The sequence below is a fragment of the Muntiacus reevesi genome, chromosome 1, assembly GCF_963930625.1.
Source record: "Muntiacus reevesi chromosome 1, mMunRee1.1, whole genome shotgun sequence".
Classification (NCBI taxonomy): domain Eukaryota; kingdom Metazoa; phylum Chordata; class Mammalia; order Artiodactyla; family Cervidae; genus Muntiacus; species Muntiacus reevesi.
In genome coordinates, this window is record NC_089249.1 from 82967247 (window position 1) to 83111425 (window position 144179).

At 39.4% G+C, this 144179-nt stretch overlaps 2 protein-coding genes, 2 non-coding genes and 1 pseudogene across 5 annotated transcripts; 2 read left to right on the top strand and 3 right to left on the bottom strand.

Annotated features, from left to right (window-relative positions):
• Positions 1–26678: 26678 nt before the first annotated feature.
• On the bottom strand, positions 26679–35853 carry PLEKHO1 (pleckstrin homology domain containing O1). Of its 2 annotated transcripts, none has more exons than XM_065905114.1 (6): positions 35744–35853; positions 34437–34583; positions 30126–30266; positions 29349–29453; positions 28866–28967; positions 26679–27499 (listed from the first exon to the last, which is right to left on the bottom strand). In XM_065905114.1, the coding sequence occupies exons 5-6, from the start codon at positions 28872–28874 to the stop codon at positions 26795–26797; spliced, it is 714 nt and encodes a 237-aa protein (XP_065761186.1). In that variant the 5' UTR covers positions 28875–28967; positions 29349–29453; positions 30126–30266; positions 34437–34583; positions 35744–35853; the 3' UTR covers positions 26679–26794. The 2 variants fall into 2 exon arrangements, with proteins under 2 accessions (XP_065761186.1, XP_065761185.1); XM_065905113.1 differs by lacking the exon at positions 35744–35853 and adding an exon at positions 35264–35611.
• A 5438-nt stretch (positions 35854–41291) lies between these two features.
• On the bottom strand, positions 41292–105795 carry VPS45 (vacuolar protein sorting 45 homolog). Its single transcript, XM_065905115.1, has 15 exons — positions 105605–105795; positions 104831–104965; positions 102530–102590; positions 96952–97031; positions 95821–95889; positions 95558–95695; positions 95012–95122; positions 92101–92235; positions 91550–91663; positions 90983–91150; positions 81178–81336; positions 80688–80795; positions 79521–79642; positions 65891–66022; positions 41292–41879 (listed from the first exon to the last, which is right to left on the bottom strand). Exons 1-15 carry the CDS (start codon positions 105695–105697, stop codon positions 41792–41794), a joined length of 1713 nt encoding a protein of 570 aa, XP_065761187.1. The 5' UTR covers positions 105698–105795; the 3' UTR covers positions 41292–41791.
• On the top strand, positions 50649–50721 carry TRNAG-CCC (transfer RNA glycine (anticodon CCC)). Its single transcript has one exon. It is a non-coding gene; the product is annotated as a tRNA-Gly (tRNA).
• Positions 105796–114291: 8496 nt separating the features above from the next.
• LOC136156588 (U6 spliceosomal RNA) lies at positions 114292–114398 on the bottom strand. The gene has a single exon (XR_010661083.1). It is a non-coding gene; the product is annotated as a U6 spliceosomal RNA (small nuclear RNA).
• Positions 114399–142692: 28294 nt separating this feature from the next.
• Positions 142693–144095, top strand: LOC136162238 (endogenous retrovirus group PABLB member 1 Env polyprotein-like; annotated as a pseudogene).
• Positions 144096–144179: the final 84 nt, after the last annotated feature.

Genomic DNA, 144179 nt, shown 5'->3' on the forward strand with positions numbered 1-144179 from the left:
AATTGCATTTGACCAAGATAGATAATCTAGGATGTGCTTCCCGTCCCAAATTGTTCATGTAATTACCTCCAGAAAAATTCCTTTTGCCAGGTGAGGTAGCATGTTCCCAGGTTCTGAGGGTTAGGGCATCTACTTCTGAGAAGAGGTGGGGTGATTATTCTGCCCACCACAGTTTCTTTAAATCAAAACCTAAGGAAATATTTTCCTTCACTGAGGGGTTGAAAATGCTATGCAATTAACAATGAATATGTAAATGAATTTCCAGAGTAATTTGCTTTTTAGAAAAGGTTTTTAAATGCTTTAAAATAATTGCACATTACAGAATTTAACTAAGACTTTCTATACAACTGAAAAAAGTTCTACAAAATAACTCTTAGATAGTGTACTGGGTGACATGTATCACTCCTGTGTCTCTGATCAGAGTAAGATCCTTCCAGATTGTTTTCCTTTAGTTTTTCACTTTGCTCCAAATCATGTAGCTTTCTATGTTACTGTTTTAAATATACATTCTATATCATTTGGTTTTCCTTTAAAAGATCAAAGCCTAAAACCTCTTTGTTCCTGGCTTTATTATGTGATTAGAAGGCTTTCTAATTGAATTTAATTAGGGAGGATAGAATGAAACCAATATAAAAAGTCAGTAAAGGAACAGCCTCTAAGAAGAGGTCAGAAGCGATCACAAGTGGCTCTGAGTGGCTAAAATAAATATCCATTTCAACATTCTGCTGATAAAGGTTTGCCAGTTGTAGAGCTTTAATACTTTTAATTTCACTAAGCAATAAATAAAATATTAGATCTGAATATATTAATAAAAAGTAATTTGCTTTTATAGCGAATTAAAGTTTATTGATTCTTATTTCTTGTTTATTTCTTCAGTAAAACCAGTTAAGCTAGAGAGAAATTTGATGAGGAAGTTTCAGCGTGTAGTCTAAACTACTTTTTTATGTTTAAAATATCAAATCCTCAGTCATTTGTAGGTTTTAAAATTCATAGAATCAGGACTTACAAACAAAGCGCTTACACGAGGAAAAAGATCATTCATAGCAGACCTGAATAAACCCTGCTGATCTAACTTTCTAAAGTCCGGATTTGAAACTTCTTTTGGTATTTTATAATAATTTTCGTATTATGTTTACAATCAATACAAAGTCTCCATTGCCTGATCCTCTACCCTTTGCTAAAACACAGTACAAACATTCATATTTCCCCCCACCGTTTCCTTATCATATTTCCTACATTCAGCTAGATGTACAAGTTTTATTTTCTAAGTACTTTGAAAGGAAGTGAATAGATCTAAGAAGTGAAGCTGGAAAAAAATGTGTAAAGACTTTCCCATCAGCCAAGATTTTGGGGGTGGGGAGAGAAGCTGAAAAATCTTAATTCTTTTTTGTTTTTCATGCAGAAAGGAAATTTTCTTTTATTTCACTCAAATGAATTAGTCTAGAGAGACTTTTTTTTTTTTTTTTTGCTTGTAAGAGACTAGTATGAATGTTTTGGACAGTTTCTAGTAGTTCTCACCCAGGGATGATTTTGCTCCCTAGGGACATTTAGCAAATATCTGGAGACATTTTTGTTTGTTACAATTGGGGTATGGGGGTGCGTCAGCATCTAGTGGGTAGAGAGGCTGGTAATGCTGTTAAACAGACAAGAGACAGGACAGCCCCACAGCAAAGAGCTTTTGACCCCAAATGTCAAAAGTATGAAGTTGAAAAATCTTTGGTCAAGAGGATGTTATTTAATTTTTGACAGGCTTGCTTTGAATATGTCAGTATTTAAAAAAAAATTTTTTTTTATAAACATGTAAGCACTAGAGGGCAGTACCTGCCCAACAGTTGTGATTGATACTGCTTTACTTTGGGGGGTCTTTTGATCTTAAAAAGGAGCTGTAATTTATGTTACTTGAAGATAAATGACTTTAGGAGACCCTTAAAGAACTATTCAAGTAATTCTAGATCAAAAGGCAGTTTTAACAATTACTCTTTCTGAAATCAGTAAAAGCAGAGCAAGCGGGATTTTTCTTCTTTTTATAAATGATGCCTTGTGAACTTTTGCCAGAGAAAGGGGAAAATTCACGCTAGGTTTTCACACACAGTAGCACTAACGTCATTGCCACCTACACTTCTATTTGCTCTGTCGAAGCAGGTGATGGAAAGTCGCTATTCTAAGACATGTGGATCATTGTAATGCTGTGGAAGCAGTGTCTGGAGCCCGGGGACTAAGAGCAGACAGGCGAAGCTGATTGAACCCATTAGAAGAGGCAGAGGATCTGACTCAGCCATCTCTGAAACAGATAAATACTAGCCAGTTTGTGTGAAGGTATTTACATTAGCTAACTGTGCAAGAACGCAGTGCCATTTTCTGTTTTCTCCTAAGGGTCAGTCCAGTTTGAAAAAATGAAACAATATTTTCTCTTTCAGTGTGGGACATCCAGGCTGAAGCCTAAGTTTTTGGGTATTTTAATAAAAATTGAAACTCCTTCCCCCAAACAGGACAAGCCATTTGCTAAACTACACATTGAACCTACACATTCCTGTTTGTTAAGCGTTCAAGGTATGCTATTGTTGTTCAGTTGCTCAGTCATGCCCAACTCTGCAACCCCATGGATTGCAGCACAGCAGGCTTCCCTGTCCTTCACTATCTCCCAGAGTTTGCTCAAACTCATGTCCATTGAGTCAGTGATGCCATCCAATCATCTCATCCTCTTTCACCTGCTTCTCCTCCTGCCTTCAATCTCTCCCAGCAACAGGGTCTTCTCTAGTGAGTCGGCTCTTTGCATCAGGTGGCCAAAGTATTGGAGCTTCAGTTTCAGCATCAGTCCTTCCAATGAATATTCAGGGTTGATTTCCTTTAGGATTGACTATTTGGATCTCCTTGCTGTCCAAGAGACTCTCAAGAGTCTTTTTCAACACCATGGTTTGAAAGCATCAGCTCTTTGGCACTCAGCCTTCTTTATGGTCCAACTCTCACATTTGCAGAAGACTACCGGAAAAACCATAGCTTTGACTATACTGACCTTTGTTGGCAAAGTGATGTCTCTGCTTTTTAATACACTGTCTAGGTTTGTCATAGTTTTTCTTCCAAGGAGCAAGCATCTTTCAACTTCATGGCTGCAGTCACCATCTGCAGTGATTTTGGAGCCCAAGAAAATACTCTGTCATTGTTTCCATTTTTTCCCCATCTTTGCTGTGAAGTGATGGGACTGGATGCCATGATCTTCATTTTTTGAATGTTGAATTTTAAGCCATCTTTTTCACTCTCCTTTTCCACCTTCATCAAGGGGCTCTTTAGTTCCTCTTCACTTTCTGCCATTAGAGTGGTACCATCTGCAACACAGTATTAAGAATGGACATTTATGAACCAATTCAATTGAAACCCTCCGTGTACCGTTCACTAATCGCATTCTTCTCTTCCTGCCTCCTGTCCTGCCATCATGCCTCGGAGCCCAGGTAAATGATTTTAATGTTTAACATTCCCATCTATTTCCTCATGGTTTTATTATATATGTTAAATATGTGCAGTAATATATAACTTTTGCATATTTAAAAACTTACCAATGGCATGTAAGGATACTCTTAACTTGTGTTTTCCTTTCAATATTATGTGCATGATTTATCCATGTTGATACAAATATCTCCAGTTATACCAATATTTACTTATCATCCTCCTATTTTAATTATTTAGCTTATTTCCAATTATTTACTAATCCAAATAATGATGTTATGTGTATTCTCATATGTATCTGCTTTTATGCAGTGGGAGAGTTCTCTAAGGCAGGAGTCAGCAAGCTATGACCTGGCCCATGGGGATTTCCACCTGTGCTTGTATGATTCAGAAGCTAAGAATGGCTTTTACCTTATTGAATGGCTTTTTAAAAAAATTAAAAAATACCGATACTTAATGACACTTGAAAATTCAAGTTTCTGTGTCCACAAATAAAATGTTATTGGAACAGCCATACTCATTTGTTTATATATTGTCTATGGCTGTTTTCAGACCCAGTGAGTAGGTGCAACAGAGATTAGATGGCCTATAGAAACTGATATATTTACTCTCTGACCCGTCATAGAAAAAGTTTGATGTTTTCTGCTCTAGTATATATACATAAGGATGGAATTGCTAGGTGGCACATATTCATTTTTTGCTGTCTTATCAATTAAATCTGTTTAAAAATGCCAAATTCCTATAATATGTTGCATCAGATTGTATGTTTTCTCAAACTCTGAAACAAACATGAAAAAAATTCTTTGAATCTTATGCTTTCATTTGGTTTAAGTAATGAGCTTAGACACATCTTTGTTGTAGCTTCTTTCCCCTTAGCTCTGGGTGGGTACTAATTGGTGTAGTGCTACAGAACGCTAATTAGGTTTATCATTCTTTTGAGAGGGTGCTGGGAATGGGGAAAAGACTAGGAAATTTTTTTAAAAATAATTTTTGAGCTTACTTTTAAGATCTCTTTCAAATATCCAAGAATATGTGGTTGTGAAAATACCCAAGTAGTTCAGATTGACTTTATTGGTCACTGGCTGTACTGCTGTTTACTACAATGTAAACGCCATGAAGAGAGCAATTTTTGTCTATTTTTGTTTATACTTGTAAAAATGCCTAGCACATAGTAGATGTTCAAGGAATATTTAGTTGAATGAATGGATATATAGAACATAATCCATCTGAATTATTCATTGAACTACTTTGGTATGCATCATTTAATATTAAACAACAGTATATTTGGAATTATGCAAGATATTTCCTGTTTTCACCTAGGTATTTTATATACTAAAGGCATGGCTTGTAACTTTGCTCTCCTTGGTGAATAATAATGATAATGGAAATAACTAACAGTAGTCTATAAGTGGCAGGCACAATTCTAAGTGCATTACATGTATACACTCATTTAACCCATATAACAACTCTAGAAGGTAGGTACTATTATTATCATCATCTCCATTTTTACTAAAGAGGAAACTAAACACAGGAAGTTTAAGTAGCTGCCTAGGGTTATAAAGCCAATAAGGGGCAGAGCAGAGATTTGAACTTAAGTTTTTGGTCAAGCCACGTGGCTTGCAGGTTCTAAATTCCCTGACCAGGAATTGAAACTATGGCCTCTGCAGTGAAAGCACAGAGTCCTAACCAGTGGACTGCGAGGGAATTCCTTGGAAGAATTTTATTGTTTAAACCTGGGAGGAAGGATCTTTGAAGTCCTATAGTCCTTCAATGTAAGCTGTATAATAGGAATATAACACAAACCACTTTTTTAATTTAAAATTTTTCAGTAGTCACATTTAAAAAGTTTTTTAAAAATTGGTGAAATTAATTTTAAGAATATATTTTATTTCACCTAATTAACAAAATATTATCATTTAAATGCATAACCAATATTTTACATTATTTTTTCAGACCAGTCTTTACTTTAGACTGTGATATGAGTTTTACATATTTGAATTTGCAGGAGGCTCATTTCAAGTGCTCAATAGCCACATGTAGCTCGTAGCTACTTTAACTGAACAGTATAGCTCTAAGTTAGAGAAGAGGGAATCTAAACCTTGAAAGCAGATAAGTTGTCCAAAGTCATGCAGTTAGTTGGGTGACTCAAAGGTAAGGGTAAAAATTTTAAGATTTTGGAGATGGTGGGAGTGGTGGCAGGGATGATAGCAAGTGAGAGTTTCTGAAACTCTGAGAGATGGACTGGGACCAGGGCAGACCCTTAGAAATGCATGGGTAATATGAGGTTCTCTAGAACCACTAAGCAGGTTTCAAATGGATTGATTTTAATGGCCAAGAAGTTATGTGTTCACATTCTGAATTGAGGTTCATTTAATATCATTTGTCTGCCTAATATGGTGAGATTAGTAGTAATATACTGTGTGTAGTAACTACACATCAGTTACATTTGATCTCAGTTATATTTGATTATTTCACTAGTTGCACTCTAGATACTAGCTCTTTACCAGTTAGGGAAACAAATAATCATCACCAGGAAGTTCTGGTTATGTGCAGAAAAGCGGGGGAGTGGGGAGTATGTTCAATACATAGAAACCATGTGATCTTGGCTCTCATTAAGCATGAAATCTAGTGGGAAAGTAATATTAGTATAGAGATTTAGAATTAACTTTAAACTATAGTCCTAAAGTGTTAAACTCCCAAAGTACTAAATTCATGGTCATTCATTCCAGAAATGCAGAAGGAGAGAGAGTTCATCATGGATTCTGAGTTAAAATGAAATATCTAGTTCTTTCAAAAACAACTTCATATTCATCCTAGCAGTCATACTGGCATTATTTGCACATGTTAGAAACATTAAGTTTTAAAGTTAAGCTTAATCTGTTTTGTTCCATTAGGAAAAGGACCCTTTTAAAATTTGGAAAATATGAAAGAAAACACTAATCCATAATTCTAAAGACAACTATTTTTGTATATTTCCTTCCAGGCTTTTAAAAACATTAAAAATACTTGTGATTATGAAGTAGAATTGTTTATTTGTTTTTCCTTAAAATTATAAGCTTTAAAAAATATCCATATATATAATTTCAAATACCTACCTGACAATAGTGAGATGTGTCATCATTTGTTCATTCAGCCAGGCCCCATGGTTATTCATTCAAATTTTTCACATCTGATGCTTCAGTGACCATCTTTGTGAAAATGAAAGTCGCTCAGTCGTGTCTGAGTCTTTGTGACCCCATGGACTATACAGTCCATGGAGTTCTCTAAGCCAGAATACTGGAGTGGGTAGCCTTTCCCTTCTCCAGGGGATCTTCCCAACCCAGGGATCGAACCCAAGTTTCCAGCATTATGGGCAGATTCTTTATCAGCTGAGCCACAAGGGAAGCCCTACCATCTTTGTAAACAAACTTTTTTTCATATTCAGGATTCTTTTCCTTAGGTCCAACTCCTGGAAGTGGAGCTGCCAAGCAAAAGAGTATACCATTTTTAAGGTTACTGATGTATTTTGACACATTGCTTACCAGAAGAGTTATCCCCATCAATGTGAGATCCATTTCACAGCAGTCAACAGCACAAAATAGTCTCATTTGTTTTTTATTTGCTAAATTGGGAGACAAAAAATGTTACATTATTGTTTTAATATCAATTCTTTGATATTACTGTTAAGTTTGAACAGTTCCTCATACTTATGGTTATTTCTTATTTATTTATATTATTGTTTACTTTGTAATTTTCTCAGGTTTTATCAGTTTGTTTGAGTTCTTGATGTGTTAAGACGTTAATGTTAGGTTTTTTTTCTTAATGAATAAGTGTTGATGGTTCTTTTAAAATTATATTCCTTTAAACATCAATTTTCAACATATAGGGTTTCTCGGTTTTAAAAAATATTATTTGGGGAAAGCATTTAATTTCTTTTTTTTTTTTAAGGTACTCTTTTGGACTGGTTTCTTATGCTGTCAATGGATGTGGGCTCAAGTGGTATAAACTCTTTATACTAAGCAATTACTTTAAGAAAAATAAAATTACAATGATACATTTTCTGTAAAATGTATATAAGGTATACCAATGTGGTAAAAAATTGTTTTTTGAAAAAAATGTTTTGGGGAATATTTACTACTTTGAATTATCTGCACTATTTTCCTGTAGTAATGCCAATAGAGTAAGTAGATTGTATGTGAAAAGATTTTTTTGAGTTTTTTATATTTTTTTAAAGTTTATCTTTTGAGATAAAATTTACATGTGAAAAGATTTTTCCCTTCAAATTTTGGAAAGCTATATTGTTTGATTTAGAAAGGATGGATGGGCTGTGTACCTTTTCTTTTGTATCCTCAAACCTGAAGCCTTGTTGTTAATTCCCAGCACTGATGACCTTTTTTTTCAAATTAGCGCTGGTTTTTATGGGCTGCAAACTTTTCCCAATAGCTGAAGCAGAGACTTCTGGGCACTTTTTCATTTCTTCTTTCTTCACGGTTTTAAAAGCGCCCCTTGCCTCCTCGGTTTGTCATTACGTGTACTGGAGTACAGAAAAGAAAATGCAAAAGAAGACAGCTGCACAGGAGGTTTTTCTTTTTAAAGAAGTTGATAGACAAATGGCACAGGGTTCACTGTTCTCGCCAGCTGAGAGTTTAGCTTCCAGAAAGCGCTACTTTAAGGGAACAAGTGAAGTAGTGTGCAAGGCCTGAAAGGCTTCATTGACACAACAGCCGGGAGACTCTTGTAGTACATTGTCTGGTATGCAATGCCCTTCGGAAACCAGCTCTTGAGATCTCTACACCCCCAACATCCCCCAAAGCTTAAAAAGTAGGCTTTTTTTTTTTTTTCCCACTATACTTGGTTTTCTAACTGAAATTCCTGAAAAGGAGTTTGTTTTTGTTTATCTTTTGCCTTTGAGTGTCAGTCAATGATTCACATAATCTCTTGGCTTGCTTAGTGGGAACACTGGGGGTCTGGGCAGTAGGGCCAAATGGTCGTCCCTAACAAATTAGTGATCCAGCATTAGTGTTGGCTCTCTGAACTAGAATCTAAGAGCTGGAGCAAAAACGAGTCCTTGGGTGGGGGAAATAAGACAACTTTGAGGCTGATGATTCTGTTTTCTTGATGGTTGATCTGGAGAGATTTAAGTTTATCCTAAGGAATAACTTTCCAGTAGAAAAAGGTATTCAAAGTCATTAGATTTGTATCAGTGAAGTTGTAGACTCACTTGTAGGCTTTGAGAGAGTGCTTTGGGGAAGACACAACCATCTGCGGCATGCTAGTTTGCTGTAGAAGGGCTGGGGCCAGTCAATCTCTTTATCAATGGTTTTCATTCAGATATTAATAGAGCTCCTATTATGTGTCTAGCCTTGAGAAAGGATGTGGCTTGTGCTCCTGAACTTTGAGGAGCTCAGTGTCATTGACCCCATTGACTCTGGAAGATCAGCGATTCACCCTTATTCTGCAGGGAGCACTGAGACCCAGTGACTTGCTAGAGATTATGCAGTTAGTGGCAGATTTTTGACTGGAAGTTACATCTTTTTACTCCCAGTTTTGTATTTTTCCATTCGACTGTTTTTGAAAGTACCCCTTGTTGTTAGAGAACAATTCAAGACAAGATATAATTAAGTATAGATTGAATAATCAGTTGCCATTGCACATGGGGGAAGTTCATTGTTACCTGGTTTATCTGGAAGGTTTTGAAGAATGGGTATAATGTGAACATCATAAAAGAACCAGAAAAATCTGGTCTCTGCTTCTGTGTTGTTGGGGGACATACATAAAGAAATTTATATTCTTCAGTGCAAGTACAAGCCTTTAAATGTGTTGTCTGTCGGAGCACGTGTATATAGAAGTTCCTTTGGTGAACATCAGAATGAAAGCTGGGTGAAGGTTGGGAGGCTGAGGGTGGGGGGTGAAGTGTAGTCCAAGTGATTCACAGATTTCTGAGTAAGCTGGGCTATCAAACATCAGAGGATGAACCTAGGTTGCTAGAACTTTGAGTCTATGACAGGAGTGGCCCTTGTGGAGGTCTTGATGTAAAGAACTTGAGTTACTCCCCAGGAACTTCTGCTCAGTTGCTAGGAATTAGTTATTGACCTTAATATTTGATCTCTTCTCATTCTCTGCCTATGTCTTTAGGTTTTCTTTCCCATTTAAGAGCATTGCTAAAAGCAAAAGTAACAATCTTAACCATTTGCTACTTAAACCAGAGGGGATTTATTCCTTTTAATTGAAAGGATATTTGTTCGAACAGAAGGGTATTCTTTAGAGACGAAAGTCTGTGGCAGCACATATATTTTGATCACTGCTCTGCAGTCACGTCGCGTGTGTGTGTGTGTGTGGAGGGACGTTCCCCAAAGAGCAAATAACATATGAGAGTTTGAGGCCAGAGAGAACACTGCTGGTTCAGGGAACAGAAAGTTTTAGTGCATGGGCAATATGGCTGGAGTATGGGGTGAGGAGGGTGCTGGGCCCTGAGGCATCTAGTAAAGGATGCGGGGAGAGGGAAGATGAGTCAGGAGCCAGATCTAGAGGGCCTTGTAAACTGTGTTAAAGAAAGCAGACCTTAACTCAAGGGCAATGGGGATATGGCTATGAGATTTAAATTTTAGATCACTCTGATCACTGTTGGATCATGGAAGAGGGAGAATGAGAAACAGTAGAATCAGTAAAACTAATAAGAAGAATGTTGCATTAGTTGAAGAGAAGAGCTGATAGCCTGAACCTGCAGGGGCAGAACTGTGAATAACAATTTTGGCATTCAAGACAAACAGCTAAAAATTGACCTTCAAACAATTCTGTAATTCAAGATATGGCTTGTAAGTGGGTGTGACCGTGATGTGCCTTCCAATAACTTTCTATTTAACTAAATATTCTGAATAACCAGGTGCTGCTATTCCTTTAAAATACTTCTTTTTAAAAAAGCAAACAAACCCAGACTTCCCTCTCTACATTTTTGTCTCCACAGGCAAAGCACCATCAATTCCTAGTAGTTAGTCCCAGGCAGAGGCAGGGGGAGGGAGGGAGGTTGATCAGATCAAGGAGATAGTTGAAAAGTAGGATGGACAAGGAGAGCTTTTGAGGGAAAAAGTTTTTAACGTTTTTTTTTTTTTTTTTAATTGAAAGAGTAACATGTGCCACAACAAAGTTCAAACAGTACTAAAGATGTACAATGAAAAGTATGTCTCCTTAAGCAGAGTCAAGCACTGTTACTAGTGCTTGTGTATCCTTCTAGAAGATTTTTGTACCACTGTAAGCTTAAATTTTAGGATTTTTATTTAACAGTTTTCCTTTTTATGAAAACATTTAATATTTTTCTTTTTATAAAACTAGGAACATACAATACATCCTGCTTTTCCCTTTACTAATTCACTTACATTATATTGTGGCAATTTTGCCACATCTACTTCATTCTTTTTAATGATTGTCCATTGAATGAAATGTGTTATCATAGTTTTTTGAAATTGATCTCCAAAATGATGGACCCTGGGGCTGTTTGCAATTTTTGGTATTTGATTTAGATTTGTACATAAGAGAAGAGGCATGAATTAATAAAGAAGGAATTTTAGGTTGTGAAAAAAAGGTTTCTATACAAACTGGACCCCCTGGCACTTTTGTGACTGTGGAACTACTCTTGCCTTGCCTTAGGGTAAGTGTTGTTATAAGGGTGGAGGTGGGAGAGTAGTAAATGTTTTACATGCACCTTTGAGCCTCAGGGACCAGAGAACTGGGTGTTTCTAACAGGGATGGATTGAAGCTGGTATAGTCACTTCTTCACCAAGTAAAGATCTTTCAGGGGAGGAGGCTGCCACAGCTGTGAACACTGACCACGCGCCCCTCCAGTAGAAATGCCCTCTTATCCATCCATGGCTGTCAGTCATGGTATTGTATCCTAAACCTACCTGCTGTCACATTTGTTTATCCGGGTTCCCTAGCCACAGTGAGAAACAGGAAGTATTTGTGAAAAACAGAAAGTAGGTTTGATAGCTTGGGAGGAATGAGAAATGGGCTGTTTTGTAAGGCTGCCTCCCACGAGTTCCTCCCTTTGGTTTAAGCACTTTGTCCTCTCCCACTGATGTTGGAAGAGAGTTAGTTTCAGATGCAACCGTTTACCAGTTGCATGCTTTGGGAAAGTCTCAACATCTTCAAACTTCAGTCCCCTCCCCCCCATCAGCAAAATGGGTATAATAATTCCTGGTTGACACAGTGTTGGTAAGTTTGAATAAACCAATGGATGTGAAAGGGCCTATGTTTCATTTTACTGTTTTCCAAGGCCTGGCCAGAATGGAGTTTCTGAAGTAATATGTAATCCAACCCAAGACAGTGAAGCATATTCTATTCTTTCCTGGGATGTGCCTGCCAATGTAAGCCTCCTATACCCTCAGCTTTTGTGATTTATTGAATCTTTTCCTGAAAGGTCATCACCTTTAAGAAAATATAACCAGATTTGTATAGGACTCAATGGCTGGCAAAGATACCTTAGTAACAATGATCTAACTTGAGGCTCCCAGCAAACCATCTGGGATAAATAGGGCATACTTTATTCCCATGCAACAGATGGCATAACTGAGATTCAGAGAGATTGGTATAAAGAAACTGAGACTCAGAAAAGACACAGGTAATAAAGAGTAGAGAGCAGCAAGAGGGCCCTCTAGACTACTACATTACTGCTCTCAATCTGCCTAGGCTTGGAATTCTTTTTTTTTTAATCAAACATTTATTTGGCTGCACTGTGTCTTAGTTGTAGCATGTAGGCTCTAGTTCCCTGACCAAGGGTTGAACCCAGGCTCCCTGCACTGGGAAAACAAAGTCTTAGCCACTGGACCACCAGACAAGTGCCTAGCTTGGAATTCTTGAGTCTTTCTCCCCAGTCATGTTTTATATCCTAGTAAATACATGTCACTTTAAAAATAATTTCTCATTGAAAAAGAGTAGTATTACTAAGATACTTTACAGTTTGCAAAATGCCTTAAAATCCATGGATGCATTTGATTCTTACAATAACCCCATGAAGTAGGTAGAGCAAATGTGAGTAATTCCATTTTGCAGATGAGGAAATAGATTTAGGAATTGAGACCTGCCCAAGGTCAAACTATCAATAGAGAGAAGAGTCAGGATGGGAACCTGGCCTTCTGGCCAGCAACTTCAATGCCTTTTTATACTTTCATTATTGTTATTATGATTTTTATTGGGCTATGTAATTCTTTTATTTAAAAATTCAAACTAGGTAGCTTTGTGCACACATTCATTAAAAAATATTTATTGAGTACCTTTGTAAACTGCTCACCATCTAGTTGGAAGAAAGGTAAATAAACAAATGGTTACGATCAAAGACAAAATATACTCGACAGTTTGGAAACTTTAGTAAATGGTTTTTAATGACAGCATGATGACAACTTTTCCTCAAAAATTGATGATCACTACTGACTTTTGTGAAGAGTGGGATAAAGAAGCCATACATATATATGCCCATGTGTGTGACCGCTCCCCCTCCCCAGTATCAGTGAAAGTCATCTCAATTTTACATTCTAATAAGTAATTTGCTTGGCATGTTAATCTGTGGGAAATTACAGGCTGCTGTTTGTAGTATATCATCAGAAAATGTCAACTAGATTACAGTATTATGTTACTTTGATGTCACTGCCCAGCATTGTTTTAGTCTTTTTCTTACTAACGGATACATTTGCTAGATCTTATTTCAACAACATCATGTAAGAAAAAGAGAATTTGTAATAATTTCCTTTGCAAACAGCATATTTCTTGTTTGATAATAAAGACTTTGCTTAATTCTGTCCTCTTGCTTTCTTGGGGCCATAATTGGTTGTTGGTCTGCTCATCCTTCTCACTCTCCAGGGCAACATGTGACCTAAAGCAGACTCTAAAAGAGGAAGGATAGGTCAGACTCAGAGATTCGAGATTAAACAGAACAGTATGTTTAGAGCACTAGACTCAGAAATTTTTTTAGAAAAGGAAGAGTAAAACTCCCCTGTATAATGAAAAATTATCTTTACCCAAAGAGATGTCTGGCCTTTGCCCTCAGCTACTGGGAGGTAATATCTAGGCCCCTCAGATGTCCTACCTGATAGGAGGGTCTTTGTCTGCCTGGGGGGTTTGGCTACTGGCCGGTCTAACAATGTGATTTAAGATGGGGGCTTTGAAACATACGATCCATATTAGTTCTGCTTCCAGAGGAACAGTAGGCTACAGGTCAGAGATGTGGGCAGTGTGTGACTGAGCCTCAGTAAAAACTCTGGACACCAGAGACTTGGGTAAGCATCTCTGCTTGGCAACACTCTTGAGAATTGGCACACATTGTATCCGGGAGGAGGTAATGTCATCCAGGACTCCACGGGAGATGACCAGAAACTTCATGTTTGGACCGCTCTGACATTTCACCCCATCTGTCTCTTCTTTCGGCTGCTTCAGATTTGTGTCCTTTTGTAATGGTAATACTTTACTAGCGTGTACAGTGCTTTCCTGAGTCCTGTGAGTAGTTCTAGCAAACTCTCAAACTTGATGGAGTAACAGGATCCCTGATTTTGAGACTAGTGTCTGAAGTGAGGGCAGCCTTGTGGAGGACTGTGCCCATAACCTGTGAAGCTTGGTGGCCTAACACTGGTAGTTGGTGTTGGACATCATTGCATTTCCCAAAACCCGATTTTAGATTTAGATTTTGGCACTTTCCAGGTTGGTTGCTTCTCTCAGCTTCAAATTTTTCAAAAATTTGTTTTTTAACTTTATTATGTTTTAAAATTTTTGGTTGTGCCCATGGCATGTGGGACCTTAGTTCCCCAACCAGGGACTGAACCCATGCCCCTGCATTGGAATACTGAGCCTTAACCCCTGGACCACTGAGGAAGTCCCTCAGCTTTAATTTTTTTAAAAATTCTTCATTTGGGGGTCATTTCTGCCCTACTTTCCTCACAGGGTTAATTCTTAAGAAAGATCAAAATAAATGAACAATATATGTAAAAGCTATAAATAGTAAACAAGAATATACTATTTAAAAACTGTAATGAACCATCAAAATATATTAATATTATTACAATGAAACTAAATGGTGGGGATGAATTTGGCAGAGGTGTGGGTGGGTTAGGTACCATTTTATTCAGTCATTCATTACACAACAATTTTTGCCTTTATATTGTGTTCAGAGTGTTAGGGAGATAACAGTGAACAAGTCAAACCCTGTCCCTATGGGGGTTATGTTCTACTCAGGGAGAGAGATAATAACACAGTAAACAAGGCAAGTAATGAGACTGTGCTAATTGTTGCTCTATTTGAGGGATATGATGGGGGCAGTTCCATTGGAAGGGATGCTTCTTCAGATGGAGTGGCCAGTAAAGAGTTCTCAGGAGAGCTGACATTTGAAAAAAAGATTCTAAGAAAGAGAACTAGAGTGCTTTTTAGGCTGAAGGAATGGGAAGGGCAAGGTCTTGAGGCAGGAAAGACACTGGTGCATTTGAAAAACAAAAAGGAGATCTATGTGACTGCTTCTGGATAACATAGGGTGGGAGGTATGCCTGATCAGACAAAGGGGAAGTCTGGATTTTTATTTTATGATTGATGTGAAACTTGGATGGTTTTAAGTAGGCAAGTAACATGAATTGCTTTAAGAATCTGGCTGCTGAGTGGGGAAGAGGAGAAGCTGGGGTAGCTCACCAGGTCCTAAGGGGTTGCGAAAAGGGAGGTCTGCGGGACAACCTCCGGGTGACAACTGGTAACTTATTGTCCGCCTGCTCTGTTATCTAAATTCCACTCTCTCTATCTGCTGGAGATGAGTCCACTGTTACCACTGGTGGCTTACCAGATGGTGTAACCCACACCCTTATTCTTTTTTTTTTTTAAATATTTATTTATTTGGCTGTGCCCAGCCTCTTAGTTGTGGCATGGGGAATCTCTGATCTTCGTTGAGGCATGTGGGATCTTTAGTTGTGGTATGTGAACTCTTGGGCTTCCCAGGTGGTGCTATTAGTAAAGAACCCGCCTGCCATTGCAGGAGATGTAGGAGATGCAGGTTCGATCCCTGGGTCTGGAAGATCCCCTGGAGGAGGGCATGGCAACCCGCTCCAGTATTCTTGCCTGGAGCCTCCCATGGACAGAGGAGCCTGGCGAGTTACAGTCCATATGGTTGCAAAGGGTTGGACCCAACTGAAGTGACCAGCATACACAAGCACACACATGTGAACTCTTAATTACGGCATGTATGATCTAGTTCCCTGACCAGGGATTGAACCCAGGCCACTGCATTGGGAGCACAGAGTCTCAGGCATCAGACCACCAGGGAAGTCCCCTCACACCCTTATTCTTGAGGTGGCCTGAGCCCTGATACCCTTATGCTTCACAGGCTGGGCCGTGCTTGCCATTCACGCCACAGTTAGGCCGCAGAGTGCCAAGAGGTGCCCAAGTGAATCCCTGTGTTCTGTGTGTCCCTGCCCCACATAGTACCAGGTCTACCTCTTTTTGCTGATCGGGGTCAATATTCCTGCCTCAGGCTCCTCTCAAAGCTGCAGCCTTGGAGAATGACATGCATGATATAACTTATATTTTTAAAATGTCACTTTGGCTGCTGTGTGGAACCTGAAGGAAAGGGAGTCAGAGTGGAAGCAGGGAGATAAGCAGACGTTCCTGTGGTTGTCCAGCTGAGACATGGTGGTTTGGGCCAAGGAGGTGGCCATGGAAATACTTCTACTTGCTAGACTACAAACTCCAGGAAGGCTCAGAGCTATGTCTTGTATACTTATGTATTTTAAGCTTCTAGAAAGTGCCTGGCACGAAGTAGGTACTCAAAAAACATTAGTTGGGTCAATGAGTGAGTAGTTACTTTCTGAAGTTAGCCACGAATCAGGTTTAGGATAAATAAAAGTGTAAGCTCTTCTAAAAAAAGAAAAAGCTGCAACTCTGTATGTCCCCCAGTATATTGGCTAAAGCAGTATTCCTAGGGGTGGAACATATTGTCTTGAGAACAAAGTGGTCCACTAGAGATTGTGTTTCCATCTTTGCGGATGCAAGATGCAGCAATTTGTCTTCTTCAGATGATGTCCTAGCATAGTAGGCCGCTGGACCCCAAATGACTTTAATGAAAGGGCAAGTCCCTGAACCTTCATGGAGTTCATATCCCACCCTCTTTTTTTTTTTTTTTTTTAATATCCCACCCTCTTGAGTGCTTCTGTCTTACCATGGCTTTAAGGTGCTAGTCATCTTTTGCTCATTCTCCCCAATCAGCATAATATCATTGATATGAAGGATCAGTGTGAAATTCAGTGGGATGTCCAGACAGTCTAGATCTTTACTGACTATGTCATGACATAGATTTGGAGAATAACCACAGTCTGGGGGGGAAAATGAAATGAATGTTGTCCAGTTCATATGAATGCTGTTTCTGATCCTCCTTCCTGATTGGGATAAAGAGGAATGCATTTGCTAAATCAGTGGTCACATGTCAGGTACTTGAAACCATATTTATGTGCTCTGGCAGTGAGACCATGTCCGGCATGGTGGCTGCCATCAGGGCTTGCATTGAACTGGCAGCAAGCAGTCTATAGTCATTCTCCAGGATCCATCTGTTTTCTGCAGGGCCCAGACTGATGAATTAACCAGAAGTATGGTAGAGACCACTATCCTTGCATCCTTGAGATCCTAAAGAGTGGTACTGATCTCTATCTTCCCTCTAAAATGGGATATATATATTTTTTTAATGTACCGTCTTGTCTGGGGAGCAGAGGAGCGGGAAGAGGCACACAGTTTCAGAGGTTTCCGTTTGCCCTTCTCCACTGTGAAAGCTCTTATCATATAAACCAAGACCTGATGTGGGAGCCTCTCCAACTACCAAATATATATCAATCTCAGCTACACATTCAGAGACTGGGGCAATGACCACCAGGTGGAGCCATGGACCCAGTAGGCCCATTTGAAGATGACGTCATCCAGGGCTCCATTTTGACCTGGCCCAGGTCCCAGCACTCTGATTGGGGGGTGTGTGTGGGGGTGGCGTTCATAATGACATTTTAGGTCTCTCAATAGCAGTGTCATTTCAGACTCTGTGTCCTGTTGGATATCCACCCCCACCCCCAATACCACCACCTAGTTTACAGTCACCCAAGTAAAATGGCTGTGAGTCCCTTTGGGAGAAAGACTGGTGGAATTCTTATAGTGTGCACCTTCTGTGATATTGCAGGGCCCTTTCTCCTGGAGACTTGGACACTTTTTTATTCAGCAGATTTCAGGTCTGAAAACAGTTTGAACTGGGCAAGGGATTATGACTTTTAAAAAAAGTGTTTTAAAAAATATATATTAGCTGTGGTAAAAAAAAAATAAAATAAAATTGATCATCTTAACCATTTTTAACTGTACAGTTAAGTAGTCTTAAGCATATTCACAATATTGTGAAACTCACCCCAGAAATTGTTCATTTTACAATTTTGAAACTGCACCCATTAAAAAGTAACCCATTTCCCCCTCTCTACAGCCCCTGGAAACCACTATTCTACCTTCTGTTTATATGAATTTGACTACTTTAGATACTTCAAATGAAGTGGGAGCACTTGTCTTTTGTGACTGAATTTCTTAGCAGTCCTAAAGGTTCATCCATGCAGTAGTATATGACAGGATTTACTACCTTTTTAAAGGCTGAATAATATTCTATTGTACATATATACAAAAATGTGTTTACCCATTCATCCTTTGGTGAATAACTTGAGTTACTTCCACATCAGGCCCACCTTAATGCTGCTGCAATGAACATGGGTGTGCAAGTGTCTCGTCAAGATCCTGCTTCCATTCTTTTGGATATATACCAGGAGTGGGATTGTAATTCTATTCTTTTGAGGAACTGCCATATTATTTTCTATAGTGGCTGCACCATTTTACACTCCCACTAACAGTGCACAAGGGTTCCAATCTCGCCACATCAAAGGATCATGAATTTTTTTTTTTAATTGGGGCAACAGTGCTCAGCCCTCTGTTTTCATCTAGTCTTGCATTCTTTTTATGTATTGAACAATGCCCATCTGTTTTATCACTAAGGATATTGTATTCTATTGACCAACTCAGATATCTGTGGGTCAAGCCCCCTTGATTGTCCCTTCAATCTTCCTGTTCATTAAGATAATTGTGAGCCCCCCAGCTTCTACTGTTGCCACCTGACCTCCATTGGTGGTGTGGGGGAGGGGGTTTGATTATCTCCATTGCTGTCAATAATCCCAACTCTGTGGTTACCTTCACAGAGGTAGGACCTTCATCCCGGTGTGCAGAGATGAGCCACCACTGAACCTAGTGATGCTGGTGCCCCTCTAATGATCGTGGTGAATGGTGTGTCTTCTGGACTGTCCATGAAGTCTTCAGGCCTCAAATAATAGATCCATTTCAGTACGTCCACTCCCTAAGCTTTTCAATTCTTTCCTCCACTGTCTGATATAACTTTGCTCAATGTGGGACATCACTTTTTCCAGGCTTCTAGGAGCACTCTAATAACACATTGGAACCATCTCTAGGGTGCTTTCTAGAATGTAAACCCTGTATCCCAAGAGCATGCCCCTAAATGAATAAACTCTTATTCAGTTTTATATCCTGGTACCCTTGATCAAGGGCTTTCCAGGTGGCGCTAGTGGTAAAGAACCTGTCTGCCAGTGCAGGAGATGTAGGAGATGTAGGAGATTCGATCCCTGGGTGGGGAAGATCCCCTGGAAGAAGGCATGGCAACCCACTCTGGTATTCTTGCCTGGGGAATCCCATGGACAGAGGAGCCTGGTGGGCTACAGTCCATGGGGTCGCAAAGAGTTGGACATGACCCGCACACTCAAAATCTAATCCATGGCATCTTCTCCTACTCCTGCTATTACATGCTGGGTATTAGTTCCTTTTCTCCTTTATGAGGTCCAGCATGTTCTTAAATGAATTGTGTTGTAACTTAGCCCTAGTTGTCATCCTGGCAGCCAGAAAAGGTGATGGAGCAGATCCTGGTCCCTGCCACCTTTTAGGGAGGGGCCTTTCCTGGGGACAGGTGGTGCTAACTCTTAATGGGGAGGGGTGGGCCACCTTTGTATGGATAACCAAAATCTTCTGGGAGGTCTACCATCCAAGGGTACCAGATGTCCCCACTCTGTTTGTCAGGGTTCCAGTGCAGGTTTTCTCAACTAGGGCCCTGAACTTGGCTCAATAGATCTACCTTGTCTGAAGGTTCTAGTTACCTGCCTCAGCTGGAAGTTCATCTTTGAAGTTCTGCATGTCTGCTAGTTTCTGGGTTGAGCCTTCATTCTTTATTATTCTCTTAATGGCAGGAGAGAAGAATCAGAGAAGCCTCAGGCTTTCACACTTCATTTCAGTTGGTTGGGAATTGCTTTTCCTAATCTCCCTGTAAGATATCAAAGCAGGTTTCTTGTCCTTGTATGAGTCATTTCCCTATCCTTTTCAAATACCTGAATAATTTCACTGGCTAGGAGGTCCACTCCACCATTCTCCTAAGTTACCAGCGGTAAAGTTTTTCTGGCTGGAGAATGGTCCTGCCTCTCTATAATTTTTCCTTCAGATTTTGCTTGCAAACCAAATGGTTCCTTCTTTAGTTCCTTTCTCTTGCAATACCTTATCATTTACAGCTAAGAAAAGCTTAGTACATTCAATATGTTTTCTATCTTCCTAATACCATAGGTGACAGTTTCATAAATTATCCCACCACTGTTTAACACAAGGTAACCCTTTCTCCAGCGTCCGATAGTAATTTCCTCCTGTTCATCCAGCCTCTACTAATAGTCTCCTGGCTGCCCTTCTAGCCTCTGTTGGCTGCCTGATCCCAATGCCAATGTCCTGTGTTTTAGGTTTTAATTATGGCTGTTTCCCACTTCAAAGTTTCAGTTTCTACTGCTAAATAACAAACCACCCCAGATTTAGTGACTTTAGACAATGACTTATTAATTTCTCACAGTTCTGTGGGCTGACTGGATGGTTGGTCTTTGGTCTTGAATGGTGTGCTGTATTTAGCTTGTGTTTGCCCAGAGGCTTGAATCCTGGGATGGTTCTGCGTGGTTTCACTGCCTCTTCCCCTGTGTGGCCTCATATCCCAGAGATGCTTGGCTAGGTTTATCTATGTGCAGCTAAACTTTAAGAGGGCCAGAGAGGAAACTGTAAGAGCTCTTAGGGCCTAACTCTGGAACGTATACAATGGCATGTTCCTCTGGCCAAAGTAAGTCACAAGGCAAAGCCAGATTCAAATAGCACTTGGAGGAACAGCAATGCCTCTTGAGTAGGGGAAGCAGTAAACTCACAATGCAAGAGCATGGAGGGAGGTTGATTCATTGAAGGTCACTATTTAAGGATCTACCACACTTAAGGTGCCTATTAAAATGGACTACTATTCAGTCATAGAAAAGAAAGAGATTTTTCCTATTTGCATCAACATGGATGGACTTGGAAGGAATTATGCTAAGTGTGGTCAGTCAGAGAGAGAAAGAAAATACTGTATGATATCACTTTTATGTGGAATCTAAAAAATATAACAAACTAGGGAATATAACAACGAAAAAACAGCAGACTCACAGATATGGAGAACAAAGTAGTAGTTACTAGTTGGGGGATGATATAAGAGTGGGAGGGTGGGAGATACAAACTATTGAGAGTAAGGTAGGCTCAAGGATGTATTGTACAACACAGGGAATATAGACAATGTTTTGTTATAACTGTAAATGGAAAGTGACCTTTAAAAATGGTATTAAAATTTGGTAATAGATCCTATGAGTTCTCATCACAAGAAGAAAAAAATAAAAGATGGGACTTCCTTGGTGATGCAGTGGATAAGAATGGGTCTGGGAAAAGTCCACATGCCTTGGAGTTAAACCCGTGCGCCACAACTGCTGAAGCCTGTGTACCTAGAGCTCGTGCTCTGCGACAGGAGAAGCCACTGCAATGAGAAGACCTCAAAACACAAAGAGGAGGAGCCCGAACTTGCCATAACTAGAGAAAGGCCACACACAGCAACAGTGCAACCAAAAAAATAAAAAATAAAAATACATGATAATAAACAATGCCTGTTAGACACCCAAGTAAAGGAGCCAAAAAAGTACTCAGTTGTAAGTGCCTTGATCCCAGAGTTGGGGGTTAGGCCAGGAAAGAAACTGGGAATCAGCACACAGCTTTGATGCTTGTTGCATCGTCCTGCCCGGCACGTTCCTGGTGGCTAAGGCAGAGTGAAGCCCTATGCGCAAGGCTGGGAGAAGCCTAGGGGAAGAGGAACATTCTGCTCTCACGGTGGCTCCAAGTCCAGGTCCCCACTTGGGTGTAGGGTATTCCACTAGCCCTCTCCTTCTTCCTGCCAGAGCCTAGGCATTAGGGATGAGGTTAGGATGACTGACTTGCATGCAGAGGATGTAGGACAGGAAATCATTTCACTGCCTTGTCACCTAAAGAAAGGAACCCAGGAAAATGGGGAACAATCCATCCATGATGCTCTGCTCAATCTTTTTTTTTTTTTTTTGCTGTTCTGCATTTGCTGCCAGGTAGGAGCAATTTGCAAAAGCAACCATAGTCCTATTGTTACCACCTCTGACCACTTCCTCTCATTTTTCATCCAGAAGATAGTAGTTTAGACATCATCCCAAGATATCTTCCCTTGTGGCTCAGCTCTTAAAGAATCCGCTTGCAATGTGGGAGATCCTGGGTTGGGAAGATCCCTTCGAGAAGAGAAAGGCTACCCACTCCAGTATTCTGACCTGGAGAATTCCATGGACTGGATAGTCCATGGGGTCGCACAGAGTTGGACACGACTGAGTGACTTTTCACTTCACCAAGATATCTGATATCACTTTGTTCAACCAAAACTGATTACCCTTATTTTAGATTTTTCTGTTTCTTGGGAGAAGGGGCTGTTTGCTGTCATGATTTTACTAGCAAGAATGAGATTGAATCTCGTATTTTTGAAAGAAAGAGGTGACTTCAGAGCTATTCCAAACCAGCAGGAAAGACAGGGGAGATAAATCCAACTTTTCCAAAGGAGAAAGCAAAGAGGAGGGGATGAGTTGGAGGCTGTTTTGCAGATCAAGAGTTCTCTGTTGCCTGCTCTTCTCTGAGTTACTCTTTTCCATATTGTCTTTATGAAAATGAAAACTCCCTTATGTCCCTCGTTTCTGCAGCTATACAACCTCTCCATCCTGATAATTTAGGAGAAACCGGGAATCTGTATTCTCAAATTGTTCCCCAACCTTCATGTAGTTCTCTCCACACTTGTTAACTCTCCAAGAACGTATTTTTAAACTGGCTTTGCTAATTCTTGCATTCTCCCCAAGCCTGCTTTCAAGACAGCTCAGGCTGGGGTTGAGGTTGGGGCGAGGCACGTACAAGAGTTTCTGGCTCCATCTCTCATTTCCTGAGCTGTGAGCTGGGCTGCACTAATTGACCTCGAGGGTCTCAGCTGCGCTAAGTTGGGTGTTTGTTAGATCTCGTTAGGATTGTAATTAGTGCAGAGAATCTGGGTCACAGGCAACTGGTTGGATTGATGATCTCAGGGGGCACGAATAAAGGCGGGGAATAGCAAACAGGTTCCTCGTTTCGTGGGTGGGATGGGCTGGGGCAGGGAATGGTGGGACTTGTGTCATACACACAGACAGACACAGGGTCGCGTGCAGAGAGGCACTCAGGCTCTTAGGGGTGCACGCCTGTGTGTGAGTGTCTGTGTGTGTGTGGTGTGTTCCCTCCCGCATTTACTCGGGTTTCTTTCCAATCTCTCCATATATGGTGTGGCTCTAGAGCAGGCTGGGGATTGGCTGCTGTTGTTGGGAGACTGGGAGGTAGGAAGAAAGCAGAAAAAGGAACGAACCCAGCAATGGGAGGGAGTGTGAAGGGAAGGGGGCTGTAGCCGAGCTTCTTCAAGGGTTGCAGAATGGGCTGGGTCCCCTTGCCCATAAGGTTTAAAGAGGGGGAGAAATTCCCTGGGGACTCTTGTTTTGCGGGGAATGAGGTACAGTTTACTGTTGCAGAGGGGGGCTGGGAGAGGGCAGCTATTTCCTTAGGGTCAGCATGGCATGGCTTGTGAAGGCTGGAGCTGGAGTAGAGAAATTTGCTGTCCCCCTCCCCCTCCCTTTTCTTTTTGCCCTAAACAACCTACAGCTCTGCTGTAGAAATAGCATGCAAATTAATTCATCAGCTTTCCAGGTCAACACCTCAGATATTCTTCCTAATGGAGGCAGATCAGGACTGTAGTTCTGTTTCCCAAACCTCTACTTAACAGTTTAATGGGAGAAGAATAGGAAAAGTTGAGGAAAACGTCACCGAAATAGGAAACGACATTTAGTTCTTTACCTGCCTCTGTCCCTCACCCCATTTCAACTCTGTCCTGAATCTCCTCATCTCCTCACCTGGGGCCTCCCAAAAGATTCTCCCTTTTCCAGTTCATTTGTGGAAGAAAAGAATATAACAAAGATGTTGGAAGAGAGGGAAGGAGGAAGAAAAACACACATCCTGAAAAATGTCAGCAACTGTGTTGTAAGCAGGTTGCCCCACACCCCCTACTCAATCCACCCATTTACCCCAAAACACATGACTGGGAAGAAGTAAGGGAAATATTTCAGGTAAAGAAACTGGAGTGATGGAGTGAGGGAAAGGGGTCTGGGAGGAGGGGAAAGTTAGAGTGCCCAGCATTATTATCCTTCAGCCACGTGCTCCTGCTTTGTTAACTGACATCACAGGAGCAGCCCATCAACAGGGTATACTCTAAGATGTTTTTCTAGTGGAAAGCCTGGCTTTGTGCTAAGCTCTGAAATTTTTGAAGACAGGAGCTCAAGCTCTCCTCACCCCACCTTTCTATCTGTAGCCTTTAGCACAGTACCTGGTATTCTCTCCTTGAAGAAAGGCTTATGGGCACAGTCCACACACTGGATCAGCTCGTGTACCAGGATCCAGTGACAGTAAGCTCATCCTCTAAGCCTCATTCAGACTGTACTCCCACCAGCTGAGCTACGGTTATCAAGCCACTGAGTCAAACTAATCATAGCAGCAGCTGCCGCAGCTGCCACTTACCAATCAGCAGGCGTTTGCCATACATCTTTACGCTTCCATTTTGCAGATGAGAAAACTGACACTTGGAAAGCTTGTGCCTTGCCCAGGGCCTCATAACTAAAAAGTCAAAATTTGAACCCAGAGCTGTCTGGTTCCAAAGCTGGCCTCATTTTACTACCACCTTGTGACCTGGTTTTGGTGCCTGAAGAGCCCAGGAGTCCAGTGCCTAGTTAAGTTGCCTGGGGTCCCTGGTCTTTCTTTTATGCTCCCCCTCACCTATCCTCCTCCTCTGCAGTGTCTCCCTCCATCCTCAAGCTCCGCTGGGAGACAAAAGATAATTGGCATGTTGGGATATATATGTCACTCTTGCTTTTGTCTTTTTCTTCATTATGTGGGAGCAACAAAGATTAAAAAAAGGGAAAACGCTGGTAAAATAAACTTAAAGGAAGATGCAGACTTATATAAAGGAAGTAAATACCTTTTTTTTTTTTTTTTTTTTTTTAGTAATTATCATTTTAACCTAGACTATTTGTGACAACGGGTTTCTCTGCTGACCGTTCTTGGAGTTTAGGTGAGTGAATCTTGTTTGGAGGACAGAAGTCTGGAGACCCAAGTTCCCTCCCCTCCTACCCCAGGAGACTCTGGGAGTAACATGTAGGTGGCACCCTGGTGTTCTCTCCTCACTTAAAGATAGATGTAATTATGTAACGACAGGATAGATCTAGGAAAAATCTTCATGACTGCGAGTGATGGGGACCAAAAATGTGAGAATCTCTTTCCTACAGATGTTCAACTTAGATTCCACCATCTTGCTTATGATGAGTTATGGAGTAAAGTCATGAGCACAAGAACTGCAATTGAGGGTCTTGCCCAAAGGAGTTTGTTTTCCTTCTACACATCCTCCTGAGTGTCACATGAGGGCAGCCTTGTGGCCAAGATGTCTAGTTTGTTCCCATTTTCTCCCCTTCCTCCCTCTCACCCTTAGGGGAGCTCTAGGTTTTGGCTTCTGGAGGTTAGAGGAAATCTAGGGAAGAGGATAAAGAAGCTAACAAGTGGTCTGCACTTGACCCTTGAACAACCCAAGTTTGAACTGCACAGGTCTACTTACACGCAGATATTTTTCAATAAATACTACAGCACAGCCTGTAGTTGCTTTAATCCTCAGATGCAGAGGAACCACGGGTATGGCTGCTAAGTTACAGGTGGATTAACCCTTGTATTTTTCAAGTGTCAACTGTACTTCCAAGGGTTTTTTTTTGACCTTTCATTTGATTCAAGGGGCTATCTGTTCCCTTCTTTCCAAAAATCATTCATATCTTGCCTTTATGACTCATCTCTTGACACTATCACTGTTATTAACTTGATCTTAGAAACTTCAGAGGAAAGAAGCAATCAAAAAGGCTCCCCACAGCCAAGGATGCAGGGGAGCCTGGCGACCCCAAAGGTGGTCGGGAGGATGGTGGTATGAGTGTAAAGATGTTTTTCTAAAGCTTGGGCTTGATTAGTATTGGAAGTGAGGTTTGAGGAAGGAGAGGGAGAGGCTACAGGAAACCCGAGCTTGGCCGAAAGAGGAACCGGGCACATATTTGGTTTTCCCCTTCATCCTATGCATCACAAGTCAGTTTCTTTTTTAGTTTGGTTTTCTGTCGGGTTCACTATCCCTGGTTCTCCTGTGCTAGGCACCTCCAGCCAAATCCAAACCCATACCCTCTGTTCAGGGTTGTATCTCTGAATCGGGAAGGGTGTGAGAGATGAAGGGAAGAAACACCTCATATTAAGAAAGCTGGGCAGCTTGATCTCAATCAGAGGCTGCTAGGCATGAGAAGCCAGTGCCTGGTGGGGGCCAGGGTCAGGGAGGACTTTAATTGCACAAATCTTCTTGGGGCTGGGATAAACTTCACTTCTGTGCGCATGGACAGGTGGCACTGGCTCTCACATCTCTAGAGCTGAGCAGCTGAAATTTCACCCTCAGATTGAAAACTTGGAATGGGACATAAGAGAAGCCCCCTCCCCTCCCCCTCTAAACTTAGGAGCCCAAACACATGGTTGGGAGCAGCAGGTTATTCCTCACACCTCATAGGGTGTGTGTGGGTCAAATGGTTAAACTGAGCCTTCATGACCCTCTCTTCATCCAGGTGAAAGCTTCTTAATATTGCTGTAGGGGTCACCTGCTCCTCACACCTGAGGCAGTTTAGGGCTCAGAGACAGACGGGGGGGAAGGAAGGAAAGGAGGTTGGGAAATAAGGACTGTAGGAGGGTCAGGCAGCAGCAAGAGCAACGAATTCGATTGTGTTTTTGTTTTCTTTTTTGACTGAGGTAAATAAAAAAGCTTTTATCCTGCAACACTTGGAGAGAAGAATCTGTCCACCCCCACGAGTTCCAGACCTGGCACTGGCCTTCACATCAGGCTCTTCCGGTAGTGACTGTGCTGGGTGGTCTGTCTGAGGTGGGAGTCAGGGGTCTGCAGGTCCATCTGTCTGTACAGGTCCCTCAGCTCCCTGACCTCCTGCAGCACCCTCTTCGCCTGGCTCCAATTCGACGAGGCCTCTCCCAGCAGCCGCTCCGTCTCCAGCAGCAGCTGCTCTGACTCAGAATTGGGAGGAGACCGAGGGGGGTCCTTGGCCTTTCGCTTCCCGTCTCCCAGTCCCTGAACCTCTGCCAGCAGCTCCTGAGTCTTCTCCAGTTTCCTGGCTACCAGGTCCTGGATCCGGGACAGCTGCCCCGGGTGGGGTGGGATGGGGGTTGGGGGGTCCTCGGCCCGTCGTTGGAGGGTGTGGGCTGGTGCAGCGTCCCGCTGAGACAAGATCTCCTCCAGGGAGGCACAACGGCTTTTTTCTGTGGCGGTCAACTTCTTGGGTGCCTGTGGGGTGTAGGTGGCCCCTCTGTCTGGCTTTTCCCAGAGTCGGGGAAGGCCGCCTGCCCGGTCCGAGGAGGGCTGGACACGATCCGAGTCTGCTCTCCGCCGGCTGCCTGCGAGCTGGGCCACAGACTTGTCCAGGTCGACCCGGAAGCTCTCAGCACAGGAGGTTGGCTCCTCAGGGGAAGGGTCTTCCTCCTGGATCAGGTCCAAGGTCAGCATCCCATCCGAGGTAGAGGTTGAAGCCTGGAGGGAGAGAGTGGGGAGGAAGGGGGTAGATTGTCATCCACGGGCATTTCAGGACTGCCTGCCTGAAAGGGAAGAAGCAAGTTGTGGTCATTTCCCTCCTCAACGTGCCTTCCCTGAATGAGAAGCCCCACTCCTGACAGAGCCCTGACTTTGTTTGTGCGTTCTTATTCCGTTGATGGTGATTTAAACTTAATTCTTTCATATTTCTGTGATTTAAAGTAATTTCTCTTGCTTGTTTCCCATATTTTCCACTTTCCCACGAGCTTCCTGAACAGTGTCTCTTCCTTCCTTGTTGTGGACTCTCAGCATCAACTGGGTCTGACACGCACAGGATGCCTGGCATGGCAGGGTAACTGTTCTTTTCTTCTGTATCCTCTGAGCCACACACCTCAACCCCCTCTGCAATTTGGACCTCAGAACCCCTTGCCTTTGAATAAAACTTGTTCTATTTCCAGGATACTGTGATTTTTTACAGGGTAAAATACTGTAATTTTTCAAAAGATAAAAAATACTTTAAAAAAGTTATTCAACACCTCACATGTAACACACCTCACATGTAACATACCTCACATGTAACATACCTCACATGTAACGTACATATGTTATCTCAATCATTCCTCACAGCAGCCCTTCACATGGCACGATTACAGTCCCACTTTATAGCTGGAGGTGGGCAGCTTCAGCAAAGCTGATTCCAACCCAGTTTTGTCTGATTTCAAAGCTCACTCTTTCTACTATACCTGAGGGCCTCATTCCCTAGAGACTTTGAGCTCGTACAAGTGAAAGAAAATCCTTGCTCCTCTAAATGCCTGCAATATGTAATGCCCTTACCTGTCAGGATAGCTAGCCACCAGACAGCAGCTTACATTGCCTCATAGTATTCATCTCTTCTATTTCTCACTTTCCTTGTGAGTGTATCTCATTTTCCTCAAAGGATGCTAAATCTATTAAGGCATCCATGTGTGCTAAGTCGCTTCAGTCATGTCTTGACTCTTAGCGACCCCATAGACTGTAGCTCTCCAGGCTCCTCTGTCCATGGGATTCTCCATGCAAGAATACTGGAGTGGGTTGCCATTCCCTCCTCCAGGGGATCTTCCAGACCCAGGGATTGAACTGGCATCTCCTGCATTGGCAGGTGGGCTCCTTTCCACTAGGACCAAATGGAAGCCCCTACTGAGGGCACATCTTTCAAATTCACAGTAGGATAAATATTTTTCGTTTGGAGGAATCGAGAAAGGGAACAGGGTGAAGGAACTTTCCTAGCTTTTGACCTTGGTACACAAATGCCATACAGTCCCATCTGAGATGAAATGACATGGAGTGAGCCCTTCAGCAATTTTTACTTTGTTATAGCCTTACATACCACAGCCATTAGGTGTCCCCGAGTCGGAGGGCGGCGGGAGTGCTGGATTTTTGCCCTGTCTCTAGTAGGGTGGGCGAGATAGCTGTCCTCCTCAACGGTGACCTGAAGAGATGCGCTGTGAGTCATGGGTGCTATTCAGAGACTCCTTGCCCCAGACCAGCTTCCCCTGAGGCCTGAACATGCCTGGACTGGGAAATAACCCCCAGCTCAGGAACTGCTCCTGAGCAAATCTAAGGGCAAGGGATTTATGGGACATGAAGGGGCTTCTTAGGCTGGCCCATGCATCAGAAAGCAGGGAAGCAGGAGCTGGCAGAAAAGACTTAGAGAGAAGCCAAGAGGTGAACAGGGCTTTCAAAAGGGAGATGAAGCAGCAGAGCTGGCGGGGAGCTAGTAAATGAGGCCTGCACCAACCTCTTCTGTCTTTAAGAGTCACCCTGCTCCCTGTGCCTCGGTGTCCACCTCCCCACAATTAGCCCCCCTAACCTCATCCAAGACGCGGTTCTTGGCTCGGGTGATGGCGGAGTTGAGGGCATTGATCCAGGATTCCTTCTCTTCCGGACTCACTGCCAGGAAGATCAGGTTAGGTGCCTGTGAGAAGATTAGCGTTTCAGTCAGGGTTTTTATAGAGCTGGCCTCACCTTGACAGTGAAGAAATGAGAAGTTAAACTTCACTCTCTTAGACCCAGCTCTTAGAAGGAGAGAGATTCCACTTCCGGAGTTACCTGTAACTTAAGGAAATCAGCCTCTACTCCTGCAAGATGCTCTTGCTTGGAGGCTGTCTTAGAAATGACCGAGAAGGAGCTCTGAAGGGAACTGGATATTAATACAGCACTAGAGATAATTAGAAGAGGTTTGGTGAAGGACAGGTACTAAAATAAAGATCTTTAAATGTTTGAAGAAATAGAATGTGACAGGAATGGCTTCCCTGGGTTCCTTCAGACAAGAGAAATTAGATTCAGAATTTCAACCACCTATCATGGAACAGGGAAAAGTGACTGCATTCCGAGGGGGTGGTGGTGGTGGTGGGGTGTGTGTGTGGGGGGGGGGGTGGTGGGGTGTGTGTGGGGGAGTGGTGTGTGTGTGTGTGTGTGACAGCGAGAGACTGAGGGAGAGAGATGATTTTTGTGGCTGGAAAGCAGTAATTCAGGGCCTCTGAGTCAAATTGCTGAGAGAGATCCCACAGGGGAAGGTGTTCTCCTCTGGCCTCCACACCCCTGACCCGGTCCATGTTCCAGGGCCAAGGTGGCAGGAGGAGCATACCGTGTTCCCGGGCTGTTTGGAGTGGGCAAGAGTGAACTTGCTATGATTCTTCTTGCTCCTGCTCTTGGATTTCCGGAGCTCTTCACACTTCTCATAGTCACTCAGGTCAAACACCTCTTGAATGTTTTTCTCATCTTTTACCTAGGGGAGGATTGGAGGTGAGGTGATGAGGATTAAAATTACTTAGTCCCTTCTCCCAAACTGTTAGTTTAGACACGTCTTGGGAACCAGAAGAAGCCTGAGAAGGGAGGGATGACAGGATAGGAAAAGGCTGTCCTACCCAAGGCTCACAGAGGCCTGACAGTAGGGGGGACCCCAAGTCCTGATTCCTCGCATGGGTTTCCATTTAAACTCCTCATCCCAACTCCCCTCAGCCAAGCTACTCTTTCCAGAACCCCAGTAGGTCTCTTCATTATAATTCCTACTTTGTCATTCAAAGGACACCGTTATAGGGCTCATACTTTTATCCTACCATTCTGAAGTAAGCAAGACCTGGATGGCCCTTGACTGTCCAGACAAGGTAAAGGCAGAGCCAACATTAGGGGATGTCTGGAGAGAATGGAGGGCCTCCCCTTTCTTATGTGTATGTTGATGCTTTTTTACCCTCATTTAGCTCCTTCCTTAAACATATTCTATTATGATGAGACTCATCTATCTCCTTCATTTCAGGAACTTCAGCACCACAGGGACAGCCACCTCTGTGTTAGGTTTGTTCAGATAGGGTGAAAAATACACCTGTAGTTCCTACCTCACCTTATTCCTTCCAAGGTACCATGACAACCCAATGTAGCTCCTGCAGGCTTGAGAAGCCACTAAAGTCACCCACTTCGCTCTAGGCAAAGATACGTTTATACTCTCCCTGGAGGACTACTTGGAAAGAGTGTTCTGCTACCTCTTCCCATGATTCCAGTTTGAGCCCTTATAGTCAGGAAGTTCTTCCTTGTGTCTAAACTGAGCCCTTCCTGCTTGTAGAATCTATCCTGCAACCAGCTCCACTCTTAGCAGCTTTATCCATCATTTGGCTCTTAACTCTCTTGCTGAATGTCTAATGGAAGACCACAACTCTGTCTATATCCTCTGATCCCACAGAGTGAGCGCCACAAAGCAAATTACACTAAATTTCTGTCAAGGTCCGTTTTAAAGCCCTTAGGGATTTTTCTCTTCTCCCCTGAGGTGATCCCACGGCTCTGGCCCTCTGAAGTTGTGATCTGTCTTACAAGAGGAGAGAAGACTTTGTCACTGGCCCAGAGGAGGAGTCTGTGATTAGAAAACCCTTTCACCCTCTGCTACTTGCACCTGAGGCTGAAGACCCTGGATAATGAGCCTGTTCATGTCTTCTTGGGATGACAGATGACAACCACCAGCACTTGTTAAAACTAAACAGATAGACATAGTGTCATATGTTCCTTGGGTGGTATCAACCCTCCCTGACTGGAATTATTCCACACAAGAGTCCCCACTTCACAAGTTCTGACATAGGAACTGTGAGCGTGGAGATGACTTCATCTATCTGCCTGGTTCTCTCTTCCATCCCCCAACCCATCTCTGCTCTTGTATCTGCCCATCCTTCTGACCTGCTGCTGGACCCAGGGGACGCAGGCCCATTCAGGTGAATGGCCGCTCACACACCCACCTTTGTTTGTTTCAACCTGTTGTGGCTCCTCCAGGCCTCTCCCCTATCCTGGCTTTGGGTTAGGGAGTGGCAGGGGCCTTGAAGGATTGTGGGTGGAAATGGACAAGATGCTGGCAAGGGGTGTCCCAGAACAATTCCCAGAAACATGGGGGCATGGATACAGGGTGGTGCCTCACTCCTCTCCCCCTCCTTCCTCAGAGCTGGGACTATCAGCAGAGGCCAGAAATCTTGGAGAGGAAAGTGCTGGGTGTGTGTATGTAGCCAGGGGAAGAGAGTTACTTGTTTCTGTTTTCCTTAGGGGAGGGGAGGAGAAGGGAAGGGAAGGGAAGGGAGGGAAGGGAAGGGAGGTATTCTGGCTTGGACACGACTGATAAGCAGCTCTGGGGAGCATGAGACACTGAGAGAGGTCAACCCTGCATACGGCAGGGGTAGGAGATGGGGTAAGACAAGCAGTGAGATGCGTATTCCAGTGCCCAGGGAAGATGGACAGCTCCAGGACCCTAGTTCCCCACTGTATTTTTTTTTCCCCATCTCATTCGTACAGTCTCATTTATAATTACCACCCGCCAAGCTCAACCCTTCCTTTCCCTCGATTCTTTGTCCTTAGGCCACAGAATGGAATTTTTCCCATGCTTGCCAAAAAAGATGCAGTGAACTCAATTTCCTCTACCATGACGTCTCCCAAAGGTCTAGTTTCTGTTCCTATACATCAGCCCCATGGTCAAAAGGTGCTCTTTGACTGAGAATGAGGAAAACAGTTATTAACCAATACAGAAGGATTTCTTTGGTCGAGGCAGTTGTCTTGAAAGGAAAAGACTGGTGCAAATTCTAGGACAGAGGGTTAGGGATTTCCTTGCATTAACATGTAAATTACAGATACTATAGTACATTTTTAAAAACTCTTAATTCTGTCAGCTCTGGAGCTTTCAGGAAGGGTACAGAATACAGCCTACATCCTTGATCAGCTTCACCTTTAGCCTAGGCCTTTGAAGCATGGAAACTGGCTCCAAAGAAGAGTAATACCAAAAGGCTTGTTCCTTCTTCCTATGCCTTCCTCTGCAGTGGGCAGTTGGCCCCATGACTGGTCAGATGTTCCTGACTCACAGGACACCAGACATCCTGGGCTGAGGTCATTCCATTCTTTCCCCTGTCTCAGTACCCCTTCCTCCACAAATAAGGGTCCGTCACACTCTTTCATCCCCAGATTGTTTTTTAGATTGGTACAAATAAGAAAAAAAAAAAAAGTCCTGTTCCTCCTACCCTTTCCCTGATCTCATGTTTTCCCCACTGACGTGTGGGAAGTTCTCCCCAATTGCTCACTAGAGTTTCCTGCCATTATGAAGTTCAGGGAAGACAGGAGATAAACTTGGACATTTGCTTTAAAAAAGAAAAAAAAAAAACTAGAAAGTCAGCAAATTGTGGGGAAAAAAAAAACTTGGGTAGGATTTGGGGTTGGGTAGAGGTGACCCTTAAAGATAAATTCTCCTGTCAAAGTGTTTTCTCACCTCACTCCAACACCAAGTTCTCAGCTTAGTATAAACAGCAAGGTTTAAACACCCTTAAGAGGGATCTCTTTGGCCCTGGCATAGCTTAGTTCTTTCTTAGCTGCTTCGTTAGATGTTCTGTTCAAGATGAATACTTTCCCCAGGACTGTGTGTGTGTCTTGTTTCAATACCATAAAAGGATTTATTTACCTAAATATAGTCTAAGCAGAAAGCAGAAGAGGTCAGAACTCAGGGAGGACTTCCCAGTTAGCTCCTGGTGAGGGAACTCACAGTCACAGAGATAGGGACTGGAATGGCTTCTAGCCCACGGAGGGGCAATTTCAGTTTCTCCACATGCCTATGTGTTATTGAGCCCAAGAATTAGGGATAAAAGAGAAGAGTTTGGATTCAATATGTGGGCTCAGGTTCTGACCCAACGTGGACTGTTTTCATTTTAACTATAGACCCAAAGACAGAGACATGCAGGGGTTCAGAACTCCACTCTCCCTTCTGATATAATTGGGGTGGGGGGCAGTGCTGGGTAGGAAGGAATGGAGAATGAGTTCCTTGCTTCTTTGTTTTTAAGTGGAGTGGGGGTGGGGAACAGAGAACATGTTAATTAAGAACACTGGCTTCAAGAGAAATAACTGCCACTTACAAATACTCTACCTGAGGTCACGTGAGACAGCCTCTGGATGTATGTGTGTTTTCTGTGATTTGGAGCAGCTGGACTGCTGATATGACTTGCATATGTCTCTGTGAGAGACAGGAAAGAGGAGGCTAGCTGGGCTGGGGGGGCAGGAAGGAGGGAAGAATAAGCTGAACAGGGCGTTTCGGCAACAACAGCAAAGAAAAAAGAATCCTACGGTCAGCTCGAGGCCAGGAGAGGGTAGGGGACAGTAGGGGACTCTTAAGAGTTTTGGGGACATCTTGGGAGGGAGTTATCATGGTTATCAGAAAGGCATTTTCAAAGGAAAATCTTTAAATAAGATGCAACTTCTAATTCTAACTCGGGTCCTCTCACTGAAGGGCGACCTTTCTCTGCAGATAAGATTGGGGTAGAGACCAGCAGGACCGCTGAACAAAACGAGGAGTGAGGGAAGGGGGAGATGAGAAGTACATATAAGACCCCTTCGGAAAGACCAGGTCAGGACTATGAGAACTAACTGGTTAGTTAGCGGCAAGGGCACCTACCTCCTTTTCAGAGATGTAGAGCTGGTCCCCTTTCAGCACCACGTAGCGGTTTTTCCAAATCTCCCTGAAAATCCCTTTCCCGCAGAATTTCCGGACCCAGCCGACCTTCTCAGGCGGTGCACACTGATGGTTTCCATCCTGAGGCCCCTGCCCCCGCGAGTCGGATGAGAATCGCACTGTTAGGTGGTCGCAGCTTTTTCCTCCTCGCGTTCCGTCCCCCGCGCCCTCCCGAGTCCCCGGTCCCCTCCCCGCGTCCGCCCCGCCGCAGCTGGAGTCGGGGAGCCCCGCGTTCGCTCCCCACTTCTTCAAAGCCTTTCACTCCAAGGAACTCGCGTCCCCACCGCTCCCCTCCCCGCTTCTTCCAAATAAACAACTGGAATCGCCCGTGCCAGGGGTGAGGGCCGGGCCGGAGCCGAGGGGTGGCCTTCGGGGCTCCGCCGGGGCCCCCGCCCCCTCCCCCAGCGCCCCTCCACGCCGCGCCGGGCTTTACGGCATTTTATTTCTCATTGTCTTCTCGCCGCTGCAGAGCTGGCTGCCAGCGGCCGCCCGCCGCCCGGGGAAGGCGAGGCCGGGGGTCGGGGCAGAAACTCAGCCAAGTTAACCCCCGGCCCAAGTAAACAAACAAAAGCCCCCGCGGTACCTCGTCGCGGGCCCGGCGCACCGAGGCCGAAGCTAAGGGGACCGACGACCGGGCCGGGCCGGGCCGGAAGGAGGGGGCTGGCGCGGGGTGTCCCCGGCCCCCAAGCCGGCCGCCCGCGGGTCCGACGGGGCCGGGGTCCTCGGGGCACAAAGTCAGCGGCGGCCACGGGGCGGGCGGACGTACTCACCCTCTTGGTGGAATTGTTCTTCTTCATCATTCCGGGCTGCCGGGCGGGCGCCGAGGGGCGGCCCCGCGTCGGGGGCCGAGGCCGCTGCGAGGGGGCTCCTGCCCACGGGGAGGGTGCGCAGAGGCCCCCGGCGCCGCCGCCGCTCCTCCCTCCCTCTCCCGGACTCTCCCCTTCTTTGTAGCTCCGGTTACACTAAAGGCCGGCCTCCCTCGCGCTCGCACACACACGCACGCCTGCTCCCCGCCCCTCGGCGCCCTCCATCCCGGCGCCCACGCGGCCCGGTCCCCCGAGCGCGCCCCCGCCGCCCGCCAGCCCGGCCCGGCCCGGCCGCTGCCCCGGCCCGGCGCGATGTGGGCGGCCCAGCCCGCGCCCCGCAGCTCCATCCACCCGCCCGCTGACGTTGCGAGTTCAGAATAAAGGGCGAATCGCCGAGCCGGAGAGAGTGCGCTCCCCCCACACCCTCCTTTGTTTCTGACTCACTGAGGGTGAAGAAGACAGACCTACACCCCGCCGGGGAACGGCGTCTGGGGCGGCGGGGGCACCCGGACTCGCACTGACGGCCGGAGCGAGAGGTGGAGCCTGAGAAGACCGCCCGGGCCGACCTGCCGACAGAGCCGGCAGGGGCCGATGGAGCGGGTGATGGAGAGACAGGCAGGTTCATAAAGACCGGCGATAACCTAGATCGAGATCTTCTCCCTCCCAAACCCAAAACAAAAACAAGAACGTGAGCTGGGAGGGCGTGTTACCCAGGACTGGCATCCCGAAGTCACATGCCCTAGGTGGTGGAGTAGTGGTCTGGGCAGGTCAACTGTTGGGGAAAAGTTTTATGCTTCGGAGGCTACCGATGTGTAGGGGGCTCTCCGCGGAAGAGAACTTAATACACATTTCTTCCAGTTTACAAATCATTAGGCCTTATTTGAGCCTCGGGAGAATAACCCTATGTACGAGGTAGATATTATGATCTCGGTTGCACAGAGAGAAAAGTGAGATACAGAATTTGCAGACACATTGTAAGTGCTGGAAGGAATAGAATTCTTGCCTCCAAAGCCCTGATTTGTTAGACCAAGTGGCTTTAAATATAAGCACCAGGTAAGGCTTAAACATCCTGCTCTCTGGTGTCTCTCCCTAATGCACTGACATGTAAAAACACCACCCTGTCTACCACAATGCCCAGAGGAGGCCCTGGCTGGAGGAAACTGCTGATCACTCCTAAGCCGAATCTGCCTCGGAGCCCACACACCAACATCTTGGTGACTTCCTTTTTCCCCTCAGTACACATTTAATGGGAAGAGGAGAGAGGACACCTAGTTTGGGTACTGGTTTCATCACTGATCTGTGGTCTTTGGTCAAGTCACTGAATTTCTTTGGGCCTCAGTTCCTCTGTAGGAATTGCCTGCCAGTTCCACCAACAGGAAAGATAGGGGAATACATGAGATGACCCATGAAAGTCCTTTCAGTATTGCCCTCTAGGGCTAATTACTAAATAATAATGAGCTAACGAACACACTGCCTGGCATATGGCAGGCACACAGAAACTTCCAAATGAATAAAAATCCCTGGCACAGAGGAGCAGAGGAAAGGAAGAATCACTTTTTCAGAGATGTCTCAAGATTTAAAAAAAAAAAAAAAAAAAAAAGTCAGCCAAATTGAGGAGTGAAGTGGCCTTGGCTTTTTCTGGTATTTGTCAAATGAAGGGCGGGGTCTTCTCTTTTTTTTTTTCCCCAGCTCCTTTCTCCCTAATCCAACAATATTCCTCTTAAGCTCTTCTCATTAACCATACTAATTTATTCCTCTATTTTAGACTGCTATAGAAATGTATCCTTTCAAAATGGTCTTATATATAGTTTCTTTAAATCTTTAGTGCCACCTTGTGAGGTATAAATATTATTTCCACTTGGAAATGAGGAATAAATATTATTCCCACTTGGAAAATGAGAAAACAGGGCATGGCAAATCAACCGACTTGCCCAAGTTAACACAGCAAGTTACTGGCTAACTAGGTTAGAATCCAGGTTTTCTGACTCAACAAAGCTTAATTAGGCTTTGTACACATACACAGTCCCCTTCTCACCATCTCTGTTTTCCACCCTCCCTGGCAAATAGAAGGGGGAAAAGTGGAAGCAATGACAGATTTTATTTCGGGGGGCTCCAAAATCACTGTAGAAAGTTGACTGCAGCCATGAAATTAAAAGACACTTGCTTCTTGGAAGGAAAGCTATGACAAAACCTAGGCAGCATATTAAAAAGCAGAGATATAACTTTGCCAACAAAGGTCTGTATAGTCACAACTATGGTTTTTCCAGTAGTCATGTACAGATGTGAGAATTGGACCATAAAAAAGGCTGAGTGCTGAAGAATTGATGCTTTCAAATTGTGGTGCTGGAGAAGATTCTTGAGAGTCCCTTGGACGGCAAGGAGATCAAACCAGTCAATCCTATGGGGAGTCAACCCTGAGTATTGGAAGGACCAATGCTGAGCTCCAATATTTTGGCCATCTGATGCAAAGAGCCAACTCATTGGAAAAGACCCTGATGCTGGGAAAAATTGAGGGCAAGAAGAAAAGGGGGTGATAGAGTATAAGATGGTTAGATAGCATCACCAACTCAATGGACATGAATTTGGGCAAACTCCAGTAGACAGTGAAGGATAGAGGAGCCTGGAGTGCTGCAGTCCATGGGGTTGTAGAGTCAGACAGAACTTACTGACTGAACAACAACAACTATTTAAAAGTGATTTAAAAAAGAATGAGAAAACCCAGGGTATCTTCATAAGCGAGGAAGCAAAATGTCCCAATATAGTAGTGAGAAAACTACCCTGCTTGATGTTTTAAAAGCTTGCTGGTCCAGGGAGATAGGAGTGGTTTGGACTTTTAAATAGGTTCTTGTTTATGGGAAAAAAAATTAATTCATGACTTGCCTCATCTTCCTTTAGTCAGCAAATACTTGAGTACATCCTGCATGCTAGTTACTAGAGTCCCTGTGCTGTATCGGCAAGGAGCTGGAGCTTTGTGGAACATCAGGCAGGGGGACTGCTAAAATATCCAAACTCTCCAAAGTAATTTTCAGATTCCAGAACAGATGCTTGTGGGCTGGAGAACCTTCCCTGTCTATTTGCTCCTGAAGCTGTTACATAAATTTCTGGCTTTTCTTTCTTCATTAACCTGTACGGCTACACTCCCTCCAGTGATCATCCTGCCCTACCCTCCCTCGCTTGTCTCCTTTTGTCCTGTTACTCATCCCTCTTTCCATTAGCCATGCTCCTCCCCTGGCCCATTCTTTACGCTTTACTTCTCTCCACCAGGCGAACCGTGTCGTGGCACCTGAATTGGGATCTATGAATTGGGACTGTTTCCAAAGACCAATCTTTAAGTAAGAAATCTCAGAGTAGGAACTGATGGGTTCTTTTTCTCACTTTCATAGCGCAGTCTCCTCAGTGAGCTTGACACTACCAGACACACAAACCACAAAAATAACTCAAATACCCCAATTTCCTTCTTTGGTGGAGAGAAGATACTGGGGGTACTTATGGTGGGTTACCTCCCTAACTGCATTGCCATGGATAAGACCCAATTGTTCAGTAGCTTTGTTCTTAAATTGGCTACTTTATAAATGAAAGTGAAAGTGAAGTCGCTCAGTCATGTCTGACTCTTTGTGACCCCATTGACTGTAGCCCACCAGGCTCCTCCGTCCATGGGATTCTCCAGGCAAGGATACTGGAGTGGGTTGTCATTTCCTTCTCCAGGGATCTTCCTGATCCAGGGATTGAACCCTGGTCTCCTGCATTGCAGGCAGACGCTTTACAGTCTGAGCCACCGGGGAAGCCCACTTTATAAGTAGCTTCACTTAAAAGAGGAAGAAGCCAGCCATCAGAGGTAAGGATTGTGAATTGCTGCCTGCACATTCACAGGCCAGAAACTGTTAGCCAAACAGTTGTTTAGCTAAATACAAGCACCTTGGCTTTTGTAGAGTGAATGGGACATAGAGGTTTTGACTAGGGCATTTCAATCTCCTAGAAGGGAGGTCATTGAAAGCATATGAGACCTTAATTAAAATGTTTTTAGAGATTTCCCTAGCAGTCCAGTAGTTAAAGTCTCCAAGCTTCCAATGCAGGAAGCACAGGTTTGATTCCTGGTCCCAGAACCAAGATCCCACATGCCATGTGATGTGGCCAAAAGATTTTTTTTAAATGATGCTTTTAAAGGGAAAAAAAGAAAGGGCCAGTAATAATATTATCAGCTCTGTAAATCTTAAATAAAAATACGAATCTCTGATCCTTAATAAAGAAATGCCATCTTCTGGTATAAAACACCCTGAAGGTAAGGCTCATTTCTTAAGACTTTAAAATTTTTCCCTTTTTTTGGCTGTACCTCGAGGCATGTGTGTGGGATCTTAGTTCTCTGACCAGGGCCCCCTGGAGTGGAAGCACAGAGGCTTAACCACTGACTGGACTGCCAGGGAAGTCCCTAGATTTCTTTTTTATTTTTATTAATTATTTAATTGGAGGGTAATTACTTTACAATATTGTGGTGGTGTTTGCCATACATCGACATGAATCAGCCACAGGTCCACGTGTCCCTAGACTTCTTAATATTGCTAGCTGATTAGGCACTATGGAAGCAGGTGAATAATGAAGAGAACGATATTAGAAAAGTGTTCTTATTCCAGAGTTATCTTGCCAAGAGAAAGGCAAGCACAGGTAATCCTGTTTGGAAAAAGGAGTCTTCTATTTGAAAAGACTATGTAACATGTAAAATGCTGCATTTAAAACTTGTCTCCCCCAGCCTTAAAAGTAAGGCTCCCTTACCTTTTTAAAAAAATTATTTAAAAAACAAAAGAGACCAGAACTTATTAGATCTTAGCCCTTAGCTGTAATATGGACAAAAGCCTTAGGGGCGTCTCCTGAGTGTATGGTGAAACAGTGGCCGAGAGCTGAGAGGAGAGGAAAGGGGAGATGGGTCCAATGACCCTTAAGTTCTTCCCTCCTACTTCTCAAACCGCTGATTCATGTAGTGGGAGGATGACAGAAATTCATTTTGTGTAGCGATTCTGTATTCCCAACTTGGAGACAGAATCCGTATTACTTATGCTATTATTAGTCAAATTTCATTGGGTGGTTTACTATGTATCAGACATTGTTCTTAGTGCTTTATATGTGTTCTCTCATCTTATTTAGTCCTTACGATCCTATAAGGAGGAATTTAATTACTCTCTTTTTGTATTAATAGATGAGGAAACTGAGCCACTAAGAGACTTAATAACATTCCCAAAGTCACATAACTGTGACACAGATTTGAGCCTAGGCTGTCTGATGCTACAGAAAGTTTATCAACATAAAAGGTAGGTTTAAAAATTTTACGTCAAGCACCAGGAAAGGACTGTGGTAGGATTTGAGCACACCATAATTTCCTGGTATTAATGACATTATCATTTTCCACTGCTTTCAAGAGAAGTGAAATTGAACCAGAATATATCGTTTGCCTTGACATACTTTACCCATCCTTTGGGTATAGGCAATGCCTTCTTTCTGTTTGGTGTACAGCCAGCTCATGCCTCATCTCTTAAATTCCCATAAATAGTTATTAACCCCAAAGAAACAAGAACAAATCACTGTATCTTTTCATAAAATGGATTTTTATTGTCTTCATACATGGTTTCTCAGTACCACAGAAAACTGCAATTTAGGGACAAACAATTTCTTGTAGAAATATGAATTTTCAGAAATGATTTGTGCAGAAATGTGATGTTGTTGAAAGATAAAAGGGGTCAAGAGAAGAGAGAGTCTGTAGTATATGCATCTAATTGTTACTTTTTAAAACTCCTCTAAGCGCTAACTTTACTCAAGTAAGAGCCCAACAAAATTAGTGAGAAACTGAAGTGATTGTGCTATCAAATACAAGGAATACATTTTTTTGAACTGATACAAATGATTTAATTTTGTTAATCAATTCCAAATACTATAAACATCTGTACATACATATTTGTGTTCTTACTACTCAGTTTGCCTAAATTAAGTATGAGTTCATGAGCTATTTAAAAAAAATTCATTTTTATTGAAGTACAGTTGCTTTACAATGTTGTGTTAGTTTCTGCGGTATAGCAGTCAATCAGCTGAATGTATACACACATCCTTCGTTTTTAGTTTCTTTCCCATTCAGGTCACCATAGAGAATGGAGGCGAGCTCCTCGCGCTGTAGCTGTATACAGTAGGTCCTCATTAGTTATCTATTTTATACATAGTAGTGTATATAAGTCGATCCCAATCTCCTAATTAAGGAACACGTTTATTTATTTGATAAAGAAACCACGAGAAAAGTGGATTGGAATGGGCTCAGACTTACTCTCAACTCATCACTGGGAGCCTTGGTGTCTGTGCCAACAGTTCAGGAATCAGCAGGCTACCTGGATGTGGGTTATAACAACAAGCACAAAACCCAAGGCTCTTCTCCAACACCCCTCTGGTCAGTGGAGAAAGCCTGCAGCGACGCAAGAGGGGAAGTTGCACCATTCAGCTCACCTCTCCATCACCATTTCATCTTCTGCTTGCTGACCTTGATGTAACCTGAGAGGTTTCCTTGCTTCGGCTGTGCAGTCCAGAAGCCAGAACTTCATCTAGGAAACTGACCAGTAGACTTGAGTTACTCAAAGGGGGAAAAAAAAAGGCATCTCCAAAAAAGAGTATCTTGCTCATAGTATCTACGTAGATGAAAGGATATCATGAGTAGAACACAAGAAGCACTGGTCTGATATCTGGGTGCAGAACAGAGGCATCAGTTGAGCACGAAAACATCTGGACTAGGAGAGCGCCTTTTGCACTTCCCCAGAGTTCTCACTGTGTTTTCAGTTTTAAACTTGCAGGATTTTTCAAGTTTGAAATTTCTAGTCTGGAATCCAGAATTTTTAAGGACAAGGCTATACACTCTCAGAACCATATTATATCAGTACCTCTTACTTATACTCTTAAAACTGCCTCAGAACTTTTATGTGCCTTTAATCTATTCTTTATCCAATCTGCTATCCAAACTGGCACCAATTTTCTAAATACAAGTTATATCCTATTGTATACTTTCTCCTCTTCTGCTTTAAAAACTTTCTTTTGCTTATAGAATCATATACAGATTAAAATTCAAGGCTCTTTATAATGTGGCCTAATAATAACTAATAGTTGTATTTATTTTATTCTGAGAATTGGTTTAAGCTATGTGTGTGTATACATATAAACGGAGTATATGTATTTATGCTATTATTCTCATTTAAAAAATGAGAGATTAAGTGACTTGAGAAGGTCACAACAGCTAGTAAGTGGCTTAGGTGGGATTCAAATCCAGCTCTCAAATCCACACAATACTCTCACTTGTCTGGTTCCATCTCCCACCAAACATGCAGCCTATGTGCCTTTCATGCCCAACCATTCATTGTTCCATAAATGTGTCCTAAGCTTTCACACCTTTATGCTTTTGCTCTTATTATGTCCTAAGTCTTTTTTTTTTTCATTTATTTTTATCGGTTGGAGGCTAATTACTTTACAATATTGTAGTGGTTTTTGCCATATATTGACATGAATCAGCCATGGATTTACATGTGTTCCCCATCCTGATCTCCTCTCCCTGTCCTAAGTCTTAAATGACTGACTACCCCTTCTTTGTCTGATGAAATCCCTTGTATCATTAAGGCTGAGGATTAAAGGCCACCTTTTCTGTGAAGCCTTCCCAAACTCTCCTCCACGCTGAACTAGTCACCTCCATCACTCTGTCCTAGAGCTGTGTTAGTATCATATTATTATTAATTAGGTACTCCATACATTATTGATGCCAGAATAGACTGTGAGTTACTTAGGGTGGGACTAAGATTTATTCATCTTAGATCTTCAGGGTTTAGCAGAAGCTGACACTTAGTAGGGGCCCAATAAAGGTATACTGAATAAATGAAGTAATTAAAACAGTCACCCATTGGCAAGAAAGCCTTCTCGGTAATATAGGAGTTTGGGAGGCAGTACTTAGAAGTATGCTGGACTCATTCTCAGGATACAGGTCTAGTAGCAGGCAGAGGGTTGGTGACGTGACCAGGTAACTTATTACCACAGTTGTGCAGTTTTCTTTAGACCTGGAAGATTCTAGGCTTAGAGAATTTAAATTCCAAACTACTTTTCAAAAGAAGAAAATGGTGAAATAGAGGGAAAGGAGTAGAAGCTAAACTCATCTATTCACCCACTGAACACCTCTGTTAATAATGGCACCTCTGTCTAGCCTGGCTCTTTGGCCAGTTGGCCAGGAGACACTTTTGAGGTCAGAAAATAAGTGTCAGGAAATGAGGCAGCATTTTTTTTTTTTTTTGCAAGATAACACAAGAAGTCTTTGATTAGTGACTTTTGGTGATCTTTGCTTCACTTGAGACTATGTTACATGTGGAAAGGAAAGGAGTAACCTTCCTGAAATTATACTTAAAAGATCCTGCTCTGTGGACCAACAAGAGCCCACATTCTTGCCTGCAAAAGAAAACACTCTTTATATCTGCTAGGCCTAATTTTGTTCCCCAGGGCTATTGTGGCTTTTTAAAAAGTATCTATTTGGGGACTTTGATGAGTCACTTCAGAATGCTTTAAAAATTATGGGTGATGAACATATTGGTATCTGTACCCCAGATTTAGACTATGTTTAAAAACAACAAAACAGAATGATTTTTCTTCCCAGATTTGTTTTAAATCCATCTTACTTAAAGAGCAAACTCAAAAATCCCCTTCCCCTGTGGTACTGTAATCCGGTCAATTCAGCTCAGTTCAATTAAATGTAACAGTATTTACTTATCCATTATATGGTAGGCACTGAATGAGGTGTATATATGAGCACTTCTAAACTTATGACTTTAGAAGTTATGACTTCTAAACTTTAAGGGGCTCTTAGTCAGAGGGATACACAATCACAAAGCAACGTGAGAGATGGTACAAACAGAGATGGTACCAGGAGCTAACCTAGTGGATTAGCTTGTCTTTGTTTGTGCTGTCATTTTGGGCTCTATGGAGAGAAGGAAGGTGGGCAAAAAAATGCTGTGATTTTTAAAAGTCAGCCTCAAAAAATCTTGCATCACACATTGAAAAACAAGTTTCTTTACTTTTAAGTCTTTGGTAAGGGACTAGAGACTAACATAGAATTTTAAATCTTAATTACTAAAATAATTGAAAAGAAAAACTGTTCCTAAATAAAGCTATATATTATAACAATATCTATTCCTTTTTTTTAAAAAACTATACTCCACAGATGGAAATTACATGTAAGTTTTTTACAACAAAAACATTATTGGAATTTAGAATCAGATCTGAAGAGTGGTATAATGGAAAAAAATGAATGGAATTTCTGGGGAGCAAGAAAATAGAAAAAGACATTCTGAAAAATAATGAGAAAAAAGCCAAGATAGTTGCCTTAATGGAGTAATAAGCTTCTAATTATAGCCAAATACTTAGCTGGAATATCAGAATGGGGGAGAGGAAAGGACAAGATGGAACTTTTAATAGCTCAAAATACTGATTACAGTTGTCAGAGCTCCTACTATGTTTCACACTTCTTTGCTTTTGCGTATACTATTCCCTCTGTCTAGAAAGCTGTCCCATCCCTATTGTATTTTATCTAGTGGACCGATGCATCTTTTAAAACCCAACTTGCTCTCACAGTACAAAGCTTCTAGGAATTTATTTGTTTTAGTATCTATTTTGCATGTAAGCCTATGAGTTTTTTGAGGTACAAGTAATACATGAATATATTCTTTTTGTAAAAGTTAAATAGTATACATAAAGCTCGTCTTCTTCGACTCTTATTTTCCCCATCAGTCTTTCCAGAGATAACAATTTGATCAACAAATATTTATTAAGTGCCTATGTGCCAGGCACCGTTTTAAAAGCTGTGAATATAGCAATAAGTGAAGTGAAAAAATTCTGCTCTCATGGCATACATATTCCATTGGGGAAGGAAGGAAGGTAAGCAAAATTGATAAGTAAAATGTAATAATAACGGTAAAAAACATCACTTACTACATGTGAAGTACAATTCTAATGAGATAGAAACCATCCTACTTCACAATGAAATTAAGGCACAGGAATCAAGTCTTATATCTTGAACTTGACCAAATTGGGATGCCAACCCAGATAATCTTGTTCTCTTATTTAAGAGAACAAGAGTTTGTTCTCTTAACCATGATGCTACACTGCCTCTCTGTAATATGTTAGATGAAGAGAATGCTGTGGAGAAAAACAAAGCAGGCTTGAAGGAGAGTTGGAGGTAATGGTGGTGTGAGATTTTAAATCCAGTGGTCAAGGAAGACCTCACTGAGAAATTGACATTGGAGCCAAGACTTGAATAAGGCAATGGAAGACATACCTGGTGGCTTCCAAGGCCTGGTGTGTTCAGGGAACAGAAAGGAGGCTGGTGTAGGTGGAGTGAGGTGAATAAGGTATTGGGTAGTAAGAGATGAGATTAGAGAGATTAAGGAAAGGGGATGGAGGGGAGCTGAAGATGAGCTCATGTGAGGCGTGGTAATAAGGACTGTAAGGGTTGTGATTTGTACTTTGAGTAAGATGGGAAACACCTGGAGGGTTTGGTGCAGAGATGTGATATTATATACTTTCACAGATTCGCTCTACTGCTATACTAAGAACAGACTACACAGGGGGTTAAAGGTAAGGCATCCTGATGGAAGTGAGGGTGGTACCAATCAGGCAGTTGTGATGAGAGGGTATCAGATTCTGGGCATGCTTTGAAGGGAAGGATCACAAGATTTACTGATAAATCAGCATGTAGGTGAGAGAAACAGGGGAGCCAGGAAGACAAGGTTTTTGGCCTAAGCACCTAGGAAAATGGATAAGTCTGAGAATGGAAAAGTGATTTCAGGGAATGACAGACATGAAAGGCTAAAAGGAGTGGCTTAAGAGAAGAGGTAAGATTTAAAAGAAGATATAGGTTTAAGAGAAGGTATAAGGAGAGGAATCAGAGGTCTTGAGTAAAAACAACTAGAAGATTATATTTAAGAAGAAATATTGGAAACCTGGTTTGATTACTATTAAATAGGGATGCTTGTTAAACATTCAAGTAAAAGTGTTGAGCAGACAGTTGGATATACACATCTGGATTTTGGGAGAGAAGCTCAGATTAAAAACAGTGATTCTCAGGACTTCCCTGGTGGTTCAGTGGCTAGGACTCTGGGCTCCCAATGCAGGGGGCCCAGGTTCAATCCCCGGTCAGGGACCTAGATCCCACATGTGGCAGCTAAGGATCCCTCTTGCTGTAACTAAGACTCAGTGCAACCAAATAAATAAATAAAAATTTTTTTAAAATAGTGATTCTCAATGGAGAGGTGTGTGATGTTATGTTCAGTGTACATCTGGCAATGTCTGGAAACATTTTTGGTGGCCACAACTGTGGGAGTGCCACTGGCCTCTGGTGTGTAGAGGCCGGGGATGTCGCTGAATATCCTATAATGTACAGGACAGTTCCCCCCCAACAAAGAATTATCTGTCTTCAAATACCAACTGTGCTGAGGTAGAAAAACTCAGACTAGAGATGTAAATCTGCGAGTCACTAGAGGATATAATTTAAAGCCATAAGACGGGAGTGAGGTGTACATAAGAAGTGAGGGAGTCCAAGAATAGAGTTTCAGGGACTTCAAAAATAGGAGAAATGAACAAAAGAGACGGAAGGAATGGCGAGTGAGGTAGGAGGACTAGCAGAGTGTAGTTTCTGGAAGCTAAGTGGTAAAAGTCTTTCAAAGTGAAGGAACTGGTCAACAGTGTCAAATGCTGCTGAAATGTCAAGTAAAATGAGTACTAAAAGTTGATTCTGAGTTTAGCCACATGGAGATCCCTGGAACCACAACAAAAGTGATTTCGGGGAATGACAGGCATGAAAGGCTAAATGAAGTGGCTTAAGGGAAGAGGTAAGATTTAAAAGAAGATACAGGCTTCAGAGAATGTATAAGGAGAGGAATCAGAGGTCGTGAGTAAAAACAACTCTTGAAGAATTTTGCTATAAAAGAGAAGAGAGAAATAGCATAGAACCTGGGAAGAGACAGGAGGTTAAGAGAGAGTTTTTAAAGACGGGGAAAAAACCCAGCATGTTTCTGTGCTTCTAGGAATGACCAATAGGGTGTGAAAAACCCATCAGGATTGAGAGAGAAGCAGGTCTGGAGCGATGCCCTAGAGAAAGTGAGGGAATGGAATCTGGTGCCCAAGTGGGAGTGCTGGACGCAGCCAGCAGCGCTCACCACTGTGATGGGACGGAAGGCAGAGGACAGCGGCAGTGTGGGAGCTGCGGGAGTTCTCTTCTGAAGACTTTTTACCTGCAAGTCCACCTCGAATAATAGCTTCTTGATCTGTGTATCCTCAATATAAAGCAGACACTGAATAAGGTATTTGCTGAATGAATACATGGATCAGATTTATATTTTTTAAAAGAAGTTAAGACCTCAGCTTAAATGTCACCTATTGTGCCAAACTTTTCCTAAACATCCAGCAGCAATTTTATCAGGAGTAAGGGAACAAGGTGGCCTTGATATCTATGTCTGAAAATATTAAGAATCTCATACATGAAGATCATACTGCTCTTCACTGGGTGTATACTTTACCCATTTGGAACTCATTATTTCTCAAATGCAATGGACCTTTCCCCACCACCTCCTGTTTTCAGTTATGCTGTTTTCTCAGTCCTGAATGCTCTTTCTTCCTATGGAAATCCAACTTACTCTTCAAGGTCTAGTTCAAATGCTATCTCCATGGTGAAGCATTTCCTGATTACGCTGCCAGAATTAATTATTTCTTTTTTGGACACATTTTATTTAACTTACATACATTAACGCTTCTCAAACTTTTGTACCTAAGGACCCTTAAACAACAGAAGAGAATCAATTTATTAGTATTGAGGGTATAGTCCAAATTGGTTTCTTGGCTTACATCTTTCTTTGAGGGCTGATATTTTGCTTTAAAAACACATAACAATTTTGTTATTTTTCATAAAAGGGCCTTTTAAATTTCAACATAAATATATTTTTATTTTTCGTATAGGAGTTGACCAGTTAAATTATTTAATTCTACTCCTGGAATTAGAAGTCACCCCCCCGCCCCACCACGACTTCTAAAGAAAACAGACCTCCCAAAAGATGTGTCATGTTTATTCTGTGCCTTTGTGTGACTCTGGTACCAATCATATCCTAATTTGAGAAACACAGGTTTGTTTGAGTTCTCCACCTGAACCATAAGATCACTAAAGACAGAGATATTATTTTCTTTGTATTTTAGGCCCTGCCTTGGAAAAGTACCTTATATAAAGCAGTTACTCAATAAATATCATCCTCCTAAATAGTATAATCATAACAATCTGTCAATACCCTTGGCTCACATTTTTTTCTTGCTGCTCTGTGACTAAACCAATAGTAATAGCAACAGTAAACAAAACAAAAACCCAATAACTCAAATGTCTATGGACAGATGAAAGGAGAAACAAGCTGTGGCACAGCAGAATGGTACACAGAACTGAAAAACGAATGAACAAGGTTACATGGAATAGTACAGATGAATCTTAGACATAAGGCCAGTGGAAAGTATGATACAATTTTCTTTATTAAGCTAAAAAATAAGCAAGACTAAACAATGCTTGCTTATCCTATGTTTAGAAATACATGAATTAGTGATAAAAATATAGCTCTCCCCATCAAAGCAAGGGAATTAAACACGAAATTTAGGATACGGTTTACTTGTTGAGAGAGAAGGGATATAATTGGAGCAGAACACACAGACAGATCCATGTTATTGGCAATTTTCCAGTCCTTTGGTGAAGGATCCAAGAGTATTCATTATATTCTCTAACTTATATTTACATATATTCTTGTTGTTTAGTTGCTAAACACTTTTGGGACCCCATGGACTGCAGCCCACCAGGCTCCTCTGTACATGGGATTTCCCAGGCAAGAATACTGGAGTGGGTTGCTATTTCCTTCTCCAGGGGATCTTCCTGATCCAGGGATTGAAATTGTGTCTCCTGCATTGTCGGTGGATTCTTTGCCGCTGAGCCATGAGGGAAGCCCAAAACTACTATGTTAAGATATAATTAAGAAAAAAGCTTCTATATCTAAATGGTTTCTATACTCTGACGTTTCTCACAATCTTTTGAACATGCAATCTCTCTACTTTCCAGGAGGATACGGTGATTTAGTTGTCCAAGAACCTTTTTAAAATATCTATCAATATCTCCCCAAACAAATCCCCAAACCTTGGGAAACACTGAATTAAGATATAAAATATTTCCTTGATTATAATCAACTCCAATGAGGTTACTTTACCCCATGATACTTTCATACAAGTAATGTAACCACCTGTTGTAGACTACTCCTTCCCAGTTCCCACCTTAGTAACAGACACCTGATTTATGAAAAAATAAGCAAAGCAAAGTAAAACAAACAGGAGCCCTTGGTCTTACTTCCTCTCCCTCCTGTGAAGAAATCGGACAAAAAAGCAACCAACAGGATTCTGCATGTATCCAACACTGTGCATGCGTCATTCATGTGAGGAGAAAGGATTATCCTCATGGTCCATAGGGCAAAGGATGGACTCCTCAAAGACTGAACTGCCTGTAACACCAGTTTCATTAAGGTATGAAAGGAGATTATCATCTGAGAAGAAAGAGAGTGATAGATGTACTTTTTCACCATTGGGAATATTCAAGACCACATCAATTTGTCAGAGCAACAACTACAGAAGTAGAATGGTGACCACCATACCAAAACAAACACCCCCCACTCCCCCAAACCAACAAGAAACAAAGCTCCAAATAACCTCTCTGTAGCAAGCACGGATGTTAAAGACTCTGTGAAAGTCTATTAATTATAGAGGTACCGAGTCTGGAGGTTTCAAAGGGGAAATTTGCGTGAGCACAAATGGAAATCAAGCTACTGAAGTTTTTCCTGCACAGACCACAAAAGTCACCTGGCAATTGGTTATTTTCATAGTAAATTTTACCATAACCCCAGTATTGCTGGGCATAATAATATAATTCTGCTCTTAAATTATGTCAAAGTAAGAGTTTTCAAACCAAGTGATTTGGAAGTATGGGTGACAACAGAGGTGGTGATGATGAGTATCCAGTCTTTTTTTACTTGATTTCCCCCAAATGTAATGGTAATAACAACAGCAGCAGCAAGCAACACATATTAAGTGCTTCTCTTGTGCCAGATTTTCCTCTAATATTTTATATATGTTATATCATCCAATCATTATAACAATGATATAAGGAGCTATTATTACCTCCACTTTACAGTTGAGAAAATGGAGGCACAAAAAAGTTAAATGATTTGCCTAAGGTCATACAAGTGGACACATGGCAAAACCAGGATTTATAAAAGGTAGTCCGGGGACTTCCCTGATGGTCCAGTGGCTAAGACTCTGTGCTCCCAATGCAGGGGGCCTGGGTTCAATCCCTGGTCAGGGAACTAGATCCCACATACTGCAGCTAAGACCTGATGCAGCCAAAAGAAAAAAAAAAAAAAAAAAAAAAAAGTAGTCTGGCCCTAGAGCCCTTGCTTCCTTAAAAAACAAACAAACAAAAAAACCTATTTATTTGGCTTCCCCGAGTCTTAGTTGTGGCATGTGGGATATAGTGCCTCAATCAGAGACTGAACCCAGTTTTCCTGCATAGGGAGCTCGAAGTCTTAGCCACTGGACCACCAGGGAAGTCCCTAGAGCTGTTGCTCTTAATTGCTGTGCTACACTGCCTCTTAAAAGACCAAAGGGTACCAAAAGGTGATTTATAAATAATAGGTTTCATTCAAGCCCAGGAGTTCTAATGATAATCCTAATGAAAGAACTTATGTCCTGAAAAATGCATCATTGAACTGGGGAAGTTAAACACAGTTTTGCAGGGCTGTATAGAGGGTACTCAACTATATACTTTACTACTTAATAATTGCAAATGGTACCAAATTGACTTTTAAAACTCTGTAGAATATCTTAAATTTTTTCTCATCATTAAAAAAACATTAAAATGAAAATAACATAAGAAAGAAGCAAATGAGTCACTCATGTCTCACTACACAGAGTTAGCATTTTTGAGTTTTTCCTTTCATTTAAAGTTTTTTACTGTCTAACCCAACAAATCCTGAAACAAATATGCAAACACTGGATAGGGTCTTACATACTACACAAAAAGGCATATCCTATAAATTTGCAAAAGAGAATATCCTTTTTCCTGAATGGCAAGAAATGTTGCAAGAAACAGAAACCCATTCAAACTAGCTCAAGCAAGATAAAAAAAGTATCCTCAGTGACACAGGGGTGGGGGTGGAGGTCTATCACTGAACCAGGGTAAGATTAGTGCTTCTTAAGGGGACTGTGGAGAGCAAGTGGGGGCTGCTTTGAAACCACACAGTATCTACCTCTGCCTCTGCCTCTTATTTCTGGCTGTCTCATTTACTGGTCTCTTACTTCACACTATCTGCTGCTGCTTTTTTCTCTGCATTTGAGTTGAAATAAAATGTTTTTTAACCAACTTTCTCTGTACAAATTATTTTTAAAATTTGTTATTTTAAAAAATCAGGAGCAGTTAACCTCGGGGTTGGAAGGGTATGATGTGAAGGTATAAACAAAACTTTTCCGGATGGCAAATTAGTATTTAAGCATATTAAAAAAGTTAATACTCTCTGATGCAGTAATTTCATCTCAACATTGCTAGCAGTGCATGGAATCTAGGATGACAGAAATCTGAACCTGAATTCTAGCTTTGCGCTTCCTTGCCATATGACCTAAGGCAAACTACTTAATTTTTCTCTTAATATTCCAGTTCTTTCATTTGCAAATTGGGACCACAACAATATTACCTTCTGGATCAGGAACATTAAATAATACATGAAACGAAGTCAGCAGATTGTTTGGCATTACTATTATCCTAAGTGAGTGTGTAAAGATGTATATAAAATTATGTTTGTTATAGTACTGCTTATAAGAGTAAAAAGTGATAAACAATGACTATCGAAGAATATTTGTTTTGTTCATCACCATGTGTCTAGTTTCAAGATAGCTTCTGGAATACATAAGTGCTCAGTAAGTACTTGTTGAATGGACAAAAAACTGACAATTGGTTAAATAAATTGCGGCACAATCACACAACAGAATACCATTCAGTCATTAAAAATGACATATAAGTATTTTCATTGAAAGTACATGTATAGTATAGTCCACTATATTTAAACATATATATGTATATATTCACAGAAAAAAATCTAAATCATCAAGACATTGACATTTCCAATGCTGAGATGGTGGTAGTATGAATATTTTTTATTATCTTCTTTTTGCTTAGCTGTATTAAATTTTTTTGCTATAAGGATTATATACTGATTTTGTAACAAAAAGCGATTTTTAATTAAAAAATGTTTCAATGTACAAATAAACTGGAATCAGGGGACACACTTAGATTTGAATCTTGGGTTAATTTAGTTTTTTAAAAAAGCATTGTATTAGAGTTATTCATTTATATGCCTATTTTTCCATTAGATATTGAGATCTTTAATGATATAGAAAATGTCTTCATCTTTCTAACACCTTGCACAGAACCTTACACATAATAGCGCTCAATAAATACTTGTCAGTGATAGGTGATACACTCCATCACAGCTCTTGGCAATGGTGTCTTAACATTTTGTTACAAGAGAAAAGTCAAACTCTCCCCCAAATCTCTACCAAGATGGTGATAGCTCCAACGGTTTCAAAACTGATTCTGAAATACCTACAAGTGAAGAAGTGTCCTCTGGATTCCTCTTTCTTTGAAATGCAAATTCTGTCATAGGATCCTAATTTTTCAGTAAATAATTCAGAGATCAAACCAACTCATGGTTACAGGAGAAGGTCCAAGTTTCTAGGGTTACTTGTTTAAGTAGAAATCTATAAAGAACCTGTTGATAATATGAATCGGCATCCTCCCAGCTTCCCATTTATTTACAGAAATTCAAACTGTAAACTGTTTTCTAAGCCCTAAACTGTACTCTCTCTTAAAAAAAATTAATGAATCAGAATTCTATTATTACCAACATTCAGGCATCATCTCAGGTAGTAATGAAACTAACAGCTGCCTCTAGTTAATCAAATTAGTCATTTTTATCCAAAGAGCAGCACTGTCTTAAATTTCAATTCTTAATTATCATTGGATGGCAAAAACCATGAAACAAAACTAAACAATTCCTTACTTTTGTACTGTTTTTTTCCCTGCTTTGGTTTACAGTATTTCTTTAGTAAGCAGAAAGCATCACACAATTTCCATTTGGTAAAAACACATTTTGGCTATCTTATAAGTGACATTTATAAGCAAGGGATTTAAAAAATCATAGCTAGACAAAACTTTCTAAAATATTATTTCAACTGTGTGCTCAGACTGGAAACAAACTGAGTTCAAATCCAGCTTTGCCACTTACTAGCTCTATGATTTTGGAAAAGTACTTATCTCCTCTAAGTCTCATATGAAAAATGAGGTTGATGATAATACAAATACCTACCTCACTGGGTTGTTATAAGAATTTGACAAAAATTTAATGAATAAAACATTACTATCCCATAGAAATGAAAAGCAAGTCACAAAAGTGAGTGGCTATGTAATTTTAAATGTTCTAGTTAGCACATTAAAAAGATAAAAAGAAACAGGTAAAATAAATTTAATTGTATATTTTATTTAACCCATATAACTAAGATATTATCAACTTTAAAAATTGAGATATTTTACACTTTTTGTGTACTAAGGCTGAAATCCATTATGTATTTTATTACTTGTGACAGTGAAGTCACTCAGTCATGTCCGACTCTTTGCGACCCCATGGACTAATGTAGCCCACCAGGCTCCTCCGTCCATGGGATTCTCCAGGCAAGAATACTGGAGAGGGTTGCCATTTCCTTCTCCAGGGGATCTTACCAACCCAGGGATCGAACCCAGGTCTCCCGCATTGCAGGCGGACGCTTTAACCTCTGAGCCACCAGGGAAGCCCTTTATTATTTGTAGCACACCTCAAACTAGACTAGCCACATTTCAAGTACTCAGTAGTTACAGAGGCTACTTTTTGGACAGCACAGGTATAAAGTACGGTGTCTAACACATAGTATATGTTAAATAAATTTTAACTTCTTAGTGTTATCATAATCACCTCTTAGGAGTTGCTATGGGCCAGTGTTTCTCACATCATGTGCTCATAACACCAACTTATATCGGTGGTTCCAGGGCATGTCACTATATAGCACTCAAATACATAATGAGAAAATTACTTCTGCAGCCATGGACTGTAGCCCACCAGGCTCCTCTGTCCATGGGATTTCCCAGGCAAAAACACTGGAGTGGGTTGCCATTTCCTACTCCAGGGGATCTTTCCATCCCAAGGATCGAAGCTGCATTTCCTGCAGTGCAAGTGGATTCTTTACCAATCTTTTTACCCTTCTGACTATATCAAGGAAAAAGTGTCCGGTTGATACTATAGTGCTGTTTTTTAAAATTTTAATTTTTTAATTGAGATATAATTCATAGGCAATAAATATACCAATTTTAAGGATATCACTTGATGATTTGGAAAAATATATCCAGTCATGTAACCATTTCCTCCATCATGATATAGAACATTTCTAACACCTGAGTCAGGGCTTCTTAAAAATCAAGAAACAAACAAACAAACAAAAATCAAGAAGTGAAAAAAACCTCAACAGCAAGAGCCATAAAGTCAACCCCACGCCTTTGAATGTTGTTGTTTAGTTGCTCAGTCCTGTCCATCTCTTTTGCGATCCCATGGACTGCAGCCCACCAGGCTCCTCTGTCCATTGGATTTCCCAGGCAAAAATACTGGGGTGGGTTGCCATTTCCTATTCCAGGGGATCTTCCTGCCCCAAGGATCGAAGCTGCGTTCCCTGCAGTGCAAGTGGATTCTTTACCAATTGAGTCACCAGGGAAGCTTCATGTTGCTTTCCAGAAAAGTTATGGATTTACATTTCTACTAGCAATATTTGAGACTGCCTCACTGTACATTTATCTTGAGAAAATATTCAGAGGTAGGACAAGGATTTATCGATATACATGATGCTTACTGTAATATTTATATCAAGCAAAAAAATATAAACAATCTAAATGTTGAATAGTAATAGTTAAACAGAGATACACCCTTAAAATTGAAACTGTAGAGCTATTAGGATCATTTAAAATAATTTTAATAATATGGCATAATTAAAAGTACAATTAAAAATAAGCAAAACAAGTCAAAACTTTAAAGATAATGAATGTAATGTGATCCTAAAACTCAAAAACCTTCAAGTAAAGGAAAAAAACACCAGGAGGGGCTTCCCTGGTGGTCTAGTGGTTAGGAATCCGCCTGCCAATGCAGGGGACTTGGGTTCAATCCCTGGCCCAAGAGGATCCCACATGCCTTAGGGCAACTAAGTCCATGTGCCAGAACTACTGAGCTAGTAGGGCCTGCAAGTTATAACTACTGAGTCCCCGGGCCACAGCTACTGAAGCTTGCACGCTAGAAGCCGTGCGCCGCAACAAGAGAAGCCACAGATGAGAAGCCCAAGCAACATAAGGAAGGGTAGACCCCACTCTTCCCAACTACAGGTAGCCTGCGCACAGCAATGAAGACCCAGCACAGCCAAAAATAAAATAAATAAAAATAAATCTTAAAATAAGTTAGGAGAAAATATACCAAAATATTAACAGTGGTTAGCTCTGAGCTGTGTAATAGTATGAATGATTTTGACTTTTATACTTAATTTTTATGTTACAATAAGCATGAATTACTTGGGGGGGAAGCCTATTTTTCTTCATCTGTCCTTGCTAGTTAGAAAGAAAATAACTGAAAAATGAAACAATTATTGTGCAGGCTTATAGTTAATGAGGGTTTAATTGGATCCAGTAGAGTTATAGAGAACCTGCTATGTGTAATCATTATTACTGGTTTGAAAGGGAATCTGGCAGTAAATGATGGTTGATTTAGTGTTACATTTCCCTCTTGTCAAAAGTCTAAAGAAAGTACTGAACTGATGGACAGCACTGCGGAAGACTGAAGTGCTCTCTTCACACAGTTCAGGGGCCCAGGTAATGCTGACAGCACTACTAATACATTCACCTTTTCTCCTTCACTTCTACCCTGGATTCTGAGAAGACAGAGGGATTTCATCTATTGGGAGAATAATTCTATCCGTTCTGATCTGGTTCTTGACCTCTCGGCTCACACAGCTAACCTAGGGTGTCAACTGCTTGCAGCAAGGATCCAGAACTCCTCAACATTGATCTGTGAAGTCATCAGGCAAGCCAGCTCAAAACCCAGATTAAGATGCTTATTTATTTGCAAGGTAGGATCACATGCTTTGGAAACACAACTAGAATAATGACAGCCTATTGTGGTGGTTTAGTCACTTAGTTGTGTCTGATTCTTTGTGACCCCATGGACTGTAACTCTCCAGGCTCCTCTGTCCATGGGATTTCCCGGGCAAGAATATTGGAGTAGGTTGCTATTTCCTTCTCCAGGGGATCTTCCTGACCCTGGGATTGAACCCGCGTCTCCTACATTGCAGGTGGACTCCTGCATTGCAGGCGGACTCTTTACTGAGCCACCAGGGAAGCCCTCGGTCTATAGGTGAATACATAATGGATATAGTTCATGTATGGGCTTCCCTGGTGGCTAAGAACAGTACAGAATCAGCCTGCAGTGCAGCATACCCACAGGTTTGATCCCTGGGTCAGGAAAATCCCCTAGAGAAGGGAATGCTACCCACTTGCCTAGTATTCTTGCATAGAAAATTCCATGGACTGAGGAGCCTGGAGAGCTATGGTCCATGGAGTTGCAGAGTCAGACACGACTGAGCAACTGACACTCTCACTTTCACGCAGTTCATTTATATAGTTCATCCAGTTTACTTCCCAGGTGGCACTAGTGGTAAAGCATCCATGAGGCACAAGAGATGAGGGTTCAATCCCTGGGTCGGGAAGATCCCTGGAGTATGATATGGCAACCCACTTCAGTATTCTTGTCTGGAAAATTCCATAGACAGAGCAGCCTGGCAGACTACAGTCCATAGAGTCACAAAGAGTTGGACATGACTGTGCTTGCATGCACACACACACACACACACTTAGCATACACAGATCATTTATACATGTCTAGGAAACTTGCGTTTTTGTAATGACCCCTGTTCATTCTGAACATTTTAAGATAAATAATACTTCTCTTAATTCATTTTAGCTTTGATCACCATGGTGATTCTGCCAAAATATAAGTCAGATGTCATGATTCTGCTCAAAACTTTACAATACCCACAAAAACTTGTACAGAAATGTTTATAGCAACCTTATTCATAACAGCCAAAAGGTGGAATCAACTCAGATGTCCACCACTGACAGATACTTAAACAAAGTATGGTATTTCATTTCACACAATGAAATACTATTCATCTGTCAAAAGTAAAGACGGCTATAACATAGATGAACCTTGAAAACATTATACTAAGTAAAAGAAGCCACTCAGAGAAAATTATATGTTACATGCTTCCATTTAGATGAAATGTCCAGAACAAGGAAATCGATAGAGACAGAAAGTAGATTAGTGGTTGCTTAAGGCTGGACGATTCTTTTTGAGGTGATGAAAATGTTCTAAAATTGACTGTGGTGGTGTCTGCACATGTCTCTGAATACACCAAAAACCACTGAATTGTATACTTTAAAGGGGGTGAACTGTACGGTATATGAATTTTATCTCCATAAACCTGTTAGAAAACAAAACCCCAAAGTCCTACGATGCTCTCTGACTCACAGTAAAAACCAGACCTCAAAATAGTCTACAAGGCCCTCCATGATCTGGCCCCCAATACCTCTAGACTGCACCCCAGACCCCAGCCTCCTGGAATACACTGCAAGATCCTGCCTTAGGACCACAGCCCTGCTGTCCTGAGATGCTCTCCCCCACATCTGTTTGGCTCATTCCCTCACTTCCTCCAAGTCTCTGCTCAGACCTCTTCATGAGGCCTTTCCAGAAACACTGAGTGGTGTGGCTTGTCCCTACTGCCTCCACACACTACAGACTTCCCTTCACTTTGCTCTACTTTTTTTTCCCCATAGAATTTATCATCTTCTGATTTACTATAAAGAATACTTATTTATTAAGTTATTATTTATTTCTGTCTATGCATTAAAATGTAAGCTTCATAAGGATTAGGATCTTTGCTTTTATTCACAGAGGCATTCCAATATTCAGTAAATACAGCTGTCCTCATTTGTTCAATAAATGTTTATCTATTCTAGAACTTATAACTAGGCCAAAATGACTTCTGTTTCATGCAGACTTTGGTGAAAATATCTGTGGTGATATAGAACAACACGTGTCATATACAGTGCCGGAAGTCGACATTTGAGTTATTCCCCCCAACTGAGGCTCTATTAGGTCAGTATGACTAAAGAGATAAATGAAGAGAGAGGGGGTAAAGGCAGGCGGAAGTACTCCCACAGGAAGGGTGATCCCTGAGACAGGAGGTGAGAGTCTACACGCTGCAAACCCGCATGGACCCCAGGGCAGAAAAGACTCACTGCTTAGGGCAGGCACTTGCATGTGTTCAGGTTACCGGTGAATCCATTTACCTGGATCCTTTTTCAGGGCAGGTTCTCTGCTTTCAAAAAGGCATTAAAATTATGCCCTTAAAGAAGTCCCTGTGATTGGTTACTATCTTTTATTTCTTTGTATTTCATTATGTATACAGGAGAAGGGGAAGCAATCCAAAATTCATATTAAACTTCATATGGCTATAGAGAGAAGAAAAGTATCAACTGCCTCCCTTCATTTGGAAGACAGTTTTATTAAGAATGTTGCTAAGGAGATAATTAGCTCCTGCAAAGTTCCTTGGTGTCTTAGCAGCAAACACACACCATCTATTTTAAATAGTGTTTAAACCTAAACAAAGATAATTACAATTACACCTAATCAGAGCAGGTCCTATAGAAATAAGTCATTTAACTACAAAAGGCCTGCTTCATTATGACCAGTGTTTGAGTCGTTGAAAAAAATGTCATAAAGAACTACTTTAAAGAATTAAGGTATTATTACTGAAGAGAGAGCAGCTTAAAGCAGAACTCTGAAAAGCAAGTTGAATTTCAGATTCAACTAATGTATATTTCCTTATAAAATCTAAGGGACATATATCTTCAGGTAACTTCTGACTTAAAACTTGGCTTACTTATCCATGGTCCCTATTCTTTCACCAAAGTTACATTGAGTTCTGGAAGTATTTCAGAGAGGGAAAGAAAAAATTGCTTTTTATTTTCTGTTTCTGTTTAACACTAAGATTTTGTTTCAAAACAAAAGTAAAGGTAATGTCAATGTATTTTAGAAACAGAAGGTATCCCAGGATAAAGACTATTAAAGTTGCTACATGAGAGGTACAGATGATTTTCCAGGATGCAAGAGACCAATTTTGACCCATCTACCTATTACATTAATATCTTGCTCCAAATCATAAACTAGTAAGTGGTAGTGCTGGGAGCTGAGTGTAAAATAAATCAGATTTTATTTAATACACCAGGAAAATCAAGTGACCTGTATCCCAGAAATACCCTGGGATTTTCCAACAGGCATTTCCCACCCAGGAAGGATAATAGATTCTATATCAGCCTATAACACTCCGAGCTACAAGATATGATTTTTCTTTTTTTTCCAGCCACACCTCTCGTGGCTTGCAGGATCTTAAGTTCCCCAACCAAGGCTTGAACCTGGGCCATGGCAGTGAAAGCAGTAAGTCCAAACCATTGCACTGCCAGGGAATTCTCAAGGTATGATTTCTGTTTACTGCAATGCTTACCAATCCAGATCTTCGTGGGGCATACCATATTTTACATAATTCTAAGTATAAAACGAGGGCACTCATCATGACACAGTTAAAAGTATACTGTTGCATGAGTCAAGTGCTTGGGCCTGGTGCACTGGGAAGACCCAGAGGAATTGGGTGGAAAGGGAGGTGGGAGGGGGGATCGGGATGGGGAATACGTGTAACTCTATGGCTGATTCATATCAATGTATGACAAAACCCACTGAAATGCTGTGAAGTAATTAGCCTCCAACTAATAAAAATAAATACATAAATAAATAAAAGTATACTGTTTCCTGGTCGCCATAATCTCTCAAAATAATACTTTTGTGAGGGAGAGCTGTGTCTTTATCAGTTATTCATTTGGACTTTTTCTTAAGAAATAATCCATTTATTATATAGGAAATTGTATAGACGCCCACAAAAATTAAACCCTAACAATTCTTAGAAACAAATCATTCAACTTCTCCCCTCATATATTATTGCTGCTCATAGCCCTACTGTATTGAGGTATAAAGCTGATTTTTAAAAAATATTTACCTTCCCATTTACTGAGAGTCTGGGATTTCAATATGTATTAAGAGTTGTGAACTCTTAATTACTTAATGGTCTAGTAATACCCAAGGTAGTCCACAATCATCATGAAAAATGAGCCTTTCCTCTAAAAGCTGAAACTGTTGCTTTCAATTGCTTAAGCCTTTACAATAACTGGTTTCTGAAATACAAATTTCACTACCTTCTTACTGATAGTGAAAAATTTCACTAGCTACTTATTGCTAGAGGCTACATATTTATGAAAGTAAATTATAAAAACCAGCTTTTGGAACATTTATGTATTGCAAATATTAATTTTTTTCCAGGTTGGTAATTAGCAACTCCCTCTTTCTAAAAGTTTCATTGATCAGAGGCCAGTGAACAATCCTGTCCAAGATTTTCTTGAACCTTCTACTGCTAAGGATATCTGCTCAAATGTAATTTGGTATACTGCTTAACATACTATTAGGTCAGACAAAGAAATATTAAGCTAGTCTATAGCTTTCACAAAGTTGCTTTACTTTCTTTTATTTTTCTGCCTTACTTTCTTACTTTGACATTAAACATTATTTTCTCAGGACCTGGGACACTGATTTAAGGAAAAATCTAGATATTTAGGGTCTCCCTCCCATTTTTAATAAAATAAAAAGTTGTATTCACAGTACAATTAATGAGCCAAACATACCTAAAAATATATGCATTTTTGTTTATATGTAATATGACTTAATTATAAAGAAATGTGTAAAAATCTTTGCTAATCTATCTTTCCCTCTAAATCCAAAGTATTTTTAAAATTGAAAGTGGAAGTGAAAGTTGCTCAGTCATATCTGACTCTTTGCGACCACATGAACTCTCAATGGAATTCTCCAGGCCAGAATACTGGAGTGGGTAGCCTTTTCCTTCTCCAGGGTATCTTCCCAACCCAGGGATTGAACCCAGGTCTCCCACACTGCAGGCAGATTCTCTACCAACTGAGTTATCAGGAAGCCCCCTTTTTAAATTGAGATACAGGGATTTAGTTTTAAAGGTCTAATATTTCAAGTTAAAGAGAAGATGCTATAGTTCTTAGGTATAGGTCATGAGGCTACAAACACTCAATGGGAAATATTAACTCTCAGACAGATCACTTAAGAGTTAATTAGCCCTTTTTAGATTCAGATAGTAAAGCCTACTTTAAAGCAGATAATTATATATACAAACATGAGAGAACTCATTTAGATTAAGAAAATAAAATCCTATATGTCTATCTAGTAATAAAACATTTTAAACCCTAAATTATTAAATATTATTTAGAAAATAATTGTCAGGCTTTCAAGTAATATTTATGAAGGAAATGAAGAGTGATCAAAAGCATGGACTCTGGCTCTGAGAACTGGCTCTCTTTGTAACCATGTTTACTTGGGCAAGTTATTTAATCTTTCTGCCTCAGTCTCCATATGCAGAGTGCTGAAAATAATAGCATGCACCTTATTGAGGATTAAACGACTTAATATACGTAAAGTACTTAGTAAACTGCCTAACACAGAGTAGATGTTCAATAAATATTTACTACAATTATTATTTTTATTAGCAGTAGCAGGAACAATAGGCTTCCCAGGTGGTTCAGTGGTATAGAATTCGCCTGCCAAGCAGGAGATCAAGGTTTGATCCCTGAGTCAGGAAGATCCCCTGGAGGAGGAAATGGCAACCCACTCCAGTATTCTAGTCTGGGAAATTCTATGGATAAAGAAGCCTGGTGGGCTATAGTCCATGGGGTCACCACCACCAGTAGGAACAATGGGAGAAAACTGAATAAAATAGTTGTGATATTTTGTGTCACTCAGTGCTCAAAAATATTCAGTGGTACCCCACAGACTACTGAATTAGGCACAAAATACTCAGTTTGACATTTTAGAATGCACAGCTAAGCTTCCAAATATCACCTAATAGTTTTCAAATTAGAGTAAACTTCATGTAATGTTACTACTACCAATTTAAACTTTTCCAAGGTCACAAGTGCACTTATACTTCCATTTCTGAAATGAAGGCCAACTAGATAAGGTGAAATTAAATAAAGCATATAGAAATGCTGGATAAAAAAATGACAAACATACTTTTAAATGAATAGCTAAACCTCTTAAGAAATTAAGGGAAACTCTAAGTCATCACAAAAAGGGAACCTAAACCTAGGCTGGCAAGTATAAACCAATGCTTATGACTACCCGGTAAGTATATGGCAATGTTTATAAATAAAGGAACTGTATTTTAGCAGCCACAAAGGATCATGATCCAGGGTTTAGGACTCAGTAAGGAAGGGAATTAGAATTAAAACTCTTGAGTAATTGAGAGGCCCTCAATGAAAAGGAGTAGAAAAACAAAAATCTGCACAGGAAGATCACAAGGAAACCTAAAACAAACAGGTATAGGTTCTGCATGGTTCAGGAACTCTTCAGGACAGAAGTTAACACTAAAAATGTTCTGAACTGACAATACTCTTTGGGTACCTGGCCTAAATAAAAGAAAAACTATGCAGAAGAGATATATCTTCAACTTAGGCCCCTCATGAGTCCTGTGAGTCTTCTTTAAGATAACCCATAATCCAAAATTACAAAACACATGCAGATGCGAGTCATCATGAGTTAATGTCAGCAGACACAATAGCAGAATTAGATCTCCAAGGACTTCAGATAATAGAATTAATGTGGTTAAAGAAAAATTTGAAAAGGATTTGAAAATATGAGAAAAGAAGAAATTAACAAAAAATCAGACAAATTGGTAAAGGAAGCAAATAGAATTTACAGACTTAAACACAGATTAGGCATGGCTGAAGAGAGATTTACTGAATTTAAGTATTAATATGAAAAAAATTACATAGAAGACAGCACAGAGAGATAACAAGTAGATAATACAAATAAGAGGTTAAGAGACATGAAAAAATAGATAAATGCCTAACATATAGTGAACAGGAATTCCAGAAGGAGGGAATAGAGGAAGTAGAAAAAATGCACTATTTAAAGAAATAATGACTGGAAATTTTCCAGAAATTATGAAATGCCAAACATGTATTTTCATACCAACCTAAATAAATAAAAATAAATTCACATTTAGATATAGAATACTGAAACAAGAACACCAAAGACAAAAAGATAATCTTAAAAACAGCCAGAGAAGAAAATATTGCCTCCAGATGAGACACAGTTATAGATGTTGAGAGTAGACTTCCTAATAGCAACAACTGAAAATAGTATTTCATGGTCATCTTCTTTTTAAAATTTTTTCATTTTGGCCACACCACACAGCATGTGGGATCTTAGTTTCCCAGAGATGGGACCCATACCCCCCTGCAGTGGAAGTGCAGAGTCTTAACCACTGGACCATCAGGGAAGTCCCAGTATTCTGGGACTGTCTTCTGATTTCTAAGTGTTAGGAAAAAAAAACAACTATTAACCTGAAATTCTAAACTTGGCTAAGCTAAGCTATTTTTAGACAAAAACATCAAGTTGACCATGACCTGAAAGAACTACTATAAGATGTTTTCAGTAAGAAGAAAATTGGATCGGAAAGAAGGACCAGGATGAAGAGCGAGGAGAGGTAAATATGTGGAAAAAATACTGAAAATAAATACTGAAAATAATGATTCATTTGGGGATTATAAAAAAAGTGGAACAAAAATGCTGGACAAAATGTAATTTATAAGTTGAAGGGGATTAGAGATTTGTCAAAGGATCTATTTGTGAGAAAAGTAGAACTGATTAATTTTAACCATTCTTTATTCATTCAACAAGTATCTTTTATAGACAGGTAAAACTATAATAACAGAAGTCATAAGAGCTATTATTTTACATGGAGTTGTGCAAAGAAGGGAACGTGAGGCATAAGGAAGTGTTTCAGAGGTGCTGAAAACATTCTATTATTTGATCTCTGTGGCGGTTACATGGATGGACTTACTTTGTGTTATTTCATTGAATTGTCTGCTTATCATTTGTATCCTTTTCTGTATGTAATTACATATGTATGCACATGTAATGTTTCTGCAAATTTTATAAAAATAAGCTCTACTATACAGTTTACACCAAAATAAAACTTTGATAGATTATAAATATATAACTTTAAATACAAGTCCTAAAAGTCAAGGGAAAAAATAGAGGTTAGTATTTATATAATGTTGATTGGGAAAGAACTTTCTAAGCATGACATCAAAGGCAAAAATCATTGGTAACTCTGACTACATAGAAGTTAAAAAAAGAAAAGTTTTATAAAACAAAACAAAAATACCAAATAGAGCAAACTATGTTTTGCAAAGTATATAACAGAAAAATGGTCACAATCCTTTATATAAGGGACAAAGAACATGAATTGGAAATTCACAAGAAGAAATACATAAATGGCCAGTGAGCTCTAGAAATCAACAAAGAGGTTAACTAATTTGCATAAATGCACAAAAATGGTAAAAGGGAATGATTCGAATCCAGTCTATCTTATCTTTCAATTAATATTTGTTTATGAATGATTATATATTTAGAACTATAAGAAATCTTTACCACAGACTACAAAATGCAGGTTGTAAAACAGAAAGTGCAATGAGGCAAATAACACAAAGTGAAAAAGTACAAAAACACCACTAACGCCTTCCTGAGTATCTATGTATACATAGCTCAGCGTGGATCTCTCAAGGCTCCCAACCATTCAATTTAACTACCATGCCATGGGTCTCTAGTTTCCTCCTCATCCTCTGTCCTTCCTACCTTTAGCTTCCAAATTAATCTTCCTAAAATACTGTGACCTTCTTGTAACTGTCCTGCTTGAAAACTTTGAATGATTCCTCATTTTCTACATAAGAAAGCAGAAAAAAATTCTTCAGCATGGAATTCAAGGCCTTCCACAATTATGGCATCCAGTTAACCTTTTCACTTATTACATACATTCCAGCTAGTTGACTACTTGCTGTTCTTTTTCTATGTATGTTGTCTATAGCTTTCTGTTACTTGTTCATGTGGTTCAATCTGCTTAGAATATGCTCTCCCGCCTTATGTCCATTTTTCTATCCAAGGCTTAGTTTACACACTATCGTCTCCATGAAACTAGTTTCTCTTAGCCACTCAGAATCCACGGCTCTTTGACCTCTCTCTCCAGGCACTTATTTTTTATGTTCTATCTTTATCTTACTCATTTTCGTATTCAGTTTGGTCAGCACTGACCTTACTTCTCCTACATAAAGGGAATTTAAGTCTTCCTCTCCGGGAAAGGGGAAGAATTCCAGGACTGAATGTTCCCCCTCACCTTCTTGTGTTGTGCACAGTGGTTCCTCCCAGGACAATCCTCACTCCAGGAGTGGTACGGTTCAGGTTATAAACTGTCAGAGCCTCTTCATAGGTGGCTCCTCCGATGATAAACACAATGATATCCTGAGGTCTGCAATAATGAAGAAAGTTAGGTTTATAGCACGGGGGGGTGGCGGGAAGGCAAAGATTTGCTGTATTCTTATATACACAGTTTTAATTTCTGAATCTTTCTTTTTTGGTAAAGGAAGCAGAATTAAAGCAGAATAGAATAAAAGGTTTAAAAAAAGTTTTAATTATCTCAAATTGGCAGGAAACAGAGCAGGAAATGCTGAATAGTGATTTGCTTTCTGTTTATGAGCGGATGTCTTATAATTTCTGTGCTGTGGATTTCAGAATAGCACAATAGTGTTTGCTAGAACCAAATGTAGAAATATTCTTTTATATTCAAGAGGCTGAAGAGTACTTCACTGTGATATGATATCAATATAACAGTAATTTATGCTTACACATCTCCTTTCATATATAAGTCCTTTGTCAAATACTTAGTAAGTGTCATTACAATGGCTTCTGTCCAAGGACCTCCAAGTATTTTGGAAAGTACTGGTATATCTGGATGTCCCCATAACATGGGAACTAGAAGCATTTAGTATTCTGAGTGCAAAAAAAGAATGGGACACATAAATTAAATCTAGAATCCTTCTTAAAATTTTTGTTCCTCAATCCTTTGACAAACCAAGAAAAAGAAACCATGGAAACAAACAAAGAACTCGTGCGTATAGTTTTGATATTGGACATTCTGACACATCATCTCAGTCACCAGCCTCATTTAGGTCATACTGTGTTGTTTCACTGTTTCAATTGTTATCAAAATGGCTTCATAACAAAAGTGAGCAGTCCTCCTATTAGGTCCCTCTGTAGATATTAACAAGAAGATCACATTATTTTCAAAATTGACAAAGTCTGCTCTTTTCTCATGTCATCAGGAGAAGATAAAATTACTCAATCTTAGTAGGCAAGTAACTTTGTTAAATCACTTATTGGACATTACTTAAAATTACATCAAGTAGAAGCATCCATTTTGGAGGTTACAGCACAAAATTAAATAGAAACAGCTTTAGTCAAAGGATGTGCATACTTATGTATAAATCATGAAAAAAAGCTCCCCAAAGCCCCAACAACCCTACATTGGCCTCTCTGTTTGTCTCTCTGTCTTATTCTAAAACATCTTGAAGAAATCACTAACCAAGAGAGTATTTGCTCTTGTGGGACTTCATGAAAACAGAATCAGAAATTGTGGCTATTTAAAAACGTTCGGGTGCAGCCACCATGGAAAACAGTAGGGAGGTTCCTCAAAAAACTAAAAATAGTGTTGCCATATGATATAGCAACCCCACTCCTGGGCATATATCCAGACAAAACTATAACTCAAAAATATTCATGCACCCCTATGTTCATAGCACCACTATTCACAATAGCCAAAACATTGGAACAGTCTAAATGTTCACTGACAGATGAATGGATAAAGAAGATGTGATACATAAATACAATGGAATACTATTCAACCATAAACATGAATGAAACAAAGCCATTTGCAGCAACATGGATGGACCTAGAGATTATCATTCTAAGTGAAGTAAGTTAGAAAATATGACACAAATGAACCTATTTATGAAATAGAAACAGACTCACTGTAATAGAGAACAGACTTGTGGTTTCCAAGGGGAAGGGGAAATGCAAGAGGGATGGATTGGGAGTTTGGGGTTAGTAGATGTATTACATATAGAATGGATAAACAAAGTCCGACTGTATAACACAAGGAAATACATTCGGTATCCCGCGATAAACCATAGTGAAAAAGAATATAAAAATGAAAGTATACATGTGTATAACTGAATCACTTGCTGCACAGCAGTAATTAACACAACATGGTAAATCAACTATACTTCAATTAAAAAACAAAACAAACCAAAAAAATATCCGGAGACTTCCCTAGTGGTACAGTGGATAGGAACCTGCCTGCCAATGCAGTGGACACAGGTTCGATCCCTGGCCCAGGGAGATCCCACATGCCGCAGAGCAACTAAGTCTGTGCACCACAACTACTGAGCTTGTGCTCTAGAGCCCAGAAGCCACAACTAGTGAGCCCACATGCTGCAATTACTGAAGCCCGCGCACTTAGAGCCTGTGCTCTGAAATAAGAGCAGCCACCTCAATGAGAAGCCTAAGCATTGCAACTAGAGAAGAGCTGCTGCTCACTGCAAGTAGAGAAAAAGCCTAGGCAGCAAGGAAGACTCAGAACAGCCAAAAGTAAAATAAAGAAAAAAAAATTAAAAATATATTCAGATCATCTCTGAGCTTCAGAGATAACCAATGAAGACTCCCAATGATGAAGGGATAGTTATTCTGCAATTGATTCAGCAGAGTCAATTATGGCATTTCTATGTGAACTTGGGATTTAAAACTATGCCTTTGAAATGTTACTTTTTAAGCCAAAACAAGCTTCATTCAAATCTACCCACTGGAAAAAATGTACTTAGCACCACAATGCTTTAAGTGTTACACAGTAGTATATATTCTACAATCATTTTTTAAATTTTAAAATATACTGTTTTGGTGAATTCCCTGGTGGTCTGGTGGCTAGGACTCTTGTGCTTCTACTGCAGATGGCCCTGATTTATTTTGGGTAGGGGAACTAAGACCCTACAAGCTGTGTGGCATGGCTAAAATAAAATAAAATAAAATATCTGGCTTTGACTAGATAAATGTTTGCATATGGTATAACACAAAAAAGGGTATATTATTTAAAAAAAAGCAAAAAAAAAAAGCTTTCTTCTCACCTCAGTCCTTTTGCTCCCGTTTCTTCCTAGAGGCAAACACTTACTCATTTCTTATGTATATCCTTTCAGAGATACTATGTGTATAAATTTGTGTATATACATGTATTCACAAATTTACATATTTTTATTATAAGATACATGCGTATATATGTATATATTTAATATGTATTTTATACACAGTTTATAAACTGCCTTTTATATATAGCTGTGTGGACATATTGTGCATTTTACATTTTGGTAGTCATCTCCAAGGTGCTCCACTGATGTCATTCTACCAGCAATTCAGGAAAGTGCCTACTGGCCATATCCTGTGAGTACTGTGTGTTTCTGAGGCTTCTGGTCCTTGTAAATTAAGTTGATCACTTGGTCTTCCTCAAAATACTTTCTTTACTTGGTTTCCAGGACATCATATTGTTTTGGTTTTCTTCCTGCTTCGTTGGTTTACATTTTTCAGTGTCTCATGATGGTCTCATCTCATCTCCTTGACCTCTTAATGGTGGAATGTCCAGAACCCAGTCACTGGGCCTCCTTTCTTCTTGATCTACACTTACTCCCTGGATCTGTCTAATGTAGTAGCCACTAGCCACATATGGCTATTTAAATTTAAATGAATTAAAATAAAATTTTAAATGCAGTTCTTCAGTGTAGCTAGCCTTACTTTAGTGCTCAACAGTCATATGTAGCTAGTAGCCTATCTTATTAGATAGCATGGGTATACAGTACATTTCCATCATCATAGAAAGTTCTGTTGAACTGCACTTCCCTGGGTGACTGCACTCAGTTTTGTGGTTTAGAATACATTTATCTGCTGATGACTCCCAAATCTCTATCTCTAACCCAGACGTCTCTCCGAAACGCTAGGCGTAAGTATTTATTTGATATTTCTACTTGGCTGTTTAGTTTATATCTGAACTCAGCAAGTTCAAATCCCTAATCTTCTCCTCCAAGCTTGTTCCACATATAGCTCTCCCCATCTTAGGTGATGGCCAATCTATCTTTTCACTTGCTTAGGACAAAAACTTTAGAGTCATCCTAATTTCTCCTCTATGGTTGATGTGAAGCATGTAAGTTAGAGATATAATGAGAGGAGCCTGGAAAGTCACTGGAGTCTGGCTTGCTGCAGTCCATGGGGTCGCAAAGAGTCAGACATGACTTAGACATTGAACAACAACATAGTGAGCGGAAGAGGGAGAGCCTTGAATCTCATAGGTTGTGGGGGGATCACCGAAGGGCTGTAACAGGCTACCATGGTCAGATTTGCCTTTTTGAATGACAATTTTGGCAGCTATGTGAGAATGAATTGGTGGCTGCTGGTGGGAAAATTTGGGAAACAAAAGGCTACTCTTAAGATTTGTGGGAAGATGTGATAAAAATTGGAAATAAGAAATACCAAAAGTGGAGGGGAAGGACTGAATATAGAAGATACAAAAAAAATGTAGACTCTTAAAAAAAAAAAATGTAGACTCTTCAGTATTTGGTCAATGATTAAATGTGAAAGATGAGGATAAAAGAAGAATCCATGATAACTTTAAGAATTCTGGCTTTGGTGACTAGCTATAGTAGTTTAAGTTTGAGAACAAAGAAAGCAAGACTGACTGACTTAAAGGAAGACAAAAAGATGCTGTCTTTTAGATACCTGTGGATCGTCCTAGTGGAGTTGTCCACCAGACATCTGGACATTGAGACCTGGTGATTTCCATGAGTATAAGTGGCAACTGAAGCCATGGGGATAGATGAATTCTACCTAGGGAGATCAAGAAGAATGAGAAAAGAACCAAAAGACAGAGTTGGGAGTGGATTCTTTAAGATTTACAGGAAAAGCAAGAAGAGTAGCTAGCAAAGGCAGCTGAGAAGGAGACGGTCAGAAAGGTAGGAGAAGCAGAGGGGAGAGGCCAAGAGATGAGTTTCAAGAAGCACAGAATGCTTAAGTGAGGATTGAAAGAGACCACGGTGTATATTCTTGCAATGCGACTTTTCAAGAAATGTTTCAGCGTATTAGAGTGAAGCAAGAAGCCAGGGTATATGGATTGAAGAAGTGAGGAGTGAAGGCAGTAACTTTATCCAAGAAGCTTGACTGTGAAGGGAAGATAGGTTAGAAGAGAACCCTGACTCAAGGGCTTTAAACTTATTACTTAACAGGAGAAACCTGAGTAAGTGTGGAGGCTGCAGGAAAGTAATCAGAGGAAGACAAGCTGAAAATACAGAGGAAGGAGGGAGAGGGAGAGAAAGAGAAAGGAGAGACAGTGCAAATAATTACAGAGAAAGGCTTCAGAAGTGATAGTAGGAGTCTAAAACTAGTGATAGCAAAGAGGTTAGTTCTAAATAAGGAAAAGAGGATGTATTTCCTTTAGAATGAAGGAAGATGATAAAGGTAGATACATCTAACTAATCCTATAAACATGGGGCTAGACACTGAGAGAGCTAATGTCTGATATATGCAATTTTTTTCACTGTGAAGCAGAAACACTAGCATGGGTTAGGGGACTTGGAGATTATGGCAAACATTCTAAACTGATGTGGTGAATAAGACAAAGAGAGGGTTCTCCTCTCTCTTTATGTATCTAAGGATACATAAGTCTGATTGAGTACCCCGGAAGGCCCAAGTGAGGTGAGAAACAATGAATTTGTAGTGGCCCTAATACATAATTTGTATGATCTCCTCTAGTAGTACAGAGAAGTAGATATGAGCCTTAAGGTTGTTACTAATCCAATAGGAATCTGGGGCTTTAGGCTACACACCAGAGTATTTTACAAACTTCCTATAAATTTACAAAATCCTTTATAAACTTATAGGAAAGCATCATCACTGTCTACGAATGACTAAAATTCTCTACACTATCAAGGTTTTTTCCTTCACATCTTTGCTTCCAGTTACTGGCCCCAGCTATTTCTTGTGGAAATGGTCATTTGCTTAAGAAGAGTTATATAATGGTGATAGTAATATTTTTCTGCAAAGTATGATGATCTCTCAATTATTCGGGGACTGACTATTCAGGCAAAATACAGGTTCTTTGTCTTTTCTTACATCTGATATGTGTTGTTTTAACTCTTACTAATATTTCTACAGAAGTATTTCTCTTAGAAATACTAATATCTCTAAGATTTCTATGAACATCTAAAACCCAAGTTCTGCTCTTGTCAGGATCTTTAGGGGTTTATTTCATGAGAAAGGGGTCAAATAAACTACAATTGGTTGTAACTTTAAAAACTGATATGAGTCCCCACAACTTTTACCATAGTATTACCCTCATGAATAATCACTAAATTTCTAAGGATATATGTTTTTAATTCTTCCCAATATATTGGTTCTAGAGGTACCAGTTGATTCTGAGATAATAATGGCTTTGTCTCAAGTGCAGTCTCAACTGGTTTAATATTCATTAAAAGATGAGTTCTGTGTGGGAGAAGGCGAGGGTGGGATGTTTTGAGAGAACAGCATTGAAATATGTATATTATCAAGGGTGAAACAGATCACCACCCCAGGCTGAATGCATGAGACAAGTGCTCGGGGCTGGTGCGCTGGGAAGACCCAGAGGGATGGGGTGGGGAGGGAGGTGGGAGGGGGGATCGGGATGGGGAATACGTGTAAATCCATGGCTGATTCATGTCAATGTATGGCAAAAACCACTATAATATTGTAAAGTAATTAGCCTCAAACTAATAAAAATAAATGGAAAACAAACAAACAAAAAAGATGAGTTCTGTGGGAAAAAAAATCGAATGTTTTAAGAATGTGCCATCAAGAAGACAAGAAGACACTCTACCAATAGTTTGGTCTATGTAGGTCTACCAATAGGTCTAACTATCTAGGACTAGCCTACGTATTTAAAAAACAAAAGGAGAAAAAAATATAGGCAGTTACAGTATTCAGAAATAATAAAATCCTCAAAACTGAAATGATTTTTTGCCAGAAAATGAGTATTTTTACAGTAACATTGCATAATCAATGCTCTTTACATTAAGGGATGAATCCAACCTGAGACCCATCTTGCAGCTTATTTTCAATAAATACTCATGAATTACACAGATTACTTCATTAAGAATAAGGGAAATAGGTTTCTCTCTTACAGGGGTACACACGACTGATGAGAGGAACTAGACAGTAACACTTTGGTTTTGAGTTTCTGGTCTGAAATGTATGTGTGCATGCTTAGTCATGTCCAACTCTTTGTGACACCGTGGACTGTAACCCACCAGGTTCCTCTGTTCATTGGATTTTCCAGGCAAGAATACTGGAATGGGTTCTATTTCCTCCTCCAGGGGACCTTCTCGCCCCAGGGATCAAACCTGAGTCCCCTGTGTCACCTGCACTGGCAGACAGATTCTTTACCGTATGAGCCACCTGCAAAGTCTGATAAGTCAATTTAAAAAGCAGCTGAGCAGAATAACAAGGCTCATCCTGGGACATGATGTTGCTTTTCCATAGCTGCCCTCTGCTGATCACCTGCTTCTAGAGTACATCTCTTTCTTTCTTTCTTTTTTTTTTTTAGAGTACATCTCTTTCTTATGGAAAAGAAAGGCAAGACCTGGGAAGGAATAAATTCAAGTGGGTTTCTAACACAGGCAGAGAATACTATCTTTTAGTCTGATAATTTCAGGGTGCCAGAGTATTTTTGTATTGCTGGAGAGGGAAGAAAATGTCATGGGTGGTTAACTGTGAGTTTAGGTTGTATCAATGTAAGGACAGACTTACATACAGGGATAGGCTCATAGAGCTGTGTATTTAACAAAGATGATTATGCCACATTTGGTTATGAAAACATTAATAAATATTTTCCCGTGCTTCCTATTTCTTAGAGGAACATCGGTGGAAAAAAATAAAAATAAAAAAATCTCTGACACTTTTCCATTTAATTCCTTTCTCTGGTGAATTTTAAAAGTAGATGTTCTGATGAGGCCCACAGTAAAACATTTTTATATAATGGTTAAAGGTAAATGGAATACACAGGTTCAATTCTTTGTACACATCTTTCTGTGCTCTGTAATTCACCATAGCAACCGAAAGCATTAATTAATGCAAATAGCAAACATTAGAAAACATTGGTCTGTTCATGCCTTATATATACAGGGACACCCTGAGAACCCAACCAATTTATAGCCTATTCCCAGGTGGTTCAGTGGTAAAGAATCTGCCTCCCAAGCAGGAGATGTGGGTTTGATCCCTGCGTTGGGAAGTTCCCCTGGAGAAGCAACCCACTCCAGTATTCCTGCCTGGGAAATCCCAGGACAGAGTAGCCTGGCAGGCTACAGTCTACGGGGATGCAAAACAGTTGGACTAAATGACAACAAATTTTATTAGAAGATAAACAAAAACATTTTCACATACAGTATTTCTGGAAATCATTAATTATTAAGTTAAGCAGAAAAACTTAAAACTTTTAAGAGGCAATATTTTACCTATTTTGTGGGCTGTTATGGCTAAAATTCAAATTTTTGAATGAGTACATACAGATGGTTAAAGATCATATGAGCATTGATTGTAGGAGAAAAGGCCAATGAGAAAGGACTGCTGCTTCCATAGAAACAAAAGCAAGATTCTACTCAGTTGGTATAAATGTGAACGAGTAATTCCTTTTTGAATTCTACTAAATTTGGAATGCATGACCAGATAGCTTCATTTTCTCATCATATGTTTAAGTTGCTTGTTTTTATCAGGGATACAAGCAATTCTGGAGCAAGAAAAAAAACTTTAGCCTCAATAAGATATGTGAAAGTATCATCTGCGGAGAAAGATCAAACCTAACTTGTGGATATAGCTACACTGCCAAACAGGTGAACCACTAACTTAGCTAAGGGCTAAAACATTTCTACAATTGTTCCTGGTTTTGCAAAGTTGTGTTCTTGCCAGATCTCCTTTGATATCTTCTACTATTACAGTAACAACAAAACCAAGAAGTTCTATCATGATGAGACTTAAGTTAACCATAAAGATGACTATAATCAATGACTGTTTTAAATGTGATGATCTAGGGTGAAGACAGTGACTAGAGCTTAGGGTGGGGCTAAGTGAATACAGAGTCAAAAGACTGTACAGGCAAACTGCAAACATTGGAATTTTCTGGTAATATCAATCAAATTTATTCTTTAGTTTAAATTTCCCAACTGTAAGTCTTGTCATGTCAACCACTACAGAAGGCTACATAAGAAATCTGACAAATCTATTGAACATCTTTATGTAAAGCACTGTGTTAAACATTGTGAAGAACCCAAATATTAATAACACATAGTTCTTACTTCAAGATTAAGTACTTCATAACTAGTGGGAAAGATAGATGTGTATATAACTACTGTCTTTTTTTTTTTTTACAACTACTGTCAATATCCAGAGGTAACCATTATTAAAAATTTCTTATTTATTCTCTCAGATACATTTACTGTATATATAACCATACATGTGCTTGAATATATATATATGTGAGTGAGTGAAAGTCACTCAGTCATGTCCAACTCTTTGTGACTCCATGGACTGCACAGTCCATGGAATTCTCCAGGCCAGAACACTGGAGTGGGTAGCCTTTCCCTTCTCCAGGGGATCTTCCCAACCCAGGGATCGAACCCAGGTCTCCCGTATTGCAGGCAGATTCTTTACCAGCCGAGCCACAAGGGAAGCCCGCACAGATATATATGTACAGTCAAGCTCAGACTTATTTATATACACCTATGTACACAATCACATTTATGCTAATATACAGTTTTACACAAAAGGGTTATTATGGCATCTTGATTATCTATCTAATATATGTTAGAAAGTTTTTGGTATCACACCATGAAGAGTTATGCCATTTCTTAAGAAGAATGCACAGTAATGTACTATATAATCTAGGTAGCTAGTTCTCCATTGAAAAATATTTACCTTGTTTCTGCATGTTTTTTTTTTTTCACCACTACAAATGATGTTTTGGTAAATATCCTTGTGTACATGTCTTTGTGTTCTTGTGTGAGTATATCTATATGGCAAATTTTAAAAAGTATATTGTTTAGTAGGTCTTTTCAAGTCCTCTGCGGTCTTCTTTCTCTTAAGAACAGGGCCAGGAGGTGGTAGAGGTATCTTCTGTGCCTCCTACCACAGCTTCATAACCAATTTTCTGCCTTCTTCACAATTTTCATTGTCTCAGAAGCTCAGGACATAGTTGCACTGTTTTCTCCTGACCTCCTTTCCTGGTCACTCTCTTATTCCCTGAAGACTTTAACTCTGGTTTACTGTCCTCCTTTTCATTCTTGCTCCTTTCAAGATTTTCAGTGACTTTAACATCATCTTACATCCCAGTCTCCTCACCCATAGTGATCTGTTCTTCCATCCCTCACAGCCACCAACACCCATGATTATAACATAAACTTTTTCATTACAAGTATCTGCAATACAAAAGGGCTTCCCTGGTGGCTCAGCTGGTAAAGAATCAGCCTGCAATGTGGGAGACCTGGGTTTGATCCCTGGGTTGCGAAGATCCCCTCGAGAAGGGAACGGCTACCCACTCCATCTTGAATTCAAGGCTTCCTTCTCTAATAATCAGTCTCTCAACTTTCAACTCACTTATCTCTACTAAGAAATAATTCCTTGACCTCATCAATACCTCCAATTCATTCAACAATACTTTTTTCACTATCCAATACCTTCCTGTTTTTCATTTCCCCAAATCCTGGCTGAACCTAGCCATCAGCCTTCTCTTCATTTACTCTAGTGCAGCTAAAAGCTGCTAGAGAAAAACCACACAACTAGGCGCATGGGCTGTATTTTAAACTAACACCACAAAACTTCAATGGGCGCTCAACCCTGCTTAGAAGCTTTACTTACATTTCCCTAATAAATTTGATTCCAAGCCTAAAAATAACAATTTCACAATGTTTTTTCTTTTTATCCTGTACCTCACTTAATAGCTTGATGTCATATTTTACTGAAAAAATAGAAGTAATCAGACAAGATGGTTTCCATGTTCTCACCATCAAAGCTATTACAGTGAAAGAAGTATCTCTGCTCCTATCAAAATCTCCTCTGCTGGTGTTCTAGTTCCCTCAGACTTCACTTCTGCAACTCTTCCCCTTTCTCTTCTGCATTACCTATTTCTCTTTCTTTAGGATAATTCTCATCAGATTATAATTATGCTCTAGAATTTCTCTTTCCCCCAAGCCTACAGTCTCTTCTAACTAAGGATCCCATTTTCTGACCCCCTTCACGTAAAACGTCTTAAAAAGTGTTACATACATGTATCTGTTATCTCCATCTTATTTCTTGTAACCCTAATTTGGCTTCCAAACTCACTGAAACTGGGGAATAAAGTCATCAAAGACCTTCATATTGCCAAATCTGATGGATTCTTCACTATCCTCAACTTTTTATGTCTGAGAAGACTAGTCTTTAGGTAACCACTCACGCCTTGATCTTTATGACAGCAAGCTTTTCTGGTTTTCCTCCTGTCTGTCTGTCTCTTCTTCAGTCTCCATTGCTGACTCCATAGCCTCTATTCAGTGCTTAGTCCTGGACTCTTTCTTTTCCCCTTCTATGCTCTCTCCCTGAGTGATCTAGTCTAATCCCATAGGTTTAAGTTACCAAAATCTTGTTGACTTCCAACTTAGCATTGAACATTTCCAATTATCTAAGAGATATCTGCAGTTTAACAATAAAACTCTTGATTTCCTTCTAAAACCTGAGAATTATTCTTGACTTCTCTCTTACCCTTGTCCCATTACTCTACTCCCATTAAGTAAGTCTATTGATCCTACCTTCGCTCCCAGGCTCCTTATCCAAAGTATCTTCATTTCTTACCTGGACTACTGCAGCCACCTCCTAAGTAGTCTTTCTGCTTCCAACTTTGCCTTCAATAATCCATTCTCCCCACAAGCTTATCTTTTAATACATGATTCAGTTTATGTCATTTGAATGTTTAAAGCTCTTTAGTGGCTTTCTATGCCACTGAAAATAAAAACAAAAAACAAAAAAAATCTTTACCAGGGGCTACAAGACCCCATGTGATCCAGCCCTACTGATCCTCTCAACTTATTTCCTCCTTGCTTGCTTATGCTCCAACTGCACTGGACTTTTTTCTGTTCCATGAACTTGCCAAGTTTTCTTTCTTCAAGGACTTTGTTCTGGTGTACCCTCTGCTTATGATGCTTTTCTTTCTCATTATTATGTGACTGGTTCTTTCTTGTAATTCAAAACTCATCTTCAATATCACTTCTTTAGAGAGGTTCTCTCCATCTAAAGTAGCCCTCCCCACCTTGACAAAGTACTCTGTAGCCTATTATCCTATTTATTTCCTGAATAGCACTTATCTCATTCAAATTATATTTTTTATTTTATTTGTTTACTGTCTGTCTCCTCCATGTAAGTTAAGGCAGGCACTTTGCCTTTCCTGTCACTTCTACTTCCCCAGCATCTTAAGCAGTTCTTGACATAAAGAAAGCATTCAAATATTTGTTATAAAAAAAGGATGAAGCAATTGAATTATTAATATATATTTAGGTAATAGTGACAAATGCTTTAACAAATGCTGACAACTGATAAATTGTGCATTTTGCTGGAAGAGCATCATTTTGAAATTTATTTGGAAACGAATTCCCCAAATTAAAAGGTTTGCTGTTACGAACTAATCATTCACTCTTCTGGTGATATATTATGTCCCTTTAGCTAATTTCTTGTTCAATAATTCTTACATGAAATTCATAAGAAAATCAATATTTTTACTTTTATCATGTTAATTAGAAGGCTATTTAATAGAGTTATACTGTTTTTGAAAAAGCCTCTCAGGTGAATAGCTTTGGGCTGGCTTTCCTTTTTACCACTTTGCTGACATTTCTAAATTTTGATGCCAAATGAGTGTACTGTCTGAATTTAACCTCGGATGTTCTGCTTCTCAACCCTGGATTTTTAAAAAGAATTTTTTTCTGTTCTGTTACCAGACTACAGTTTTTTTAAGAAAAAAAGTGAAAAAGTATATTTTTATCATACAAGAGTAATTTATGTACCTCAAAACATTTTTCTCCTTTTGGAAATTTATTACATTTATAAAACACTATTCTTCCAAGGCCTTAGATTACAATTAGCTGAAATAATAGAAGAATTATACCAATGGTAACAATTCTCAAATCAATCTATCTAATAGGATTCAGCTACATATATTAGGCCCTTTATAATATGTTGTCCCAATAAAAAAGACATACTTTTTTTTGTATAGAATTTATAACTAGGTAGAATTCATGTATATTTAAAATTTCAGGTTGGCTTATGTAAGTTTATTCTGGATAAGTTTTGTTTTTATTAAAACTTAACAAACCACCGGATTAAAATTGCTTCCTTTGGTTAATACCTAAAAAGAAAACCATCCTTTCCTCCAGTGTGACAAAAGGCCTTTGTTAATTAGGTCTCAGTGTGTATACTGGCCACATTTGGCAAAGTCCAGTCCTCGCCAAAAATAGTAACAACCTGCTCTGGATGGCAATCGAGCAGCAAATCTATTTTCAGCTTTAATGTTTGAAACTCCAAACGCTAGATGCCATGGAACTGAACCTTAAATGGCATAAGTGAACTAGTCTGATACTTAAGGACAGGACACAAGTATTTGGAGTGCTCCAAAACATTTGTTTCTGTATTCCAAAAGAAATAATACCTTAGGCTTGATAGAGGAATTTAAATCTAACTTTGACACATGTAAAACCAGAAGAATCTGAGAATTGAAACAACTGGAAAAGGAAGAGTAGAATGATAGAATCTTAGTTGTAGTCTCTTATAGTACCCTAAATTTCCTATTTTCTTAGTGTTTCTGATTTTTATTATTAATATCTTTGTTCTCTTACCTGTCTCTGAGTGTGCTGGGGCCTAGATAAGGATACAGGTTTTCTTTAAGCTTTCCTTTGATGAGATGGTCCAGGGTCTCATGTAAGAAAGGTTGATGCTGAGTATATACATTTTCTACTCCCTAAGACAGGGGGAAATGATTCTTATGTCATTTTTTTTGAAACGTGCAATGTAACTGTTAATGATACTCTTATCAGAAAAGGACATGCAATAGGTTTTTCATGGGATAAGAGCCAAGCAGGAATTTTAGGAGAACTTTAGTTAATTATTTTCATCAATAGAAATGTTCCAATCTTATGAAAATACTCTGTAATTTAAGGCTAGCTATTATAAAGGAATTTTTAAAATGCAACTGCTTAAATTCCTTATCATCTCTTCACTGATTCATTCTTTTGAGAAAATATTATATGATAGGTAAATAAAAAGAAAAGGACTATGTAGCAAAAGAGACGAGACATACTCAGGAAAATGAAAAAATTTCAGGAAACATAAGAAAGGCTAGCAGATTACAACTAACTTTTGACCATATTAAGAAAATAGGTAGTTTTAAAAGATTTATAATTGCTTACTTCATCTTTAATTTCTGTCACAGAAAAATTACCTGACAAACCTTAAATTATAAACAAATGGAGTAAAATAGTTATGACTAACAGAACTGTCTGCCTTTTTATTCTTGGGTATTTCTGGAAATATCTTACTATTCTCTTGTTAGCTATTTGGGCCAATGCTGATGCTGTTCCAATACAGAAAGTATTAAAAAAAAAAAAAAAAAAGTAAAGAAAAAGCTTTGAAGAGACCATCTGCTTTAATTTCACTTAACTGCATGCATGCATGCTAAGTCGCTTCAGTCATGTCCGACTCTGCGACCCCATAGACTGTAACCCGCCAGGCTCCTCTTCCATGGAATGCTCCAGGCAACAGTACTGGAGTGGATTGCCATGCCCTCCTCCACAGGATCTTCCCAACCCAGGGATCAAACCCGCATCTCCTGTGTCTCCTGCATTGGTAGCAGGTTCCTCACCACGAGCGCCACCTGGGAAGTCCCTCGTTTAACGACATAGCACTAAATCGGCAGCAATCCTCAAGTTACTTGGAAGATCACATTCATTCCCTCTCAGGGTCAGGGGCTTCAGCTGTTTCTCATTTAGGGAAGCACAGTGATATACCTTTAATCCTTTGAGGAACTGTTTGGTAATAGCCACAGCATCTTTGGGGCTGAAGAGGTCACTTCCTCTGACCCGTTTACCACCATATTCAATTACTGCAGACACAAGCTTTGTTTTCAAAAAAAAGAAAAAAGAGAGAGAGAAACAACTTCTTACTGCTTGGGGAACAGGAAGAAAACTTTATTAAGGAAATGAAGACATGAGAGGACAGAAATAGGATCGAACCCAGTCTCCCGCATTGCAGGTGGATTCTTTACCAGCTGAGCCACAAGGGAAGCCCAAGAATACTGAAGTGGGTAACCTATTCCTTCTCCAGTGGATCTTCCTGACCCAGGAATTGAACTGGGGTCGCCTGCATTGCAGGTGGATTCTTTACCGAGCTACCCGGGAAGCCCATAAAGACAGTATGACTCATCATCTGTCAGAACTAAAAGGCTGTAACAATAGAGTTGGTTCCTGTTTGGTGGGATTCATATATAAATCTGATTACCTTTCGATACTTCTCAGAAACACCTTTATTCCTCAGGTCCATCATTAATCCTGGTAGGCTATTGCTGCTGTGTCGCTCGTAATGTAGCGCATAAAGCATCACCAGGCGGGCAGCATCAAACTCTGTCACTCTGGGGTTCTGCAGGAGCCTCTTTACGTTCTGAAAAAACAGAGAACTGATATTTATCCTCCCTTCACTTGGGTGATGTGTAATAGCTTAGTTCTAAGAATTATTGAATGGTAGTGATACATCTGACTAAGATATGCATGACTAAGATGACTGGGCTTCCCCGGTGGCTCAGTGAGTAAAGAATCTGCCTGCAAAGCAGGAGACACAGGAGACGCAGCTTCGATCCCTGGTTTGGGAAGATCCCCTGGAGAAGGGCAGGGTAACCCACTCTAGTATTCTTGCCTGGAGAATCACATGGACAGAGGAGCCTGTCGGGCTACAGTTCATAGGGTCGCAAAGAGTTGGACATGACTGAAGTGACTGAGCACACAAGATCACTACTAAGGCAATGTACAGGTCATAGGATTAGCAACTGTTTCAGCGACAGAAAATTAAACGCCTTTTGCCTAAGATAAGAATTAAATAAGGACATAAATTCTCATTGTAACTGCTTAAGACAAATGTGAATTTAACCATGGTTATTTCCTCTTTTCTTTCCTTTGACTGAGATAGTCCAGGGTCTTATGTAGGAGAGATTACAATTTCCTTGCTGAAATAAGGAATACATATTATTCCCACCACTAGTTCTACTGCTTCGGTCAATACAGCACACAAGGGAACTTACCAGTCGACTTGGGAAGCTACTGCCTTCTTTCAGTGTTAGTCACTGACCAGTGAAACGAAGACATGTTGGTAGGATTTTACATAGGAGAACGGGCTTAACCTCCAGGAAACATTATATGTAACAGTATGTCTCAACATGGTTCACAGAGGTATGAATATGTAACAGCAGGGAATCTGTAAATTGAGCACTTATGATCTTAAGAGGGCATGTACTGACAGCAAAGGAAAGTAGACAGAACGATGTTTCGGTTTTATCAATTCTCCCATAAGGAGACTTCCCTACAGTATAGATTTATGTTTATTATGCAGCAGAACCAATTAATTAGAGCCAACAAATACTTTTGATCACTCTCTTGAGCACCAGGTACTATGCCAGGCACTGGAGGTGATACAGAGATGAGTTAGAGACACTTTCTGTCCTCAGTGAGTTCACAGACAATGGGGTAAAGGAGGATAAAACAGTATAGCTCATTCTGCTATAAAATACCTTTCTTAATGCGCTTTAGCGCTACAAGATTGGTAAACATGGGAATAACACAGAAGGCATATTGGTTTGTATGTAATTTTTCAGCAAGTTAATATTTAGAAAAGATCAGGGACAAGTTTCCTCTTTAAAGAATATGCTTCACTAATATGTCAAGGAAAAAGATGAAAATTCAACAGAAGTGTTTTTTGTAAGAAGTAACTGGCTTTGTAGCTTTAAGAACTGCTGCACTTTCCACAATGTTAAGCTACATGGGGAAAGGGAAAATGCGACTGAAAAGAATACAAAGATGTTTATCTGTGTCAAAAAGAAAAACAAAACAACCACCCCAAACTGACTGATATCCTCATATTGTACTTTTAATTTTGATGACACAAGTCTCTATGAGAAGCAGATATTTTTGAGGCCTTATCTGTTGAAGAAAGAGACATGAGCCACAGAGTAAAACCACAAAGGATGATCTGAGTGCATTTCTAGGTGCAAGTGTTAGTCGCTGTCGTATCCTACTCTTTGCGACCCCACGGACCGTAGCCCACCAGGCTCCTCTGTCATGGAGTTCTCCAGGCAAGAAAACTGGAGTGGGTTCCCATTTCCTTCTCCAGGTGCAAATGCCAGTGGAAATTTAACTGTGCTAGCATTTTAATTAGGATTGTTATTATTTTATTAGGGCTCTGCTTACAAAGTTATGTAGATTTTTCTTTCTTTCTTTTTTTAGTTATATAAACTTTAAGTGATCTGCTTATAACCCTATTTTCCCATAACCCTTGGTTATTTTTAGTGCATGATTTTGCAGAATCTGAAGTTTTTTCAGGAACACATATGTGGTATTATAACAGAAACATATGTATGCAAAAACCAAAAACTGAAAATCAGTGCAGTGGGGGAAAGGAGACACAAAGTAAAGAGACGTCCGTCTAGTTACTGAGGAATCATAAAAGACTTCATTTCTACAAAAGGCCGCAAAAACTAAGCTTTGGAATTAGTTTGAGAGACTGAAAGAGATGCTATTAATAAGGATATGGAAATCAGAGAAAGAAATGAGTTGAAAGACTAGTAAGAGTTTTGGAGGGCACTGGATTCTGAGGACATAACCACTAACATCTGTATAGTACTCTGCAACTTACAAGATGCTTTTAAATACATTATCTTTTTAGTACTTCACGACAACCATGTCTAATGTCTAAGAACTCTACTGTTCACACTAAAAAGAGGGACGATGATGAAATGCAGAGCCTCCTAGGTAGCTTTCAAGTAGAAAGTTCTCAGTAGGATTTCTACTGTTGCTTTTCTGGGTGAACATTTCACTACCATCATCCTTACAGGATCAAAAAGGAAGAAATTTCTCTTCTACAGATTTAAACCCTGCAATCACAAAACTTTCCTTACTTCTTTTCCCTTCTTTGGTAACTATTCCATAGAGCAGTGACTAAATACAGGCTATTTAGAATAGCCTGTTCACACATTCCACTAATTTCTATCATAATATGGAGAAATTTCAGGATACAAATTCCTTATCAAGTAAAAATACACCGTTTCATAAGTATCTCAGTTACTTGGCATAAGTTTAAAACATCTATCTGAGATCTCTGTTGTTGCTTTTCTTATAAGCACAATGTTTCATTTTCTGCCCCTGTAGTCTCTTTTTACCTTAAATCTACTCAATTTCTGACTGATCTGTCTTTGTTGTTTAGTTGCTAAGTCATGTCCAACTCTTTTGTGACCCCATGGACTGCAGCCCTCCAAGCTCCTCTGTCCATGGGATTTCCCAGGAAAGAATACTGGAGTGGGTTGCCATTTCCTTCTCCTGGGGATCTTCCCAACCCAAGGATGGAATCCCTGCCCCCTGAATTGGCAGGTGGATTCTTTACCACTGAGCCACCAGGGAAGCCCGACCTGTCTTTGTACATCTAAGCAAACATGAGATACTCAAGTAACTATAAACCCACAAAAACCAGAATGGTGACAAAGACTATTTGCAGTAATTAGTTTATACCCTTCCTATTTGCTCCCTTTCTAATTACCTTCCCTTTAATCTTGACTCCTGGCTCTGTTTCCCATTAATAAATCCACTTCTATTCCTTGAGATGTGGTACTGGTTTTTAGAGTCTGTGGCTTGACGCTTAGCTTTTCCTCGATGGGAGGCCTTGTGATCTGATTGCCCAGATCTGGTCCAAGACTACTCTGCTTTCTCTTGAGCCCTGAGGACCCAACCCATGGCTCAGGTCAGTATTCCAGTTAAACTCACCTAGTTCCTCATGAAAAGACACATGTAGGTGCAAGCTGAATTCTTTCTTCTTTCTCAGTTATATAAGTCCTTGAAGAAGCAGGGCCTTTTTGTCTGCCTGGATACCATGTTATCCTTTGACTTAATTTTGAACTACTTCCCTCATGGCTATGTGACTCAACTTGACTAACAGTGACATACATTATACAGAGATTCCAGGGTGTTAACCAGGGAAGAGGAGAAAAAGAATCTGAGAGCAATTACATAGGAGGTATGTGTTTCATGGAGGGATTTATATGTTGAAAATATGGCTGAATTATATAATGACTTTTTGGTATCTTTTTTCTTATTAAATTTCCCATAACCTTGAGATAATCAAGAGAGAAAAGCATACTGTTACATAATAACAACAGCTGAGTAAAGAGTGAAACAGAAAACTATTGTCCACTTAAGAAGATGGGATTCAAAAATCTTCCACTGAATTCTAACATTAGTGTAGGCCCAATGAAGGAATAGGAAAAGAAACGCAAAAACACTATCTGTGAAGGTCAAGTTTCAAAATGGAGCTAACATTCATTCAAAAAGACATTAACTAAAAAACAATTCTGATATTTAGAGATTCTTCTGTTATCTTGGGCTGACTACTTTTCTGTTTTCTTCTACCAAAACTATGCTAAAGCAGCACGAGAAAAAAACATTTGTATTGACATACCTATATTTTATGGAGAAGGAAATGGGAAACCGACTCCAGTATTCTCGCCTGAGAAATCCCATGGACAGAGGAGCCTGGTGGGCTACGGTCCATGGGGTCACAAAAGAGTTGGACATGACTTAGTGACTCAAAGATGACAATGACAACCTATATTTTAAACTATTGTACAAAATACAGTTGAAGTCTGCAACTAAAGATAATTACCCCCCCCCCCCGCTTTTTGCCTTTAATTTAACCCAAAGAACAAGCTTTGTACCCTGTTATCAACTATTACAGTATAGTAGTAAAACAGTGAATAGCATTATAAGCTAACAGATTAGAACAGCAAGATGAAACTGGCAGAAGTCTTCAGCTTGTTGATATGATTTTAAAATTGAGTCTAATCTAACAGTTTGAGAGAACAGTGTTATGGGACTATAAAGAACTTATCTAGAAAAAAATGATAGAAAGTAGGCGAGATCCAGTTCCAGTTCCACTAACTGGAAAATATATTTGAGTCAGGTTTCTTTTACTTAATGACTAGTCAAATTTAGCTTTGTTGTAGGTCTTCTGCTGGTCAACACTGTTTCTGAAACATTAGTTAAATGATGGTTTAGAGAGACAGGATCATTTTAAATCTTAGTTGGTCAAAGTAAAATTGTCAGCTCAATGTGTCCCCAACAATTTTCTTACGATTCTAGTGAGAAGCAAAAAAGACTTTCTAAAATCAGAGAGAGTTCCAAGATCACGAGTGAATTAAAAAACATGTCCTGGATGCCATAAAAAAGAGAATGCACCATCAAAAAGTAATATTAAAAATAGTGATAGTTAATATTCATTGAATGTTAATAAGCCACAGGTACCATATTAAGTGTTTTATATGTACTAGTTCACTGGATCCTCACAAAAATCTTTGAGCTAAGTACTGATATTTCCTCCCATTTTACAGACAAAAAGACTAAGACTGGAGTGGCTAAGAATCATTTTCAAACCCAAGATATCAAAGATCCAAGCCCTTACAGTCGCTATTCTATTCTATACTGCTTCAAATAGAACTCTTTACCTTAATTTCTCTAACAAATATTTATTGTCCTATGTGTTATTAATGGCATGATTTAGATCTTTTATCCAAGGTCAGGAAAGAAGAATATAAAATAGACTAGATTCTTATTTCGAATGAAAAGTTGTGATATGACAACACAACCACGCAGAGGGAAGGGGAATTGTTTATTTCCTGAAGATTTTTCCTTTATGGTATGAAAAAAAATCTTCCTTACTAATCAGTCTTTTCCAAGGCTATGCATATGTTTCAATGACAGTACATTGCAGTTTGGTTCTAGTGAAATTCTTCTGAATCAAACTGGACAACTGGTTAGAAGTGGCAGCAATTTTTAGGTTAATTTTTAGCAATATATGAGCTTTTCTTCCCTCACCATGATACAGTCACTATTCAATAAAGCAAATCTCATCTCTACTCAAAAATCAATTCATTGCTCCATGACGTTACCATCATCTAAGGTCAAGCCAAGGAATGCTGTATCCCATCTGCGGGTCAGGCCCTTGGCATCTGCTCATTATTAAACAGAAGTTCTCTTTATTGACTATTTACATCATGTTGCCAAAGAAATCCTTTATGGTGGTGGAGTTGAAATCAACTGCTCACTGTAAAACTCTAATACTATGGGCAAGAAAACCTTCAAAAGATAATTTTTAAAAATATAGGGATTTCTTAGCAGTCCAGTGGTTGAGACTCTAGACTCTCAATGCAGAAGGCACAGGTTAGATTCCTGGTTGGGGAACCCTGCATGCTGTACTGGCAAAGTGGATCACAAATGGAATTCATATTTTAAAGTGTCTATTTTTCTTTTAAAATGAACAAAAAATAAGATTTTAGGCAAAGGAATTATAGTAGCCATTTCTAACTGCTTTCCATATGGTGAGATACAAATAAAGATACTAAAATTGGCTAGTGATTAAGTTTGGTTCTATTGTTTTAAAGGGAAAGCTAAAATGATAAAGAAACATAAGGAAATTTAAATTTAGTTACAGGACACAATTCTGTTTTTATTTCATAAGAGAACAAAATTCATCTTATTGAGAAAAATAAAAAGTTTTCCATAGGAATACTTCTATTAGGCCCACAGACCAACTCTAAACTGTTATTAGTAGTGTTGTTTAAAGAAAGTTGGTGAAGTTAAATAGATTATGAAGTATCTTTATAAAGGAATACAATTTAGTGATTTAATAGAATGAGTGTTTAGGTTCTAGTCTGGAACAGTCTCTGAGACACAAAGTAAGTGAAAAGGCAAAATGCAAAACTATGTGTACAATATGGTATCATCTGAATTTTTAAAAAGAGAGAGAAGGAAATATACACACTCACATAGGCTTGTACATACACAGAACAACAGTAAGGATCCAAGTGAAACTACTAACAGATTCAGTTTGTACTATTTATCTCTTTCATCAAATACTTATATAATCTATTTAAGAATTAAAACTTACACTAAGCCATAATAGAAAAGAATATAAAAAAGTATATATATATAAAACTGAATCACTTTCCTATCCAGCAGAAGTTAACACAGCACTGTAAATCAACTATATTTCAACAAATATTGATTAAAAACTAATTAGAATTTAATACAACTAAAAATAAAAGTCACCCTAAAAGTTCTTTGTGAAGATTTAAGAATACAGAGATAAAATTAGAACTGGTGACAAAAGTACTTTTCATAAATATAAAGCAAATAGCAACTCTATGATTTTAAAAATAATGTTTACCAAGAGGAAATCTTGGTAAAGATTTTTAAAAAGTAAAAATCAGCAACTATAAATCACAGTAAAGGCTTTAGTATATATAACTAGAGCAACCACAGGTGGGTGAATTTGTTTCTTTCAATTGTATCATATCTTTAAAAAACTATGCTAAAGGACTTCCCTGGCGGTCCAATGGTTAAGAATCTGCCTGCCAATGCAGGGGATGCCAGCTGGATCCCTGGCTGTGGAACTAAGATCCCACACACTGTGGAGCAACTAAGCCCACGCACCACAACTAGAGAGGCCCCGCACCAAGGAGAGATCCCGAGCGCCACGGCTATGACCCAGGCTGTGGCTGTCCTTAGTCGCTCAGTTGTATCCGACTCTTTGTGACCCCATTGACTGCACCCTGCCAGGCTCCTCTGTCCATGGAATTCTCCAGGCAAGAAGAATACTGGAGTGGGCTGCTATGTCCACCTCCAGGGGATTTTCCCAACCCAGGGATCGAACTGAGGTCTCCCACATTGCAGATGTATTCTTTACCGTCTGAGCTACCAGGGAAGCCCAAGGCAGCCAACAATAAAACAAAACAAAAAATTATGCTAAGAGGAAAGAAACTAACCTTTACAAAGCACCTATCATATGGGAAGCATTTTACATCTCACTGAATCCTGATAACAACCTAAAAGTTTGAAATCATTATCAAACTTTATGATAAGCTTGGGCAAAATAAGTAATTTTCCCAAAGAAATGTTGATACATTGAGACAGGACATAAGCCAAGACAGTCTGGCTGCAAACCCTGTGTTGCTTCCATTATACCATGCTGGCTTTATTTTATAAAGCAGAACTGCAAGAGAGAAAGAGACTAGGATTTAGAATATAGGGTCCTATTAGTAAGGAAATGTGCTTCTTATAATAAATGGCTTAGAAACAGCCATTTCCCAAAGGACTCTCATTCCCAAGTTACTTACTGTTGGTGATACCACATTTTGTCACGTCTCAGGAACTTGGGAATTATCTCTGATTTGTTCTCTCTTGTTATCCTTATAGCCAATCTGTCTCTAAATTATTTTCTCCCTTTGATACTGTCTTTCACATTTGTCCTTCTGTACATTTTTACTACTATGAAGAGTGTTTTAAGCCTCCCTGGTTGTAATTTTTTCACCTCCAAAGTATCCTTATTAAATTTCCTAAAATACTACTTTCATCATATCAACTTCTACATAAGACTCTATGCTGGACCTCTTTGCCTATCTCAGCAAATACAAACTCCTCTCACAAGCATCTTCATAAACTAGCTCCTGTTTACCAATTCAATTTTATCTCCTATTTCTCTTCCACACCCACTCTCAACAGGTCATGCTGTTTATTATTTTTTTGCATACTTCTGCATCTTTGCTTTGCTGAAATCCTCCTCCAGATTCCATTCATTATTTACAGTCCATCTAAATATCACCTTCTCTAAGAAACTGTCCCTAATAACCTCAAATCTTACTATAGTCAGTACCACAACTTTGACTTAAACATTAACTTGAAATGCTGCCCAATTGTCTGAGTATGTCACTTTTCTGCTAAAATCCTCTGATAGCTCCTGTCATTTTAAGATTAAAGCCCAATCTCCTTTCAGTGGCCATAACCAGGCCTCAATCTGTCCTTCTGGCTTATCTAAGACCGTGCCTCATCTTGTATCCAGCACTAGCTACACTGAGTTAGTCTCTGTTCCCTTGGTTCTTTTCCTTAACATCTCCATGTCTGCATTCTCTCTGCTGAGAATTTCTTTTCTTGAAAAGTAATATCATCTTCTCTAAGAAGCCACATCCTTCTTAGACGGAAAACAGCCATCCTTCCTCTGTATTTCCATATCCCTTTGTAATACCTCTAGTATAGCACTTATTGCATATATTATAACTCCTAGTTTAAATTTCTTTCTCCCTTACTAATATGTGAACTCTTTGAGGAAAAAGATAGTATTTTATTTATTTTTGTTCCTCTAGGTACTCATTGTACTATGTACATGGAGCAGGCATTCACATGATTGTGGAATAAAAAGCAGATGCTCAATAGTACAAACTTCAGTTCAGTCGCTCAGTCACGTCCAACTCTTTGCGACCCTATGGCCTGCAGCATGCCAGGGTTCCCTGTCCATCACCAACTCCCAGAGCTTGCTCAAACTCATGTCCATCGAGTTGGTGATGCCAGCATTTTAATAGATATTGTATCTTTAAATCTTCCTAACAGTCCTGTGAGATACATATCATTATACCTATTTGACAAATAAGGAAAATAGCTAAGAAATTAAGCCAACAGCTCCAGGTTCCAAAGCCAGCAGTGGCATTTCAAACACTAAAATTTAGATCTTCTGATTTTAGTCTAGCATTCTTTCTAGTTGACTGGGTTGCCCTCCTAAACACTCAGTTAATTGCCTGAACCCTTAGGGACTGCACCTTTTTTCTTCTCCTGTGTCTCTTATCATCTATCTATCTTGTGTGTGTTAGTCACTCAGTCGTGTCCAGCTCTTTGGAACGCCATGGACTGTAACCCACTAGATTCCTCTGTCCATGGATTTTCCAGGCAATAGTGGAGTGGGTTGCCATTTCCTTTTCCAGGGGCTATCTTCCCCATCCAAAGATAGAACCTGGGTCTCCTGCAGTACAGGCAGATTCTTTACCATCTGAGCCACCAGGGAAACCCATCTATCTTAAATAATACTAATTTGTGTTCCTGTCTCAACTCCTTGTTAGACTGTAGACTCCATGTTGGTTAAGAAGGATTACTTGCCTTCGTAGCGCCTGCTCTGCTTGCCACAGTGGCTTGCTACAGTAGGTGCTCATCAAATTGGACTGAATAGGTACCTGCAGAGCACTAGAATGGTCATTTTGACAGGCCAGTTCTTGCTCAACCTCTGAAACCTCCAGCAGATTCCGCTCACTGACCAGCCGAGACAGTTCTCCAACCACTGTCACATGCTTTGACACGGTCCCAGACATCTTCTTGAACTGTGGGTAATTCTCAACAAAGGCCTGCCATGAGAAAAACATCAATTGGGGGTTCTGTTATTTCTTTAGGACAGGCATGTATGAAGAAGAGAAAAAAAAGGAAGGGATTATTCTTCTGCCCAGACTAAGGCATCTAAAACTTTCAATCACACAGCATTTTGTTATGCTTAAGAAGAGAAGGACTGGTATACGTCAGTAGACTGAGTAATTAAATAATTCAAATATGACTGAAGAATGGAAAGAAGTTCATGGCTTACTATGAAGTTTTCACTATATTGTTTCCTAAAGAGAAACAGAAAATAATCTTGAACCAAACAAAAGGAATTAAGGCAGAAATCAGACCCAGAATATTCCAGAAATGTTGCTTACATGAATAGTTCCAAAGTCTTGCATGTTAGTCATCCATGTACATGTTCAATTTACCTTCATGTCTGCTATTGATTCTAGTTTTTGCTGTTCTTTTGGTTTCTTCTTCTGAAAGTCTTCCATGAGATTCTTTATGTTGCTACCAATCTCAGCAAAGTTCAGGTACATATTCTGTGAAAAAGGAAGTTGGAAACACAGTTCTATCCACTAGGCTGACTTTCAGACAATTTACAAGAAGTGAAAAAGAACAATGAATACAGTTAGAATTGAAGGGCAAGAAAATTTCATTCTAATTACCAAATCTGGATATTGTCTAGGACACTGGTGATGAATACCACTACTAATCTCACAAAGAGCTATGGACAGGAGGGCAGTAAATAAACTGGGTTCTAATTTTTAAAGTGCAAAACTAAGTACATGATTACTAAGAAAAAAGTATTGTTGAAGGGTTAGTATTGTTGAACTGCATCTCATCTTCCCTTGAGATGCAGTTTATCTATAGGATGTCTCTCTCATCCTTCCACACGAAATCCCACACCTGCTCTCATTCTAACAAATCAGGATTAACCTCACACAGAAACATTTAAAAAGAACTTTAAACCACTTACGTTAGCATAGAACTCATCATTTTCAGCAGATAGGACCACCTCTCTCAAATCTTTACTGATTCCCGGCACTCTGGAAAGATCAATCCGATTGTTGTTTATACCCAGTAGTTCATGGACCATGGCCTGGTATGTCCACTAGATAAAGAATAATGACAAAAAAATTAGTAACTGATAATATGTGGAAATATTAATTGGCAGGAAAACAAAAACTGATAATATTCTTAGTAAACTAGTCTCTTTTACATGGAAGTTCTCTATTTAGCTCAAATTTTATTAATATTTTGTGCTATACTAAGCATTAAGATTCTCATTTTAATTGGTTAAACATCCAAAAGTCAAAATACTTTTAGATTTCACACTTTTGGAAGAAGGGCAGCCAGATTAATATTCCTGATAGAAAGAAAACAAATTAGATCTATCATTAGCTCCAATTTTTGCCTGTGAATTAAGAGTATATTTTTGGCTTCACAGACAGGGCTATATTGGTACTGCAGTTATAAGCTGTACCACTTCCTGTATGCTTCTGTGGTTTTTCTGCAGCATGAGAAGTGTGTTCTTGCAGATCTGAGTAGTGCTATATTTATCCTGGGAACACTAATATTATCAGAAAAAACCTTGTAGGTTGATCAAAACATGCATATTTAGAAAGTTGCTTGTGAATCCATTTTATTTTATATTTTTACTTAATATGCATTGCGAAGAAGGATGGGATTCCAGTTTTACAAAATGTGAACTTATTTGGTAAAACTGAAAAGGAGAAACCCCAAAATTTGCCTTCTCATCTTTTACGGAGAATAGGTTACTTTTAGTCATAGGCCCATTAGAGAAAACAGTATTTTCCAGCAAATTACCCCCTAAATCTAGAGTCTAAAACTAAATATTTATATATGTATAAGTGTATATATATATAAATAATCTAGATTTGTTATAATAACATAATAGGTTATAAAAGTAGGCACGTTATTTCCTAAAATATTTGCCAAGTGAATCCTTGAAGAAACAAGTTTCATTAGAGCACTTAAAATAAGTACAACAAAATGTTTTATGCTTCATACACAGCATCCTGTGCATACTTTTGCCATTAGCACATACATCATAATTAAAATGATCTGTTTACTTTCTCTTCATTGGATCATGAACTCTTTGAGAACAGAGACTGTATCTTTTAACCTTTTATCTCCAGCACTTAATACAGTACCTGGTACCTAACAAGTCCTCAGTGAAATTTGCTGAATGAATGATTGCTTTTCTTTGGGAAACAGAATTATAAGCAATTATTTTTCTTTCTACTTTTTTACACTGTCAAAATTTCTTTAATTATTACTAAAAGTATATAAAATATATAATATAAAAAATGTGTAAAGTTATATTACTTTGAATTTTAAGAATATAAGGCTATTGTATCATAGAGGAGTTGTACTCCACAGCCACAGATTTCCCCTAGCATTAACATTATTATAAGCTGAGATGGAACTGAAATATAGACTGTGCCTTTTCCTACAAATTTAAAGTCACTATTAATAAAGCATCTACAAACTGTAAGGCACTGCACTTGAATTCACAGAACAACCATTAGTAAGACATAGTCTGCCTTGAAGGGATGTATAACCTAGGAGAATGTGAAAACAAAGATACAACATAGAAAGTGCAGTATGAGACATGAGAGAAAAAGTTCTACAGCAATTTGAAGGAAAAAAAATCATATCTGACCAAAGAGTAAAAGCTTCAAGGAGATGTTTCAAGTGGTTTTAAAAAGTACGAATTTTAAGAGGTGAAGATGGGAAGAAAATGTATTCCAAACATTCCAGAGTTCAGATCGAGGTCACAACACGAATAAAATGATGGCAGAGAATAATGAGGCATATCTACACAGTAGTGAGCTGCAGGTTTTCTATAAGGTTGAGCCCACATTATGAAGGATCATGGTGGTCAAGTTCAGGAGTCTGTATTTAATCCAGGAGGCAAATGGGAAACAGGTAAGATTTTTAAGTCAGGAGTAATAGGATAAGAGCTGTGAGCTTTAGTAAAAGTAATTTAATAACATTGTATCTGTGAGATACATTATAGTGGAAAGTAATTAAAAGTGGGAAATCAAGTAGATGACTATTTCAGAATTCCTATAACACATGGGCCCCCAACCCCTGGGCCGCAGACTGGTAGTGGTCCTTGGCCTGTTAGGAACCAGACTGCACAGCGGGAGGTGAGCCTCGGGTGAGTGAGTGTAGCCAAGCTTCATCTGCCACTCCCCATAGACTGCATTACCTGAACACTACCATACAAGGCCAGAACATCACCCCTCTGGTTGCCCTCCCTCCGAGCCCTGTCCGTGGAGAAACTGTCTCCATGAAGCCTGTCCCTGGTGGCAAAAAGGCTGGGGACTACTGCTGTAAAAGATTAGTTACACCAAGATAAGGCAATAAATGGGAAAGAAAAGACAGACACTGGAAAAGTAGAATCTACGGAACCTAGTGTGCATGCGTGGTCAGTTGTTTGAGTCATGCATGACTCTTTGTGACCCTGGCTCCTTTGTCCATTGGAGTCTCCAGGCAAGAATACTGGAGTGGGTTGCCAGGCCCTCCTCCAGGGATCTTTCCAACCCAGGAATTGAACCCGTGTCTCCTGCATTGCAGGCAGATTTTTCACTGCTAAGCCATCATGGAAACCAGAGAATCTAGAAGTTGCCTTAATTAGGAATGGTGGCAGAAACAGATAGGAAGGAAGAGGCAGAAGCAAGAGTTGAAGATGACTGTGGCTAGAACACTGATACCAGAATACTAGGAAATACAAGGCAAAAACAAGAATAGCTGAAAATAACGAGGCAAATAAATGGACCATGTTCATTTCCACATCTGCATTTTGATGAATACCACTTGAAATCATCCTTCCATTGTGCTAACAAAGGGCTCTGCACCTGGTTTAGCAATGGGGTGATGGCATCATCGCAGCGATCTAAAATAAGTAGCAGTGGAGGAACCTCAGTCCGCCGGAATTCAAACAGTTCATATTCTTTAGTTATCACTTGCTGTGGGTAAGACAGAAAGACATTTGGTCAACCAATTGGGAGCAGATAGAGATGACATAAATAGAAAATTCATACAAAAAAACCACATTTACAATAGTTTTTTTGCACTTTCACAGGCCTCCCATAAAAGGATTCAAAAGCTTGACAAAATTTTAGTAGCATTCTGTTTAAGGAGTTAGGATTTGAAACTCTTATTTTGCAAGTAGTTTAACTGGATCAAAAGAAGTTAAGTAGCTTGCAAATGTTTCCTGAGTTAAACCTAAGAATCTTAGCTCTAATTTGTTGCCTTGGGTCTTAAAATATAATTCCTACCTCTTTGCCAATAAACGTAACATATCATCTCCTTGGTTTCAGAGAAAATATTCTTTTAGTTTCTGAAATATAAGGAAATGAATGGTCTTGATGTTTTGGAACTGAGGATACAGAATGCCGTACCTTAACACATTCTGCAAGTCTCTTTGCTGCTTCTGATGAAAGCTGATAACGAATCATTGGACATTTCTTCAGAGATAAAAGGAGAGCTGTCAGTCCTTGAGTTGTTCTGGATAGTTGGACTGGATCCCAATTTCGACCCTTTTTGTTAAAAACATACATTCATAGAACATATTTGAATTTTTTCTTACAAGTCCAATTACTTACTGAATTAACTTCCATCTGATAAACAAACAAACAAACAAAAACCTCCCTTCTTTCCATACCTGGCAGCAACCCAAAATATTGAGGGAAAACAAATGTGGATTCACAGCAATGTAATCACCATAAAATTCCTGCAAACAAAGCACCAAGATCAGTCAGTTATTCCACAAACTCCTAACTGTATCAGGCAATAATATTTTTCATATGTGATATAATACCACGTGATACAATCAAATTGCAGGAAATGCAGGTATAAAAAAGAAAAATTGCTCAATTAACAACTGAGTAACAATAGTCAACGTGAGGGAATTAATAAGACAATTATAAAATAGAAGCAAAAATAAATCTTAAAAAAAAACCCCAATCAAAAACAAAAGTTGTATAAGTATACATATCATATTTAAGAAGACTTTTCAATTAGTAAAAATAAAACACTGCTAAAGATATACAGTGTTACACTCAGACGAGTAAGAACATTGCTATCCAGTGTATTCTCATGAGGGAGAATGTGATTTAAAATAGGTCATTCTTTTTTATTAATTTATCACCTAGCACATCCTTCTAAAAATCCAAAACTTGCTTATTTGCTCCCCTGAGGATGATATTCTTCACTGAGGTGATAAATGTGTTTAAAACATTTGTGATAAATGTATTCAAGAACACTAAAGGGTTTAAGAAGGAAAAGGTAACATGAAATGTTCTAATGTGAGGTATTCCATATAGCATGTAGAATATTGAAGAGTTTCCAAGTTTTAACATAATGACCAATCTGCTTATTCCCAAAGCAAGATAATCACAAACAGAACTTTCACAAACCTCATTCATCCTTTACTTCTTATTCTTTCTCAATCAGACATAAACTATAACTGTGCGGATGAACATTCTTATAGCATAGCTCATAAGACTACCTTTATAAAACATAACTGGCTCTGACTCCAACATGTGAAACCCTCCCTACCAATCCAGTACATTCCAATCTCCTTATTCCCACCGACTTCTTTAATTTTATTCCCATTCAATTTGATACCTCTTCCAAACTTTCTATATATACATGAGTAGAGTGTGATGCAATGCACATTTATTGTGTCTGATCAATAGCCTCCTTTCTTAAGAGATAGCACTTTCCTTATTTATAGACTCAAATCTTTAGAAAGGGCCAATAAAAGAGATGTGTTGAGGACCAATATATTTACCTGAACCTCAGCCACAACTTCTTGTTCATCAGCTTCAGCTAATGACTTCACATCACTCTTGCTTATCACATTACTGAAGTCTGAAACAGACATGTAAGTTGTGGTTTATTCAGAGGAGATAATTTTTGTTACAATTAGACATAAGGGGGCCTGACAGTTAAAGTCTAATGAATTAAGTGAAGTTTAGTATATGTGGTACTATACTCTACATTGTGGTATAAGTCAAACACCTTCACATTGGAATGAATAGCACAAATATGTTTAAATCTGTAAATTCATAATATTTAAAAAAAAAAGGAACCATCATTATAGGCATTGCAGGATGCCAAGGAACCAAATCATTGTATTGAAAAGAGTAAATACTTAGAAAGAAATTAAGTATTTGTCCTTTTATATCCCAACTGTACCACCAGATGGACACCTAGTCCCATCACTTCATGGGAAATAGATGGGGGAAACAGTGGAAACAGTGGCTGACTTTATTTTTTTTTCTTCCCAATTATTTTTATTAGTTGGAGGCTAATTACTTTACAATATTGTAGTGGTTTTTGCCATACATTGATATGAATCAGCCATGGATTTACATGTGTTCCCCATCCTGAATTCCCCTTCCACCTCCCTCCTCATCCCATCCCTCTGGGTCTTCCCAGTGCACCAGCCCCGAGCACTTGTCTCATGCATCCAACCTGGACTAGCGATCTATTTCACACTTGACAATACACATGTTTTGATGCTGTTCTCTTAGATCATCCCACTCTCGCCTTCTCCCACAGAGTTCAAAAGTCTGTTCTATACATTGTGTCTCTTTTTCTGTCTTGCATATAGGGTTATCATTACCATCTTTCTAAATTCCATATATATGCTTTAGTATACTGTATTGGTGTTTTTCTTTCTGGCTTACTTCACTCTGTATAATGGGCTCCAGTTTTATCCATCTCATTAGAACTGATTCAAATGTATTCTTTTTAATGGCTGAGTAATATTCCATGATGTACATGTACCACAGCTTTTTTATCCATTCGTCTGCTGATGGGCATCTAGGTTGCTTCCATGTCCTGGCTATTATAAACAGTGCTGCGATGAACATCGGGGTGCATGTGTCTCTTTCAGATCTGGATTCCTCGGTGTGTATGCCCAGGAGTGGGATTGCTGGGTCATATGGCAGTTCTATTTCCAGTTTTTTAAGGAATTTCCACACTGTTCTCCATAGTGGCTGTACTAGTTTGCATTCCAACCAACAGTGTAAGAGGGTTCCCTTTTCTCCACACCCTCTCCAGCATTTATCGCTTGTAAACTTTTGGATAGCAGCCATCCTGACTGGCGTGTAATGGTACCTCTTGTGGTTTTGATTTGCATTTCTCTAATAATGAGTGATGTTGAGCATCTTTTCATGTGTTTGTTAGCCATCTGTATGTCTTCTTTGGAGAAATGTCTGTTTAGTTCTTTGGCCCATTTTTTGATTGGGTCATTTATTTTTCTGGAATTGAGCTGCAGGAGTTGCTTGTATATTTTTGAGATTAATCCTTTGTCTGTTTCTTCATTTGCTATTATTTTCTCCCATTCTGAAGGCTGTCTTTTCACCTTGCTTGTAGTTTCCTTTGCTGTGCAAAAGCTTTTAAGTTTAATTAGGTCCCATTTGTTTATTTCTGCTTTTATTTCCAATATTCTGGGAGGTGGGTCATAGAGGATCTTGCTGTGATTTATGTCAGAGAGTGTTTTGCCTATGTTCTCCTCTAGGAGTTTTATAGTTTCTGATCTAGTGGCTGACTTTATTTTTCTGGGCTCCAAAATCACTGCAGATGGTGACTGCAGCCATGAAATTAAAAGACGCTTACTCCTTGGAAGGAAAGTTATGACCAACCTAGACAGCATATTAAAAAGCAGAGACATTACTTTGCCAACAAAGGTCTGTCTAGTCAAGGCTATGGTTTTTCCGGTAGTCATGTATGGATGTGAGAGTTGGACTATAAAGAAAGCTGAGCATCGAAGAATTGATGCTTTTGAACTGTGGTGTCGGAGAAGACTCTTGAGAGTCCCTTGGACTGCAAGGAGATCCAACCAGTCCATCCTAAAGGAGATCAGTCCTGGGTGTTATTGGAAGGACTGATGTTGAAGCTGAAACTCCAATACTTTGGCCACCTGATGCAAACAGCTAGCTCATTTGAAAAGACCCTGATGCTGGGAAAGACTGAGGGCAGGAGGAGAAGGGGACGACAGAGGATGAGATGGTTGGATGGCATCACCAACTCGATGGACATGAGTTTGGGTGGACTCCAGGAGTTGGTGATGGACAGGGAGGCCTGGCGTGCTGCAGTTCATGGGGTCATAAAGAGTCGGACACAACTGAGTGACTGGACTGAACTGAACTGTACCATCAGATAACCAAATAGTATTAATAGACGAGGGGAAACTCTTTATAGCAATTTTCCAGCTAAAAAGCAAAGCAGGAATAACGATAGAATTAAAACACCATTTTTTTTCCCAACTCCTAATGAATCAATGGATGGAACTAAATATTGAGCATTAACCTTTGCTAGTACCACAGTAAGATAATCAATGGAAGCACACAACACTGCTGATGAAATATTCTTGTCAAAAAGAAATCAAATCTGAATTTAATTAAACCTGTGTATCCAAGTACCAATTTATAGGAACTGAAGGACAGAGGAACATTTTAAATTGCAAAGAACATGTTAAACTATCCCATGTGGATGTAATCAGCAAGATCCAGGCTGAAGGAGACTAACAGAAGGAGGTGGTTTTGTGGTTTCTTCAATAAATAGACTGTGTGGGGGTGAAGTTAGAGAGAGGAACTATAGAAGATGAAAGAAATTTCAACAATGTATCTTTCAGTAGCAATGTGTGGACCTTACTATGATCCTAATTCAAACAAACTGAGCAGGAAAAAAAAAAGGCATGAAAGAATTTGAAATTTGAGCACTGAATGAATACTTGAATAAACAGAAATTACTTTTCATTGTTTGGATGTACTAGTGGTATATTTTAAAAATGAGTCCTTATCATTTAAAGATGCACATGGAAATATTTGTGGATGAAATCATATAATCTGTTAGATTTTCTTCAATATAATGTTGATGAGGGAGTAGATAGCAGTACAGCTAAAACAAGATTGGTCACGGTACAGTAAGTGTAGAAACTGGGTGATGGGTACATTGGGATTTATTAGGTTATTCTGTCTACTTTTGTACATATTTAAAAACTTCCACAATAAAGTTTTTTTTTTAAAGTAAAGGATGGCATACTAAGATATTTAGTATGCCACACAAGATATTTAGTAGACATAAGAATATACAACAATAAAATTATTAAAAAATGACATGAGCAGAAGGCCAGTTTAGTGCTGATATAAATTGTGCTGAAAGTCTATAAAGAATAAAATCATCTATATAAACTCATTTTAGTTTATTTCAATTAAATAAAACTGTGAAATTGCTCCACCCAAGACAGTTCAACAGTCTATTTTTCCTAGGCTTAGTGCTAACTACTTTAACATATATAATTGTTTTCTTCAACTTCATAGATTCACGGCCTAAATCAATCTCTAGAATGAGAAGAGTAAGTACTAGATTTATTATTCTTGGCTACTGCATCAGATAACTCTTCAGAGGAAAAAGAAGTCTTTTATCTCTATTCACTTTTTATCTATTCACTTTTTAGCTAAGAGACTTAGCAAAACAGTGATTCTATTAAATGTGCACATAGATTTGGCAGCATGGAGAATCAATCTCTTTCTATAAATGTGTGTGCATGTGTGGCTGAATACAAAAGTTTCTATACTTTCCTATCCTAAGTACCTAGCTTGTAATCAGACTAAAAAATTACTGAATGACTATATATATATCAGAATGGCTAAAATGAAAACCAGGGACAACACTAAATGCTTGTTAGGATACGAAGAAATTAGATCGCCTGGATATTGCTACTAGAAATGTAAAATGGCACAATAATTCCAGAAAACATTTAGTAGTTTTTAAAAACATTAAACATGCAGCTACCATATGACCCAGCAATTGATCCCTGGGAATTACGTATTACAGAGAAATAAAGACTTATGTTCACACAAAAACCTGTACACAAATATTTATAACAACTTTATTTGTATTAGCCCAAACTAGAAACAACTCAGATGTCCTTCATTATGTGAATAGTTAAACAAATTGTGGTATAGTCATACCATGGAATAAATTAAAAAAAAAAATTTTTTTTTTAAATCAAGTATTGATACACAACAACCTGGATGTATCATTAGAGAATTATGCTGAATGAAAAAAAAGCCAATTTCAGAATGTTATATACTGCATGATTCCATTTATATAACATTATTGAAATGACAAAATTATACAAATGGAAAATAGGTTGGTGGTTGCCAGAGGTTACTGAGGAGGCTGGGATGGGAGGGAAGTAGACAAAATGCAATGTGAGGGATCCTAGGAAGATGGAAATGCTTTGCACCCTTACTGTATCAATGTCAATATGGTATGATGTGATACCGAACCATAGTTATGTAAGGTGCTTCGTTAGGGGACACTGAGTAAACAGTATATGGGATCTATGTATTATTTCTTATAACTGTATGTGAATCTACAATTATCTCAAAAGAAAAAGTTTAATTGAAAATGAAAACCTGTGATTATTAACCAAAAAGAAAACAATGACAAAAACAAAAGTAGGATAACAGAAATGAATAAAATTGCCTATTTCTACCTCCTGAGGTTGTTTTAAAGGCTGAATAAAATAATATATGAGACAGTTTTCATAAAATACAGTGTCTTATCACAAATGTTAATTTTTGGTACCATTATTAAATTGTAATATATCCTGAAGAAAGTATGGATGTCTTAGACTATAGTCTAAACCCAAAAACTCCAAAGCTTTTAAGTAAGCTACATTAATGTTATAAAGATCAATAATGACATCTAGAGGAGAAAAGATGTAACTTCCAAAGCAAAATGTATTAGATTAAAAAAAAAAAAACCATATAAATTGCATGATTAAACAAATCATACAATAAACAAATCTAGTTTATTTCCAGGCCTCCACCTCTCTTTCCCTCCCCAAAAGTGGTGCAAATAGGACATACATATCTGATAACTTTTACTTTCAAGTATTACATAAAGTTGCAAAGAGAAGAAGAACGGTATGTAAAGTAAATCTCTCCTTTTCCAACAAACTCAACTATATCCTCCCTCCAAACAAATAAACCGGTTTCTATGCCTCAGTTCTTAAGTGTAAAACAGGAATAAGTATATATACATTTTTTGGCAAAGGTGGAATGTGAAAGTTAACTACTTATAACTGTTGACTTATAAAGAAATTTGAAAGGCAAGGTAAAGCTTACATTTTTTTTTTTAACCTAAGCAGTCAATGATGAGTGGAAACCACATTCAGCTCTCAGAAACAGAATGTTGGTCCAACACTGGTAATACTTTGAAGGACAAAACACCCACCAGATTCTTAGAGTGTTGGATTCAATTAATTTACTGATTATATGCAGTATCTAGTAGAACATATTAGCTAGGATTTAGTTATATGATTGACCAGGTGAAAAAATACTTACAAATAAAATATATACTGTATTTAGGTCTTCGGAGCTCCTGAATCAGATAATCCACATTCTCCTAGAAAAGAACAAACAAACAAAATGAGGAAAACTGCTTAAGTGATGAAGTAATAAATATGTATCATCCATTGATTTATTTAAGTATTTACTAAGAGTCTACTGTGCTGAGGTCTAGATTAAGTTGTGCTTATGTCGGGAAAGGTGAGGACTGGGGATAAGAGAGATACATTAAATATAATGATCAAATCATATGTGATATAGCTGCACTGCTCTGGCCAAATTAGTATTAAAAAATATAAAGTACATAGATGTTGAAATACAAAATAGATAATAATTATGCAAATTTGCCTCAAGCTGTTTGTAAATTTGTATTCATCTGATCAAAATTCTTATTTTTTTGTAGAACGTCAAAATTTGTCTAGTCCTTTAAAAACCAACATTCAAGAGAAAATATAGTTAATTATATTCACTTGGGTTTTTAACTTATTGGGACCAAAAGTGGCAGAACTGCAGTATTTTTGAAGTATTTACAAATAGTAGGCTAAGGCCTCTTGTATAATTGCATTATTTAAAAATAAAACATGAAATTTAGAAATAAAAAACAACTTATTTTCAAATGGTCAAAACATAATTCCAATTACATAAGATCATAATGCAGGTTTTATCTACTTTTGAAACTATAATATATGGCTAAATTTCAGTATAAAGTTGATCTCCAAACTATACATGATATAAAATATCATTTTTGAATGCTAAAAAACCATACATTTCCTTACAGAATGAAAAGTAATGTAAGCAATACATATTGCTTGTTAAATGGATAAAAGACCTTAAAAACTGTCATTTAAATTGTAAACCATATTAAAAATTAACTTTAAAAAATTAACTTTAAATGTAATCGTAAGGAAAAATTGTTTCTAAGAACACATTTTAAGCTTGAGAGAACATATACATAAGGCTGTGAAAGAGCTTCTCTAATAAAAAAAGTTTGGCAATGATGGACTAAATTATCTTTAATACCCCTCTCAGAACCAAAATTTCATGACTAATAAGAAACAATTGGAAACTACTATAACAAAAGAATTAAACTTGATACATTAATTAATTCAGAATTACTTATTGAGTATCTGCTATGTGGTAGACACTGGGGACATAGTAGTGTGAAAATATGGACATCATCTCTGCTCTCCTGGAACTTACTGCTGGTACACGAGACATATTAATTAATCATACAAATCATATGAGACTTCAACCATGACAAGTAATAGGCCAGAGAAGATGGTGCTATAAGTATTTATGAGGCGGGTTTGACCTGGTCAGCAAGGCCAGGAAAGATTTGCTTGAGGGAGTGAAGATTGTCCAGGCAAACAGAGAAACCAGTGCAAAGGTCCTGCGGCATGATGGAATATAGCAGACTGAAAGAATAGTGTGGCTAAGACCAAACGGGGAATGGTTTGAAATGAGGCTATAGAAATAGTAGGAACTAGACCATACATGGCCTTGCACGCCACACTTAAGGAGTTGTGTCTTTATCATAAAAGCAATGAGAAATCATTCAAGGATTTCAAGCGTGGTGAAACGGTCAGATTTGTATCTTGGAAAGTACATAATGTACAAGCACTGGAGTTAAGAACATGAATATCAATCAAGAGAATATACAAAATAAGACAAATAGTAAAGGATTTTTAAAGGAGGATTCAAGTTAGATTTCGAAGATAATGGACGAAAACCGACAGAAGGCTAAAGAACCTTTAATTAGGAGAAAAGAATAAACAGGGCAGGAGTGAGCATGTAGAAGGATCATACAAAGGCCTATTTGGCTGCAGTAGAGGAGCAGAGACAGGACATACAAGCCTGAAAACATAAGGGCAGACCAGGCCAGCTAAAGGAGGGCTCTGAGGGCTACTAAATATGTCAGGGAAGTAAAATTGAGCCATTAAAGATTCCTAAACATAGATATGAATAAAACGATAAAGACTCAAAACACTGACATAAGTATGTAAGATTAAATGGTAACGGTGTTCAGTGTGATAGGTGTGGAGTTTCATTCAGAATAGAGATGTGGGTCTCAGGGCAGTTAGTGGCTTTGCAAGTAACTGAGAACCTACATAACATCTTGAAGGAAATCTAGCTGTGAGGAGTGACTGAGATATGGAAAGCAGGAAAGTCATGACTGATAAGCCAGTATAATTATGATGCCACAAATGATGATAATAGAAATTTATCTTGTCTTCATAATACTTCCAGATCATAGTGTGCTGTATTTGCCTAAGCAGATGGCAGCTGTTTATGCAGTACCTTGGTAGGTCGAAGAAAACAAATTGCTTTCAGGTGTTTCATGATCTCTCGATTTTGAGAATCAATGCGTTCAAAAAGGTACACTTCCTTCTGGAGAATTTCCGATTGTGTGTATACCATACTCACTATGCCAGTCTGTAAAGAAAAAAATTAACTAATATTATGCTAGTCCAGAATAATAAAAACAAGCAGCAATACCTAAGAGTTAAAAAAAATTTTTTTTCATTAATACTATACTTACTGGGATAACTTAAATACTAACATATGTAATAACATTTACTGAGCATCTAAAATAATAAGTAATGTACCAGAATGAAATGCTCTCTCCGAACACGGACAACCCATAAATTGACAAATAAAAAGTTTCCCACCACCTTAAGTTTTTTTTTTTTTTTAAATTTTGTGACCGATAAATAATAACCTGTCATCTCAGTTTGAGCTCTAATAGCTTTACTTTAAAAACACAACGCTGAGTGGAAATAACAGGACCATCCCAAAGTCTTCCCGGTGGTCTGTCTTATATATAATTTCTTGGCAAGAGGCATTTAGAAACGGATTTCTGATTTCAATCAATTGTTTTGGGTACAAGAAGACTCTGGCAGTAGTGAGAATCATTCAGACTGAAAACCATCTAGGCAAGCTTTATATAAAGCCTTTCAGTTCCATGATGAACTTACAAATCTTTAATTAAATGCTAAACCCTACACTGGCATGGGACCAGCTATTGCAAGGGAGGAGGTTTCCCTCCCAAACACTGAGCAAAAGCAAACTCACCGTCTCTTTATCCATGAGAAGCACTTTCATGCCAGGTCCGCTGTCCTCTATCATTTTGGAAATGTATTGCTTTACAGCAAAAACCACGTTCATGGTGGCGAATTGACAGGTTAGCCCTAAAGCTCTTCCCACCCCCCGTTTTTCTTCCTAAATTAACCCCCGTCCTTTTGGCCGGGTCTCAGCAACTTCCTCCCCGGCCAGCTCTGGCTTCCGGAAGTCCGGGCAGCAGTGGTCTCGGGAGTTGTAGTTCCGCTACGCGGTCCGGGGAACCCAGCTTCCCGACTGGATGCAAGAATTCAGCAGAGACACCCCGCCAATCCCGGACGTGATTCTCGATTCACCTCCAGCCCGGAGGTTTTTGAGGCTTCGATGCTCAGACCCCTCCCTTAACCTCGAGGCCTGGCCGCGGCTTGCCACCCCTCCTGCTGGCTTGGGGAGAAGGTGGCGCCTCGCGGTGTGGAGGAACTTGGCATAAGGCTGGCTCGGATGCACGCACGGCAGAGCTTCGCCGTGGTCGCTCTTTGCCATTAACGCTTTCTTGGGTGGTAGTGAAGGATGAAGGGAAGGGAGGAGGCTTTATGTTCCCCGCAGATGCGCGGCACTTGGAGGGACAGCGTTTGGTAATACCTGCTAAATAGCTCCCGACATTCGTCTTCCGCAGCTTCTTTGGGTCATTAACAAGGCGAGGACGCTGCCCTGCAAAGCGAGGCCCGAAATGATTTTCCGAAGACTGAGGGGCATCGGAAGTTGAACACGTTTGTTGAACAAAAGAACAAAAGGAACAGGATATTCTGGGAGAGGTCTCAGGTCCCCTAGGAGAGCCTGGAGCTGTGGTCTGCCGCTGGAACTCGCAGACTGTGGGTCCAACGGAGCCAGGAACCTCCCAGTTTTGGGACCCTGGGTTTTTGGACTTCGTGGGCTTCAACTCGCCCCGGATACCGGGGACCTGCGATGCTGAAACTGCGGGCAGGAGCAGTGAACAGGGTCAAAATGGGTAGGGATCATGTACTTGGTTGGGCTAATGCAAAGAAGCGCTGGAATTTTAAGGAAAAACTCAAAAATTTTGTTTGAGAAATGACAAAAACTTAACAGAATGAATCTTAAAGTCATCAACTTCCAAAAGTCTGCATTTGTGTTTATACCCTGCGAGTCTTCTCTTCATCATGCCATTTTTCGAAAAGGAGGGTAAATATTAGTTTTCTGCACCTTTGCGTTGGGGAATTGTAAAATCAGGAACATAACAAGAAACAACTGCAAGAAATCAGTGACTGTAATTGCTTGTACATATTTCTACCAAAAAAGTAACCAGTGTTTATTGGACTCACAGTTTAATCAATACATTCAACATCACCAAATCATTATTCTTTCATTCTGTTGTGTGAAGTGTACAGTTAAAATTACACCCGGAGCACGCTAACATGAATCTGGCTGTTAAGCTTATTTTATAAAACTTTGTATACAATTTTCAAATCCTTTACAGGTCAGAAACCGCTTGAAATACCATAGGTTTTTGTCCCCTCTGAAGTTTCTTTCCTTTTCAGCTTTTCTACCGCATAAATAAAACTTCCGTTTTGGCGTTCTTTTCTATTTTTGAGGTACATTTTGCAAGAAAAATTATATTAAAGTGGAAATATGAATCTTTAAATGGATACAAATGAGAGATATCTTAATATCTGAAAATTCTGTTCTTTTTTAAAATGTTATTTGAATTTTTAAATATAATAAATATTTTACTTAAAGTATAATACAATTTAAAATATAGAAAACAGCAAACAATTGTTAATGAAAGAAGTAACTGCAGATCTTGTAAGTTATCAATAGTTGAAAATTCTCTCATGTCATTGGTTTTTGTTTTTTCTTATCTATAGTTTGGTCTTCCTTGGTGGCTCATTGGTAAAGAATCTGCATACATGTGCAGGAGCTATAGGTTCAATCCTTGGTCCAGGAAGATCCCCCGGAGGAGGAAATGGCAACCCACACCAGTATTCTTGCCTGGAAAATCCCAGGGACAGAGGAGCCTAGCAGACTACAGTTCACCAGGTCACAAAGAGTCGGACACAATTTAGCAATTGGACAACAATAGCAACCTATAATTTGAATTTCAATGTGGTTTTAAGATTGTTTTCCATTTTATTCATTTTTCAGAAGAAACAAGGAGAGAAAGGCTTGTCTATGAACTTTGTGCTTTTTTTAGACAATTGTCAACATGGACACTGCATCCTTTTTAAGTATTTAGACAATTATAACATTTTAGAGGGGGAGGAATATGCCTATTTTGATGAGAATTACTGACTCATTCCATTGCCCATGAAATTCCACTGATGTCACTGGCAGTGTTATTTTATATGTGGCTAAGATACAGTATTTAATAGAATGTAAGCATTTTATACAAGATATATATTTAATGGATGTTGTGATGATCCTGATAATTGGCACCCTATTTCCTTTTTGAAGAAAACTAAAAAGCCATTTGTCTCCAGATTAAGAACTTCTTTTGTATTCCCATCCCTCTAAAAATAGGACTGAAAGGAATGATCAAGTCTCCAGCATAAGCTCAGTGACTTGTTTTGTTGTAGGCAAGACATGGCAAATCCAGAAGCTAATATGGAGTACCTTGTGTGTGGACTAACTCGCTTCAGTCCTCTCTGATTCTTCGAAACCCTAACGACTGTAGCCCACCAGACTCTTCTGTCCATGGGATTTCCCAGGCAAGAATACTGGAGTGGATTGCCATGTCCTTCTCCAGGGGATTTTCCCCACCAAGGGATTGAACCCGTGTCTCTTGTATTTCATGCATTGGCAGGCAGGTTCTTTACCACTTGCACCACCTGGGAAGCCCATGAAGTACCTTACTTCTATTTTAACAATTGAGGGTGTAAATAAACTGCAATAAGACATTTTTAATGATAAAAACTTCAAATTTGAAAAATAAATGCAACAATCTTCAAATATAAATGATTATGTTAATTATAAACTTTCTGATGCGGTTATTTGAAAAATTTTTTTTGCTAGATTCAAGGAATCAGTGCTTTAATGGTGGAAAACAGAACATAAAAAAACATGGTGTTTACAGATGTAAAGAATGGACTTTTGGACTCAGTGGGAGAAGGAGAAGGTGGGATGATTTGAGAGAATAGCATTGAAACATATATATTACCATATGTAAAATAGATAGCCAGTGGGAGTTTGATGTATGACGCAGGGCACCCAAAGCCAGTGCTCTGTGACACCTGGAGTTGGGGGGGGGGAGGAGGAAAGTGGGAGGGGGCTTCAGGATGGAGGGGACACGCATACCTGTGGTCAGTTCATATTGATGTATGGCAAAAACCGTCACATATCGTAAAGTAGTCTCCAATTAAAATAAATTTTTAGAAACTTAAATATGGTGTTTATATGTGTACATTTTGTTTAGACTTGTAAATATGTGTGTAAATGAAATAATCAAGAATGATTATCTGAGTAATGACATGTGCTTCAGCTTCTTACAAAATGTGTATTATCTGAAGTTTAACTTCCCATTTTATATTTAATCAAAATCATGATTTTCCTCCATAAGAACTCAAAGTCTGATATAAAAAAAAGGGTATGTAAATAAGTTCAGTATAATTATAATAACAATATGGCCAACGCTTAGTTATCTTAGATTAGTAATTATTTACCATTCTTGTTGCTGTGTGTTAACATACATCTGCCTAGGAGGAAAGTAAAGATAGAAGTCAATTAAACTCAAATTAATTAGATTTTCTTCTTGTTAGCAATTGAAAAAAATATTTAGAAAAAGAATGACAGTATTGCTTTTGTCAGACAACCCATCCTTATACAATATTTTTAACCTTTGTAGCCATTTACTCATTTGATAAGTGGTGGTAATATAATCAACGTTAGGAAATTGTGAGAATTAAATGAAATAATGTGCAGGAAAAAAACTGTGCCTGGTACATAGTAGACTCAATAAATATCAGCTTTAATTATTTGAAATCAAAAGGTACACATACCTTTTATTTTTTGCTTATGGCATATTTCAGTTTCCTTGGTTAATAATATTTAAAAATAGAATGGATTTCAGAAGTTGTAAACTATAGCTTCCAAATATAATTTCCATAATAACTGCATCTTGCATTACTATATAATAATAGAAATATTAGTGGGAATATTTGGGCTGTTTCATCATAAATTTCTTTAAAGGGTACAGTGTTCATGAAGACAGAACAGTAAAAATGCTTCAAGTGATTTTAGAGACTTAGTGCCTACCTAGTCGCAAATCAAGCAGAATTTGTTGAGTTTTTGTCACAGTTGGTAGTTTAGTAGCAAACTTTATGGCAGCAAAAGTATTGAAGAGCTTTAAATCATTAAGTAAAAATTTTTTTCATGGAAGGTTCTGTCTGCACATTCAGTAATTACAGTGATTCTACCCTTCTGGCAGTGATGTTAACTTTGATCACTTTGTTTAGGTGGTGTCTGCTGGTTTCTCCACTGTAAATTTACTATTTTTCTCCTCATATTTAATAAATAGCATATGGAGAGATGCCTCAATTAGTTGCAAGTATCCTATTCTTATCATTTGCCTGTTAATTTTAACAGGTAATCCATCAACAGGAATCTGTTGATGGTTCTTGCTTGCAAAAGTTGGTGTTTACCTAATGGTAATTATTTTCCTCAATCCTTCTACAGTTATTATTTGGAATTCTTCTGTAAAAGCCATCCTTTCCCCTCATTTATTTATACAATCATTTATTTATGTCAGACTCATGGATATTTAGAGAATTGTCACTTTTCAGTAATAGATATATATAGAAGCACTGGCTCTGGAATCAGACAGCCTGGATTTGAGTCTGCTGTTGACTAGTTGCAGGACAGTGGTAAGTTACATAAGTGATTAGTGACTCAGTTTCCCCATTTGTTAAATGGAGAAAATAACACCTGTATCAGGTTATTGTGAGAATTAAGTGAGATGATACATGTAGTCTTTAGCCTAGCTTTAACTATTTTTTCTTAGTGAAAGTTTTATATTGTGCTTAGTTTTTTAAAAAAAACATTCATCTATTTATGGTTGCAAGCAGCTTTCTCTAGTTGCAGCGAGTGGGGTCAACTCTTCTTTGCCTTGCACGGGCATCTCATTGTGGTGGCTTCTCTCTGGAGCACAGGCTCAAGGCGCAGGGGCTTCAGTAGTTGTCTCACACAGGCTCAGTAGTTGCAGCTCCAGGGCTCTAGAGTGCTGACCCAGTAGTTGGCTTAGTTGCCCTGGTATGTGGGATTTTCCCAGACCAAGGATCAAACCTGTGCCCCCTCCATTGGCAGGCGGATTCCTACCACCAGGGAAACCCTATACAGTGCTTAGTTTTACTGTTTGTTTTTCCACGTACAAACTGAATTAAAAAAAAAAAAATTGTTACATGCTTGCCCTCCCTGAGAAATTATTAAAATTCACAAAATAAATTTTAAGTGCTTTGTAATGTTAGGGAGATGTTTTCTAAGTTCTTATTTCTAAAAAGAAAAAGATTACACTAGAAATTGCTAAGATTCTTTTGATGACCATGATTCTGTTCTTGGGTTGCTTTTGTTAGAAATGTCGCTCAGTCGTGTCCAACTCTTTGCGACCCCATGAACCGCAGCATGCCAGGCCTCCCTGTCCATCACCACCTCCCGGAGTTTACCCAAACTCATGTCCATTGAGTCAGTGATGCCATCCAACCATCTCATCCTCTGCCATCCCCTTCTCCTCCTCCCTTCAGTCTTTCCCAACATCAGGGTCTTTTCAAATGAGTCAGCTCTTTGCATCAGGTGGCCAAAGTATTGGAGTTTCAGCTTCAACATCAGTCCTTCCAATGAACACCCAGGACTGATCTCCTTTAGGATGGACTGGTTGGATCTCCTTGCAGTCCAAGGGACTCTCAAGAGTCTTCTCCAACACCACAGTTCAAAAGCATCAATTCTTTGGCACTCAGCTTTCTGTAGATGACCATAAAAATGCAATGAATTATTTTTAAATTTTAAATATTTCAAGAGAATAGGCAAAGCATATGAAGTAAGTGCCAGAAAATGCATGTTCTTACGAATACTAAATTTTCTAAGTGGTAAAGGAGTCTTAATTACAATTTTATACTGAAATAATTCCTTTAGAAATGGCTAATTACCGATTTAATAAGCAACTCATCAGAATCACTTATTTTTCTTTACTAGAGAGAATAATGTTGAAAAAAATAAAATAGAAAATATTTTGTTTACATATCTTTCCATTTGAAGCAAGTGAAATTTAATGTGGGATGCTATTATTTAAGATTTCTCTTAATATTGATAAATAAAAACAACCACCTTTTACCGAGCATTTACTATACGCTGAGTCCTTTGCGCATATTTCAGTTAACTTGCACAACTTTGCTTTGAGGTGGCTTTTATCTCATATTACAGATAAACTGAAGTACACAGAAGTTGAATAACCTTTCCCAAGGTAACACAGAAAGCAAATTGAGAGAAGCTTATCTTTTTCAATGCACATCTTACCCTGTATTCTTTTTTCACATCCTTTTTAAAAAAGTAGATTGCCGTTTCTTTGAGGATAAAGAACTATTTTCCCCACCCTTTCACCTAGTCAGTGTCCTGTACACAGCGATACCCAATAAATATTTAATGTTGGTGGTACACATTACTGGGTGACTGCTACAGTGGCATCTTAAATAAAGTATAGACTTTTATGTAGACAGAACAAAGAGATCAATATACTTATCTAGCTGATCCATGCCAACAATTGTATTGAACTATGTGAAGTAAATTCTGAGGAAAAGAGCCTGGATTTTCTTTCCAATTCCCAGTAAATTAGAGAACTGTAAGACCTGAACATTCTGGTGCCCTTGTAAAGTGACATTTGTTTTGTCTGACAATATGCTAGCAGTGATTAAAGAGAAGATTAATTTCATAAATTGTTAAGAATTTACTTGAAAAGCATCAGCTTTAAAAAAAGTATTTCATTTAGTGTAGAGTTGAATTTTTACAGCTTCCAGCCAGAGGGCGCCCTTGAACCACTAAGAAGGTATGAATAACACTAGGATCTTTGTAACTGGGCGCTGGTTCTCTGAGTAATGGTTACACCAACGAAGGAAAACGCATCATTTTGGACAGAATAGATCATGAAATGCTTTAATGTTGAGTTTAATCTGTTTTGGCTTTAAATCATACTGAACTGTTGCATGAATCTACTGCTTTATAATTTTTTTCATTTGGGGAAGAACTAGACAAAACTAATAGCTATAAAGTTTAAATAAACAGGCATTCAATTTGGAAAGTTATTTTAGTATAAAGTCTAAAATTTGAAGGGTGAGAATCCGATCATAATTTCTACTCATATCTGATTGCAATTGACAGTGCGTACGTGCGTGCTAAGTCGCTCAGTCGTGTCTGACTCTGTGTGACCCCATGGACAGTGGCCGCCAGGCTCCTCTGTCCACGGGATTCTCCAGGCAAGAATACTGGAGTGGGTTGCCATTTCCTCCTCCAGGGCAATTGACAGTAGATGTGTCAGTATACACATGTGTGTTTTATGCCATGTGTTGAGTACTTTTCATGCAATTGAATACAGCATATTGATTCTATTATTCTTTTTTTGTTGGGCCACAGGGCTTGCAGGATCTTAATTCCCCAACCGGGGATTGAATCTATACCCTTGGCGGTGAAAGCCCAGAGTCCTAACTACTAGATCACCAGGGTATTTTGTTACCCTCTTTTGGAAAATGAGAAAATTGAAGCTTAGAGAGATTAAGAAGATTTGAACCTGGGATTTGAACCTGGAGATGTGAACACCAAAATCTATATTTATACCAGAACACTGTACTGCAAATGACAGCACCTTCCATTCATGACAGGAAATATGCAAATAACAGTGAAATTGTTTTTTTCCTTTAATTTCCAGTTACTATTGAAATATCCAGACTCACCACAACTTAATTTAGGCATAATGTTGAGAAATAAGACTTTTATTTCCTGGTGATGTAGTAATTTAAACTCAGCTACTATAGAATTCCTGGTCAGAGGAACTCTCAAGTTTAGAGAGTACCATGAAAGAATGAAAAGAATAATGAATTCGGAGCCAAGTAATCTCATTTATAGCATACTTAACTACTAATATTTTTTTCTTCATTAAAAAATTAATTTATTTATTTTTTCATTTATTTATATTAGTTGGAGGCTAATTACTTTACAATATTGTAGTGGTTTTTGCCATACATTGACATGAATCAGCCATGGATTTACATGTGTTCCCCATCCTGAACCCCCCCTCCCACCTCCCTCCTCATCCCATCCCTCTGGGTCATCCTAGTGCCCCAGCCCTGAGCACTTGTCTCATGCATCCAACCTGGACTGGTGATCTGTTTCACAATTGATAATACACATGTTTCAATGCTATTCTCTCAGATCATCCCCCCCTCACCTTCTCCCACAGAGTCCAAAAGTCTGTTCTATATATCTGTGTCTCTTTTTCTGTCTTGCATATAGGGTTATCGTTACCATCTTTCTAAATTCCATATATATGCGTTAGTGTACTGTATTGGTGTTTTTATCTTTCTGGCTTACTTCACCCTGTATAACGGGCTCCAGTTTCATTCATCTCATTAGAACTGATTCAAATGAATTCTTTCTAATGGCTGAGTAATATTCCATTGTGTATATGTACCACAGCTTTCTTATCCATTTATAAAAATATGGAACACTTCACGAATTTGCGTGTCATCCTTGCGCAGGGGCCATGCTAATCTTCTCTGTATCGTTCCAATTTTAGTATATGTGCTGCCGAAGCGAGCACCGTTGCTAATATTTAGATGGGTTTCAGAGATGATTTAAGCTCACTAGACCTCTGTCTTTCAAATGAAGGAAACGGACTAGGAAAACTTCAATTTGCATATGGAAACCATTGTTTTATATCTTCATATTAAACATCTTACTTAATTCTTGGGAGCAGTGTACTCATAGAAATCTAACAGGGTCCTGCATTTGCTTTAGCACTGGTATGGAGCCCCCAAAATGGCTCTGCATAGGCATCTAATTCTCAACACTGGTTACTAGAGGATTTGAAGCATGTATTCATTCTTTCAACAAGCATTTATTGAATACCTACTATGTGCTAGCTATGGAAATAAACATTACAGGAAATCCCTGGCAGTCCAGTGTTTAGGACTCGGTGCTTTCACTGTGGTGGGCTACTGTTCAATCCATGGTAAGGGAAATCAGATCCCGTAAGCCACATGGTTTGGCCAAAAAAAGGGGAAATAAGCACTGAACAAAACAGACAAGCATTCCTCATCTCATGGAATTACAGTCTAGTGAGGACCATCAGACAAAAAAAGTAAGTAAAATTTATGGTAGTTCAGTTCAGTTCAGTTGCTCATTCATGTCCGACTCTTTGCGACCCCATGAACCGCAGCACGCCAGGCCTCCCTGTCCATCACCAACTCCCGGAGCTTACTCAAGCTCATGCCCATCGAGTTCTTCATGCCATCCAGCCATCTCATCCTCTGTCGTCCCCTTCTCCTCCTGCCCCCAATCCCTCCCAGCATCAGGGTCTTTTCAAATGAGTCAGCTCTTCGCATCAGGTGGCCAAAGTATTGGAGTTTCAGCTTCACCATCAGTCCTTCCAATAACACCCAGGACTGATCTCCTTTAGGATGGACTGGTTTGATCTCCTTGCAGTCCAAGGAACTCTCAAGAGTCTTCTCCAACACCACAGTTCAAAAGCATCAATTTTTCAGTGCTCAGCTTTCTTCACAGTCCAATTCTCACATCCATACATGACCACTGGAAAAACCATAGCATCAGACAAACAAAATAAGTAAAATTTATGGTAGTTAGATGGTGATAAATTTTAGTCAGAAAGAAACGGTTTAAAGAAGGGAGATGGAAAAGTATTGGGGTGTATAAAGTTTGCAATTATAGACAGGGTGGTCAGGGAATCATTGACTAAGAAGTGGACATGAGCAAAAACCTTGAGGAGATGAAAGGAATAAGCCATGTATTATCTAAAGAAAGAAAGTTCCAGGTATAAATCAACTATACTCCAATAACATTTTTTTTAAGAAGATATTTTTTACTAAGTATAGAATTCTAAAAAAAAAAAAAAAAGAGGAAAGAAAGAAACCCAGGTAAAAGGTAGAACAATTGCAAAATCCTGTTCATAAAAGAGCAAAGTGGAGGGAAGTTTGGAGGAGAATGAGTAATTGTATATGTATAGCTGAGTCACTTTACTGTGCCCTGAAACCATCACAATCAGTTATACTCCAATATAAAATAAAAAGTTTTTTAAAAGAATAAAAAATAAAATCATTCAGGGAAAAACAGCAAAGTAGCTAGTGTAGTTGGAATTGAGGCAGGGAGGGGGAAAGATAAATAGTGGGGAACAGTGTGTGTCGGACCCTATCGTGAGGGCAACGACTTTTATTTTGAATGAGATGGGAAGTCACTGGAGAGCTTTAGGGAGCAGATCAATCCAGCTGCTGAGTTGAGAATAAACTGCAGAGAGCAAAGGCAGAAAGCAGGGAGACTGGTTAGCCCCATTTATAGTAACCCAGGTGAATGGTGGGGGGTCTTAGCCAGGGAGACAGAAATGGTGAGGAAGTGGTTGGTTTCTGGAGACTGACAGAAATAGTTGATGATTTGGATGAAGGATATGTAAGACAGAGGAATTCTGTCTTACATATGTAAGAGAGGGGGAATTCCAGCAAGATACAAGAGAGAGGAATTCCAGCAAGATACTAGGTTTTTTAGCCTGAACAACTAGCAGGATGAAGCTGCCATGAAGTGAGATGAAGAAGACTGCAGGAAAGGCAGGTTTTGTGAGAGAATTTCTCCCTTTGATTTCACTGTTACTATATCATTCACATGCCACACACTGGGAACTCTGCAACAACCAAATTTTAGCTTCTTCCTTTTTCAATCCACCCTTCATGCCACAGGAATTAAGATTAGGTTGTTTAGATTGGAGAAAAGCAAACGCTGAGTCAGTATCTAATGCATTTATTTTGTTTATATAATAAGGATTTGCCTTTGTTTTTGAAGTTGTTTTCAATGGCTCAGTGACCTCTGAATAGAATTACAAGCAATATAATTATTGACTCTGCTTTATTACAGATGCTTTGTGATCCTGTTAATTATGTTTTAACTAAAAAAGCCTTGTATTTCTTATTTATAATTGATGTTTAGATCTTCTGTAAGATAAAGACTTTTGTTTACATTTTAACACTCTCGAGGACTTGCTGTAAGATTGCAAGGAGTTAAAAAATTGGCAGTGGAGTGGATGTGCGTTATTAGTTTGATCTTAATGTTGTGACATACCAATCTTGTAAAGTGAAAGTGAAAGTCGCTCAGTTGTAGCCGACTCTTTGGGACCGGGTGGACTATAGTCCATGTAATTCTCCAGGCTAGAATACTGGAGTGGGTAGCCTTTCCCTTCTCCAGGGGATCTTCTCAACCCAGGAATCAAACCCAGGTCTCCCACTTTGATGTGGATTCTTTACCAGCTGAGCCACAAGAGAAGCCCAATTAAGTAAAATATGATCAATTTTTGTTATGTTATGCTATATGATATGTTTTTTTTTTTCACATGCAGAACTGTAACAACATAAGCTAGAGAATATGATATAAGGTACAGGAAAGCAAGTAAATTACTACCTAACTAAACCGTTTAATTCTAATATTAGCAGAGTTCTCTAGAAAATAAGTGATCTTTCTTGATGCATTTTTGCCTTCTTTTTCCAAAAACTTCCCTCAACTCTGGAGGGTGATTGTTGAATAATACTTCTGATTTTAAGAGCTTAGTTTAAGAGCTTAGCTTAGTTTAAAAACAAAATGTTATCTTTTTTCAACTAGAACTTGAAGTCTGAATCTATTAATGCTTGATACTGTTATGGATCCCCTTGGCACCACTGGGCACCACTTCTGTTTAGGGACCTTGGCTACAACTACTACATAAATATAGTAGTATGTTTGTTATAAATAGTTTCTTAGCCACATTTCCTTGACTTTCAGGTTAGCAGTGAATGAGTTTATTTGGTCATTGCACACCCAATTTTGATAAGAGTTTTGTAGTTTTAGCTCTTAGGTTGGAATTAGCCGTTTTATATATGAATCTTCAACATAGATATATATCTATATTATATACATTCAACATCTCAGGTACAAAATAATCTAATCTGCTTGAACATATCCAAATAGCAGTGAATTTACTAATTCTCAAGAAGGGTATTCCATTTTTGAAAGTTCAAGTTGTTAGAGATCTGTCTCCCTCTAATTTTTGCCCTTTGGATTTATCCACTGAAAGCAATACAGAATATATTTAAAGTATCTTTCATATGAGAGCCATCTCTTTTGTTCTCCCCATCAAGTTCTTTTTTTCCCCCTAGCTTTAAACATCCTAGGTTTCTTCAAAATTCTTTATATGCGTGCTTTCTAAGACCTTCCTATCTAGTAGACTTGCTCTGAACTTATTGAAGCTTATCAGGGTATCCCATAAAGTTCAACTTCAGTGTGCTAGAATAGACTCACATGGGGTGTTTGTTAAAAATGTAGATTCCTGGACCCCTTTCCCAGAGATTCTGACTTAATAGATCTGAGATAGGAATCTAAAAACTCTATGTTTAATTAGTATCACCTGGTAATTCTGATATTGAAGGTCTCTGGGCCTCCCTTTGAGAAATACTGTTTCGAAATGTAGTGCGAAGAGATCTCTGATTTCCTTACCTAAAGGCCTCAGCTGGTAAGAAATGTGAATGTGTCAAATGACCCTTCACAAGACAGAGCAGGGTGAAATGACTGGTGGGGTCACAGACTGGAGAAAGCTTGCTGATCTTTACCCAAATTAATGGGGCCAGTCTTGAGGGCAGTCTTCACTGAGGAGGGTGCTGGTTCTCTGGGTGGATATGTATGAGGGGAGGGGTGGGAGGGAAAAATATATATTGACAACAAGTAGCTAAAAAATAACTATCTGCTTGTAGGTTAATAAAAACTCTTGTAATAAATAACTTTTGGATTCAAAAAAATTGAAATCGAAGACAATATTGCAAAACATAGCAAAACCTATAGCACATAGAAAGTAGTATTAGAAAAGAAAACATATAGCTTTAGAAATGCACTTAGAAAACATGAAAGGTTGAAAATCGAAATGTTAAACTCAGTAAGCTAGACAAAGAACATCAACAACAACCCTAAAAAAAAGCAGAAGGATGGAATTAAGAGAAAATGGAGTTGGAACGAACAATAAAAAATTACACTTGACTAATATACCCCAAAACTGATTCTTTGAACAAAAGACCAATAAAATGGACAATCCTTGGTAAGTCTGATAAAAAGGAAGATGGAGGAAATACAAAAAAGCAACAAGCAACACTGGGAATGAACAGGGGACATAATCACACAAAAAAGTGAATATCTAAAAAGCATAAGAATGTATTGTGTACTACATTATAGCAATAAGTTTAAAATCTAAGTGAAACAAAAGAATTTCTAGGGAAATACAAACCAAAATGACTTGATAAGAGATAGCCCGATAACCATAGAAGCAACTGAAAACGTAGTAAATATATTTAAAAAGGAAAAGAGCAAAATAATGTGAATATACTTACCTCTATTGAAATGTACACTTAAAGATGGTTAAGACAGTAAATTTCATGTTTTTCATCACAATAAGAATAATTTCTTAAGAGGAAGACCCCAGGTCAAGGTGATTGTATGGTTATAGAAACCCTTTAAGGAAGAGACAAATTCATTTGTTAAGTATGCGATTCTATGGCATGGCAAATAGTGAAATACTTGCAATATATTTCTATAATCTAACTTTGACATGGAAAGCAAAAAGTATAACACAAAAAAGAAAAATTAACACCAACCTCACTTATAAATATTAAATACTTAATCAAATATTAACAATTTTAATTCGGCAATAGGTTAAAAGAAAAATAGGTCATAGACATCTTAGTTTCCTGAGGAATTATTGTCAGCTTTCTAAAACATGCCAAGTGCCCAGAAAAATGCTTGATATATATTAGATATATACATTTTGTTGCGTTAAATGAATTGAGTTAGCTAATAGGGTTAATTCCAGTAACGCAAGTGTGGTTGATATTAGGGAATATGTTCCTATACTGAAAGACTAAATAATATTAATAAAAAGATAATCTTGTAAAATACTGAAACACTTTTACTAAATCGACTCTCATTTCTGATAAAAGCTACTATAAGCTAAGAAAAGGAAATTGTATTAATTTGATGAAGGTCATCTATTAAAAAACTTAATTGACCATCACACCTTATGAAACATTAGAAACTTTTTTGTGAATAAAACAATAATACTATCTGTTATAACTACTGCTATTCAACAGTATTCTAGATGTCTTAGCCAATGTATCAGTGGAAGAAGAGAGCTAAGTACTGGAAAGCAGGAGACAAGAATTACATGCAGGCAAAATGGTTGCTTATTTAGGTAATCTTGAGACAACCAATGAAATATTGACTAGAATTAATAAGAGAGTGCCATAAAATGGCTCAGTAAAAGGTAAACAAAATCAATATCTACCTGTATTCCAATAATCACTAATGAAAAATTATAATGGAAAAAAATCTCACTTATAAAAATAACAAGAATATAAACCCAATAATAAATACATGGCTTATATGGAAAAAAAGTATAAATATTTCTGGAGAGATAACTCAAAACATTTTGAATAAGTAAAGAAAGAATAAAATCGTGGGTGGGGAAGTAAATATGATAACGATGTCATCAGTTTCAGTCTCAGTTCAGTCACTCAGTCGTGTCTGACTCTTTGCGACGCCATGGACTGTAGCATATCAGGCCTCCCTGTCCATCACCAACTCCTGGAGTTTACTCAAACTCATGTCCATTAAGTCAGTGATGCCATCCAACCATCTCATCCTCTGTTGTCCCCTTCTCTGGCATTCAATCTTTCCTAGCATCAGGGTCTTTTCAAGTGAGTCAGTTCTTCAAATCAGATGGCCAAAGTATAGGCGTTTTAACTTCAGCATCAGTCCTTCCAATGAATATCCAGGGTTGATTTCCTTTAGAATGGACTGGTTGGATCTCCTTACTATTCAAGAGACTCTCAAGAGTCTTCTCCAACACCACAGTTCAAAAGCATCAATTCTTCAGTGCTCAGCTTTCTTTATAGTCCAACTCTCACATCCATACATGACTACTGGAAAAACCATGGCTTTGACTAAGATGGAACTTTGTTGGCAAAGTAATGTTTCTGATTTTTAATATGCTATCTCGTTTGGTCATAGCTTTTCTTCCAAGGAGCAAGCATCTTTTAATTTCATGGCTGCAGTAACTATCTGCTTTGATTTTGGAGCCCCCCAAAATAAATTCTGTCACTGTATATCTCCTATTAATCTCTCAATTCAGCATAACCTCAGTCAAAACCCCAATGGGATTTTTTCAGACAGTAAGGACTTGACACATGAGAAGAGGATATGGACAAGAATAGACAATTGAGAAATTTATTTTTTTTCCTTTTACAGAGTGATGGGTAGTGGAAGGATTTGCCCTATTAAATATTAGACCTTTAAGAGTAGTTCAGATAGTTTGATAATATATCTGGAGAGATAAACATATTGGAATAGCACAGAGCGCATAGACCCACATTTAAATGGAAATGTACTTTGTGAGAAAGATCATATTTTAAATTAACATGGAAAAGATGAACAGTGTAAGAAGTGTTGAGACTATTAGCTATCCATTTGGAAAACAAATAAAGGTAGATTCCCTCCCTGAAGCTCTACACGGAAAGAACTGTAGATGAATTAACAACCAGAATATAAAAAACTATAAAATTGCTACAAGAAAATAAAGAACATTTTTATTCTTTAATAATAGACTTTCTAAGCAAAATGTAAAATTCAAAAACCATAAAGCACCATAATGTTAACTTTGTAAATTAAGTATGTATAATAAATGTATACTAAAAAATAATCTTCCCAATTTATGCATAATAAAATAAGAATAACAATTTTTAAAAATGGAAAATGAATGTATAACTTAGAAACTAAAAACTGAGAGGAAGAAGAAAAAAAAAGAAAAGCCCAGCCAATCCAATAGAGAGCAGGAAGTGAGGAAGAAAAGACATGGAAAAGAAATCTAAAGAGCAAAAAAATAAGGTGGTGGAAAATAACCTAAATATAGCAGTATTCATGATAATCAGTATAAGTGCATTAAATGCACTAGTTTTAAACCATGTTGTTTTATGAGATTCGAAGAGGAGCTATATGCTGTGTGAGTTTCCCTGGTGGCTCGGTGGTAAAGTATCCGCTTGTGAAGGCTGGAGACACAGGTTCCATCCCTGATCTGGGAAGATTCCGTGTGCTGGGGAGCAACTAAGCCGCTGCTACAACCACTGAGCCGATGCGCTAGAACTGAGCGGCAGCTCTGGAGGCTGGCGTGCCCTAGAGTTCCTGCTCCACAAGAAGGGCAGCAACGGCAAGGCAGCTGGAGAGCAGACCCCGTTCATTTCAACTAGAGAAAAGCCCGAGCAGCTGTGAAGGCCCCGCACAGTCAAAAAGAATAAATTGAGAAAATTATATTAAAAAAAACTCCATACCGTCCAGATTATACCCAGAGTGCTGAGTTTTTATAATTAACAAATAGTCATGTAAGTTTTTAACTAGAAAAAGTCTGAAGTTTGTGAAATAAGATTAAGTCTTAAAATAGATACTTATTATCCAGCTTTTCAAGATTTTGTTGCTGTTATCTTTGCCTTTATTCTATTTGTTCTGGAAGGCATATGTTTTTATTGCCATTTTAGTGGGGTTTACACAAGATAAATACTTTTGAGTCCACTGTCTGTAAACAATCTTTTTCTCCAGATTAAAAAATGAGCAGTAAGATAAGAAGCCTTTATTTTAAAAGGGGAGTGGTAGTATTTTGTACTACTGACTGAAAATTTTGAGAGCTATTCCACCAAGACAGGCTTCCCTAGTAGCTCAGATGTTAAAGCTTCTGCCTGCAATGCAGGAAACCCTGGTTCAGGAAAATCCCCTGCAGAAGGAAATGGCAACCCACTCCAGTATTCTTTCCTGGAGAATCCCATGGACAGAGGAACCTGGCCAGCTATAGTCCATGGAGTCACAAAGAGTTGGACACAACTGAACGACTAACACACACACATTCTAACAAGACAACTAGCACATTTTCTTTGGAATTGATCTTTTAATATCACTTTCATTAGATAAAATGTTGAGTTGATTGGACCATATTGCAATAATAGTAGGTGCTTAATTAATGTTACCATTGTGTGCCAATTGGCACTGTGTGCTGATCTACTTTTTGCTAGCTCTTATTTTCTCATATATGCTTGAAAATACTTGTAAATAAAGAAAATACCTAATTTAAATGTTAACTAATGTATTTTGTGTCTTCAGGATGAATAAGAGCAGTGGAAGAGGAGTTTACCATTATTTTTTAAAGGCCTGAACAATAGAGCATTTTTGTTGCTTTAGTATAAATCTGCATGATGAATAATTCAATTTTAGGAATGAATTTAAAGATACATACATGAGCTCAAATAATTCAATTTTATGGCTCTTGTTGTTGCATTGTTTTTTGTTAAATAAGATATGAGAACTATTTTAATCAATATGAAAATCACCTTAAAATATATCTTAATTTCACAATATTTCTTTCTGGATTCATTCCCTTGTGGATCATTCTATTAAAACAATTTTTCTTATATTCACCATAGCTTTATCTATGATCATAAAAATTTCAACAATGGAAAAATGATTGATTGCATAATGATGACTGCCTTGGGATACTAAAGAGTCATAAAAGTTATGATGAAGAACATAGTAACACAGTAAATTCTCACAAGAGAACAGTGTGTGAGCAAGTAGCAGGCAAAGATAGTTCATGGGAGAGGCAATGTGATGTCAAGAAAAGACACTGACTTTGAACTCAAAGCAAACAGGTTCTCAATTTCAGCTTAACCCCCTCACCAGTTGTGTGGCTTGGCTCCCTGGACCTGTGTCACTATCTATCCAATGAGATATAATTAGCTACTCTGCACGTTTTTTATGAAGATGAGAATTAAACCCCTACTTAGCACTGTCCTTGGTACACAGTGGTAATATTAATTGAGTACCAACTACAACTGCAACCATAAAAAAGACTTAACCCTAAGGGAGATAGTAGAATCGTACATATATGGTAACCCCAGTACTAGTGATATGGTTGACATGTTGCTTTTCTCTTTGCTAGAAACTGGAACCCAGACAGTTGACAGTTCTATGTAAGAGGACATAGATTTTCTAAATGTCACTGTATTTTGTAAGTAAGGGAACTCATGTCATCTGCACCCTGTGTTCCTTTCTCTTGAGGTTCTGGCCTCGGGGACTCAGGCTGCCTTTTCCTTTCCTGATACAACATCACTGGGCTCAATCTCTTCCAAGTCTAGCTCTGGATTGGAAGACTGTTAACCCAATTTATCATTCCTCCCAGGTCTTTTTCACTAAAAATTTTTTATTATGGACCACTTTCGGGAGTCACAAAGAGCAAACAGTGGGGAATTGCAAGATACATGAAAGTCTTTTAATAGTGGTATTATGCTATGGTATGCCTCTCTGTGAGGTGGTAACTCAAGTGTGGAGCTCACTAGAGTAAGCTGACCCCCTCCAAAAGACATCCTCATTAGGATTAGGATCCTTGGAACCTGTGAATAGGCCATGTTAGATGGCAAAGGGACATTAATGTTGCAGAAGGAATTAAGGTTAGGGTTAGCAGGAATTAAGGTCAGCAGAACTTAAGTTAGCAAGATTGTTGCTAACAATTATAGTTGATGACTCTGGAGGAGGGCATGGCAACCCACTCCAGTATTCTTGCCTGGAGAATTCCATGGACAGAGGAGCATGGTGGTCTACGGTCCATAGGATCACTAAGAGAAAGACACAATTGAAGTGACTTAGCACACACACATACTTGGTGACTATTATAGTAGTGTAGTGGGCTTCCCTCGTAGCTCAGCTGGTAAAGAATCTGCCTGCTGTGTAGGAGAGCCTGGTTCAATTCCTGGGTCAGGAAGATCACCTGGAGGAGGGGTAGGTTACCCACTCCAGTATTCTTGGGCTCCCCTGGTGGCTCAGATGGTAAAGAATCAGCTTGCAAAACAGGAGACCTGGGTTTGATCCTTCTCCAGTATTCTTGCCTGGAGAGTCCCCATGGACAGAAGAGTCTGGTGGGCTCCAGTCCATGGAGCTGCAGAGTTGGACCCTACTGAGTGACGAAGCATAGCACAACATGGCATTGTAGTATATTGGCACCTATAGGAGTTGCAAGGTTAAACTATTTTCAAAAAAATTTTAGACATGATTTACTTTTCCCCCTTCTGTTAATGTTATACTGATAGTGCAAAAGCAATTGTGAATAAAATGTTAGCCCCTTAGCACAAATTAAGCAGTGACACCAAACTATTAATATACTATTGGTAGTGACTGTATTTTTCATTGCCAGGCAATTGCAGAAATAAGGAGGAGAGAGGGGAGGAGAGGAGAGGAAGAGCAAGGAAGGGAGGGTGAGAAAGAAGAAAAAGGAAAGAGAAAGAAGGAAGGGAGGGAGAGAAAGCAGGAAAGAAAGAAAGGGAAAGAAGGAAATGCTAGTTTCACTTAAGACTATTGATGAAGCAGGAAAATTAATTTTATTAAATGTTGACTCCTGAGTACATTTGTTTTTGATGTGTTGGGTGATGAAGTTGGTTCACATAAGCACTCCTGTTGTATTCCAAGGTATGAAGGTTGTTTTGTGGAAAAGCATTTGTGGAATTGTTTGAATTGTGAGTTGAACTAGCCATTTTTTTGGTCATGGAACACCATTTTGCTTGAAAGAATGACAATCTACGGATATTGAGACATAGGTAACTGGCAGGGGTTTTCTCAAAAATGAGCAAAGTGAGTCTAACACTTCAAGGAAAACAATTCACCAAATTTGTTGCCATTGATCAAATCTGGGCTTTTAAACAAATATAAGAATTCTGGGAGAATTATATCTGCCTCTGTGAACTTGACAACTTCCCACACTTAAAGATATTCTAATGAGGTTGTGTTCGTAAACATAATATATTGATATTAAACAATGAAGTGTTTTAACATTCAGAAAGCCTGCATAATACAGTGGCTCAGTATTTTTCAAATGACCAGTACAAGATAAGTTCAAGATAAAGTAATGAATTTTAATGTAACAGAGTATGAAAAATTTATTGATATGCTGTCAGAATCCATATTTTGCAACTAATCTTTTAGAAACTGCTACTTGGTGAGTTTGGGTATAGTATCAAAGAAAAATATCCACAATTATTTGAAGAAGGCTTTGAAATATTCCTCTTTTTTATAATTATGCATCTGTGTGAAGTTGGATTTTCTTCAACTATTTCAAGCTTTTAAAATTGAATGGAGGAAAAAAAATTGAATGGAGAAGCAGATATGAGAAAGAATCCAGTTGTCTTCTTAATATATGGCTTAATGCCATATATTAAAGAGATTTGCAAAAATGTTAAGCAATGCCTTGGCAACTAAACAACAACAAAACAATGCCATCTTCTTACTAATTTCTTATTTTGAAAAATAAAGTTATTTTTCTTAAAACATTCTATATTTAGTATACAATGGGTTTATTTTTAAATGAATTAATAAACAGTTTGAAAATATCTCAGTTTTGGGACTTCCCTGGTGGTGCAGTTGCTAAGAGTCTATGCTCCCGATGCAAGGGCCTGGGTCTCAACTAAGAGTTCGTACGCTGCAACTAAGACATTGTGCAGCCAAAAAAAAAGAAACTCAGATTTATTTTTTAATATGGCAAGTATCAATAGCTATAACTCACATAATTTAAAAAAAAGCTCTTTGAAGTCCTTAATAACTTTTTAGTGTGAAGGGTTCCTGGGACCAAAAAGATCGAGAACACTGAAACAGACGCTTAGTATAATCATTTTATTGTGTGTTGATTTTATGAAGAAAATTGCTGAAATTAAGGATGCAATGAACCTTGTTATTATTTTAGATCATATTGACATTTTTTAAAGGCCCCCTAAGTAATATAAAGTAATAAAACTGTGGTATTCAAAATATGCTATTTTGGACAAGTCAAAGCCTGCATTTATGTTTATATTTTTGGCCTAATCTAATGCCATAACAGCCCCAAAATTTATAGTGAAAAAACTCAGGAACTTTTAGACAAGCACTGGAAAACAGATTTCCAGATTGTTCTGACAGAGTCTTATTATGCTGAACGCCAGAGGGCTGAGCTGCTTCAAATGTTTGCAGAAATGATTTCTTTTTTAAAAGTAGCTCTGTCAGCGGGAGAACAGAAAAAGAACAAACTTGCTGAATGAGGATGGTTTGAAACTCCTGTCATAATTCTGTAATTGGCATTCCTGCTGCAGCTAGGAGAAGCCTAATTGTGTGTGAGATCTATAGGGCTGTCATCTACATCTAGTTCCAAGTGCTGATGTGAGTAATTTTTAAGTTCCAGTGCAAGTATGGGGCTGGTTATGACCTTGTCTGTGTGGTAAATCGCTTCGGTCGTGTCCAAATCTGTGTGACCCCATGGACTGTAGCCCACCAGGCTCCTCTGTCCATGGGATTCTTCAGGCAAGAATACTGGAGTGGGCTGCCATGCCCTCCTCCAGGGGATCTTCTGACCCAGGGATCTAACACGCGTCTCTTATGTCTCCTGCATTGGCAGGCAAATTCTTTACCACTAGCACCACCTGGGAAGCCCTGATTATGATCTTATTGGGGAGCAATGACCATGTAAGATGTTGTGTTTCTTGTTTCCTGCAACAGCCAGCCTCAGTTACCTACTCTGTGAACCAATCACAAGGCCACTTCATTATGTTCCACAAACTTATTATCATCAGCACCAGGCTACATGTATGAAATTCTTTTGAGAAATTAAAAGTATTTAATTAGATTTATTTTTTTATAACCGTATTCTTAGAGACATTTTAGTATAGTGGTCTTGGAGTTAGACTAGTCCAGGCTTCAATTCTGGCTTTGTTGCTGATCATCATGTAACTTGAAATGAGTTTCTTTAACCTGTGTGACCCTCAGTTTTATCTGTGGTAATACTTAAAATAATACTTATCTCCTGGGCTACCATGAGGATTACTGAAAGTAAAGAGCTTATTACAGCACCTTAACATAATAAGTATGCAGTAGATGATAGCTGCTGTTATTAACAATTACAATAATAATTACACTAATGGTAATTTTATATCTTAATGATAGAAGTTAGGAGAGACTGAAGCTATCCTTTATCTTAGTCCCATTTACTAGCAAGTTCTTTGAGGCATAGAGACAGTTGGGTAATGTTGGTATCATTTAAGGACATAGATAAGATTCTTGTCTTCTCTTGACCATTTCAGTTAGTTGTCTGAACAGCAAGGAAAAGAATGAGGTTGGACAGCTGGAGGGAAAAATATTGTGTCCTCAAAAGGCCATATTTAAAAGATGCTTATTTTTGTTTAGTAGACCTTTTCTGGGCAGTGTCAGCAGCTGTTCAAGGAAATGAGCCAGTGGAAATGTAAACTGGTACAATTCTTTTGTCAGGCAATTCAGCAATATATATTAAAGATCTTGAAAATATTAAATCTTTAACCCAGCATTTCTATTTTTTAGGAAATTTTTCTAAGGAAAAGATATAGGGATCTATAAAAAGATTTGTGTTTATGGATGTTTGTCACAGCATTATTTTTTTAATACAATAGTGAGTTAGAAACAAAAGCTTAATAATAGAAACTGCTTAAGTACAGTATGGTCTAGTTATAGAATGAAAGAATATTCAACTACTAAAAATCATGTTGGGTACAAAAAGCTTAGCCAGTAAACTAAATGTGTGAAGCTTCTGAGTAGAATACTATCAAGTGGTGAGGACTGTGATAAACTGGAAATTTTGTATACTACACTATAGCATTAAAATTCAAATAATAAAACAACACTATTTGGTTTAAAAAAAAAAAAGATGAAGTCTGAATTCTGACCATACATTTACCAGCTTGAGACATCTATAGTTGAAGAATATTAAAATGTGGGAAAATATTCATGATATAGTTTAAAAAACCTTTTGTTATATTCAAGTATCATTGATTTACAATGCTGTGTTAACATCTGCTAAACGGCAAAGTGATTCAGTTGTACATGTATATATATATGTGTGTGTGTATATATATATATATATATATACTTTTTTCATATTCATTTACCATTACAGTTTATCACAGGATATTGAATATAGTTCCCTGTGTTGTACAGTAGGACCTTGTTGTTTATCCCATCTTTATGTAATAGTTTGCATCTGCTAGTCTCAAACTCTCAATCCCATTCATACCCTGCCTCCCCTTTGGCAACCACTATTCTGTTCTTTATGTCTGTGAGTGTGTTTCTGTTTCCTAGATAAGTTCATTTGTGCCATATTTTAGATTTCACATAAAGTGGTATTATATGGTATTTGTCTTTTTCTGACTTACTTCATTTAGTATGATCCTCTCTAGGTCCATCCATGTTGCTGCAAATGGCATTATTTCAATGCATGGTATAATTTTAGGCAGAAACAAATAATAAAAGTAGTGTCGATAAGGATGATTCCAATTTCTTTTAAAAACATGTGTTTTTATAGACATATCGCTTTCCTGTCTGTTGGTTGGGCTCATCTATCTGGAAGAATATTTGCCAGAACAACAATAGCAAACAGTTACATAGACCTTACAATGTGCCAGTGATTGTTTTGAGTACCTTGTGCATGTTTAACTCATTTAATCTTCAGAGCAAAAATAGGTCCTATCACTACTCCTGTTTTACAGATGATAACGCTGAGGCACAGAGAGATTAAGTAACCTGTTCAAGGTCACACAGTTAGAAAGTAGTAGAGGTGGGATTCAAGCTGAAGCAATAGAATTTGGGCTCTTAACTGAGATGCTGTATTAACACAAAAAAGTTATCATTTCTCTGAGATTTGTGTGTGGTTTTTATTTTATTTTTTGGTAGTTAAAATTTCTTCCATAATAAATATGTAATTTATAATCAGAAAAAGCACACTATTTTATTGAAAGTATACCTTTACTGCCTATGCGTGTGCTCCTTCTGGCTTCTCTAATTACTGTTCTCTATTAATGAAAATTAGTCTGTTTGATTTGCTGGCTGAAACCTTAGGCCCTGAGGAAATAAAAAATAGGACAGGTAAATTTTATGGAGGTGAAAGGAAAAGCATGTCAATAACAGGTTCTACGGGGCAGCAGAAGAGCATTGAGCAAGAAAGAGTAAGGTTAGGTTAATAAGGAGTGCAATGCAGGTGGCTATTGCTGGAGAAAAGTTTTGTTTGGGCCTGCCCCTGTTACCTCATCTAAAACATGATGTTACATGGGGAATTCCCTGATGGCCCAGTGGTTGAGACTCGGAGCTCCACTGCAGGGGGCATGGGTTTAATCCTGGGACAGGGAACTGAGATCCCCACACTCCCTGCCGCAGGGCGAAAGGATAAACAAGAGATGTTACAGTGCTCTTCCATATCACTTGAAATTTTCATTGATGTATTTAACAGGAAGTCATTAGACCCTTTCTTGCTAGGCACAAAAAGCATATAAAGAGGACTTCCTGGTGGCACAGTGGATAAGAATCTGCCCAGCAATTCAGGGACACAGGTTCTATCTGTGGTCCAGGAAGATTCCACATGCTTCGGTGCATCTAAGCCGGCTCACCCCAACTTCTGTGCCTGTGCTCTAGGGCCCAGGGGTCCCAACTGCCAAGCCTACATGCTGCAACTGCTGAACCCCGGACACCTACAGCCCGTGCTCCTTAGCGAGAGAAGCCACTGCAGGAAGACGCCTGAGTACCCCAAGGAAGAGTAGCCCCCACTCACCACAACTAGAGAAAGCCCGCACATGGCAACAGAAACCCAGTGCAACCAAAAATAAAATAAAAATAATAAATAAGCAAAAGGAGTGCATAAGGAATCTATAACTTGGTAAGGGAGATTAAGGCATATAGTACTAGAAAATGGTCATTATAGTTTAGACACTATGTACCTTGAGAGGTCAAAGTGGGGAGAGTTTTATCATATTTTTCTAGCTTTATTGAGCTATAATTGATATATATTCATGTAAATTTAAGGAGTACAAGCTGATGACTTGATACACTTAAATGTTGCAAAATATTTACCACAATGAAGCTAGTTAACACCTCCATCACCTCATTTAATTACCATTTGTGTGGTGAGAACACTTAAGATCTACTCTCTTAGCAACTTTTATGCGTACAATACAGTATTGTTAACCATAGTCACCAAGCTATAGAGCTGTACATTAGATCTGCAGGGAGACCTTTATTTTTCAAAATCTTTTAGGGCCTCTGTGAGCTGTTAAGCACTGTTCTTGGTACTGGGAAGATTGTAAATGGTGAGAAAAAGACAGTTCCTGCTCTCCCTCAGCTTACATTTCCACGTTGAAGACAGAAAAATAATTGTAACAGCCTAATATATAAAGGCACAGAAAATGAAAGAAAATGCTCTAGCTCACATTGTAACCTGGCAAGTCAGGATATCAAAAACATATAAATTGCCACCAGAAAAGGATAATATAGATCATTTTTACTTATCAACACAGTGCAAAATCTTAAATATTAGCAAGTAAAGCCAATAGTGTATTAAAAGAATAATCCATCATGACCAAGTAGGATTTATTCCAAGTATATAGAATAATTCAATATTAGGACATCTATAAATATAATTCACTAGATTAACATGCTAAATATGTATCTATTCAATAGATGGATAAAAAGGATTTGATAAAATTTAACAGTGATTCCTGAATAAATAATAAAAATTCTTAGCAAAATAGGAATTGAGAGAAAAATTCTTTTTAAAAAAGCTTGTTTATTTTAATGCAGGATAATTGCTTTACAATATTGTGTTGGTTTCTGCCATACATCAACATGAATCATATCATAGGTACACATACGTCCCCTCCCTTTTGAATCTCCCTCCCACCTCCCACCTCATCCCGCCCCTCTAGGTTGTCACAGAGCACCAGGCTGAGCTCCCTGTGTTATATAGCAACTTAGCATTAGTGATCTATTTTACATAGGGTAACATATATGTTTCAATGACACTCTCAATTTGTCCAACCCTCTCCTGTCCCCACTATGTTCGTAAGTCTGTGGAATAGAGAGAAAAATTCTTAACTTGATAAAGAGTTCTTAGTACATGCAGAGACATTATACTTAATAGTGCAACTTCAGAAGAATTTCCAGACAAGGGAATTCATCGCTACTGTTCAACATTCACTGGAAGACAAATACGATAATGTGAGAATAATACGAGGGATACAATCGTAAAAAAAAATTGTTTTTATTTGAAGATGACATGATGATCCACATAGACAAGAAAGTAAATGGGCAAACTATTTAAAAAATTTATTTTATTCAAGGATTGTTGTTGTTTAGTCACTAAGTCATATCCTACTCTTTGCAACCCCATGAACTGCAGCACGCCAGGCTTCTCTGTCCATCACCATCTCCCTGAGTTTCCTCAAACTCATGTCCATTGAGTCAGTGATGCCATCCAACCATCTCATCCTCTGTTGCCCCCTTCTCTTCTTGAAGTATAGTGGATTTACAATGTTGTGTTTGCTGCTATATAGCAAGTTATTCAGTTATATATATATATAATATACATACATATATATATATATATATATATATATATATATATATATATATATATAAAATCTCAGAGAAGGCAATGGCACCCCACTCCAGTACTCTTGCCTGGAAAATCCCATGGATGGAGGAGCCTGGTAGGCTGCAGTCCATGGGGTTGTTAAGAGTCAGACACGACTGAGCAACTTCACTTTCACTTTTCACTTTCATGCATTGGAGAAAGAAATAACAACCTACTCCAGTGTTCTTGCCTGGAGAATCCCAGGGAGGGGGGAGCCTGGTGGGCTGCCGTCTATGGGGTTGCACAGTCGGACACGACTGAAGCAACGCAGCAGCAGCAGGTATATATATACACACATTCTTTTCCATGTTCTGTTATAGTCATGCTTTCTGGGAAACAAACTCACTCAGAAGGACAATGCAGATAGTGGAGTGCAGTTTATTACACCGGCGGGCCCAAGGCAGAGTCTCCTCTTAGCCAAGGGCCTCGACCAGCATTTGTGAAAATCTTTTATAGCCCATGTGTACGTGTCCAAACCCACCACCCCAGTCCCTTGATGCTTACAAAGGAAGGGTAAATACAATCACAATAACCCCATCATTCATGTGTTATTTGTTCAAACACTTAATAATCAATAAGCCCACGCAGTTAATAAGGGATAAAGCCTGTGCTTACATTCTGATAGATAGTGTCTGGAGGCAGGGGTGATTAGTGTCTGTTTTCTCTTAGGCGATGAGTAACCTGGATATGATCTTCAAGGTTCCCCTGTCTGGAGGGGGTCTTATCCTTCCATTGTCGTTCCCACAGGCACTAAGCAGAGAGTTCAGAGTCCACTGGAGAGGTGGCCGAGCACAATCAGCAGAGACAGGCCTGAGATGGAGTCCAGGTCCTATGAATTCCTTCTTCAGTTCTTTTCCGTATAGTTTATCACAGGATATTGAATATAGTTCCCTGTGTTATATAGTAGGATCTTGTTTATTAGTTTGCATCTGCTAATTCCAAATTCCCAATTTATCTCTCCCACCTCTTCCTCCCCCTTGTCAGTCGCAAGTCTGTTTTCTTTATGAGTCTGTTTCTGTTTCAAAGGTAAGTTTTTTGTATCATATTTTAGATTCCACATGTAAGTAATATCATGTGATATTTGTCTTTCTCTTTCTGACTTCCTTCACTTACTATGATAATCTCTAGGTCTATCCATGTTGCTGCAAATGGCATTATTTCATTCCTTTTTATGGCTGAGTAGTACTTAAATAGGCGAACTACTGAAACCAGTCAGAGCTGGCTGACAAGATCAAACATGCAAAAATAATAAATGTTCCTCTAAACAAGTAGCTACCACTTCAAAAATTAAATAAGAAACAAAATTCCTTTCACACCAGAAATAAAGGTATTTAATATAAAAATCTAATCAAATAAACTAAATCTATATAACATAATAATTTTAAGTGTGCAGTAAACACTATATTCAATGGCTCTTTCTCCTAATGTGGCTTCACCCAGGTACTCCTGGGAATCACAAAACTTTACACTAGGCCAGACGATCTTGTTAGGATTTACTCTGGTGGTTACTATAGTGCAAGCTGGGCTCTTTAGAACTTGCTACTGCCTGCTTGTTTCCTTGTGCTTAGTTTCACAGTGTCTGTTGAATCAGGGACACAGTTGAAAACTGAATCCTAGAGTCTTGCCAAACCTGTTTGATTTAAACAAATAACTCTTTGAGCAGAATGCTTATGTACAATCATCTACTGAAAACATGAGTATCATTGAATATTACCTATTATCTAAAAACAATTTTTTAATCTAAAGGAATTCAAGTTAAATTTATGATTTAATTATTTGGATGTTTACATATTATTTTGGCTGCTTCAGAAAGCTTTTTTTTCTAGTATTTTCCCTTGTATTTAAAATGTCTGAGAAATTCTCCTGTCTTGGCTTATATTAATTGGCTTATATTATTATTAACCATTTTAATAATTTGAATTCACCAAATTAGTTGAAGAAGTTTCTTCGCTACTAAAATCTCTCATGATAGAATAGAATTTATATATTTCATAGTGAAAGTAAAAGTCACTCAGTCGTGTCTAACTCTTTGCAACCCCATGGATTATACAGTCCTTGGAATTCTCCAGGCCAGAATACTGGAATGGGGAGCCTTTCCCTTCTCTAGGGGATCTTCCCAACCCAGGCATTGAACTCAGGTCTCCCACATTGCAGGTGGATTCTTTATCAGCTGAGCCACAAAGGAAGCCCATTGGGAGGAGATAAGGAAAATAAATACTTATAATTTGAAATTTTAAGAAAATGCACTTTTTCTTAGCACTTATTCTTTCAGCACTGGAGTATACTAGTAGAGTGAGTGAGTGAGTGAAGTCACTCAGTCATGTTTGACTCTTTGCAGCCCTGTGGACCTACCAGTCTCCTCCGTCCATGGGATTCTCCAGGCAAGAACACTGGAGTGGGTTGCCATTTCCTTCTCCAGGGGATCTTCCCGACCCAGGGATAGAACCCAGGTCTCCCGCACTGCAGGCAGATGCTTTAACCTCTGAGCCACCAGGGAAGCCCACCAATTACAAAGAATCTTCTTTGATGAAATTGGAAATGTCCAGCTGATCACTCCTTCCTTTGTACCACTGCCTACCTTTTACATATCTCTATACTATCACAGGCTATCACAACTATTTATTTCCTCTGCCTCCCCTACAGAGGATAAGAATAATGACATACTATTATATTCCCAGAACCAACCTAACAGGGTGCCTATCATATATAGAAGGCACTCAGTACAGTACAATACATTTGATTTATAATACAACACAATATATTTGATTTACATTATCTGAGGCCTGAAAGTTAAAAGATTATTTTAGCAGGAGCACATCACATCATTAATGACACACACTGTATATGCATACACTATAGCTTTTTTATAATTTTATAAAGATTATAAAATATTTTAAATGTAGATAAAATTTGAATATGAATATACTTTTGACTACAATTTGCAGAAACCCAAATGGAATGAAGTTGAGCAAGATAGGAGGATGTGTTGGCTCATACTGCCAAAATGAAGAAAGGGCAGGAGTTGAGTTGTTCTCATAGCTGACTGGCTCCAAGAGCTTGGATATCATCCAGAATCTCCTTGTTTCTTTCTCTTCACTTTTTTAACTCTGCTTCTTTCTTTGGGTTGGCTTTAATCTTTTAGGTTGCTGTCACCATATTTCAAACATTGCCTTAAGCAGACTTTATGACCTCATAACCTGTGAAAAATCCAACTAAAAAATTCTAGGGAGGGAATTTGGGTTGTGTCCACTTTGTGTTAATCATTGAGGTCAAGGAGTATGCGATGTTATGTTTGAAACAACTTGGATCAGGAGCTCATTTCTACGGCCAACAAAGTGAAATACTATTACTGGTAAGTCCTTCCAATATCACTTGGTTGCAGTTGGAAAGAAAAGGTTTCTCAGTGAAGATAAGTACTGCTATATTCAGACAAAAGAGTAAATATTCATTGCATGGTCTATGACATACTTTTCTTCCACTATTCCTTCTGATCTTCTTCCTTAGTAAAAGAGTTTCTCATTTTAAGTTGGCAAATGGTCACCTAGAATAAATAATACATTTACATTTATGAACTTTCTTTGCAGCTAGGTGTGGTCATGTGACCAGGTCTGGCCAATAATGTAAGCCAAAATACTGTGCATGCATGCCTGCTAAGTCGATTCAGTCGTGTCTGACTCTTGCCGACCTTATGGACTGTAGCTCCTCTGTCCATGGGATTCTCCAAGCAAGAATGTTGAGGTGGCTTGCCTTGTCCTCCTCCAAGCGATCTTCCCAGCTCAGGGATCAAATCTGCGTCCCTTGTTTCCCTTCCCTGGGAAGCCCATAGTTGCCTGCAATGCCTAAGAAATGTTTTAAACATATGGAACATGTGCTTCTTCATCTTTTTCCTCCTCCCTTTGGAGAAGGAAATGGCAACCCTCTCCAATGTTCTTATCCGGAGAATCCCAGGGACAGAGAAGCTTGCCAGGCTACAGTTCAAGGGATCACAAGAGTTGGACACGACTTAGTGCAATCTTTCTTTCTTTGAGGAACACAGGAAAGCTTTCACACAAGGTCACAGTGCTCCAGAACTCTCCAGATCCCCTTGCAGCCCTATAGAACTCTCCCCACTCTGCTTCCCCTATATTGGTTTGTTGCAAATATGAACACAAACCCCTGACCACATCTCCTTTTCCAATCACGTAATGTTTTTCGATCAAATAAGTTATTTTAATCATATTAACAAACAGCACCTAGAAGATTAAAATGATCTTTGAAACTATAACATAAATACTACAATATAGTAAAAATAAGACTTAAAATTAATAATTTAGCTGACATCACATTTGTCAGTACTTCTATTTTGATTGCATTGAATATTACAAATTTAACGAAGAGGGTAGTACTATACTAATTTCCTTTGATATAGAATTAATTTTTTGGTAATTTTTTATTGGAGTTTAGTTGCTTTACAATATTGTGTTAGTTTCTGCTGTACAGTAAAGTCAATCAGTTATAAATATATAGTATATATCCACTCTTTTTTAGATTTCCCATTTAGGTCACCACAGATCATCAAGTAGAGTTTCCTGTGCTAACAGTAGGTTCTCATTAGTTACCTATTTTATACATAGTGGTGTATATATGTCAATTCTAATCTCCCAATTCATCCCACTGCTTCTTACTGTCTTGATAATCGTAAGTTTGTTCTCTGTATCTGTGACTCTATTTCTGCTTTGCCAATAAGTTCATCTGTTTCATTTTTCTACATTCCACATACCAGCAACATTATATGATGTTTGTTTTTCTCTTTCTGACTTACTTCACTCCGTATGATAGTCTCTAGGTCCAGACACATCTCTGCAAATAGCACTATATCAATTCTGTTTATGGCTGAGTAACATACCACTAAGAAGCTTCCCTTGTAGCTCAGTTGGTAAAGAATCTGCCTGCAATGCAGGAGACCTGGGTTCAGTTGCTTGGTAGGGAAGATCACCTGGAGAAGGAAATGGCAACCCACTCCAGTATTCTTGCCTGGAGACTCGCATGGACAGAGGAGCCTGGTGGGCTACAGGGCATGGGGTGGCAAGAGTCGGACATGATTTAGAGACTAAACCACCACCAATATACCATTGAATATATGTACCACTTCTTCTTTATCCATTCCTCTGTCAATAGATATTTAGGTTGCTTCCATGTTCTGCCTATTGTAAATGCTGTAATGAACATCATACTGTTCATGGGGTTCTCAAGGCAAGAATACTGAAGTGGCTTGCCATTCCCTTCTCCGGTGGACCACATTTTGTCAGAACTCTCCACCATGACCTGTCTGTCTTGGGTGGCCCTACACAGCATGGCTCATAGTTTTTTTTCATTGAGTTAGACGAGGATGTGGTCCATGTGATCAGTTTGACAAAATGGGCGAGTCTGGATCAGTCTCTTTGGGGTCAATGCTCCTTTCTCCTGGGTCCTGGTGCACACAAGACCTTCTAGAACTAACAGCCAAAAAAGATGTCCTTTTGGTACTGGGATGCAAAAGTAGGAAGTCAAGAGATTCCTGGAGTAACAGGCAAATTTGGCCTTGGAGTACAAAATGAAGTAGGGCAAAGGTCAACAGCATTCTGCCAAGAGAATCCACTGGGTCATAGCAAACACCCTCTTCCAACAACACAAGAGAAGATTCTATACATGGACATCAATGTATGGTCAATAGATGGCAATATAGAAATCAGATTGATTATATTCTTTGCAGCGAAGGATGGAGAAGGTCTTAGAGTGAGCAAAAACAAGACTGTCAGTTGACTGTGGCTCAGATTGAAGAAGGAATTCATAGGGCCTGGACTCCATCTCAGGCCTGTCCGTGCTGGTCGTGCGCAGCCACCTCTCCAGTGGACTCTGAACTCTGTGCTTAGCACCTGTGGGAATGACAATGGAAGCATAAGACCCTCTCTGGGCAGGGGAATCTTGAAGATCACATCACTAATCACCCCTGCCTCCAGACAGTATCTATCGGAATGTAACCACAGGCTTATCGGTTATTAACTGGATGGAATGTAACTGCGGACTTATTGATTATTAACTGTTTGAACACATAGCACGTGAATGATGGGGTTATTGTGATTGTATTTACCCTTCCTTTGTAAGCCTCAAGGGATTTGGGCTGGTGGGTTTGGACATGTACACATGGGGTATAAAAGATTTTCACAAATGCTGGTCGGGGTCCTTGGCTAAGAGGAGACTCTGCCTTGGGCCCGCCGGTGTAATAAACTGCACTCCACTATCTGCATTGTCCTTCTGAGTGAGTTTGTTTCCCGGAAAGTGTGGCTATAACATTTGGTGCATGGGCCGGGAAACTCCTCACTTTGAGGAGACAGGTCTCATTTGAGGCCACCCGAGGCTTTGTAGCTTGAATCTCCTAGAGGGGGAAAGGCGCCTCGCCCCTCTGGAAGGATTCTGCTTCTCAACGCCCGGACCTTTCATGTCAGCAGGTAGTGGAGGGCAGCAGGGGAACTGAGTGCTCAGGTGAGAAGGAACCCACCCAGCAGGGTGGAAGAGGGGGCCTGATCACCCCCCTGGGAGGGACTAGAAGGGGCGGGGACCCACAGGAGCCTGGAATAGGCAGGCGGCGATTGCTTGGTACACAGGTCGACAAGCATGCTAGGGTTTAGGAAGGAAATTTGTGAGGGTCATTTAGGAGGTGTGTCCACGCCGTCTTGGGGAAAATTATTACCAAGCGATCGCCAGGGGATTTTTAGGATAGGAAACTGGTCCTTGTATGCTCGTATTCTGCCCTCCCCCAGGAGGTGTCCTGTCTGCTGTGAAATTCTTGACCCCCTCGGAATTGTTAGGCTAGAAGGAGGGGGATACAGAAGTGAGTATGAATTGGCTTTTCCAGAGATGGCCTGGGACATGGGATATTTAACCCATCTGTGTTTTCATCCGCACCTGATCAAGCCCACCAAGGCAGAACGGACTTTAAGGGAGAAACAGTCTCGGACCATGTGATGTTCTGGTTCAGCTGTGCTGACCGGCAGGTGAAGACATGCCGATCCCCGTTCTCCCTCTGGGATCTGGCAGGTAAGGCTCTTCTCACCCCAATTAGGAAGGAGGCAGGATGGCAATTTAAGTGTCACTGAGTGGAAATATCAGAAGTACATAGGGTACTGAGAACTTCGTAGACAGAACGAAAAGGAAAAGTAGAAGAAGGTCTGAGAAGGTAAGCAAGATGGGGGGAAGTGAATCTAAGGCAACATGATTAAAGATTTAAAGAAGGGATTAGGAGGAGACTATGGGGTGAAGATGAAGCCTAACTGCCTCCACATACTCTGTGAGGTCGAATGGACCCCTATGGGAGCAGGATGGCCACCAGAGAACACTGTGAACTTAAACACAGGAGAGCCAGGACACCTGGATCAATATCCATCTATTGACTCATGGCTAGGGTTAGCTTGAGACCCTCCTACTTGGACAAGGTTCTGGATCCAGAAGGGAAAGGGAAAAATAATAATGACACAAAAATTGACTGATGATAAAAAAGGAAATTCTACAGGACACGCCTGCCTCCCAGTGCTTCACCAGGACCAGAGGCCGCCTTAATGCCCGACCCAGGGCCAGGTGAAGTTTCTGCAACAGCCACTGCTCCTCCGCCACCTTTCCCGGAGTTCGTAGAGCCGCTGTTTGGGCAGGCTCTCTGATCCCGGTGACAGAAGCCTCTGGCCAACACTTCCAGGATCCGGCTCCAACCGAACCGCCCAAGCTATACCCGCCTCTCCCGGTGAGTACTGACAAGAGGGGGAGGGAGACGTTGGAATTAAGCAGAGACAGCGCTCTGCCAGAGAGCTGGAGGGAATAAAAGAGAACAGACAAGAGACTTACAGTGCTAGCTGCTGCTCTGGGAAAGTCTATCTCGGGCCCTCCGGAAAACCTCATCTGCCCCAGGGACAGGACAGTCCTTCACCCGGTCCCAAGGGAGGCCCTGGGCCCGTTACAGCCAAACCAGTGTGCCGAGGTTTTGGCCACTGGAAGAATGAATGCCCTAAGGCGAGGAAGGAAGAGGAAGCTCCCCCAGTTGTGGGGCTTGCTGACTTGGAAATTAACTAGGGCTGCTAGGGCTCAGAGATATCAGGTCCCTGAGAGCCCATGGTAACCGTAAAAGTGGGGGACCAAAACATGGTGGATACAGGAGCAGAACTGTCGGTAGTAACAAAACCTGTGGCACCACTGTCCAAAAGACTACTGATGTAACTGGGGTATCGGGAGAAGAGATGATTAAATCATTTTGCCAGCCCAGAAAATGTCAGATGGGGGGGAGGGCACCAAGTGATTCATGAACATTCCTGAGTGCCCAGTACCCCTGTTGGGAAGAGATTTGCTCTCCAAACTAGGAGCACAAGTGACTTTCTCCCCTGAGGAGAGGCCCACCTTCTGGATGGACTATGACTTATTTGCCCTCTCTCTCAATACCAACCCAAGATGAGTAGAGGTTGCTTGAGCCCCTGAAGGCAGAACTGGGTGGGCCAGAAGAGCATGAGAGAGCTAACTCAATTATTCCCTGAGGTCTGGTTGGAAGACAACACCCCCTCCCCCCAGGCTGACTAAACATCACGCCCCAGTGATAATGAAACTCTAACCGTGATGGTGCCTGGTACCCGCTATGGATAGAGGCCTGAACCAGCATATTGCCCCACATCAATAGATTGAAACAGCAGGCATTCTAGTAGAGTGCCAGTCGGCTTGGAATACGCCAATCCTGCCAGTCAAAAAGGAAGGAGGACAGGACTATAGGCCTGTACAAGATCTCAGGCTAGTCAGCCAGGCTACTGTGACTTTACTCTCCACTGTTCCAAACCCCTATACCTTACTTAGCCTCCTCCCGCTGAGGACTAAAGTTTACACTTGCCTAGATCTCAAGGATGCCTTCTGCATACGCCTCGCCCCAGCGTCACAGCCCATCATTGTCTTTGAATGGGAAGATCCAGTCGGGAGCACCAAATAACAGCCCATCTGGACTCCCCCACAAGGGTTCTTAAACTCCACAGCCATCTTTGGGGAAACCTTGGCTTCTGATCTGGACTCATTCCATCCGGTAGAACATGGATGTCAACTCCTACAATACGGGGATGACCTGCTGCTGGCTGCCGAGACCGAGGAAAAATGCTGGAAAGGGACAAATGCACTGCTCCAGCTGTTGATGGAAGCAGGTTACCCGGTATCGAAGAAGAAGGCACAGATCTACAAAGAGGAAGTAAGGTATCTGGGGTTTGTTTTAAAGAAGGGCTCAAGGTTCCAGACCCTAACTGGGTCCTATATACTGATGGCACTAGCCTGATAAAACAAGGACAATGGCTGTCAGGTTAGCCAGAGCGGAAGGGGCCAAGACTGAAAAGGGATGGTGGGAATTGCCAAGTGGAGCGACCCACCTAGGCCATGCTGCCTGCTCACAGGTGAATGCTGCCTCTCGGGTATTCAGACAAAAACCTCCGGGTATTCAGCTGAAAGGCACACTGCCCCTTGAACACCTGGGAGTGGACTTCACTGAAATGAAACCTCACCGACACTACCTTTACCTGCTGGTCATGGTATGTATGTTCTTGAGATGGGTAAAAGCTTTTCCTACCTGGACTGAAAGAGCATCAGAAGTAGCCCGGTGCCTGCTTAGGGAAATAGTCCTACCAGCATTGGATCAGGCAATGGCCCGGCTTTTGTAGGTGATTTAGTACAACAAGTAAGCAAAACTTTAAAATGGAAACTGCACACTGCATATAGGCCCAAAGTTCTGAGATGGTGGAATGAACTAACCGGACACTTAAAGAGACTCTCCAAGTGGATCAGAGAGACTGACTGCTCCTGAGTGGACTTGCTTCCAATGGCTCTGCTCAGACTCAGGATGACCCCACAGTCCCAAGGCTATTCTCCATACGAAATTGTGTATGGGAAGCCTCCTCCCATAATAAAACAGGTGTCAACAAATTTGCCTCAGGTAAGGGGGGGGGATAGGATTTCACAGCAGATGGAACTGGGTAAGGTAATAAATCAGGTAACTAAGTTTGTACAAGAAAGGGTGCCATTCCCCTTGGGGAACAGAGTCATGAGTTTACACTTGGTGACCAAGTGTAAAGCTTGGAAACATGATTTGCTAGACCTTTGGTGAAAGGGCCCTTATGTTATTCTAACTACCCCTACTGCAGTTAAAGTTGCAGGTATTGTCCCTTGATCCATCACACCAGAGCGAAGAAGGCATACCACGCTGACCTGGAGGACGCCGAGTGGACCACCCAGAAGGACCCACGGACCCACGGGAAACCAAGGTCATTCTGAGGAGGAAGAAGAAAATGAGGTTCCAGGTTCCGGACAAGCCCTCTATAGGATGGAGCTGGGTAAACGACTCCTGCTGCTCGGCCTCACCAATGCAACTCTGAACCTGACCACTGCTCCTGCACAGGACAACATCTTCATCTCGTGGGCCACAACTCTGCCAACTGCTGTGTATGTGGGGCTATGCCCCTGTCAGTAATGGACAGACTCCCCTGGTGGGTATCGTCACTCTGTTATGGGGACTTTCCTTTTTAGAACAACAGAAAGGAACTTTCCTCTCTCTCACCAACCATAACCTTTCTTTGCTCTCCTGGTGTAAGAAGAAGCCAACAATTGGCCAGGGACATAGGGTTACATTTAACATGAACACCAGCCTTACGGAGACAACAAAGGCTTATACCTCATATATGAAAATTAAAGAGGAAAAGGGCTCCCTTACAAAAGGGGGACAGGCCTTCCGGTGCCTTGAGCAATACTACCACGTTTGGGATGAATATTTCTGGATGACTCCTGAGAAAGGACAGTTGATTGCCCCTGCTACTATTTGCTGGGAACAAAAAGAACAGAAAGTTGGATTTGGAGACCGTCCCCTAGACCCAAAAGAATTAAAATATATGGGTTATTTGTCCCCTGAACAATGTAAACAAATCTTGGAAGTTACCTGTCACCCCAATCAGTCTGCTCAGTGGCCCGGTTCCGACTGGAAATATAATCCTGGAATCCACTGGGTAGCCCCCAATGAGACCCATTGGCTCTGTGGGCTTAACTTATGGCCATGGTTACCAGTTGGCTGGGTGGGGCGTTGCACATTAGGATTTGCTTTCGCCCATGGCAGTATTAAGCCTAGCCTACACCAGCCTCCAGTAAACCTGCCTTATCTGCATGCAAGATGGACATGATCCGTGTTCCAATGGTATGACTATCTTGCTGCCTTGTTTGTACCCTCTGTAGGGACAACTGATATCATGGTTAAGGTAGAGGCCTTAACTAATTTCACTAAACAGGCCCTCTTAGACAGTACTAAAGCCATTCAAGCTTTGAACGAACAGATTCAGATGAGGAAGGCAGTAATTCAACATAGGATGGCATTAGACATACTCATAGCAGCCCAAGGAGGGACTTGCGCCATAATTAAAGTTGAATGTTGTGTGTACATCCCTGACCTGTCTGAAAATGTATCTACTACCTTGGAGGATATGCGAAATCAAGTGAAAGCCATGTCTAATGAAAATATTCCATTTTGGACTTCAGTCCTCTCCTGGGTAAAGGGAGACTGGTGGAAAACCACTGTAACTGTTGTTATAGTAATCTTGATCATACTGCTTTGTGGGCCCTGCTTCCTACAATGCCTTGTGAATTTTGTAACCCAGAGGTTGATAGCATTCTCTCCTGTGGGTGGCAGGAAGGCTAAGGTACAATATATTCCTATGAATGAATGCTCGTTATGGAAACTAAGAGCATCAAGAGGGGGGAATGAAGAAGGAATTCATAGGGCCTGGACTCCATCTCAGGCCTGTCCGTGCTGGTCGTGCGCGGCCA

What these genes read in the sequence shown, in the direction of transcription:
- PLEKHO1 (XM_065905113.1), bottom strand. Translation starts at nt 35,293, where the DNA reads ATGATGAAGAAGAACAATTCCACCAAGAGG. An exon ending in AGAACAATTCCACCAAGAGG is followed by an intron (nt 34,584 to 35,263) that starts GTGAGTACGTCC and finishes TCGCGGGGGCAG; the next exon opens with GGGCCTCAGGATGGAAACCA. An exon ending in CCAAACAGCCCGGGAACACG is followed by an intron (nt 29,454 to 30,125) that starts GTATGCTCCTCC and finishes ATCTTCTCACAG; the next exon opens with GCACCTAACCTGATCTTCCT.
- VPS45 (XM_065905115.1), bottom strand. Translation starts at nt 105,697, where the DNA reads ATGAACGTGGTTTTTGCTGTAAAGCAATACATTTCCAAAATGATAGAG. An exon ending in ATGATGAGTTCTATGCTAAC is followed by an intron (nt 91,664 to 92,100) that starts GTAAGTGGTTTA and finishes CCTTTTTCACAG; the next exon opens with AATATGTACCTGAACTTTGC. An exon ending in ACTGTGCACAACACAAGAAG is followed by an intron (nt 41,880 to 65,890) that starts GTGAGGGGGAAC and finishes TCTACTGGTCAG; the next exon opens with TTTCCTAGATGAAGTTCTGG.